The sequence below is a fragment of the Sminthopsis crassicaudata genome, chromosome 3 (assembly GCF_048593235.1).
Source record: "Sminthopsis crassicaudata isolate SCR6 chromosome 3, ASM4859323v1, whole genome shotgun sequence".
Lineage (NCBI taxonomy): Eukaryota > Metazoa > Chordata > Mammalia > Dasyuromorphia > Dasyuridae > Sminthopsis > Sminthopsis crassicaudata.
Window position 1 is genome coordinate 602,172,730 of NC_133619.1, and position 144,179 is coordinate 602,316,908.

Sequence of the window (144,179 nt, forward strand, 5' to 3'; positions counted from 1 at the left end):
GTTTTTTTTTTTCTGCTTTTGCTTTGTTACTTCCCCTCTTGGTGACTTTTATCAGATTTGTACCCACTCATTAGTTTTAGCCTTCTGGATCCTTTAATTCCACTCTACCCTTTGGGATTCTTCCTTGGATTGTTATCACTCTACTCTAAACTTTTAATTATATTTTTCCAATTATCAAGAATTAATATTCTCTCTCACTCCTCCTTCCATTGGAAGAAAAAAAAAATCAAACCTTATAACTAGCTGAGCAAAACTGCCTTAGCCATGTCCAAAAATGCTATCTCATTTTGTATCAGGAGTTTTCCACCTCTCTATCAAAAATTGGGTTTGCTTGGATTGTTGTTAAGAACTTAACTGATTTTCCTGCATCTATTCTCTCTTTTCTCCCAGAAGTTCTCCATAGCTGCCAAAAAGTCTTTTCAAGGCACAAGCTTGGCCAGGTCATTCCATTAGTGGAAGTTTTTCTCTGTCACCTCTAGGGGAGCCATCCATTCCTTTATAGTAACTCCTTAGGTAGCCTGATTTCACATTTCTCTGCTCATTGACCGGATGAGCTAGCCAAACTCAATTTCTGTTTAATCACGATTTCCCTTTTACCTCCCTCTCAGAATCCTTATCTTCCTTGAAGGCCCCAGAGATCTCCTCTTGGCAGCCTTCTCTAATCCCTAGCTGTTTATTCTTTATCTGGGAGATATTGGAAGGTTCAAACAAGATAATGCATAAAAAGCATTTTGCAAACCTTAAAGTGCTCTATAAATACTAGTTATTAATTGTTCATCATCATCGTTATGTTGTTTCTAATTTGATGATTTCATTCTCTGAGGCTTTTTACTGAGCAAACTCAAATGTTTTCAGAGCAAGACTGGGATAAATCCTTAACAATTGGTTTCTTCCAACCGAACCATTCTCCAATTGATAAATGGTCAAAGGATATGAACAGACAATTCTCAGATGAAGAAATTGAAACTATATCCACTCACATGAAAGAGTGTTCCAAATCACTACTGATCAGAGAAATGCAAATTAAGACAACTCTGAGATACCACTACACACCTGTCAGATTGGCTAAGATGACAGGAACAAATAATGATGAATGTTGGAGGGGATGTGGGAAAACTGGGACACTAATACATTGCTGGTGGAGTTGTGAAAGAATCCAGCCATTCTGGAGAGCAAATTGGAACTATGCCCAAAAAGTTGTCAAACTGTGCATACCCTTTGACCCAGCAGTGCTACTACTGGGCTTATATCCCAAAGAAATACTAAAGAGCGGAAAGAGACATATATGTGCCAAAATGTTTGTGGCAGCTCTTTTTGTTGTAGCTAGAAACTGGAAGTTGAATGGATGTCCATCAGTTGGAGAATGGTTGGGTAAATTGTGGTATATGAAGGTTATGGAATATTATTGCTCTGTAAGAAATGACCAGCAGGAGGAATACAGAGAGGCCTGGAGAGACTTACATCAACTGATGCTGAGTGAAATGAGCAGAACCAGGAGATCACTATACACTTCAACAACGATACTGTATGAGGATGTATTCTGATGGAAGTGGAAATCTTCAACATAAAGAAGATCCAACTCACTTCCAGTTGATCAATGATGGACAGAGGTAGCTACACCCAGAGAAGAAACACTGGGAAGTGAATGTAAATTGTTAGCACTAATATCTGTCTGCCCAGGTTATATGTACCTTTGGAATCTAATGCTTATTGTGCAACAAGAAAATGGTATTTACACACATGTATTGTATCTAGGTTATATTGTAACACATGTAAAATGTATGGGATTGCCTGTCATCGGGGGGAGGGAGTAGAGGGAGGGGGAGATAATTTGGAAAAATGAATACAAGGGATAATATTATTAAAAAATATAATAAAAATTATTAAAAAAACCAAAAAAACAAAAAAAAACAATTGGTTTCTTCCTATCCTTTACTGCCCAACCCCTCAAGTGTGCACTAGCACTTTTATTTTTGTCCTTTAAATAATATTTTTTTCCAATTACATGCAAAGATAGTTTTCAGCATTAATTTCTGTAGGATTTTGATTTCTAATTTTTTTCTCTCCCTCCTTCCCTTCTCTCATCAATTACTTTGCCCAACTTTATGCCAATAAATTTGATAACTTAAGTGAAATGGATGACTTCCTCCAAAAATATGGGCTCCCTAGATTAACAGAGGAGGAGATAAATTGCTTAAATAGTCCCATTTCAGAAAAAGAAATAGAACAAGCTATTAATCAACTCCCCAGGAAAAAATCCCCAGGGCCAGATGGATTCACATGTGAATTCTACCAAACATTTAAAGAACAATTAGCCCCAATGTTATATAAATTATTTGAAAAAATAGGGGATGAAGGAGTCCTACCAAACTCCTTTTATGACACAGACATGGTACTGATACCTAAACCAGGTAGATCGAAAACTGAGAAAGAAAATTATAGACCAATCTCCTTAATGAATATTGATGTTAAAATCTTAAATAAGATATTAGCAAAAAGACTTCAGAAAATCATCCCCAGGATAATACACTATGATCAAGTAGGATTTATTCCAGGAATGCAGGGCTGGTTTAATATTAGGAAAACTATTAATATAATTGACCATATTAATAATCAAATTAATAAGAACCATATGATCATCTCAATAGATGCAGAAAAAGCATTTGACAAAATCCAACATCCATTCCTACTAAAAACTCTTGAGAGTATAGGAATAAATGGACTATTCCTTAGAATAATCAGGAGCATATATTTAAGACCGTCAGTAAGCATAATATGCAATAGAAATAAACTACAACCTTTCCCAGTAAGATCAGGAGTGAAACAAGGTTGCCCACTATCACCATTACTATTCAATATAGTACTAGAAACGCTAGCCTCGGCAATAAGAGCCGAGAAAGAGATTCAAGGAATTAGAGTAGGAAATGAGGAAATCAAACTATCACTTTTTGCAGATAACATGATGGTATACTTAGAGAACCCCAAAGACTCTGCTAAAAAGCTACTAGAAATAATTCAGAATTTTAGCAAAGTGGCAGGATACAAAATAAATCCACATAAATCCTCAGCATTTTTATATATCACTAATAAAATGCAACAGCAAGAGATACAAAGAGAAATTCCATTCCAAACAAATGTTGAGAGTATAAAGTATTTGGGAATCCATCTACCAAAGAAAAGTCAGGAATTATATGAGAAAAATTACAAAACACTTGCCCTTCTCTCATCAAGACAGCAAGTAATTTTGATGAGATCCTGAATGGTGTTTTGGAAAGAAAGAAACTAAAGAACTAATTTCTGAGGCAATCAGGGAGAAGCCACTGACAGAAATCAGTTTAGCTCCATTGTTCTACCCTCTATGGAGGTCTTCTTCCAAATTATATCACACTCCTAAGGCCCATACTCTGTAGCGGTCTCCCGGAGCAGTTTCACCTTGCCATGCTCTGTCAGAAATCCCAGTCATGTCCCCAAAGGCAAATTTGCTATAAAATCTACTTATGGGCCGTCCCATGGCTACTGTCCTAATTTGTAACTGCTAGAAGGGCATGTTACAAAATTGTAAGGATGCGGTTCCCGCAAAACAAGAGAAGGGAATTGTAAGGGTCCTTTAAATGGGCGGCGCCACAGCGCAACAGGAGATTGAGTGCCCCAGAAGTAATTTCTGTGGATATAGGACTGCCCTGTGAGTGGGTTCCTGGCCATATTGAGATAGCTTCGTAATGGTGATGGCTCTCTCTCTGGTTGGCTGTGTGTGTGACCTCACAGGCCCTTTATAAGCCCACTGCAGCCAGCAAGTCGCTCTCTTTAACCTGGCTCCCTAATCTGGGGTAGCTGACCCAAGTTGATGGATAGTGGAGAGAGGTAAGGAGTTTGGTAGTGAACATGTGGATCTTCAGACCAGGTGTTCACTAGGGAGCTAACAAGTCAGGGCATTAAGTCAGGGCAGTATGTGAGTAGGTATAATAAAGGCTTTTAAGATTACACGTGACTGTTCTTGAATGCACTACTGGTTATTAAACTATAGATTCAAGAAATCATGGCCAGAGACCTTTGAAGGTCTCAGAGGAGGCGAGCCGGGTAGAATTGACACTGCAAAGGTCAGTGATCAAAGGTACTCTGTTGGGCCTAGGACAGACTGGTAATAGTAACTGCCAGGAGTGCATGCTACACTCATTTGGGTCAATCTGCCCTGGCACTCTGCCTTACACCTCCACCCCCATGCCAACAAGCATCTCCCCTATCTCCACTAGGCTTCTCAGCCCCACTTTACTCTGTCAGCTAAGGGCATGCTCCAAACTTATGGGTGCTCCCTTTCTAACAAGTAATTGTGAGTTCCACTGAGAAACTTCTTTCATAATGCTTTCCTAACTTTATTTCATATTTACCATTCCTGGTATCTATTGAATTCCTTCATTTTGTCTGTAATCTATTCCCCTAAATAAATCTGCCTTTGGCTAAAGAGAATAGCCATTGTGAATTCTTCATAGAACTAAACCTAAATTTTTTATGGCTACCACCATCTGGTGTCTAGATGACCCACATCATGTTAGTCCTCAAACCACATCATAATTTTTTTTTTTTTGCTCAGGCAATTGGGGTTAAGTGACTTGCCCAGGGTTACACAGTACACAGCTAGGACATGTTAAGTATTTGAGGTCAGATTTGAACTCAGGTTCTCCTGACTTCAAGGCTGGTGCTCTATCCACTGCACAACATAAATTTGATATAGTTATACATACACAATATTAATTTTTTAAAAGATTTTGAGTTCCAAAGTTTTTTCTCTCTTCCTCCCCTCTCTCTTCTCCAAGAGGCCAAGCAATCTGATATAGCTTATACATATGCAATAATGTAAAACATTTATACATAAGTCATCACACATTTATGATAATTATATTATTATCATTTTCTTAAGTCTAATAAACATAAAAACAAATCAAGTCCAGATTTGTAGTGATTGACAATTTCCAAGGTACATATACTCATTCTGAAAACCTGAAAACATAATACGCTTCTCTCATTTTTCAAATTACTTAGTGGAACGCTTAGCAGCCTATATTTTGTACCTCTTTCTCCTGGTCCCATCTGAATACAAATCCTAGGGCTTAGTGTCTCTTTCTGTCTGCTGCCTGCTACAATAGAGTTTACTAATTTTTTTTGAATTGTGTTGAATTTCTAGGATTACAAATTTGTAGTTGTAAGAAATCTATGAGGTTATAAAGTTCAACTTAACCACTTTTTTTCCTTTTCTTTCTTTTTAATTAAAAAAAAATAGTCAAGCAAATGATTTCCTGCTTTGATCCTGTCCAAGTCTCTGTCTTTGTCTCCTAAGTCAATCACCTCTTTTATCAGGAGGTGAAGAAGCTCTATACTAAGGTGTTCCATTAACTCATCTCTCCCAATAGCAGTACTGCTCTGGTACCTGTTTACATTTGTTACATCTATAGTTATTCCATGTACACAGGAGATACTTGCTTTAGGGAGCAGGGCTGCTTGGTTAGCCTTGAACACCTCTAAATTCTGAAAAAATGTAATATGATGCTTTATAATTTGATTTTTAACATTAATCTGTAATATCCTATTTTGTGTTGAAATCTTCTATTTTGGGTCTTGATATAAAACAATCTCATTCTAATGGAGTAATGTGATCTCTCCTAGCCCCCAAGGCATCAATCTAGCCAGAGACCCTTACTTTGATTTACCCAGTAAATAAAAGCCAGCTTTAGCTGGTTCTCCTCCAGGGACATATTTTTTCTTTAGTCCTCTTTTCTTTTTATCAAGATTTAGGATAACTAGCTCCTCCCCCAAAAAAGGAGACCAAGACAGTAAAAACCTGGTTGAAATGGCTTGTTTTTCTGGCCAATTTTTTTTTTTTTAATTTTATAATTATAAATTTTTTTTGACAGTATATATGCATAAGTAATTTTTTAAATAACATTATCCCTTGTATTCATTTTTTCCAAATTATCCCCTCCCTCCCTCTACTCCCTCCCCCCGATGACAGGCAATCCCATACATTTTACATGTGTTACAATATAACCTAGATACAATACATGTGTGTAAATCCCATTTTCTTGTTGCACGTTAAGTATTGGATTCCGAAGGTATAAGTAACCTGGGTAGATAGACAGTAGTGCTAACAATTTACATTCACTTCCCAGTGTTCCTTCTCTGGGTGTAGTTGTTTCTGTCCATCATTGATCAACTGGAAGTGAGTTGGATCTTCTTTATGTTGAAGATTTCCACTTCCATCAGAATACATCCTCATACAGTATTGTTGTTGAAGTGTATAGTGATCTTCTGGTTCTGCTCATTTCACTCAGCATCAGTTGATGTAAGTCTCTCCAAGCCTCTCTGTATTCCTCCTGCTGGTCATTTCTTACAGAGCAATAATATTCCATAACCTTCATAGACCACAATTTACCCAACCATTCTCCAATTGATGGACATCCATTCAACTTCCAGTTTCTAGCTACAACAAAAAGAGCTGCCACAAACATTTTGGCACATACAGGTCCCTTTCCACTCTTTAGTATTTCTTTGGGATATAATCCCAATAACAGCAATGCTGGGTCAAAGGGCATGCACAGTTTGACAACGTTTTGGGCATAGTTCCAAATTGCTCTCCAGAATGGCTGGATTCTTTCACAACTCACCAACAATGTATCAGTGTCCCAGTTTTCCCATATCCCCTCCAACATTCATCATTATTTGTTCCTGTCATCTTAGCCAATCTGACAGGTGTGTAGTGGTATCTCAGAGTTGTCTTAATTAGCATTTCTCTGATCAGTAGTGATATAGAACACTCTTTCATATAAGTGGATATAATTTCAATTTCATCATCTGAGAATTAATTGTCTGTTCATATCCTTTGACCATTTATCAATTAGAGAATGGTTTGATTTCTTATAAATTAGGATCAGTTCTCTATATATTTTGGAAATGAGACCTTTATCAGAACCTTTAACTGTAAAAATACTTTCCCAATTTGTTACTTCCCTTCTAATCTTGTTTGCATTAGTATTGTTTGTACAGAAACTTTTTAGTTTCAACTCACACCACACACCCCCTTCCCCCCCTCTGCTTCTGCTACTTTAACAATGGAGCATCTAGTAGAAGGGTTGTTAAATGTGTTTATAGTATGTAGCTGAGGGAAAGAGAAGAGTTAAATAGAAAGTGAAAAAGGAGGGTTTTAATGGAAGGATTTCTGTGTGCAGAAGCTTGAGTGGGAACAGGAAGGAATCTTTTGTGTAGATTTTGCTCACCTTTTTTTCCCCCTCTTCCCCTCCCTCCTTCCCCACTAAGTGTGTTCTAGCCTTTTTTTTTTTTATCAAGTTGCAGCTGGCTGACAGGAGCAACTGTGATTTTAAAGAGACAGCCTACATTTGTTTTTGTTTTTGTTTTTTTGTTTGATACATAATGATTTCCTTGGTTAAGGAATATAGTCATAAATGTGATCTATAATTTGGTAAAGTTATTTTTAAAAGTTTAATTGATGCTTTAAAGAATCTTTCAGATTCTTTTATGTGGTATTAGGATATTCTGTATAAGTTTTAATTGATTGTATGCCTATCATTTAAATAATAATTTTTTTTCTTTTTCCATTTGAAAATGTTTGTTATAGGCAATATGAGATTTATAATTTTTGTATATATTAGATATTTTGAAGCAAAATGATTTGTATAATGTTCAACTTATGACACTACCTACTTAGACGTGAAAGATGACTTGCGAACTTACCGGAACAAATTTCTTACTGTTATCATGGTAAATGAGTGTTTAGCCTGGTCATCTATCTGTTACTAGACATTCGTGTCCAAAGATATTCAGGTTTTTAAAGGTTTCTGAATGATGAGAGGACAGTTAACAGTAGTCTGTGAAACCTAACTGCTGTTTTTATTGGGACTAAAGATGACAGCCGTTTGGTTGTCCCGTGAGACAACCATGTTTCTTTCCATGGTCAGCTGATGGCCGGTCTATTTTGGCCTCCCCACAACTTGCAGCAATCCTTGTGGACCAGTCTTTCTATCTTGAACTGTCTTCACCCCTGATCAGCATGAAGCAGTTTTTTTGGATGAGATGCTTCACCCTGCAGTGGTTGATGACTTTTAGACCCTGAATGGGTCATTTATTAGTGTGTTGAGATTGGGATGGAAATTGTTAAAATTGTTTAACTCCTGCTGTTATGTTTGAATGATTTTTAGGAAACCCTACTGTGATATGTATAGAAATTTACTCTTGGGATTTATATGTGGGATGGTTGACAACTTATTTGCTTTTTTTTTTTTTTTTGGATGATTCCATTTGCCTGAGAGAAAAGGGAAGAAAGAAGAGATAGGAAATTGGGGAAAGAGGAAGAATGGGAACCCCCTAGTTTCCTGTTCACTTTGTCCTAGGTACTTCTGCCCACCCCCTATCATCTCACTAGTTCAGATTGAATTAGAAGTCCTTTAAGCAGTGCATTTTTGTTTTTATTTCTTGCTTAAACCTACTGGGCTGTGATTGTTGGTTATGCTTTAACTAACTTTGAAATCTCTTATTCTGCTAGAGTTACCCTGGCAGACTCAGTGTTTGGCACTTTTTTTTTTTTTTTTTTGAAACAACCAGAATTCAGGCACCTTGGAACTTGGAAGTCTCCAGTACTGTAACCCCAGATTCTTAATTGGTATCTCAGCTTTCTCAAAGGATGTTTCAGGCCTCTAAAGTTCAGAGTTTGCCTGCCTTGATGGTGTAACTGTGCATATTCTCATGGCTCTACTCAGAATTCTGTATCCTGGGTGGGGACAGGCTACTCCAAGCTTCACCCTTCTCCCCTGGAGTGGGGTGCCCCTCTGAATGAGCAGCACAACTGTCTTGAGCCCTGCTGCTCTAAAAGCAGAGGCTCAGTTAAATGCACAAATGACTGCAGACCACCTAACACAGTAAACTGTCCATCTCAAACTGGATTCTCTGGCTGAGATGATGCTCCATCTGTCATGTTGCAACAGGGAGCTTTTGTACCACTGTTAACTCTGGGGTTGTCAGGGACAGATTTGCCCTTGCCATGTAAGTTCTTGCATTTTTCTACTTCTATTTTGGTTTATTGCCTCAAATAGGATTGGTCAACATTATGGTTCTGGGACCTTCCAGGTATCTAGGGGAAGGTAATTCAATGATTCGAACTGTTGTGCCACAGTTCCCTAAATGGCCCTACTTCAGTTTCCCTAGTTGTTCTGCTTCCTCTGTTTGCAACCCCCGCTCCTGTTCATTAGGACTGATATAACTTAGGGCTAGTTACTTATACATGTTCCAACTCCAGATAAGGGGGAGTTCAATGAAACCTATGGGGAACTGACTCTTCTATGGACCTCAAGATCTTCCTGGCCTGGCTGATGGTGCCCTTCAGAAGGACGTGTGATTCTTTCAAAAGCCTTGTGCTATCCTTTTGTTTCAAAACTCTAACTCACTTAAGGAGGACTCCCTTATATGATCTGCTTTGCCGTTTCTTTTTCTTGCCTGAAATGGAATCCGTCATTGAGACTGCTGCCCGCAGATGCCTGACCTGTGCCAAGGTGAACCCTGCCCATCCCCCCACTGTGCCTCCTAATTTGCAGTAATGGTGCTGTTCTCTCCCAAACCATACTACATAAAATATGTATATATATGTGTGTGTGTGTGTGTGTATTCTCCCCCTCTACTTTATAATGTCACCCAATATGTCTAAATCATGTACCCTTCTAGAGCTTATCTTGGCATACAATATGAGATACACATATTTTAAAATGGAAATTTGGTTTAATTTCAAAATTTCAAAGGTTCTGTTTATTATTGGGTTATATTTGAACCAATAAGTGTTGTTACAATTAGACTTAGTTTTAAATTAAGTCGTAATTTGGATAAACTCCCCACTCAACTGTTCCATAAAAGGTTAACTGAAGAAATTTTCCACACAGGCAAACAAAGGACTCAGCACAGATTTTGTGTATAAAATAGGAAATTTTAAAAAATCTATAATACTTTAATAATTAATATTTATTGATAGGAAGCCTGATATACAATGTAATTATTTCATCTACAAAGAGATTTTGTACATCAAGAAAGCATTCTGAAGTCTAAAATACCAGGTTTTTCTATGAAGAACTTTATTTCTTCTTTACATTATATGAATTTTTGATAATTATAAGGAAAGGGAAGTCAAAATTCATTTTATAAAAAACCCTGAAAAAGATTGGGTCTCTCCCACCCCCCAAAAAGAAGGACATGAATGAGATGAAAAGTTTATGAGGCTCCCTGGTGGCACACAGAAGGCAGACTGGTAACCCAGGACACCAAGCCTGGAACCAGCTTGGCACCTTTGGATTGGAAAATAAAGGCAGTGAAAAGGAAGTTGTGAAACCCCAGAAAATGCTGGTGTGTGTTCATTCAGCTAGAGGTATGTTTGAACCATGCCTCTGGCAGGCAGAATGACTAGGAAAAGACAAGTAAGCAGTTAGCCACTTGAGCCCACCTGCCTTCAGCTGACAATTCACAGTCTTCGGTAGCACCATAACTTGCCTTCCTGTTGTCATCCTTAATCTTTCCAAGGGCAAAGGACACAGCACCCACCTCAAAAGTTCCCACTGGCTCCCTGGTCTCCAAAGAAACACTGCCTTTAAAGGTCATTTGAGCCCTTAGCTGGGAATTGAAATTCAATTATTTCACAGTAGGCATCACACTGACATACTGATGTGGAAAGAGAAAAGAACAGATTTGAGCCTAAGGAAGGACAAACTAGGGGGACAAAATTATATAAGGGGAAGAAATAGGAAAAAAAATCACATAGGAAACTGGGACAATGGACAAAACTTAGGGGGAAAAAAACCCAAAATCCCCCCACACCAAACCAACCACAAAACCACATTCAGCAGTGAAAGAAGGACTCCCTCTCCCCCCCCCACCCCCCTTTTACAAGTAGGAATCTGAGAGAAACAAAGAAGGTTGGACAGTTCATCTAGGGGCATCTGAGTCATTCCTTTGAAGACACAGCAAAAGTGATGAATAAGGAGAAAAGCCCTAGGGGGGAGAGGGCCCAGGCACAGGCTGAGGGCTGAGTGTGCAATGGTTTGCTAGGAGACAATGAGCCGAGCACTGAGTGTTAGGGAGGACATGAAAAGATCGGCACATGGGAGCTGGAGGAAGGAGGGCAGATGGAGCTGGGAAGGGCCAACTGCTCTGGGGTGAGGCCGCCAAGGGAACAAGACAGGAAGCAGTGCCAGATCCTGCTTTTGATGCTCCCTAAACATTGTCATGGGGGAGCCCAAGGCCTCTGGGTGTGACTGCTTGTGGCTGCTGGTAGAAGAGGGCCCCTCCCCAACGCTCCAGCTCTATCCTGAAGGAGAAGGCAGATCTTGATCAGCAGAGATTTGGCTGGTATAATAAAGTACAAAAGCCAGTCAGACAGAGGTGATATTTGTGTCTGCTTCCTGCCCATCTATGGGTAGCTTTTCATTTTGTTTTTGCATCAAGAAAAAATATAAATACACATTTCTCACTTCACCAATGCAGAATCTGGTGTTGCAACTCAGAGTAAAGAAATAAAAGGCCAACAGGAAAAAGATGTTCCCACCACTCCCTAGAGACTATTTACAATCAAGACCCTGGCTGACTGGTGTCAAAGGGGAAGTCAGTGGATCGTGGGCATGCTTTTGGGCCCAGCTGTCCGATGAAGAGTATTGCTGTGCTACGCGAGGTATAAGACAGTGACTGGCCTGAATAAGTGACCTGTCCTTGGAGGAGGCCACAAGGCCTTCCCTGTCTCTCCCAGCTGCTGCCAGGCTGGGTGGAAGGCCACAGTGAGGGGGGGCGGCATGTCTTGTTCCCAGGAGATCGGTGCTGGCAGCTTCCGTCTCTCCACCAGCTGGGTTGGGGCTTGGGGACTCTGCCATGTTGCTGAGTGGATGTTACGCCTGTAGGGCAGCAGTTTCTTAGGGGCAGCAAAATGTACAACTTGAAAATCCACCCAAGAACTTTGAGCTTCCCTTGAACTGTGAAATGCAGTCCGTAAAGGTGGAAAAGCACTGGTATATATAGTGTTCAGTTTGGCCTCAAGGGTCCTTGCGATAATTTGTTCCAGTGAAATGCTACATTCAGAGAGATGCCATCCACCTTCGAACTATGGCGAGTCCACTTATGGACATGCTGTGGAGAACTAAAGGATCTTCCATGTATTTTGAGATGGAAGCAGGAAAGCAGCCCTGTTTGGGGGCTTATAAGCTTCTCCCCCAGAGTCAGCATCATGGTCGATGGAAGCTAAAATCAGACAGACAAGAGAGAGGTTATAATGAGCGTGCACAATCAATACTTTGCTCTTCTCCCAACAGGTGTATTATGTAAGGCTGAGGTGGGAAGGCTAAAGCTTAGTGGGTTCCAGGGCCACAGAATCACACTCTTCAGAAACCTCAAAAATTGACCCAGTTAAATCTGTGAGACCCAAGCATCAACCCTCCATCCTCTCCACACCAAGGAATTCCCAGGCTTGTCTCAAGGCAATCCATTCAATGTAGGAACTGCAGGTGGATGAAGTCTGCCCCCTATCTCCTGCTCATTAGTCTTAAACTCTGCCCTCCAGGTGTCAGACAAAAGAAATATAACCTCTTTCTCAAGAAATAGCCTTTCAATGACTAGAAAGCAGATCACTGTCACAAACCCTCCTGTTTCTCAAGAGTATTTAAATATCCCAGATTCTTCAGTTAACCTTTCTACAACAGGATTTCTAGTCTATTAGGCACTCTGGTTCCCCATTCCAGTATGCAGTCTAATTTTAATATACTAGAGTACCCAGAGGTAAATAAGCAGAGCCATTCTTGTTCTGGACTTAATTATTATAACTTAAGTCCCTTTAGATTTGGAGGCTGCCACGACACAGTAATGACAGATATGAAATCAGACCAATCTCATAGGACCTTTTCAAATGGATTGTTTCTATAAGAATGTCTTTCTACATCCAAAATGATTGCTGCTATTGACAGTATTAGGAGAGAGAACTCCTACCATGGTATCATAGAGTATTTTTAATTCAACCAAACAACTATATATATATAAATAGTCTCCTATATACAATGAACAGTGCTAAGCACAGGGACAGAAAGATAAAAATCCCATAGGCTGTTTTTTGGGGAGATTAGGTGGGGGAAGTGAGAAAATGCACACAAAATTCATAGTTATGTGAAGAAAGAGGAAAGAAGGATAAAGAGATAAAGTAATATTGTGAATGTAAATATCAGGGGCATGATTTTGGTTTTTAGTAGCCATAGGGATCAGCTAAAGATTTTTGAAAAGGAGTGTTACATGGTCTGTGTTTAGGAATTCAATTTGGCAAGCGGGTGGAGGATAAACTGGAGAGAAAGAGAAAGAACAATCAGAAATAAGAATAATGAAATGGGCTAGGTGAAAGATGAAGAACTAGGATAGAAGATACACAGATGGAAAGATGGGAATGAAAATAAAAACTGTTATGGTAGTTCTATTAGCAGGTCATAGAACATTTGTAGCCTTAGAAAGAACAGTTTCAGGAGAGTTTGAAGGGACAAAAGAGGGTGAGAGCCAAGGAAATGGAACCAACATTCAACGACCCTTCCTCTGAGGAGCTGGATGGTGAAACAGACAGGAGACAGCTAAGAACATCGGCTAGAGGCAACGACAACACCAAGCAAAGTTTTTTGTAAAGAAAAACAAAGGGAGAGACTTTGTTATGCTCCTGGGAAAGGACATGGTGAACAAGAAGTGATGAGAAGCTAAAGAGATGTGATGAGAGAGGAGGGGTCTAGAGTACTAGAGAAGAGCAGACCTGGAGTAAAGGGGGAGCTGAGAGAGCATTTTAGATGACCCCTACTTTCAGAGTGAAGCAGGAGATAAGGTCTTCTGCTTGGGGACAGTGGAGAAAAGAAAAAGGGGTCACAGGATATTTGAAAAGAGGAGGCACAGAATAATCAGCTAAAATCATTTGTAAGTGAATTCTGAGAAATATGGTAGAGGTCTGCCAAGATGCACAATGGTGCAAGAAAGTAAAAAGTAACTGATTAGGGAAAGGCTCAACTGATCAAAATCAGTAACAGAGATGGATGGATGATGGGAAAGGACTGAATGAAGAGCAAGTAAAACTATTGCTCTTTCACCTGCTCAGGGACACTGAGATACAGGAGAAAAAGAACAACTATGAGCAGACAGCTGGGAAGCTGGATGTGAGAAAGCATGTACTGAAAAGAGGAAGGTGTTTGAATTAAAAAACTTTTTTAAAATCTAATTTTAATTTTTAAAAATAATTTTAAAATAATAGATAATAATTATATGAATATTCATTTATAAACAATATATTTAATATTAATATTTATAATTATCACTATATATTAATGCATTATATTATTCATATATTAATACATTTATATAACATATATATAATTATAATAGAAAATTGTTATAATAAATAAAATAATTAATATTAACATAATAAATAATAAAAATTCAAAATTATTCTATCCTGCCTTTTTTTTGGGGGGGGGGAGAAGGCATAAACCATGCCCCAAAAAGGGGCAAAAGGAATTCTTTGTCTCTTACCGTGTAAAATGTTTGCTGTCTTCATGAACTTCCATCTCTGAACTTTTAAATTCATTGAGTTCCTTTCGAATGGCAGCCTGCAGAGAAGACAAAAAGAGGTTTTTAGCTATTTTATTTCCAGCTATAATCCTTGTTTTGACCATCACAAAAACATGCCTATCCACTAGTGAAACAGAGAAACAGCTATGCATTTTTGGGCTGATGAAAGAGCTCACTGGTTTTTCTTAACAGTATTTCATGTTCAATTCTACAACTATTAGGTTGTAGACTTGGCATCAGGACTCACTGTCACTTGAAATACATACTGGCGCATAACCCTGGGCAAGTCAATCTCTCTGAGCTTCAGCTTCATCATTTATAATAAGTGGATAATAAGTGGACCCACTATACAGAGTTCAGAAACAAATGAGAAAGTATGTCTAAAGCATTCTGCCAGTGAGGTCACTGGAATCAATCATTAAGGCACTGTACTAGGTGTTGGCTGTAAAGAGATAAAAAATGAAGCCATCCCTGAACTTAGGGAGCTTGGAATATAGGAGATATAAAATAATGGTACACACAAATTAAATGTAATTGGGTAAAGAAATACCCCATACAAAGTGCTCAAGGAAAATCTGAGGGAAGGCAGAGAGAAGGTGGTTTTTTTGGGGTAATCAGGAATGTTTCATGAAGGTGGTGATATATGGGCTGATCCTGGAACAGAAGGTTTTCATGAAACAAAACTAAACTACACAAGGGGAGAAATGAATCTTGGAGTTTAGGACCTGGGAACATTGGCTACTAAGTCATCCACACTCAGCCTCTAATTTTATAAAAGAAAAAAAATCAGATTTTGCCCATAGTTTGTAACACAGAAAATTAAGCTCCAAATCAAATAATAAATAATCCTAAGGTGAGAACACAGCTTCTGTTCTATGGACTATTTTTTCTTTCAATCAGTATATCTGCCCTTCTCTAATCCCATTTGGCATTTTCATGGCAAAGGTACTGGAGAAGGTGGCCATTTCCTTCTTCAGCTCATTTGACAGATGGGGAAACTGAGGTGGGCAGGGGAAATGACTGTCTGACAGCCACAGGAAGTGTTTGAGTCTAGATTTTAATTCAGGGAGATGACTTCACTCCAGCTTGGGCACTGTATCTACTGAGCCAGTTGGTTTTCTAAGCACCTTGTCAGCAGGGGTTAGCTTTGTCCATGGCTTGTCAGCTCGCCGGTCATAGTCCTGAGCATCGGTTACCTCTACGTATTCATTAAATCTCAGGATTTTCCTTGCTAAGAGTTCAGCAACTGTAGGTCTTTGACTAAGCTATAAGAAGAAAAGAGTGCATTAGCTTCACAAAAGCAAGAGTACCAATCATGGATTAAAAAATAATTATGTATTTGTGCATTTATAAAGACTACCACTGTATACATGCTCTATAAAAAGAATGGATTATCAAGAAATAGCTATTTTCAATGTTCATAAAGGGTAAATTTTTTACAAACCATTTCACAACTGATAAATGAGCAATTTTCAGAAAAAGGAAGCCATTTCTAGTCATATGAAAAAAAAATGTCCTAAATCAATATTAGAGAAATGAAAATTAAGACAACTAACTGAGTTACCACTCCACACCTCAGATTGGCTAAGATGACAGGAAAAGATAATGATAAATGTTGGAGGGGATGCTGGAAAACTAGAACTAGAATTGTTGGTGGAGTAATCCAACCACTCTGGAGAGCAATTTGGAACTATGCCCAAAAGGCTTTCAAACTGTGCATATCCTTTGATCCAATAGTGTCTCTCTTGGATGTGTAACCCAAAGAGATCATAAAAATGGGAAAAGGAGCCACATGTGCAAAAATGTTTGCAACAGCCCTCAGCAAAGAACAGAAAAATGAATGGATGCCCATCAATTGGAGAATGGTTGAAAAAGTTATGGTATATGAATATAATGCAGTATTATTGTTCTATAAGAAATGTTGAGCAGGTTGATTTCAGAAAAGTAGGAAAGATTTACATTAACTGATGCTAAGTGAAATGAGTACAACCAGTAACAAGAAGATTATGTGATGATAAATTCTAACGGATGTGGTTCTTTTTCAACAATAAGGGGATTCAAGGCAATTCCAATAGACTTGGGATGGAAAGAGCCATTCACATTCAAGGAGAAAACTATGGAGACTATTTTCTCATGTTTTTTCCCTCCCTTTTTGATCTGATTTATCTCATGAAGCATAAAAAAATGTGGAAATATGTTTAGAAGAATCGCATATAGTTAAACTACATTAGATTGCTTGCTGTCTAGGGGAGAGGGTAGGGAAAAAGGAAGGGAGGAAAATTTGGAACATGAGGTTTTGCAAGGGTGAATGTTAAAAACTAACTTTGCATGTATTTTGGAAAATAAAAAACTGTATTAAAAAAAAAAAAGTACTTTTTAAATAAAAGGTGATCATGTATATGAAAGTCACAAATACTGACTGAGGACCTCTACAACAGAACAATAGGCCACCAGGCCAGCAAATTAGGTGTGTCCATTCATTCTTCTTCTATCTATGTTGGTTCATCTATTTCACAATTCCCTGGGGCAATGAGGACAAGAGAAGGCTTTCTTTCTACCTTTAATCTCTCACACGCAAATATGGGAGAAGGCTCTCTCTCCCCCATGCTTCCTGGAGTATCTAGGGTCACCTAGTACAACCTCTAGCTGACTAGGAATCTGCTAACATCACCTGAGTCCACTTGCAGCCTGGAGAATATCTATGTACAAGTGGACCACAGTATCATTCTCCAAATACTTCCTGCTATCTTCTCAGTTGCTTTAAAATTGCAGCATTTTAAATTAAGACAACTCTGAGATACCACTACACACCTGTCAGATTGGCTAAGATGACAGGAACAAATAATGATGAATGTTGGAGGGGATGTGGGAAAACTGGGACACATACATTGTTGATGAAGTTGTGAAAGAATTCCGCCATTCTGGAGAGCAATTTGGAACTATGCCCAAAAAGTTATCAAACTGTGCATAGCCTTTGACCAGCATTGCTACTATTGGGATTATATCCCAAAGAAATACTAAAGAGCGGAAAGGGACCCGTATGTGCCAAAATGTTTGTGGCAGCTCTTTTTGTAGTAGCTAGAAACTGGAAGATGAATGGATGTCCATCAATTGGAGAATGGTTGGGTAAATTATGGTATATAAAGGTTATGGAATATTATTGCATCATTACATTATTACATCATTACATTACAATCAATATAGCATTATTACATCAACTGATGCTGAGTGAAATGAATAGAACCAGAAGATCTCTGTACACTTCAATGTTGTACGAAGATGTATTCTGATGGAAGTGGGTATCTTCAACATAAAGAAGAGCCAACTCACTTCCAGTTGATCAATGATGGACAGAAACAACTATACCTAGAGAAGGAACACTGGGAAGTGAATGTAAATTGTTAGCACTACTGTCTTATCTACCCAGGTTACTTATACCTTCGGAATCCAATACTTAACGTGCAACAAGAAAATGGTATTTACACACATATATTGTATCTGGGTTATATTGTAACATATGTAAAATGTATGGGATTGCCTGTCATCGGGGGGAAGGTGTGGAGGGAGGGAGGGGATAATTTGGAAAAATGAATATAAGGGATAATATTATATAAAAAAATTACTCATGCATATATAGTGTGGAAAAAAATTCTAAATAAAATAAAAAAAAATTTTAAAAAAAATTGCAGCATTTTAAGATATACAGTTGCTTGGCATAAGATTCCCTAAGAAAAGTTTCACACTCTTTTTCTTCTAAATTTTTGTGAATAATAAAAACAGTATGGACAAGAAACATCTAAGTCATCCAGTATAAACTCTATCTAAATAGGATTCTATTCTACCACAAACCCAATTATGGGGCAATTTAGCTTTCCACTGATGGTGAACAAATGACCTCATGAAGTATTCCACTCCTTTTTTGGATTGTCCTAACCACAAAAAAATTTATTCCTTCTATTCAACCAAAATCTGCCATTCTCTAGTTTACAGAATGACAGATCCAGAGCTGGAAGAGCTTTTGGAGGATATGAATATTAACTAAGCCCCTACAGATGAGGAAGTTGGGGAAAAGAGCAGTTTAAGTGCCTTGAAAGGCAGAGCTAGGAGATATCCAAAGAAGGTTTTGAATCCAGGTCCTTCTGACTGTCTACTAGACCATGCTGCCTCTCTGACCCATGATTCCTAGATTTGGGAGCCGAGCAAAATAGGTCTGACCCTTCTTACACATGACAACCCTGTAAAAACTTGAATGTGGCCCCAAATCTTCACACCATGGATCCTCACAGGATGTAATTGTACATTTCTTTGATATTCTGGATACCCAGCTAAGTTATCAAAATTCTCCTTGAGACAGGTGCCCAGGAGCAATCCCAACCAATTATGCAGATGTCCTTGCATGGTATGACCTAGATGTGACCTTAGTAATTGAGATATACTAATAAAATAATTAATTGATTTCATAAAAATGTGGAAAATAAAAAAAACTGAGGGATTTAAACAAGAGATGAGAATGATGGTTTTTCTAATTCCATGAGTTTCCTCCTAAATCCAATGAAGAATTGTTTGCAGGTGGAACAGAGAGGATTTTTGTACCTTCCTGGTGAGTCGACGTTTGATTTCTCGTTTTTCTGCTTGCCGGTCAGCTTCATTTTTGGCTGCAATTAGAGAATTGGAAATAACAAAGTGAATCATAAATTTTTAAAATTCAATTTCTAGAAAACACAGATCCCCACTTATCATATTGAAAAATTTTCATTTGGCATCAAAAATTCACATAAGGTACAACACTTGTAAGAAATGAGTGTCTGGGACTCAGAAGTCAGGTTGCATAGTTCCTTTATTTTAAAATTTACCAAGTATGTGAATGTGGCTTAAGATCACATTAAAAGTGACTTGGTCCTTCTTAAAACCAGTCACAGTTGAAGACTGTGAAGACTTCACTCTAAAAGAAATAATCCTCTAATTGGAGTTCTAAATCCACCTATCAGTAGAAAGGTGATCCTGGCACTTGTCATTTGTCCTTTCTATACCTCAGTTTTCTCATCTGTAAGATGGGGATAACAACAGCATGAATCAGATGCAAAGTCCTTGCTTTTCCCTTCATAATATCTCTTCCATACACATTTTTTTTTCCCCTCCTCTAACATGGTCTCTTAGTGTGGAGCAGGAACCTATCACCTCACATCTGAACTACTGCAGCATCCCGCTGGTCTGTCACCCTGTCAAAAGTCCATCTTCCACTAACAGTAAAACTGATCTTCCTGAAGCTGAGAAGCTTGGCTATGGCACCTTTTACCAACCCTCTACAATTCCATAAACTCTAAAAGTTCCCCATCAATTACACTATCAAATATAAAACCCTATATTTGGCTTTAAAAACCCTTCATTAATTAATAGGTTCTCTCCAAGCTTTCCAGTCTCTTTATTTATATGGCCCTTGCATACTCAGTGATTTAGTGGCACTGACTTCATTGTCTATTCTTCAAACAGGAGCAACACCTCCAAGCTGGGCATTTTTGTGGGTTTTCCAACATGCTTAGAAAGCTATTCTTCATCATCTATTCCTCCTAACTTCTCTGGATTCAAGACTCAGTCTAACCGACCGTTCTGCAAAGAACTTTTCTTCTGCTGATTCTCTCTAGTTTAGTCTGCTTATAGCTTCTTTTTACATAAAACTCTATATCTTGCCTCCTTCATTATACTGCTCTTTGACGGCAGGGATTATACATAGTAACTAGTTAAAATGTTTGTTGAGAGGCAGCTAGGTGATGCAGTGGCTAGAGCACCAGCCCTGAAGTCAAGAGGACCTGAGTTCAAATCTGGCCTCAAATCTGCGTAACCCTCAAATCTGTGTAACCCTGGGCAAGTCACTTAACCCCAATTGCTTCAGAAAAAAAATAATGTTTAGTGATTAGTCAACAAATATACACACATACTCACACACATATATACTATATATTACACATATAAAATATATGTATGTAGATAAATCTGTATATGTGTATGTATATGTTTTTATAAATATTAGCTAGCTATTAATTTCATGAACAACAGCTATTCTAATTGCCTCCCACCTTTCCCATGGGATGCAAAAAGAACTAATGGATGTGAAAGCACTTTGTGAACTACAATGTGTTACACATAAGTAACACCTTCATTGAAGTGAAGTATAACCATATATCTAAAATACCCTGCTTTCAAATGACAGTCTAGTATAAAGTCAAAAAATATTTCAAGGAGTTGTTCTCATTTATGCCAACTGGACAGAACACAACATCCTGTTTCCTGAATGGAGTAGGGAGCTTTTAGAAGTCCTGGAGGAAAAAAAAAGGAGCAGAAACTACCAAATAAGCAAGAGTGGCTAAGGAGAAAGTAGCTAAAGAGAAAGTACTAGCGGAATTCAGGGACTGCTCTGTGAAAAAATATCTTGCTGATGGCTTGGGTTTTTTGCCCACAAACACCCCTGGTACTAACAACCCCTATAAATCTATCCCTCAAAATAAAGGCAAGTAAACAAAGCTGTCACAGAAATTACACTTTCAGTTCAAATTCTTGTTGTTACATTTCCACAGAAAAAACACATGGGGAACCCCATAGATTCTTAGTACCTAAGAGTTTTCTAAAAATACAGTTTCCATGTATATGAACATAAAACATATTCTACTGTTTATAAAGTGTTTTGCAACTGTTAAAGCATCACAGAAACATTAGGTACTATGGTGATCACCACCACCACCATCATTCTGTGATTCCTCAAAGTGAGAACAATTAGCATGGGATCTAGTATTCAAAGGTTCACCAGAGGTTCTCAAACTAAGGCCGGCCGGGTTATGGCAAATGGGCTGGGGGGCAGAGACAGAGTGTGAGTTTTTGTTTTTACTACAGTCCAGCCCTCCAACAGACTGAGGGACAGTGAACTGGCCCCCTATTTAAAAAGTTGAGGACCACTGGGTTACACTATTATACAGAGGAAAAGATGAAGGCTTACATCAGTTCCTTCAGTGAGGTTTTACTTCCAACACATCCAATTTTACATGGCAAAAACTCTTGATAGGAATAGAAGATGGCAAGTACAAATGCCTCCTTCCTGTTCTGAGTTTTTTTTTTTTGTTTAATGATATGTAAAGGTCTAGAAATAAAGCAAAACCTTCAATGTACAAAACACCCCCCACCACAACCTAACTTAGTTCTAGTGACAGCTGTTACTCACGCTGGAGTATATTTCTTTGTTCCAGTTCTTCTGCCGTCGGTCTCTGACTCAGTCGCCTAAAAGAAGGACACAAAGCATTAAGGCTGTGATCCACACTTGCTTTGGGGGACTGGCATATCAGAGGGGGAGCAATATTATTTTTTGCTGATAGCACACAACATTGCCAGACTCAGGAGAAAAGCAGCACATTCCATCCATGAATATGGGGTGTTCAGGTCAACCTTGGACTTCTTGCATAAAGACCCTTCATCTGTATATCATAGAATTTTCCAATGAAGTTTTTCAGCTGTTATTGCCAATAAGGTTTTTTGATGCTAGAGGTACTTAGAGAAGAACACTGAAGTTCAGGAAGCAGGTTGTAAAGAGTAAGCATCCCTTCCCACTAAATCCTTTAAGAGTCACTAAGTTTAGAGACTTCATATTGTTCTTGACACAAAGGGATTAGATACTATCTACTGCTTCTCTATGCTCTTCTCTCTGTGTCTCTCTGTGACCCTGCAATGTGGCTTTCTTTCTGTAAGCTCATCATCTGGATGTTCTATGCCAAGGCTTTGTGTTGGGACCTTTCCCATTCTGTGTCTATATTCTTGGATAAAGATTATCAACTCCTATGGAATCAACCAGCATATTGGCAAATCTAACTTCTAAATCTACATAATCAATCCTGCTTTTTCTACCAAACTCCATCCATTCCACATCTAAATGACAAATCACATAGATGTGTTCCATAGATGGGGAAACATAGAAAAAGTATTTTTAGTTGAATAAAAAATAAGAATAGGTATTTCAAGTCTAAAGTCAGAATCCAGATTTCTTCCTTGATAAAGTGGTCAAGAATAAAAGGTAAATCTCTAGAATGTGGATTGAGATGATAAATTTAGAAACAGAAAGATCTTTGGACTATGAAAATCATGGGTATCCCTATTCCCAGAAGGCAATTAGGATCTTCCTAAGGGCAGTATCAATTTTCCCCACAATGAAGGGATTAGAATACAGATCACAGAAGTCTTTTTAATCTTTCAGGTTGAAGAATTAGATTATATAACTTTTGCTCTGAAAAATGGAGTAGATGTTAACCTACAACTTTTTCCTTGTTTAAACCCTTACAAACTTTACTTCAAACTCTTCTTTATTAGAGATGTTCAAAAGCACAGGAAGAGGGTGGGAATGGAATATGTCACTTTAGATACTTATCTATGTTAAAAATGTTTGGAATTATGATGATAAATTAATTTTGACAAAAATAATCATCAAATTTTTGATTAAAAACAAAAAGTTAAGATACTTTTCACACTGCTTGACAGCCCAAATACAATTTATCCCTAGTAGAAAGTACTCTTGAGTCCCATAGCAGGATGTGAAGATTTGACTTCTCATGTTTGCCTATATCTCTCAGCCAACATACTACTCTCCCATGACTGCACCTTCCAGTCACTCAAGCTTCTCACTAAACCAGTCATCCCTGACTCATCTACTAAGTGATCTTCCATCCTTGGATACTGCAATAATTTCCTAATGGTCCTTTCTATGTCAGTGACCCCCTCTTCATAAAGTAGTTCAAGTGATATTCCTAAGGCTCACACTGGATCACATTATTGTCCTGTTTAACAAGTTTCTGGAGCTGCCTATAGGATCCAAAACAAACTTTTTTTTTTTTTGGAAGTGTGCTGAATGTTTTTGAATGACTTGAAAAGAAGGAATGTTTGAGAAATGTTATAAAGCTGCAATTGTCATGTAGGCATTGGCAACAACTTAGATATTGGAGGATGGGTGAGGAGAGAGAAGTGGTGCGATTATCTAAGATGACCCCTAGATTGGGAGCCTTAGGAACAGGGAGGATAGTGCTATCTTCTACAGTAACAGGGAAGGGAGAAAAGATAAGCTCTATTTTAGATATGCTGAGTTTAAGATACCTATGAGACAATTCAATATGGATTCAATATCAATATGTAATTCAATATGCCTGAAGGGAAGTTGGAGCTGCTAGGCTGGAAGTCAGCAGAAAGGTAAAAGCAGGACAGGTGTACATCCTACCTGATCAACGTATTCCCAATCTGATGTCGGATTTCATTCCACTCCTCCTTGCTCTTTCGAGGCCAAGAATTCAGCCCCAGGTCGGAATCACTTGGTTTGTTATTCAGCTTCATGGCCAAAGTATCTTTCCTCTTCACTCTGTTAGCCAGAGCACCTGGAGAATATGGAGGAAACATGAAGAACTCAAAAGAGAACTCCTACCCTGCCAATTTTCTCTATAACCAAAAAGGATTAGGTTTACAAAATCATAATGTAAAATGGAAACAAAAAGCTATCATATTGTTTAAAGTAGCACAGGAAAACAAAAAAGAAATTTAAAGGTCTCCCAAATCATTTTCCCATTCTTTCCTTTCTTTCTTCTTGAGGTGAGGAGAAAGTCTTGACTTACAGCCCATCTAAAGATGAGAAAAGCCTCTTCTGTTGGACTTCTTTTGTTACTCAATTACATACTACCATGTGTCCACCCAAGTGCTCTGGGATGGCTAGAAATGGAGCAAATAGCAGTAGTACTGTTTAGAGATTTAGTTAAATTGGGAGATAAAGGTGAAAAATTTTGACATATTCCTGTAATGGAACAAATAAATGGTTTCCAATATGAAAAACTCTAAGGTTTAGATGCTTACAAAACAAGCAGAAACAGGGAGAAAAGAGCTTGATTACAATCCTCTTAAAGACAAGTAAATGAAAGACATTAGAGCTTTCCTTATTGTTTGACCAGGAAGAATGGGGAAATCTCCACCCAAACAGAGAAAAAGGCCTAGAGAGTTGGGTGTAATGACTTCTTTTCCATGTCAACTTGCCCCATTCCTTTTTTGTTGTTGCTAGAGCTATACTCTGTTCCTTTTTAGTATAATATCCAATTATTTACGTATGCTTTTTGGCTCCTCCAAGCATGCTAATGTAATGAAATAAAAAACAAGTACCACTTGGTACAAGGATCATCGTAGGGTCAGATCAGGGCTCTGATTTTACTGATGTCAGAAATTCCCTTTCTTAATGGAGGTCAGCAGCTATTCTGCAACTGCCTTGAAGGTCTGTCTAAGGATATGGAGGGGCCAAGGCGCTTACCCAGGATTGTATAACTAGTACATGTTTATTGGGGGGACCTGAGCAAAGGCTTTCCTGCTCTCTGTGTATGTCATGTTGCCTCATGTTTCATAGGAAGTCTACATTCTAGCTTGCTTTTTATGTATGAGCCCTGCCAAAATCCCATATAAATTACTATTTGTAATTTGTAAAAAACTATTAAGTCCAACTGATGTCCTGAATGTACTATTAAAGGGAGGAGATACAGCAAAGATCATGTAAGAAAAGCTTGGGAGTGATTTACAATGTTTACTTAGACCATAATCAGTCTGACTGATGAAAAGAAACATGTTTCCTCTCTATCCAAATTCTCCCATTTCTTACTGTGTTGGCTTTCATCTTCATCATCTTCATCTCTATATAAAATGGGTCCCTCAGAATCAGAGTCACTCCCCTTTTCTTCTTCTTCTTCCTCCTGCACACACTGTGGTATGAGTTTAGGAATAGCTGAGGTAGATGCCACATCTCCAACATAAGCTGATGGACAAGGCTGATCATCTTCCTCCTCTTCTTCATCGTCTGGACTAACAAATTAGCACAATTATTTTTCTCCTAGTACAAGCCAAATAATTATATCTGAGAAAAGTTCCAAAAATTGGGCAATAAGGCATTAATATAATAATAAGGCAACAGCATGAAACACTTATGCTAATTTCCTCAACTCATCTATAACAGTTTTTCCTGAGAGACTTCTACCTAAGCTTTTCTTGGCCCTATTGTAGTGACTTATGAGATTGTTTTAGTTTCTAAGACACTGTAATAATCAAAATACTTTTTTGTTTAAGGAAGAAGAGAGCAATGGGATGAAAGCTAAAATTTTCTTTAATATTGAGGGCTAAGCATTATTATTCACACATTAATACCCTACTGGTGAAGATATGAACTGATCCAACAACTATAGAGAACAATGCAGAAATAAGGGATACAAAACTGCATCCTCTGACCCAGCAATATTATTACTAGGTCTGAATGCCAAAGAGATAAACAAAAAGGAAAAGAAGCTATAGGTACAAAAATATTCATACAGTTTTTTGTGGTGGCAAAGAACTAGAAATTGAGAGGATGGCCCTTAAGTAGGTAACTGGTATATATGATTGTGATGGAATATATTGAAATGACAAGCAGGACACTCTCAGAAAAACCTAGACTTATATGAATTTGATACAAAATAACTAGAACTAGAATACTGTACATAGTAATAATAATACTGTACAAGAATCAACTGTGAATAAGTTAGCTATTGCCAGCAATACTATGATTTAAGACAATTTCAAAGGATTTATGGTAAAAAAATTTTATATACCTCCAGAGAAAGAACTGATGGAGTCTGAATACAGACTGAATTATATACTTTATTTTGCTTGGGTTTTGTTGACGTGGGTTATTATTTTTTGGTTTGTGTTTTCTTTCACAACATGACTAATATAGAAATATGTTTTGCATGATTACACATGTAAAAACTACATAAAACTGCCTGCTCAAGGAGGGAGGTAATTTGGGACTCAATGTCAAAAATTGTTTTTTTTCCCAATGTAATTGGAAAAAAACATTAAATTAAAAATATTATTCACAATTTATTTCAAGCTCTTAAACTGTCTATTAGTTGTAGAGGTCCAGAGATGAATACATCTCAGTACATTTGTGAGTGTAAAATGACATGGTTAAAGCAAATGATTTGTTAATGATTTGTTAAATAGTGGAACCATTGAAAGCCTTTGTATACTTGAATACCCTCTATAGATAGAAGCTAATTACTAAATCTTCAAGGCCACAAAATGATGTGGATCCAGTCACAATTTTTCTTAATACTTCTGGGAAATGGGTAGACTGTGCAAAAACAAATATTATTTGAGTAGTCTTTTAAATGTTGATAGGTAGAATCCAGAGGCACAATTTTGCTTGGAAAGGTTGCAAACAAAAACCTTCTCTAATCAATTACTAGTTGGTTGTCTTGGGGAAGGGGAAGGTGGGGGAGAAAAATTTGGAAGACAAAGTTTTACAAAAACAAATATTGAAAACTATCATTACGTGTATTTGGAAAAATAAAATACTATTAAGAAAGCATGAACCCACAGGGAGTCAATTCTAAAGATTGAGTGAGTGATAGGTAAGACAGAAAAGACATAATATACATGTATTAGGTATCACATAAAACAAAAACAATCTAGACTGGAAACACACTTCTTCCAATATTTATAAATTTAAAAAAGAATGCTATCTTGATGGGTAGAAGTATAGATATTATGAAAGACTCAAGTGGCACTCACACTTTAAGCATTTCAATAGTGATAGGGAGTGACCTGGTGCGACCCAAAGTACCGCTGTCTTCTGAAAAGCCTTTGCCATTCTCAAAAAGCAAGGAATGAGCCCTCTGAGATTCCTCCAATGGCGGGGTAATGGGCAGCGGTGAGGTTAAGGCTTGCTGGATGCGGATATGCAATGGTAGTGGGGGAAGTCGAGAGGAGGTATTGGGTTCTCCAAAGCTTTGTTCAGCTGTCCTCTTGGGGGCTTCCAAGACCTGATCTTCCAGCTGAGGGACATCTGGGAGTAGTTCAAGGGAGGGGGAGTGCTCAATTTCTGGCACAATTTGAAGAGTTTTAGGAGGCAATGGAGGAGAACATGGGGGTTCAGGAGGTCTGTGAGTAGGCAGAGGGGGAGAAGGGGAGGGAGGTGGGATTATCTGGACTGAATTGGAGACCGAGCAACTGCTCCCCTCTCTCTGACCACTTGGATGTTTTGTTGTGGCAGTAGCAGACTCAGAGGAAGGCATGTGAGTAGATAGAATCCCTCTCTTGGGTGGTAAAGGTGGGGATGGTTTTGCCAGTAATGCACCACTGTTTATTGCTTGTGAAAGTTCAGCTGTAAAGGGAAGAGAAACACCTTAGTTAAACTTGAATTGAGAGATGGAGGTAATCAGGATAGGCAATGGACCTAATCTGCAACAAAAGGATACAAATCCTAGTCATTTAGCAAAATATCTAATTTCACTACCTTACTAGATACTTTAGATATTTCATTCCTAAGCAAAATTAGCCCCCCCATAATAGAGAAAGATAAATTGTCAGATTTCTTAGAAAAGATCTTCCTACTTCCATGACACTTTGTAGATGATAAATTTTTACTGTTACCCAAGGTAACAGATATGGGTAACAGTTTTTCAGATAGAAGTAGCCGATTCAATATGAAGGGGACCAGAAAGACAAGGAGATCCTCTGGTGACCCATTCTTCTATAATCCATTAAAACAGAAAGGGAATTAAAACAGATGCTAGGAGGAAAGAGGAGTTATACAACTTCCTCAGACAATTACTGCAGTGTGGGACTGAATGACTTATAAGAATACCATGCATTTACATAACACTTTTCCTAGCAAAACTTCCAAGTACATTCCCCTGTCATTTGATTAATTTAAGGTGTAAAGATGCAGAAAGGTAGACACTATTCCAGTCATCTGATACAGGAAGAAGCTGAAGCTCCTGAAGTTACAGGACAAGGTCATTAGCACATGACCAATCAGTGCAGAGTCAGAACAAGCAGTGAGGCCTCCAGATTCCTATTTCCTTTCCACAAGATCATACTTGTCTCTCTCTCTTTTTTCCCCCCCCTGAGGCGGGGATTAAGTGACTTGCCCATGGTCACACAGCTAAGAAGTGTTCCCTGTCTGAGACCAGATTTGAACTCCGGTCCTCCTGAATTCAAGGTTGGTGCTCTATCCACTGTGTCACCTAGCTGCCCCCATACTTGTCTTTTACATTCTCCAATATCAATAGTTACTTGGCTCTACACACTATTAGGAATATATGCATTACAATGTGTGTTGTGTCTGACTCTTTGTGACTCCATTTAGGGTTATCTTGGCAAAAATACTGGAGTTGACTGCCTCCTCCTTCTTCAGTTTACTTTATAGATGAGGAAGCTGAGGCAAATGGAGTGAAGTTACTTTCCCAATATCACACAGCTAGAAAGGATCTGAGGATGGATTTGAACTTGGGAAGCAGAGTCTGTCTGTCACTCTATCCACTGTGCCACCTTCCCCATGCTATAGCTATGTGTATTCCCAGGTAATCTCCCAGGCTTTTTTTCTGGCTCCAATCCCAACAATCACAATTTCTGAAAGGTCCCTAGGAGAAAATAAATCTAATGACATTTAGGAAGTTCCCAGGAACACATAACTCCTTTCAGGGTTTGTCTTGATTAAAATATAATTGTTCAAAAAATGAGGTCTGGTTGTGCCTGGCAGCCTAGCTTTATTCAATTTTCTCTTACTATCTCCCAATTCCTCTTTAAATGCCCACTCCGTATTTGTAACACATCCCCCAAAAGCATCCAATTCCCCCAAACAGTCCCTTGGTATCTGCCCAATTTGAGATCTCTGGGAACTTCTTATCTCTTTCTTCGGCTCATTTTACAAATGAGAGGTAATTAGAGGTAAACAGAAAAGTGATTCCACTAGGGTCCCACATGGGTTAAGTGATTAATCTAAATTTGAAGTTGGGATTACCTTACTCCAGGCCCTGTGCCATCTAGCTGTTTCAATATCCAGATGACTATAAAATTATAAAACATTTTCTCAAGCCAAGGGTTTCCCTGGAAGATGAATGGATGTCCATCAATTGGAGAATGGTTGGGTAAATTATGGTATATGAAGGCTATGGAATATTATTGCTCTGTAAGAAATGACCAGCAGGATGAATTCAGAAAGGCTTGGAGAGACTTGCATGAACTGATGCTGAGTGAAATGAGCAGAACCAGAAGATCACTATACACTTCAACAATACTGTATGAAGATGTATTCTGATGGAAGTGGTTATCTTCAACATAAAGAAGATCCAATTCACTTCCAGCTGATCAATGATGGACAGAAACAACTACACCCAGAGAAGGAACACTGGGAAGTGAATGTAAATTGTTAGCACTACTATCTGTAACGTGCTCTACTGGCAGTTACAATTACTGGTCTGTCCTAGACCCACCAGAGTACCTTTGATCACTGTCCTTTGCAATGTGAACTCTACCCGGCTCGCCTCCTCTGAGGCCTTCTAAGGTCTCTGGCCACAATCTCTTGAATCTATAGTTTAATAACCGGTAGCGCACTCAAGAACAACCACGTGTAATCTTAAAAGCCTTTATTATACCCACTCACATAATGCCCTAACTGATGCCCTGACTTGTTGGTTCCCGAGTGAACACCTGGTCAGAAGACCCACGTGTTCACTACCAAAACCCTTACCTCTTTTGGCTATCCATCTTGGCTTGGCCACCCAGGCTAGGAAGCCAGGGTGAAGAACGCCAGGTTAAAGAGAGCGATTGCTGCCTGCAGTGGGCTTACATAGGGCCTGTGAGGTCACACACACAGCCAATCAGCGAGAGAGTCACCCATTATGAAGCTATCTCAATATAGCCAGGATCCTGCCCCAGGGCAGTCCTAATATCCACAGAAATTACTTCCGGACCACTCATTCAATCTCCGGATTTGCTGTGGCACCCATTTAAAGGCCCCTTACAATTCCCTTTCTCTTGTTTTGCGGGAACCGCACATCTCACCAAGCTAAACTTTTAGCACCAGCTATAGTTCACTTGATCCATGAGATGACAGAGTGTTATGCCCAAGGAGGTACAAAGCAGCAGATCAGTAAACAGAAGTATGACAATGAGAACCAGGCTCAACAGTGGCCCAAGTTTTCAACCCATTCATCAAAGTCATACTCAAGATAATAAGCCAAAGAGGTTGGATGCCAATGAGGTGGGAAGTCAACACTGAGGTGGGAAGTCAACAAGGTAAAACATCACAATTCTAGTTAACAAATATCAGTGAGGTAGGTTGTCACAATTCTAGTTACATTTATCACAGTTCTAGACCAATTCTAGTTTCTTACAATTTTCTGTTGCACTTGTCACAATCCTAGAACAATTCTAGCTTATCACAATTCTCAATTGCACTTTTCACAATCCTAGAACAATTCTAGCTTATCACAATTCTCAATTGCACTTTTCAACTATCTATCTACCCAGGTTACTTATACCTTCGGAATCCAATACTTAATGTGCAACAAGAAAATTGGATTTACACACATATATTATATCTAGGTTATACTGTAATACACGTAAAATGTATGAGATTGCCTGTCATCTAGGAGAGGGAGTAGAAGGAGGGAGGGGAAAATCTGGAAAAATGAATACAAGGGATAATATTATAAAAAAAATTACTCATGCATATATACTGTCAAAAATGTATAATTATAAAATTAATAAAAAACAAAAAAGAAAAAAAAGAAAAACTTTTTCTTTAAAAAAGAATACCAAGAGACATTAAGCTATGCTTTTGCTTTCATTATTCTCCTGAATAAAAGAACTATTTGATGAGGAAAAAAAAAAAAGAAGAGTTCCTCATATGACAAAAAGGAATTGGTACAGAGAAGGTTTTAACTTCTAGTTCACAGAATTTCATGTTACTCTCCTATCTTATTTACTCAGAAATTTTTACTGTTGGGCTCATAGTAATATGGAAATACTTCTGTTTCAGAAACTATCATAGTACATTAAAAAGAATTTCTATTTGAAGTCAGGATTTGGTTCAAACTAGGCGCTACTAATTAAGCACCTATATGAGCCTGGATGTACCAACACAGAATAATAAATGGAGAGCTGGCTTAGGAAGCTGCAAGACATGGTTCAAATTTTATCTGTCACATATACTGGCAGGATGGCCTGGGTAAATCACTTAACTGCTCAATGCTCTAGACAAATGCAAAGAAGGGGCTGATCAGCATTAGAAGAGGGAGGGACTCCCCAGCCCATGTCAACACCATAACAAACCCAGATGGGTCCCAGTCCAGGAATCTTGAGTGAGGCTGCACTTGGGCCCTCTCAGGTCTGCTGTGGCAGTAAATAAGGGAACCTATGATGAACAATGGGATCATAGCTCCACAAAATATCAAAGTCAATATCTCAGTAACAATGTGTATGACTTTGTTGGAGGAGGCAGGATTAGGAAAGGAGTGGTTAGCTAACCACAAGCCCTTTGCCAGAAATGGTTATGGACTCAAGAGGCTCCGAGAACTTGCTTAGAACTAACCTTTTCCAAGGCATGACAGAACAATATGTCAGGGTGCCAAAAATGGGCAGCCCTGGGAGTCTGACCTTTATGCCAAGAACACATGCTGGTCTCTAAGTCTCTTCAGTGCTTATCTGTTTTCTTCCTGTGGGGGTGACTGACTCTACAGCTAGCCCTTTTAGGAAGCAGCAGTAGAGATGAGAGAAATCCCTGGACTGGAAGGGAGAAGCCCTGGGTCTTTGTTCTGATATGACACCACTGTATGACTTTGGACAAGGCAGTGAAATTTTGGGGCTCCAATTTCCTCACCCATGAAAAGAGAAAAACCCTTTCTTGTTCTATATTGACAACAGCACTGGACTTGGGAATAAAAAAAAATTCAAAAACTGAATTTGTAACTCCAATCTAGATTAGCTATGTGGCCTTAGGCCAGCCACCACCATCTCTATTTTCTTCCCCCCCCCCCCAGGCTGGGGTTAAGTGACTTGCCCAGGGTCACAAAGCTAGGAAGTGTTGTGTCTGAGACCAGATTTGAACTCCTCCTGAATTAGAGCTGGTGCTCTATCCACTAGCCACCTAGCTGCCCCACACCATCTCTATTTTCTCATTTGTAAAAATGGGAAAATGCCTGTCCAGTTTTCCTACAGGATCTGTTGTAAGGAAAGCTCCACATAAATGAAGGTTTTGGAGAAATATATAAAAGTTCTTTGAATTTTAAAGAACTCTATAAGGCAGTTATAACAACAGTAATACTACTACTAGCCATCTTTAAATTGTTTCTCATCCTCCTCTTTCCAGTCACCCCATTCCACTGGAAAGTGCTGTAAATCTAAACAAGCTCATTTTCGATTCCCTTATTATTCATAAGAACTTTTAAATAAAGGAAATTAAGGACATCCCCTGAAAGACCACCCTCAGCACTACACCCCTTCTCCCTAGCTCTGAATCACTGAGAAACCCTTCAACCTGCTCTGGCATGCTAGGAAATGATGATCTAAAGGAGTCTGAAATAAAAATGAAAATGTTTCCATTCTGCTACTTAATATATTTTTCTTTTTAAATTACTCACTCTTTTTGAATGAAGTACTGCGGCAAACAACCATAATAGCAATGACCCACAAGCAGTGAAACTGTTTCCAGGGATAACTCAGAACAAGGTGTCAGTCTCTGACCTCTTGTAGGCAAGTCCCACCTACTAGGGAACACAACCATTCCCAGAGTAGGTTATAAAGGCTCTTTACTTTTCAGCAGGCAGAAGAGAGTAGAGATGGAAAAAAAAAAAGGAAGGAAAGAGAAAGTTTGGCCTGGAGGGAAAGACACACAGAATCTGAGGCCTCTAAAGGAAGATGGCACTTTAGATAGATAGATGGCATCTATCCAACCAATCAGAAGCATCTTTTCTGTTTACAACATTCCCCCTCTCCCCTAGGGAAGGGTGGTCTTCCAGCCTGTCCCAGACACCATTCAATTAAAGGGGGCTCCCTACCTTTCAAAGCAATCTAGTCTCTTTTCAAATAGCTACATTTATAACTGGTAGGCAGTTTTCCCTAAAAGCTGAGTCTAAAACTTCCCTCCAAATTCTATTTAGTGACTTCAATGGAATAATTCCAATATATCTTTATCATGAAACAGCCCTTCATGTATTGCCATCCAACAGCCATTTCTTACCATCCTAATTCTTATTCTCAACCAGCCACCAATTCCTTTTTTCTTCAAGGGGAAATAAAGATATTCCTGGGTAGCTTTACTTATTTTTAAATGATTGAAATCCTTAGGTAACACAGGTACTTGTATGTATAGTTTCATATAGATTTAAGGTAATACTTGTTAGTTTTGCTTTTAGAATAGCCAGTAGGCTACTTGAAAACTGGGTCCATAAGTTACAGTTTATACACAGTCCAACTAGGGTAAGCATATAAATAAGATTGAAATGTTAGTCAATTAAACATTTTCATTAATCTGCGATGAGAAATAGCACAAACAGCAAATGCTATGGGGAAACTCACAACAAAGATAAGTATTTTAAAAGCTTCTCAAAGCTTCCTCAATTAGAACCTTTAACCTAGAGATTTCTTGGCTCATGCATATAATTAATAGAACTTTATACATTCTAGAGATTTCTTGGCTCATGCATATAATTAACAGAACTTTATATATTTAAGTCACCAGGGTAATGTATCTGGACCCTCAAAAACCACTATTAGCCCCCCCCCCAAAAAAAAAAAAAAAAAAAAAGCATCATCATGGCAGAATCTTCTTGGCCCCACTATTCAGTTTTTATACTCAGACAAGTTTTAAAAGTTCTTTCAAATTTAGGCAAATTAAAATGTACGTATGACAATATTTTCTTTAAAAACAAATCCATTTTTCTCTTCTTAACGAACAATTTAATTTCCCTAAGCTATGCTTGATGACAGTCTGAAAAGTCACTTACCAATAATAGGGTTACTGTTTCTGTTAGCTGGTTTAGGGGGAGGGATGGGGGGCTGCTTGGCAGGGGCAGTGTGGGTCACATTCAAGGTAGCAGTTGTGTTAGTGCTGTGTACAGGAACAACAGGCAGAGTTCTGGGAGCTGGGGTAGGGGTGCTGGAGGAACTAACTGTCTTTGCTAGGCCTGGGACTGCAGCTGCAGTGCTGGCAGTAGGTGCTGTGGAAGAAGAGGAAGAACAGGTGGAGGATGAAGAAGAAATGGTCCTTGCAGTGCTGCCACCAGTGGTGTCATCTGCTTGTCCATCATTTTCTTCCTGAGAAGATGACAAGGGTCTTTTGGGTCGTGGTAAAAACGGCCTGGGTGCTGGTTCAGGAATGGATTCCACTTCAGAACTGGGTCGACTTCCAGATGAGCCTATGAAATAAGGTTGTTGTTTTGTTAAAGGAGAAGAGAATTGGTGGAGACACAGAGTTAATCTTAATAGGGAGTTAATTAACTTGGACATAGATGATCCCAAGACCCTTTACTACTAGTGTCTCCATATTCTTTCCTCTCTACTTCTGCCACAATTTGGCTATTTCTCTTCTTGGTGATTCTTTCACCAGAGGATAGACAAGAAGAATGATAAAGATTAAAATTCCACTAAACTCTCATTTTTGCCACGAGTCAGACCAATTCAGGGTTTGCTGCCTCTGTCCCTTTGAAGTCCTGTTTCAAACCCAGAGGTTCCCACAACTCAACAAATGCTCACCTGGTTGTGTCTTTGGTTCCTCTCCTGGAAGAGGCTTCTTAAGCCTTGTTATCCTTCCAAGTTCCTCCTCCATCTGGCTGGGATCTGAAGGCCCAGCACTCCCAATGGGAATGGTATGGCCATTCTTTAATGTGGTATGGCTGAACTTCCCAGAATCTTCACTTGCTGGACAGAGTTAAAAAAAAAAAAAAAAAAAAAAAAAAAAAAAAAAAAAAAGCTACAATGAAGAAACCAATAGTCGATGGGGGGGAAAAAGCCAGTGTTGTACAGTATTTCTTATGCCACACACTCAACTGATGTTAACTCCATTTTATTTAAATGAATAAAAAAAACCCTTACTTTCATCTTGGAAGCCTGATAAAAACAAGACTAAAGCGAGGAACCACTAGAATGCTTGAGTAAGTATGAAATGCATTCATCGTCACAGAGATAAAAGAAAGTTCTAGATGCCACTGGGAGATTCTGCCAGAAAACACCTGGGTTCTCTGAAGGGAGAAGAAAACAATACAGGAGACCCAACTCCTACTAACCACCTAATCTGCTGGCATCTTGGGGAGGGGCTCAGTATCTTTTGCAAAGACTATCTTATTCTAGCCTTTGTGGGAATCAGAAATGTGAGGGTCATGGACCACAGCACTCCCCTAGAGCAGCCTGTCCTGACCATCATATAAAACAATGCTCCTCCTCCCCATTTGTCAACAACCATCTCACCTCAAGCAACCCAGGAATGGGTTAGAAGATGATTATGGATAGTGTAAGCAGGAAGCCAGCAGATTAAAAAATACTTTATAAATTATTCTTTTTCTTACAATTGAGGTAACCAACAGAGAGGAGGAAACTTGGGGCCCGGCCAAGGAAAGACTCTTGGGTCAGGAGATCAGGCTTGGGGCAGCTAGGTGGCGCAGTGGAAAGAGCACCAGCCCTGAATTCAGGAGGACTAGAGTTCAAATTAGACCTGAGACACTTCACACTTCCTAGCTGTGTGACCCTGGGCAAGTCATTTAACCCCAGCCTCAGGGGGAAAAAAAAAAAAAGAAAAAAGATCAGGCTTGCAGGTCCACACTGATGTGGCTATATAATCTGGGACATGCTGCTTTACCCTTTGGACCTCAGTATTTCTAAGAGAAGTGGAATGGAGTAGGTAGTCTCTGGGGTCCTATCCAGCAATTAAGTTTCTCTAATTATATTTCCAGGAGACTCCTCAACTTAAAGTAACAGAAATATGACAATGAAACAGGGGGGAAAAAAAATAAAAGGTAGTATTAGGACAGTTGAGTTTTTAAAATGCAGGAGTACAAACACAAAATAATCATTTACATCAAAGGAGCAAAAAAGTAAAAAAAATTACTAATTTCCTTTTAAAGAATATTCTAAAGGCTCCATATACAAGTTGTATTTCATCTAAATAATTCCAATAGGAATCGACAATGCCAGTCTCCAAATCATTGTTACTGTAGTACTTGCCAGGTCAAAAAGCTTTTTCCTGCTAATCCTATGAGGTAAAAAGTACAATGTTGTCATTCAACTTATAGAAAGGGAAAACGAGGCTCCAAACCTCATACCACTCATGAAGTCTAAGAGCCAGAATTTAACCCCACATCTGGTGACACTAAATCCAGGGCATTTTAAACTAAAACTAGCTTCTTCCTTAGTATTATAAATACTGAGAAAGGATCCGTGAAAAACCTAATGTTATCCAGGACAAATAAGACCGAAGGTAAAGCCCAAGTTGCCCCCTCCATATCCCAGCACAGTGCCAGCTGCCCCTCCCAAAAGCAGGCCCCTGCTGGGTGATAAAACGCAGCAAATCAAAGTCCGAGATGGCTCTCTGCACCTGCTCAGCTCCAGACAGTTGCCACCAAAGGGGGCAGAGCTGGCGTGGAGGGCTGGCTCACCCAGGAAACAAGGAATTAATAAGAAAGGGATCTGCTGGGAAGGACACAGGCAGAAGCTACAAGGAGGGTGGGACAGCACACATAAGAAAGAAGGGACAAACATCTACTCAAACTGAGATATGGGGGGGACGTGCTGTGAAATGAAATGGTTATGTGCATTCAACTGAATGCAAATGAACTGCAATGACTATCTTAGTCTCATAAAATGGAAGGTGAAATCTACTTTCTCTCAGGCATATGCTACTTGGTTTTGCATGACATGTAAAACCTGACCAAAATTAATGCTATATTTATGAAAACACAAGACTCTTCATGATATAATAAAAAGAACTCTGAATTAAGGGTTTGACAATATAGTATGTCAACACTGAATTTACTGATTAACTTTAGACAAGTCATTTTTCTCTCTCTGCATCAGAGTTTTTTCCATATTTGTAAAATAAAGGTCAGATTAGAAGAACTTTAAAGACTCTTTTCCCTCAAAAATTCTATAACTTCTCATTTTAATTAGAGAAAAAAACAACGGGGCTTCTAGGTGGCACAGTGGATAGAGTACCAGCCTTGAATTCAGGAGGACCTGAGTTCAAATCTGATCTCAGACACTTAACACTTCCTAGGTGTGACCCTGGGCAAGTCACTTAACCTCAGCCTCAGAAAAAAAAAAAAAAAAAAAAAAAAGAAAAAAAGAAAACAAAACAAAAAAACCAGAATATATATTGGGAATTTTTTTTTATATACTAACAGTGGGAAAAACAGACCTACTAGAACTTTTTGTCATTAGTTTCTATCCATTTCTGAGCAACTTTAAAAAACAGCTATTTTAAAAGTGTTTTAAAATCAGGCTTAAGGATTTTACTTATAATTTTCCTGCTTTAAAAAAAAAAAAAAAAAAAAATTGAAGTCATTTCTTTCATTCCAGATAGAAACATCTTATAAAGAAGTCCCACAAAGAAGCAGAGCAACAGAAAAGTCCCATAACTAGGTCAGATTTATATTAATGTTTGAATCTTTGTGATAAATAAGCAGAAAAGGAAGAGGGTAGCAAAGATGGGCATAAATACAACCAGAGACAAAAGGCAGGAAGTGACACACAATACTGGAGCTGGCTGGGGGCAGGAGGATGTACAAGGCACCACGGAACGCTTTCCTCAGGGAATTTTTGACCAGATGGGCCATGTGCCAGACAGAGATTATCATCAGAGAAGGTAGGAGTATATGTTTTGACTTAGGAGGAGGTAGCAGTAGACTGTATTCTTCAATTAAAGAGCAAAATCCAATCACAAAAGGAGGACTCAGGACTCAGCCCACACTGAGCACACATGCTGTTGGGAAGTAAACTCACCATGCACAGGGTCCTCCAACAGAAGCCCTCTTCTAACCAGCTCCTCCCTTGGTTTTCGCATGGATATTTTCCGCTCTAGAACTGATGTTAAATTGGAAACTAGAATTCAGAACCAGGCAATTACAGTTCAGCTTTATTCCCTGGGCAAAAAAATCATGTGGTTTAATGAGCAAGCAGAGGGTCACCCAGATAGCCTTAAGTTACTGAAGACACAGGGGTCTTTTTATTTCCCTTCCTTGTGGTAAAAGGGAGGGAGAAGAGCTGCAGCATACATAATCTTAAGGTCTTTTCCAGTTTGGACAGTCTGTATTCTAGCTTTGATATCCTGAATTCTCTATGTTTCCTCCTGTGTTTCATGGTCTCCTGCAGTCTTGCAACGTTAGAGGTTTATGAAAAGAAAAGAGAAAAAATACATCTTTACAATCCCCTATACTCATGGGCAGTTAAGTGGCCCAGTGGATAGAGTACAGGTCCTGAAGTCCAGAAGACTTGTATTCAAATCCAGCTTCAGATATTTACTAGTCTGAAAACAGGCACTTTAACTCTGTTTCCATTCATTTCCTTATTTATAAAATTAGCTGGACTAGTAAATGGAAAAACCATTCCAGTATTTTTGCCAAGTAAATCCCAAATGGGGGCATGAAGAGTCCAACATGATTGAAAACAACTAAATAAAAACATACTATTGGGAAAAATGGTAAACATATTCATATCATGTCACCTCACATTTATATGGTACTTTATGAGTAAATATAAAGAACCTTACACTTTCCTAGGCCTCCTCTCCTTTAAGCCTTCCCTTTGAGACTTCCCCCCACCCATTCACACTGTATTATATTGTAGGTACATAATGATGTGCAGTCTATTTCCTTTATTAGAATGAAAGTTTCTTGAAGGCAGGGACTCTGTTTTGTCATTTTTTAAATTTCTAGTGCTTAGCAAATATTAAATGCTTAAATAAATTACTATCAACAGCCAGTTATTTTATTTGATTTACATAAACATTCTATAATGTAAGCATTCTAGTTTGGAAATAAAATATAGCCTTATGAAGTCGTGGGGGTTTCTTAATTTGAAATTTTGTAATATAATGTTTCTTCTAATATTTTAGGCAGGAAATTTAAGTCTTGTAGCTTCTGCTTGATAAATCAGTAACTCAATCCATTTAAACTTCAATTCCATTCAAATGCCAATCTCTGGAATGTGGGGCTACCAGTACCTATGGCTGAGTGAATGCCAATAACTACTTGCCTATTTCCAGAGAGATTAAATTTCCTACCCCTACCAGGTGATTACATACAGATAGGGATAAAAGGAAGAACACCTTAATATGGGGCATGAAGTCTTCTAACTCACCTTCTGATGTTTCTTTGAACTTGTCACTGCTCTTTTTTTTCCGCCATTTCCAGGGTTTGAAGATTTTACCAAAGCCGGAGAACTTACTTTTCCTCTTGGTAGGAGGAGTGATTTCCCCAGATTCCACACCATCCATGACCATCCCTGTGCCCACTGGTTGATGATCTGGTTCCTCTATAAAAGGAAAAAGGGGAAAAGAGATTTTCCCATATACCAAAGTCTTAAATTATTTATCTCCTCCACTTTTTTTTTTTTTTCCCCCTTTCTGGAAAGGACTGAGAAAGGCACAAGCAAAGTTGTACACTAACCCAGCCTTAGGACATTTCCCCAGCTTTTACAAATACAACCCTCATTCTATCTCCATAACAAAGTATGGAAAAAAGAAGCCTTCCTGGAGTTCCTAAGAGTTCTATGCCCAGACACACTCTGGATCAAAAATCCATTCAAGTATGACCATTATGAACAATATTTAGGGAACCAAGACATTTGTTGCTTCTTCTTGGAATTACATACAATTTCTTGATACAGGAATAAGAAATGTTAACATTTAGAACACACTTTATTATTGACAAAGAGTTTGTCATAAATGATCTCATCTTTTACTTTTTTACCTGACAATCTTGTGAAGTGGGTAGGATGACAATTATCATCCACACTTTAAAGATGAAAAAACAAGTCTCCGAGAGGTGGCTTGCTACTTAAGTGACTGAACAGGAATATGAAAGCAAGTGTTTTGGGACCTACTTTTTATGCTCTAGCAAGGCAGTCCTTACAGCTGTATTCTTATGGTAACAATAATAAAGTAGGATAAATGCTAGTCCTCTCTCTTTTAGGAGGGAGGTAACTGATATGATCTGAGGAGCTCCTACCAGGGCATTTAAATTTGCTTTCTCCTATCCTCCATCATTAACTTAATTCTTATTAGCTATGAACTCTTTCATTCTTCTCTGTTAAAATAAAAATTTTCATACAAATGTTATTAGCCTTGATCCTTCCCAGACTTTTAGAATAGAAGAGGCCATAGATAGGGATAACGTATTCTAATGTACCAACTGAAAAGATGAGAAAATAGAAGTCAGGGCAAAGCAATTAAGTTGACATGAATTTTAGTTTTATGGTTGATTTTGTTGATACATTTTAAAAAAGAGGAACAAGAAAATTTAAGGCTCCCAAACTTTCTAGCTATAATTTTGCCCCAAAATGGATCTGATTGTATTTTAATGAAAATGGATTAACAAAAATTAGAAAGACCAAAACTAAGAATCAAAGAAATCTGGATTAAATAAAGTACTGGTTCTGACACTGATTTCCTATGTAACTTCTGGAAAATCAGTTCTTACTGGATCTTGGTGTCCTGATCTGTAAAGGGTGAAATAATCACCACCACTACCATTACAATAAGAATATCAGTTTACGTTTTGAGTTAACCAAACCCTGTGAAACAGATAGTGAGCTATTCTTGCTTCTTCAACACTAAGGTTCAGATCAATTAAGTGACTTAATTTATCTGAGATTCCAAACACAGTAAATGATAAAATGGGGCCTTAAGTTAGGTCTTTCAACTCTCAGAGCTTTCTGTGACTGCCAGGGCTTGTTCAGCTCTTGCACATTTTCTTTGGGACAAGACTGAGAAACACCAGGGCCCCAGCCCATGGGAAGAGCTGAGCGTGCTGGGCTTGGCCAGTTTGCTTCAGTGGGAGGAAGGGAAAGCAACTCCAACTGGGCCAAGAGCAACAAAAGTTCAGGAAGGCAGGCAGGAAGCCACACAATGAGACTGCACCCCACCTCCTGTCACAGCATTCTCTAGAGGAACCTTGGTTGGGTAGGGAGGAGAAATCATGGAGCAGAGACTCAAGTTTAAAACTCAAAATAAACAAAACCACAGTTCTGAAATTTAAGCTGAATTTCTACTTTAAGAAAAAAAAGTATGTATGGTATATGCCAAGCTCAAGAGAAAATATAATTCTTAAAACAATTTCTTCTCTGTAAGCAACAAAATAATTTTTTGGTTAAGAGAATAAGTCTTATGTTTAAGGAAAAAAGATTTCTTCCTGCTTTTAATGACACTGATAAGATTTTTTTCAATAAATGAAATTCACAGATGAGAAGCACTCCTTTAATGACACTTGTTTACATGCACAATCATGTTTAACTTATTTCCATATTACTCATGCTATGAAAGAAGAAAGACAACAAAAAGAAAAAAAGAGAAAGAAAAAAACAAAAAAAAGGGGAAAATAATATGCTTCAATCTGCATTCAGATTATATAACTTTTTCTCTCAATACCACTAGTCTTTTCAATAGTGAACTGTGAATAATAATCTGAGAGAATCTAGCTACAATTGCAAAGTTTGCTTGGATTTCTAGCCATAGACAAGATTCAGCTCAAGTGCCAGCTCCTAAATAAAGTTTTTCATTATTTACTGAACAGCCAATCCCTTCCTCCCAATCACTTTGTATTTCCTTGCTTATATTTGTCTATACTTCATAATTTATACTACATATCCTACATGTCTGCTTAGCATTTAGGAAAGTGCTTGAAGTGGGATTAGCAATGTGGTAGACATGGAATAGTGGTTTTTCATGGAATGATCCACAAAAGGGGAGCACAAGTGGTGAGGGTTGGAGAGGAGTATCATCAGGGGTATGGTTAAAAACAATCCCTTGGTTTTTACTTCTAGCTCATTGATGGGCATCTTAATTGACTTAATTCTCTAATGATAATATTTCAATGTACTATAGAAATTCCTACTTTAGATTTAATAATATATTAGAAGATACCAAGAACTTAGGATTTGAGTGGGCAATAAATACTTCAACTGAAGCAGAATGTGAACACCACTGAGGCTTACAATATTGTCTGTTATATTTGCTATTAAAAAAAGAAAAGACACCGCCCTTTGTTCATCCTGCTGATGTGTTTTGTGAAACTGAAATCAACAACCATTTTTTCCCCTAAGCACTCATGTGTTAGGCAGCAAATTATATATAAAACATATAAAGGAGCCTTTACTCTCAAGAAGCCTACTTTTCTGATGTTGAGCAAAACAAGTAGAATCAGGAATACACTGTACACAGTAACAGCAAGATTGTACAATAATCAATTACAAAGGATTTGATTCTTCTCAGCAGTTCAGTGATCCAAGGCAATTCCAATAAACTTTAGATAGAAAATGCCAACCAAATCCAGAGAGAGAACTATGGGAGATTGAATGTAAATCAACACATGTTATGTTCACTTCTTTTATCCATTCCCCCCTCCCCCACCCTGTCAATATTTCCTTTTTGTTCTGATTTTTCTCTCTTAACATGATTCATGAAGAAATGTTTTAAAAATATTAATATACACATAAACTAGAAACAAAACAATATATAAAATAAAATTTTAAAGTATCTACTCTTAAGAATTTCTTACACAAATAGGTCTAGTCCCTAATTCCCCAATGTATACAATGTCTATGCTTTTGTTTCTGAAAGAATATTTAATACTTAATACTATTTAATAATCTTATAATAAAATGAGACAAATTCTCTACCAAAAAAAATGGGGGGGGGGGGAGAGAACGCTACATTTAATGAGTAAAGACAGCAAATAAAAAAGGAACTAGCTGAGGAGGAGCATGGGAAAAGTACCTTAAAAAAAGCCTGGTAGAGAAATCCTGATAAAGTCACATATTATAAGCTTGGCAGAACCTGCCAGGGCTTGTGCTTGCTGGCATTGCCTCTGAGAACCCAAAGTCATTTCAACTTTCTTATGAGTCATTGGAGTAGGCCTCGAGTGAAAGATACATACCAATAGCTCAAATTTGTAGAAATCTTCAGTTTACTGACTTTTTCTAAACACAATAATGATGAAAATGGTCATGATAAAATATCTTCCACTTTACAAAGTACTTTACATATAATCTTATTTGAAGACAACTCTGTAAGTCAGTCAAGACATTATGTCTATTTCATTTAAAGGTGAGAGAAGTGGTATTGAAGAAGTGGTGAATTTTCCTCAAAGTATTAAAGTTGAGCCAAATCTAGGAGGATCTAACTATTCAGTGGCCTAATATGGAATATTGGAATGATACCGGATAGTGCAGAATACAATGTTACCATACTTTGGCTAGTTTAGGACACAGTTACTTTGAATATTGAAATTATCATTTAAAGTCAAGAAATCTGGCCAGGAGTCCTTGATCTGTCATGAAGAGCAAGACGGGCTGCGGCACAGTCAATCTCCGAATTTAATTTTCCTCTTTTGTAAAATATGAATTGCAATACTAAAGCCATATAATGCTTCCTTCAAAGGGGTGTTATGAGGATCAAAGGGAAAATGTGCTTAAAAGTGTTCTAAATTTAGAAATTAACAACAATTATTTGGTGGAATGAAGGTAAACTGGCTTTGAGATTAGGCTCCAATCCTCAGGCAACATAACCGTGCCCAAGTCAGGCCACTACTCCAAACATCAGTTTACTCAAATGTAAATAAAGGGATGACAATACTAAATAGGGTCCTAGGGAGAAAACTTCTAAAGGGTTATAAAAATGTGAGCTGTATGTCAGAAATCCACAAGTCAACATTTAAAAACTCTTCTATATCAAGCCTTTATGCCTGGGTCAGATCAGGAGAGCACTGTTCAATCTGAAAGATGCTTTTTTTTTAGTCAAGATGTTAAAGCTTAAAGGTTGCTGCTGCTTTGTATTTTATGGAAAGGGAAAGTGTTTGATTAAAAGTTTACCTGTTATTTTTTTTGTTATTAAATAATAATTTAATTGTGATAATTTAATATTTCCTCCACTAAAGTCCTACTGTCATATTTTCTTTTTTTAAAAAATGTTTTTAATTAATTTTATAATTATAAAATTATATAAAAATTTTTTTGACAGTACATATGCATGAGTAATTTTTTTTATAACATTATCCCTTGTATTTATTTTTCCAAATTTTCCCCTCCCTCCCTTAGATGACAGGCAATCCCATACATATTACATGTGTCACAGTTTAACCTAGATACAATATATGTGTGTAAATCCAATTTTCTTGTTGCACGTTAAGAATTGAATTCCGAATTACCTGTTAATTTTTAAAAATTAAATTCAGTTAAGTTTTAGTTTCTTTGGTTTTCTTTATGAATAAAAGTTTGTGACTGAGCACCCACCAAATAAAGTTTGAATTCCATTTGATCCAGATATTTTTACCAGATGATTAAAAAAAACCTTCCCCCCCAAATGTTTAGAGGTTTCATTTTCTGTGGGCCTAGATGTCTTGATGCCATTGAAGAAATTAACTATATGAGCAGAACTATTCTGATATTAGAGAAATTTCCAAGTAGAATAGAGATACACTGTAACATGACCTTATAATGCTACATGTCGCAAAAGATCAAGAAATTTATGAAATACAATCATTTTTTGTGGCCTAGGAACTCATTTGATTTGAACTCCATTAAAAATGTATGGCAGGCCTGGGGATGGTGCAGTACAGATACACAATGCCCTTCTGTAAGGGCAGGACGATCTATGTCCATAAACACCTGTGTCCAGGTGTTTAATAGATACAGAATCTTTATCAGTCCCACTTTTGGCAGATACTTTGCAAACTAGAATATCTGATTGTTAGGTGCAGATTCTGCATTTCCAAGATTGAGTTTTAATTTCCTTTCTGCAGGTATTTTCACATTAAATTGAAAGTAAATAATTTGCTTTTTAATGTAATTTTCCATTTAAGTGTCAATATTATTCCTTTGAAACTGGCTGAAGTTTGTGATTAAGTGGTAAAAGGACACAGTGCTTTTAGGAATGGCTGTTCTGCAAATGATTGCACTTCAGGAGACTTGGGGTATAGCAGCTAAGCTCTGTTCATGTAGTAGAAATCTACTGATTCATACTCAAAACACCTCTCAGCCTGACTCTCTCTGCTTATATGAGTAACACTGATCTTTATTATTGAACTGGAACATGTACTACAAATATAATTTAGTTAAAGTGAAAAAAAAAATGACAAGGTTTTTCATCACCTTGTGAAGAGTCAAACTATGGCATGGTGAATTTGACATACTTCCAGAGCATTCAACTTGGTAGGGCTCGATGCTCAAGAAGTAAGGCTAAGTAAATCTGGGAATATTCTACAAAACTAGAGTAGAAAGGGGAGAAATTGGAGGCCGCTTTTTCAATCATTTAGGCTAGACACAGAGGTGAAATATAGGACAACAGGATCTATTAAGAGTTTTAAGGATGGGAGAGGAACCAGGAAAATAATATACACCATGAATACAACAACATGAATGGAAAGAACAAACCATTCCCTGACATGAAATAACAGTAATTAAGCCTGATCCAAAGAGGTATGAGAAGACATCTTCCTCTACCTTCTTTATAGAGGTGGGGACGATGGTTATAAAAGACTAGAGAGAAAATCAGTTCTATTCAATACCTTGATTAGTTCTGCTGATTTTTCTTCCTTTTAAGTTCTTTATTATATGGGATGTCTATGAAGAAATGGAAGAGGAACACAGTAAGAAATGTAGGTGAGGTGAAAAAATATATCAATTATTTGTAGAGAGAAACTCATTGAATGGGTGATCTAGAGAGCATTTATTAATGATTTTTAAGTCAGTATAGATGGTGGTCAGTAGTAAAGTGAGCTGGGGGATCTATTGTAGATCCTCTGCTGTGTAATATATTAAAGGCATGCATGTTTGTCAAAAAAGTAGATGATTCACAGATGGAATGCCCTCCTTTCCTTACCTCTATCTCTTAGAAGCCTTAATTTCCAAAGTTCAGCTTAAATACCATTTTCTTTTGGCAGCTTTCCTGATGCCCTACCCCAAAAGCTGCTTCCCTACACTAGAAGTTAACTTTCATTTACTTTGTAAAATTTTGTAGTTAGCTGCATGTGTATAAATTACTTATTCTCAAAAGAAGATAAGTTCTTTAAAAGTAGGGTCTGTTGTATTTTTGTTTCTTTATGTATAGGGCCAGTTGCTCTAGCTAGATAAGAAATGGAACAGTTAGCTTCATCTTTCCTCAGTAGCAAGGATTACTGGCTTATACTACCATGCATGACTGAAATAAAATTGTTATACATTTTATTGACTCCTACTAAAGAAGTCATTTTTATCAAGGAATAAAAATCAAAGGAAAAAGTATAAGCAAAAATAAAACAATGTAAACCTCCAATCACTAGAGGTGGGGAGGTTGGGAGAGCCAAATCCTGAAACAGTTCCACAAAAATAGACAGTAAGAAAGGTCTGGAGAGACTTAGATGAACTGATGCTAAGTGAAGTGAGTAGAAACAAAAGAACAATGTTCACAGTAACAAGAAGATTATGTGATAATCAACTCTGATGGACATGGTTCTTTTCAACAATAAGGTGATTCAGGCCAATTTCAATAAACTTGTGATGGAGAGAGCCATTTGCATCTAGAGAGAGGACTGTGAGAACTAAATGTGGATCACAACATAGTATTTTCACCTTTATTGTTTTTTTTTTCCTCTCTTTTCCTTTTTTTGATCTCATTTTTTTTTTGTGCAGCATGATAAATATGGAAATGTTTAGATGAATTGCACATGTTTAATCGATATTGGGTTACTTGCTGTCTAGGAGGAGGAGGAAGTGGGGAGGGGAAATTTTGGAATACAAGGTTTTGCAAGGGTGAATGCTTAAAAACTATCTTTGCATGTATTTTGAAAAATAAAAAGATATTAAATTTTTTTTAATAAGTAGGGAGAAACTCTCTCTCCACTCCAGTCCTTTCTGTTATTTACTGACTGATAAAAAAGAAACCACATTAATCAACCTGTCACCAATATTGTCCATTCTCTTAAAGAGTTTTTTGGGACCTTGATCTGTTTTCTCTTGCAGTGTGACTGATCAGATAATATTACTTTCCTGTCAATCTGAAGCTTGCCCTTTCTATTTCTAATCAATATTCTCACATCTGAAGTCTTTGTTAATGGCTGCTATTTATCCTATTGGAATCTCCCCTCAGCAGCCCCAATTCAAGTTGAGACAGCCAGCCAGTGGTTGCTTTTTGATAAGGTTTGTGGGAGAGCCTTTTAGGTATTTCGGATGGAAACTAGCCTAGGATTGCTTTGGAGACCAAACTTTCAGTCATCAAAAGCAACACCCATGACAGACTGAAATAAAGCCCTGAGAGGTTCTTCCCACTCACTGCTGAAATAGGTGAAGAGATAAAAAATGCTACTAATACAAAGATACAATCTGAAAACTGTTGATAAAAGGAAGAAACGTCATTAGTTATTCAAGGGAAAAAGTTAAGACCTTTTTTCCAGTATTTTGAACTTACTGCCTGAGAAAAGTTATAATATGATATTATTCCAACTATTCTAATTATTAATCATTTTCACCACATTAAAAAAGAGCTCTACCACTGTGTCTTATCTGAGACTCTTATAACTAAGGTAGCATCTTCACTTTACAGATGAAAAAACTGAGGCTCGGAGGGGAGGTGCAGTGCTTAGTCAAATGACAGAAGCAGGAACCTAAGATTTTTCTTCCTCTAAAGAAAGTTCTGTCTCTGAGGGAAGCTTTCACTCACCAGGTAGCCCGGCTGCCCCTCCCCACACTCTCACTTGAACTTAGCTCACTGAAATTTCAAGTAAGAATGGCAGGACGAAGAGAAACTCATACTTTAATCATCCTATTTTCAGAGCCTTAAAGGATCCAGAAACAGTTCCTCCCTACAATTGGCTAGTCTTCTCTAATTTGTTGCAAAAGGATTAGGATTGGAGTGGGAAACAGCTGCAACTCCAGTGTTTTCTTTTAAAAGATATCTTTTTGACAATTAAGTTTCATATCACATTAATTCCATTATAATTAAAACAATCACATAATGCTATGTACAGAAAGGGATTTGAAGATTCAACTGATGATCCATTGACATCTTCAAGCACCATTCTGTACAACATTTCTGTCCACTAGAAGATAGTGTTGAAAATTTCCCTGAATGGTTCCAAAGAGACAGAATGAAGTAGTTTTAAGAAGAGAAGTCAAAACTAGAAGAGATCACAAACTGAAGAAACTGAGGCCCAAGATCACTCTGTGGCTGCACTCAAATCTCCCTTTCCACATCAAGATTGAATGTTTCATGTATGGGATTGCCTGTCATCTAGAGAAGGGAGGGGAAAATTCGGAAAAGTGAGTACAAGAGATAATGTTGTAAAAAAATTACCCACAATATGTAATGTCAAAAAAATTATAATTATAAAATTAATTTAAAAAAAGATAGAATGTTTCAGATGCTACAGCTCTCAGTGCAGCTCAATATTCACAATCTATAGACACAAAATGAATGTTTTGACTGTGTAATATAAATTCATCTGGTTAATACATTTCCATGTTCCATATTTGAGATGAACTCAGCTCAGCTCCATGTCACAATACTTTGTTAAGAAGCCACTTAAATCTGAGTGTTACCACCACTGGAGACCTTAATACTTTGATCTGAGTCCAGGGGCTATTGCTCCAAGGAGCCCAGAATATAGGTCAGCCAATGGGACCTGTGGCTCACGCCACAACCTCCCTTCTTCGGGGGCACCACCAAAAAAAAATTCCTGCACAAAGGAAGAAGCTTTTCATCACACTCAATTCATATATATATTTTAAAGTGACTATGAGACAATATTTAGATCTGAAGAAATGGTGAGGTATTGAGTTGACAGAAGTAAATTCAATTCAACAAGCATTTAAGAGCCTAGTCAATGAAGGACATGGTAGTAGAGAGATGATTACAAAAGAAGTAAACAATCACTAGTGGGGAACTTAACTGAAATGTGACTTAGTCAACTTCAAAATGAAACAGAAGCCTTAAATCCTCTGCAGATTAAATACTTGGTCAATAAATCTTTCCAGTCCAGTTTGTACTGCAAACCATTATTTTCATAAACTTAACTAGTTTTCACCTAAGGCAACATTTAGGAAAAAATTACATCCCTGAAATATGAATTAATCTTCTAATAGGCAAATTGTGTTCTCAAATTTAGACCCTCATTAAAGCAAGTAGCGGCTAGAAATGTAAATATTCTTTTTTTTTTTTTTTCCCCCAAACTAGTCTTGAGAATTAAATGGATTCAAGTTCAGAATGAGACAAGCATTTTCTGACACAGCCAAATTAGCAATCTGTTTGCTAAGCTGTGCATATGTTACCAAGGTTTTGTTTTTTTTGTCAACTTAATGTAGGTAGGAGTATCTATTGCTAATTTTACTTCGCTAAAGAAAAAAAAGAAAAATTAAAGAAAAAGTCACTGAAGTATATTTTAAATGCATAGAAGAGAACAGAAAGCCAGAAAAAAACCACAAACAGAACTGCTTTGAAAATCATGTTTAATTTATATTTTTGTAATAAAGATATTATGTATATACATGTATTAGAGATTTGCAGTTTCATATATATGCACATGTACATGTTATTTTAGCTTATCCAAATACCAAATGAAATGATGAATTGAATTTACAAAATAAAGACAAAGACTATTTAATTCAAATGAAATAACATGTAAACTGAATGTAAACCTTACAGTATCATTTAAATATTAGCTGTTATTACTATTTTTTTAAGCAGCCATGTACTTACTATACAGGATGACAAACTCTAGGAAGACCATGATAAAAACAGAGTCCTTAAGATGCCTTCAAATTCTATATTTATGTCATACAATTATCAACTTTTCAAAAGCAGTGATTCTTGTATATGGAGCTTGGGACGATTAGCATCCCACCAACAGTTCTTGTTTCTCACACTAAATTCTAATTTGAAAACTTGAGCAGAGCCCACAGCAGATGAATCAATAACTACCTAAGGGAAGCACCAGCATCTCTCGTTTTATTATGATGCACTGTGACTGCAGTTCTCATTTGTATGGTAATTAGAGGATGGAACAATAAAAGGAGGCCTGATGTAACCTCATTTGCTCACAAATCATTTGTTCACAACACCTTAGATGTTTTGGCTCTCCTGATAATTCATTCTCAGAAGAAATTAAGAAATTTGTAAGACCTACTATTGACCTGCATTTATTTTTAGCCAACCTTTTAAAGGAATCAGATAATATGTGGTCTTACGGATTGATTCCTCATTTTTTGAGAGCCAGCAAAAAGGTAGTTTCCTTTCTGCTCTCTTTTTATTTGCCAGAAAATGGAGTCTAGGATGTAAGCTGCTGTTTTAATGATCACGTGCTCTGAGAAAACCCCTCTTACTCTGAGTAATGCAGCTGCAGGCAACAAGAAGGATGTGTCACTGATCTAGAAGGCTTGGCGCCTTTGAAGGAAGGAGGTAAAAGATAACTAAACCAAATTATAGTTTGGGAGTCTCTTCTCTAATACTGCCTTGGAGCCAAAGTGTGTAAGAAACACACTTCCTTTTTTAAACTTTGATGTTTCATTTTCTGTTTTATCACAGGGTTTTGATTATTTCACTACAAAATCATAGGCTATCAGAGCTGTAGGAGATCTCAAGAAAAGGAAATGGATAGCTGAAGATCAGATGACAGCTCAGAGGGGCATGAATCGCCGGCTGTACAGGGGTCTCCTGTGCCTATTTTAAGAGTCACCAGATTTTCTTGGCTTACAAACATTTGACAGCTCAAGTTCAGCACAAGTTGGCTGCTCCAATAAAATTTCTAGAAAGTGAATTTTTTTTAGCAGGTATATATGCCACCAATATATAATACTTGGCACTTTTCAACTTCAAAGAATTTTGCAAGTGATAATTAGCAAAAGTATAAAAGGCAGATATTATACTTGGGGATGGGGAAATAATGAGGGAGTAAGCAATCAGCCCAAGGACATAAATGATGTCTGCTTACAACCAATTAATAGTTAATTCTATCTGGTAGGGCATAGATAATCAAATTTTCTTCCCATAGCTATAAGTTTAATTTTTTTCCTGAATCAGATTACAAGGAAATAAAGAGTATTACAAATCCAAAACAAACTACTTCAAGGCATGACAGGTAATAACCCCTCAGATTGTGACTCACTATGATCTGAGGGCCCCTAAGACCCTGAGGCTGTACTTTCTTCATATACTGTATAAACCAAAACATTATTATGTATCAGATTTGAAAAAAGAAAAAGAAAAAAGAAAAAAAAAGAAATTAGACTAGGTATATTTTATGAAGCTAAACTTTAAAGAGATTTACAAAAATGTTTTTTTTCTTTTTTGAAAAATATATTTTCAGTATCAACATATAATGAGTTTATTATTTTCAATGATGATAAATATTTTAAAAAATCTGTTCAAATCTTTAATATGATGAATTTTGATAAATATAACTGACTTAAAACCTCTTTGGGGAAGATGAATCTTAGATATTTAAGACTAAGAATTGTGAGACTAAACAGTTTGAGAATTGCCAGAATTGGAGTCAAGAAGAATGAGGTTCAAATGCAGCTTCTCAAAGACATAAGCTTTGTGATTTGGGTAAGTCATTTAATTATCCCTTTGGATCTTGGTTGCCTCATTTATAAAATCACTTCTACAAACACTATTTCTACAAACATTATTCCATAAACTAGTAGAAATTCATCAATCAATAAGCACTTATTAAGTATTCCTAGTATAGAACAGTGGGGCAAAAACAGGGAGGCAGTTCCTGCCCTCAAGGTCATGTCACATAGTGGAGCTTACATCTAGGCTGTCACAGGGATGGGGATATGTGACAATTGACTTACATACTGCCTCTGTCCCCACTACCATATTAATGGTAATGAATTGTACTCTAATAGGTAAGTAGTCAAAGAACATGAAGATAAGTTCTCAAAACATGTGCCCAACAACTGGTGTCCCCTAAGGCTAACAAGAACAATTTAAAGAACTGTGGAGAAAGAGTGAATAAAGCAGAACCAAAGTAACAAACTATACAATTTCTAAGTGAAGAAACTTAGAATGCAGGTAGTGACTTACAAGATGTTTTTTCTTTTAAGAAACAAGAAAGCACAAGAATATTCGTTGGTGCTATTGATCACAATCACTCAAGCTGTTTGATTTTACTGGTATAGACTCGTATTTATGGATGTTCGTGTTGTGTTAAAACAAAATTTACAAGTGAAAATTTTAAAATAGCTTTTTTCCTTTTTTTATGTCTTAACAGAAAAAGAAGACATTAAATTGTGCATCTATTACATAGAATACAGCAAAAAATACTGCCATGCTTGTCTGTATCACCTTTAGAATTATCTTCTGAGTCTTCTATATATTTTTCAATAGTAGGTGAAAACTTAAGCACCTACTATGTGCCAAGCATTTTGCTAAGCACAGGATAAAAAAAAGAAGATAAAAGACAGTTTCTACTCAATGTAAGAGATAACAAGCTAATCACAATGGACAAATTACAATAAGAATATATTGAAAATAGTGCAATAATCAACAGAAGGAAAAAACTAGAAAGGGGAAGGGGAAAGGTTTCCTGTAGAAGACAGGATTTTATCTGAAGGAAACCAGGAGATGAAGATGAGGAAGGAGAGCATTCTAGGCAGGCAAGACAGCCAGCAAAAGTTCCTGGAGTCCAGAGATGAAGGTCTTATTAGGGGATGAATAAGGAAACCAGAATCCCTGAACAGTATTAGACAGTAGGAGAAAGTGAAAGGAAGGAAGGGACTGAGTTATAAGGGCTCAAAATGCCACAGAGATTTTAGATTTGATTATAGAAGATATAGGCAACCATGGGACTTTCAAAGTGACATGGTCACACTCAGCTTTAGGAAGACTGACAAGCTGGGTAGAAAGAGCTCTGCGGCAGACAGACCCACCAACAACCACTATAACAGTGAGGTGATGAAGATCTGCACAGGACTGCTGCTGGTGGCAGGATCAGATGAAATATCTGCTGTAAAAGTCACGATGAGGGATACAACCATAGGGTATTCAGTGACAGAAAGTTACAAAACCTTTCCAAATTTTATTCTATAAGGAGAATATAAAATCAATAACTACTATCTATGACCAGTTCAAGAATTTTACGTCAGTGAAAGGATGGGAGGTGGGGGTAAGAATTGTATTCCAGAACTCTATCTAAAGAGGAAATCCTTTCTAAATGGTCAAAGGAGCCCACCAGATGATCCTGAACTGCTCTTTAATGCGGGATTATAGATTAGTAAGGAAAACTATGCCTATTTCCTCTTCCTCAGAGAAATCCTATTGTAGGTTTTTCCTGATGATTCACAGAATAAGTATGTACTGTGGGCCATTTCAGGGATGGGATTCTTTAGGACTTATTATTAATATCTGAAGCAGGATTTGAACCCAGCTCTTATATCTATCCACTACATTCTGCCTCACATTTTTCCATGTTATCTATTCCCATTATAGTTCATTTGAATGCATCCAGACAATATATGTTTGAGTATGGTGACTGAGATCTATCTACCTTATCTTCTTTGTGCAAATTCGGTATCATGAAGCAAAAGGAATGCACAAAAGCCTCAACCTTAGTGGAAAAATGAGAAGATGTGATATGCTTTGTTTAGCAGGGTCAATTTATAGCCTCTCCTCAGTCCTCCCGTAATGTCTCAATGTGGAACAAATCCCGAATTCGGGATCCTAGACCAGGAGAATAAACACAAGCAATTCCCCTAAAACCCAAGAAAACTTTTGAGGATGGATTATCTAACATACTGATAAGAGGAATACTTATTCATAGAAATTGATAAGGAATTGAAAGAGCCCTGAAGTACTTTGGCATAGTGAAAGTAACAAAATCTTGTGGAGCTAGAATTGATGGGAAGCCTTCTGGCCTGGGTAACCTTGAACAATCACTCACCTTCTCAAGACTTTGATTTTCTTAGTTGTCAAATGAGGTGGCTAACCTAGGGGGACTTTAAGGTACCTTTCAATTCTGAATTCCAGGGGCCTAAAAGGAGAAAACTCAGGTTCAGAGGACTTACAAGTTCTGCTTCAATTTAGAAGTTGAAAAATCTGAGGAAAGATGAAGACAGAGAGAATGAAAGAGAAGAAAAAGGATGGAGAAGCATCAAGGGGCAGTAGGTGAGAAAAGATGGACTGATTGGACAGAGCTTATAAAAAATGCTTTGGTCTTGTGACTAATTTCAGGACATGTATTAATTAGCATACCTGCTTTGATATGGTATATAATAAAGGACTCTCTATGTACAGAGAATTTTTATGCTGTTGAACAGGAAGTACAAAGAATTAGTCACTCCTGATTTATCTTTGCAAATCTGTAGGCACAGCTGGTAGAGATCTATTTCACTTAAAAGGATAAATCTTTAACATGAAATAACACAGGCAATTTTTATGTAATGAAATGAAGAGGGTGTGGTTTTATTTTGGACTCAACATCTGGTATAAAAGTCAAGATGCATCAAGTCATTCTAAATGGTGACTATTTTTTGTACTGATTGGTTACTCTGATACAACTTTTAAAGGATTTTTACATTCAACAGTATATACTACTAATTTTAGAGAAGTAAAGAGTTCTCTTGGATAACAGTACAGATTTCCTAGAATTATTATTTAAACCTTTAAAAATTATTAATATTCAACTTTTAATTAGTTAATACATTATCTACTGATTGTATTTCAGTGGCAACCTATTTTTCCCTGCTTACCTCTCACTACCACTTTCAGCCTCACTAAGCTACAGATAGCTGCATCCCTTGCCTTTTGCATCAATCACTTGGAACAAGATTGCTCTTGCTCAATTCTTTTTCAAGGAATGTTCTGCTCAATCACTCACTCCATCTCTGTCTCTCAAGTCTATCTTTAAGGTCCTGCATGATAGACCATCTCTTCCAAGGAGTATGTCCCTGACATCCCCAGTCAGTAACAATCCTTTCCCTTTGGGACTTCCAGTTCACTTCTTATGAACATATATGACCTTCCATTATAGTTCCCTATTTTCTTACTAGATTTTGTGATCCATATAAGCAGTTACCATGGTTTAATTTTCTTATCTTCCCCAGAAGCTGGTTTAGTGTTCTGCATATGGCTGTAGGAAATAAATGATAGTAGAAATAGAGCAGTAGTTCTACATCAAAATTTAGGACACCTGAGCAGTCGTCTGTCATTAATAGGTGAACTTGAACAAAAAATTTAAACACAAACTTTCTCAGGACAAGGAGGAGAGGATAAAAGTAGATTAATGGTCCCTATTATTCCTGTACAGAAAGGAAGGGCTGTGAGCAAGGAATGAAGTAATCTGTGTGGATGTCACTGCATCTGAATCCTGCAATTTCAGCTATCTTGTGGGGAATATCTATGATTTTTTTTTTAATTTTGGAAATGAGTGTTCCTATATGGAAAAAGTTGGAAATCATTGAAGTAGATGATATTTTTGAGGCCCGTGGCTGCTCTATCTAGTATTTTGTGCTTTACCAATCTAAGTTCTAAAGTTTCTTCTGATTTTAACATTCTAATTTATGTGTGCTAAGTTACCTTTCATCTCTAATATTCTAGGTTTATGAGAAAACTAATGAAAACTCTTAAATTACTCGCCTTTTGGAAGTAATAGATCATATCTGTTACTACTTTCAATGCCTTCTATATGGAACTTTCAAGACAGTCTGAGTTCTTGAATTCAGGGTTTCTTTCAACTGAACCCAAGTATATCATAACAATGACATACCTTCAATTAAAATTGTCAAATATATTTGACAGGAGGGGAATTATCAAAATAGGAAAATTAAACTAGTAATATAAAAATTCCCTTTCACAGAATCAGAAAGGTCCTCAGCAGCATAAACCCTATCAGAAATCCCCAAAATTCTATACAACATAAATATCCCAGCAAGTGGTTATAGAGACTTAGGATTCAAGGGAAGGGACACAAGATATCCCAAGGCAGTCAATTCCCCCCCCCCCCCTGAGTAGCTATTAAAAGTCTTCAGTGACATTCAGTAGCTAATACTGATGTCATCATCTTCACTTTTCTCAGAGTTAGGATATCTCATCTTTCCTTTCACTTCAATTCTTATCCATCCAAATGTTATCCCTCTTATCTATTCCTAGGAAACTACTTGATTCACTGGTTTGGGTAGTACAAACACACACACAGCTCCCCCTCCACTTTCTTCTATCTATGCCAAAAGAGCATAGTTTCAAAGGTTCTTTCACTTTTAAATTTATGAATGATAGCCCTTGGTATTAAATGGGGGCTTTTCACAGTTCTTAACAAGTAAACTCTACTAAAAAACTTAACTAGTTTAGCCTGTTGTTTCCATAGCAGAAATGACTTCACTAGTTCCAAAGTCAGTTATTAGGTTAGAATAGACCCAGCCCTAGTGACTGAAAGAGAATGAGTCAAGTCCTGACTTCAGTTCAAAAAATTTTGTTTCTGACTCACAGGGGTATCTGTGAATGAGTTTCAGTAAAACAAGAAAGGAAGTCTTCAGATACATTGCTTTTGGAAACACATACTAAAAATCTGAATGGCAACTGGAAGTGTGACCAATGATACCTCCTTACACCCTCTTTCTTTCTCTAAATTGTAGATGTCTTAAACAGAAAGTTTAAGGATAATCATGTCTGTTTTCTACCATTTTAAAAAAGCTCAGTCAGAGAAGATATTAATCATTTTTCTAAAAACAAAAAACAAAATTCAGAAAGAGATGATTTACTAACATTTCCTCACCTTGCTTTTTTATGTATTTATTTTTTGAAATTCTTTCACCATTCAGTAAAAACCAATTTCCTCAAGTTAAGTTGTTCCTCTCCATTCAACCACTAGGATTTAAAAAACAACAACCCCAAGCATAAGGGAAACAGACTTGAGGTAAGGAAGGCATCAGATTCCACTTGTGAGATCTCAACCTCTGCAGTGACAGTTGCTGATTGTCAGAATGGTCTAGATTTCAGACAGTAAGAATGTTTCAAATCTAGAATACTGAGTTTGGAAATGGAAAAATCAATAAATACAAAACACATGGGAGAGAAAGTCTTATTACAACATTAAAAACAAACAAACCCACTACCCAACATTTTAAATTCTTCACCTGACTCTAAAAGCTTACTTATTTCTTAAGTGCCCCACCCCTTTTTATAGTGATCACAGCCAATCAGCTGTCCTAATGCCACACCTAAGTTCTAAGTATTCTACTGTCAAATACTGGGTTCTCCTTGTGTTGCCTGTTAAACTCCTAAGGAATGGTCCCATTACCTTTCTGTCTCAAAAAAGGTCCTGTCAGCCAGCCAGACAACATGAAAACCCCTGACCAAAAAAAAAAAAAAAAAAAAAAGTGATAACTGACAAAGAAGGTACATAGGAGAGAAATAGCTTCTGAGTTTTCATTTATTCTTAAGAAAATCGCAAACATCTCAAGAAGAATGTCACAAACCCTAACGTATATTTACAATAGACTCAGATTCACCTGCAAATCTGCTTTGTTCACTGTCAGGATTTTCTCCATTTCTCTGCCTTTCATTACTCACCAACTGCAGCTGGATTTACCGGTCCAGAGACAACAGCTTGCCCCATGGTTAGATTTAGTTTAATGGCGCTTTCAACAACAAGCTATCCTGGCAGAAACAAACACCTTTCTGGAACGAGAAATCCACAGTGCCAGGAGACGAGCCTCCCATCTAGGCAGGTTGCTGCCTCTTCTGAGGAAAAGGGCACAGATGTCAATTGATCTGCACGAGTTTCCACTCTTCCTCTTCCTAGTCTGAACACTATTAGTCTTACAAATATGCCTTCATGCCAGCTCTTCTCACACAGGAATGCCTGTCATTCCACTGTGCGCAGGGTAGAGTTGAAATTCAGGAAGGGGAGGAGACTGCCTGCCAATGACATTCTAGCTGCTGAACTAGAATTATTATCATCACCCCCCCCACCCCGTTTATTATATTAAACTTGGCTGAAACTCACAAGGCTCAGAACTGGGATCATAAAGTAGGGAAGGAAGTCTATAAGACGTTTCACCAAAGAACAAACTAATGAAGTGCAGATGGCTAATTAGAGCAGAAGCTCATCTAAATGTGAAGTCTGGAAGAGACTACAGGAGAACCAAGATTATAGGCTTACTCTTGATAAATCAAAATACTCTGACATACTATAAAACTTATTCTTGAGCAAAGACAAGGGTCTTTATCTAAATAATCACATACCCAAATCTGAATGCAATTAACAGAATTAAGAAAGGCTTCTAATATACAGAATAGGGAAAAAAAAAAAAAAAAAAAACTTTTTCATAAATATTCCATTTGTGGCAAAGTGCACAGAATCCTGAAGATCTTAAGACACTTACTAGCTGTAGGACCCTGGGAAAGTCACTTAAACTTTCTCAATCTCAGTCTCCACATCTACAAAATAAGGATTAAAAAAAGCACTTACTTTGCAAAATTATTATGAGGGTCAAAAGAGCCGATAACTGTAAAGTGCTTTAGCATAGGGCCTAGCATATAGTTAAAAAATATTGATGGAAACTGATGTTTAATTCATATTAAATTTTAGCTGAAGAACAATCATAAACCCTCACCTCTCATTCAGGGGAAAACAAATCAGAAATTAAAACTGGGAAAAAAACCCAACAATCCTGTAAATAGGAATTGTCTCATGTACCAAAACACCAGCTAAATGGAAACAAATATGGTTACAAGGTCCCCCTTCCTAAAATATGAAGTCCCCTGAAAAACTGGCAAATTATTTGCGAAGGTCCAGGCTAGCTCCTCTGAAGGGCTCAGAATAAGTCCTTGTCAGGATAAGCAAAAGTCCTTGCCCCACGTTGGGCGCCAATATGTAATTTTCTGTTGTCTCCAGAAACTGCTGATCGCTCTCTGGGAGGAGATCTGCTGTCTCAACTCACTCTCTCAGCCAGATTCTTCTTCCTGTAGCGAGGTGCCAACTTTGACCTAGAGTAGAGACTCCTCTCCCTTGCTCAATGTTGCTCCTTTTATTCTCCCAGAGAATGGGCGTGGAATAACTCATGGGCTTCTGGGAAAAAAATACTTCAACCAATGAACTTGCTCCTCCTAGGCATGCAAGCTCCTCCTCAGAAGTTCAAAGGGGTAAAACTCCCCCCAAAGGCCAGAACTAGAGAATTGTTAAGTATCAACTTAGCAGCTAGTAAGAACCTAATATCTCATTATCTCATTAGCACTTAGTAAGAACCTAACAACTATTGAACTGTACAATGCATCACAACCATAAAGCCAAATATAATACATAATCCATATTATATCTAAACTTTGTTCTTTTTTTTTTTTTTTTTTTTTTTTTGAGGCTGGGGTTAAATGACTTGCCCAGGGTCACACTGCTAGAAGTGTTAAGTGTCTGAGACCAAATCTGAACTCCAGTCCTCCTGAATTCAAGGCTGGTGCTCTATCCACTGTGCCACCTACCTGCCCCTAAACTTTGAAGTGTCAAACCAAAAAGCTTGGGAAGCAAATTATTCTGAAATTGAGTATTTCATTTTACATAAACATGTAAATGAACATCTATTACATCAGGATATAATACTAGAATTTGAAGCTTGGCTAGAGCACAATGTGGAAGACTCAGACTATTTAAAGATTTAAGAAGATCAGAAAGGTCTGCATGAAAATATTTTATATTTCAATGAGGGAAGGGAACAAGTATTTATATAGCAGCTACTACATGCTGGAACTGTGCTAAGTGCTTTAGAAATATTATCTCATTTGATTCTCACAACAATTCTGTGAAATAAGGTGCTGTTATTATCCCCATTAACAGTTAAGAAAACTAGAGTAAAGAGACTCGCCTAGGGTAAGACAGGGAGTACATATCTGGGTCCAGATCTGAACTCAAGTTTTCTTGAAACAAGACCTAGCAGTGCAGAGATTAAAACAATAAAATTTCAAATACCCCAAAGAATTTCATCTTTCCTTCCTTCAAGAAAAAATAGCTATCAAATACAAAGTGTTAATCCAGAGGAAAGGAGATAAGTCTTGGTATTATTACTATCCAAACCATGAAAAGATGTACACATTTATTTACCTAAGAAATAGTATATGGATTATATGTGCTCCTATTAGAGGAAGCATTAGTAAGCATGAGAGTAAACATGGCTTCTCTCCCAACCTTAATTTTTTTTCTTTTTTTCCTGAGGCTGAGGTTAAGTGATTTGCCCAGGGTCACACAGCTAGGAAGTGTTAAGTGTCTGAGATCAGATTTGAACTCGGGTGGTCCTAAATTCAAGGCTGGTGCTCTATCCACTGCGCCACCTAGCTGCCCCACTCCCAACCTTATTTTGAAAGAAAAAGTGAAAGACTTAATTTTTCAATCTTCTAGTAATAGTGTACAGATCTGGGAAGTTCTCACTAATATTGGAGATGACTTCTAGAGAAGTCTCAGGAGGAAAATGATGTCTCTTAAATACTTAAAAGGCTGCGTCAATGAAGAAAGATTAGACTTTTGCTGCTTGGCCAGGAGGAAGCCAATTTAGACTCAATGCTAGGAAAAGCATCCTCACCACTGACAAATGTCCAGAGTGTATATGCTTTCCAGGATAGTGGGTTTCCTTTCAAGATACAGACTTGCCAAGTAGATTACAGGGATCACTGATCTTCAGCAGTAGGTTGGTTACTTATTACTATATTTCATTTGAATCTCACAAAACATTTGAGAGATAGCAGGGGCTATTATTGTCCTTGGATATTATTTTACAGATAAAGAAATTAAGGATGAAAGGGGTTAAATGACTGATCATACAGCTAGGCAATATCTGAGGCTGAATTTGTAGAAATGCCTGACTCCTAGATCAAGGCTCTGTTCAGTAGGGCTCCACCTAGCTGCCTAAGAAGAACTCCGTGTATTATGCTTTTTCAACTGACAGTTCCTTTTCAGGATGTCTTAATATCACTTTATTAAGCTTCACTATTTTAGACAATTGATCAGAGCATATTTTCTTTTTTTTCCTTCTTTCTTTCTTCCCCCCCACCCCCCGCTGGGGTTAAGTGACTTGCCCAGGGTCACACTGCTAGAAGTATTAAGTGTCTGAGACCAGATTTGAACTCGGGTGCTCTATCCACTGCGTCACCTAGCTGCCCCAATCAGAGCATATTTTCATTGGTGATAATCTAGAATAAGGTTCCTTAGGAAAGTGGCTTAATGCAAATATGTGTCATGGTGAAGTTTAGTTTCTTTATATGTAAAACATGTTTTGTCTCACAAAGTGGCTTTCAGTAAAATGCTCAGTAAACTGTTGAATTGTGAGAAATAGGAACTACTATTAAGATGTGTTTTAATGTTCCCATTCATATTGATCCAAATCTGCTTCCCAAAAGTAGATAACATGTGGCCAAATATATTAACTGAAAGTTACACTTCCTACAAGTCAATGAGTTCTTTTTACTTCTTATTGAGCTAATATCTCAAGTTATTAGGGGCAATCAAATGGCACAGTAGATAGAATGTTAATTTGAGTTCTAATTTGGCTTTAGAAATTTAATACTTACTAGCTATGTGATCCTAGGCAAGTCACTTAACCCCCAATTGCCTTGAAAAGGAATTTAAGGGGGGGGGGGGAAGGCAGCTAGATGGTAATGTAAATGGAGTACTGGCCCTGGAGTCAGGAGGACTTGAGTTCAAATCCAGCCTTGGACACTTGACAATTACTAGCTGTGCGATCCTGGTCAAGTCACTTAAACTCAACTGCCTTAAAAAACAAAGAAACAAACAAATCCTCCCCTCCAAACAAAACAAAACAAAAAACTAAGGAGGTTATTTTCTTCAATGGTATTAAAATCTTTTATACAGTAATATAGATCCTACAAAGGCATTAATTTTTCAATAGGCTCCACCAAACTAATATGTTGACAGCCAACTCTCTGTGTATTTTATGTAAAAATGCATTTTTGGCAACCTCTCTATAACCTCTCTCCTTTGTTCTCCAAACTTCAGCCTCCAAAAAATTGAAAATGGGAAAAACAAGACTCTTGTATCAGATACCCAGAGTCAACCAAAAAAATTTCTGGTGTAAGTTTGTTTCATTCTGCCCTGTGAATCCAACATCTCTCTGCCAAGAGATAGACAGCAATATTCACTGGTCCTCTGGAATTGTGGTTAGTTAATTACATTGATTAAACTTCTGTTGTCTTTACAATGTCTGCTCATTTGATCCTGTTTCAGTTCATACAAGTCTTCCTAGGTAACATTAAATTATCCCTTTCATCACTTCTTACAATGCACAGTATTCCATTATATTCCTATATCATATTTTGTTCAGCTATTCTCCAAATCTTTTCCTTTGCAGTTCTCTGCTACACTTTTGATAATTTTCATGCATATACTGTGTGTCCATGTTATTAGTACCTTGCCCTCTCCCCATAACGCAAGGTCTCAAGGGCAACAAATATTTTATTTCTGAATGCACCCCCAATACCCAATAAAGTGTCTGGGAAAAGTGAATGCAACACATTTATGAAACACTTCCTATGTGTCAATTCCTATGCTAAGTGCTAGAAATAAAATTTTTTAAAGAGAGAGAAGTTCATGCTCACTAATAGTTCAGCTGCAGGGTGAATGGGAAAGGCCAGAAGGCCTAAGGAATCACCTGCATGGTGGATGGCAAAACACAGGGATCATTAATTCACCTAATAGGTCAGATGATGATGCCAGGAGATCCCACTGCAAAGGAGTGGATGACAAGGTCCTAGTGGTTCTCTACCTAATGAGAAGGAAGAGAATGATTGCCTTTAATTTTATTGGAGCTGTGTAAGGATGGTCTGCTACATCGTTGGGGTTAAAGCAATGTAGGTTAAATAGGATTGTATTCATGTTTCCCTCTGATCCCCCCCCCATCTCATTGCAGAGTTATGATCATTGTGCATAAGGTACTTTTATTCCAAAGCATTATTTCATTTCTCCCCATATGTCAATATTATCTACATATTTACCATTTCTTAATAAGCTCCATTATGCTCAAATGTCATTTATTAAGCTATTCCAGTTAATAAACATAGTTTTCACTTCTTTGCTGTTATACAGTACACATGTTTAATTCAGTGTTGTTATCGGATTATTAATGTAAGTTTGATTATCCCAGAAGAACAAGTGCTTATTAATTTTAATTCTGCATATTACTTTCTTCTATTCTAAAATATCCTAAAAAGGTAGAGTTTCAATGAGAGGTGCTAAGGCTAAAATAGGGTGGCCTGACAATAATTACAAACAAGATGCCTTGAAGATGAATGTTATGGTATAGTAAAAAGAACTTAGGATTCAAAAGAAGATCTGGGATTCAAATTCTAACTTTAGTACTTATTACTAGCCTTGCCTATTTGAAAGAGCAATTGAAAAAATAATCATAGTTGTACTACTTTGATTGTTTGTGGAGAGGAAGTGCTTTAAAAATAAGTTTTCCAGTGATTTCAATCAATATAAATCACAACAAAACTAGCATTAAAAAACAAACAAACAAACAAACAAACAAAAAACCCTAGCAGAATGATTATATTCTCTCTCTCTTGTTCCATTACAAATCCTAATAAAGGGTAATTCTCTCATTATAAATATCCGATCTGAAATTCCCCCAACATTCAAGAGAGTTAAGATCTTAAAACAATTTAAAAAATCATTTCTCAAGACAGAAGTTGATAGCCTTAACTAGATGCACTAGGAGTGGTCATTTCTGAATTTTTTGTCTCACTAAGGGAGCAAAAGATGCAAAGGAATAAAAGAAAACACCTCCAGGTCAACAGACTTCATTTGGAAAATCCTTGTACAAATAAGCATTCAAATAAAGAAAAAAATAGTTAGAGGGGCTTGAGATTTGCAGCCAAAAGACAGATTCAAATATGAGCTCTGCTTCTCATTGTGTGACACTGGGCAAGTCACTTCATCTCTTTCAGAATTAAGCTTTCTTTTCTGCAAAATAAGCCTGGGCTGAACTAGATAACTCTAAACTCTCTTTTAGTTCTAAATATATGATCCTATAATGCTCATTTCTGAGTTTTGGATAACAAACATGTTGATAACATTTCCCCTTTAAAAAAAGAATAGCTGGCAAACAGCTTCAAAACAGATGGAACTGTCAATTTAGTTGTTATTTTGGTCACCTTAGCTTTTTTTTTCACATAGTGTGGTATGTGGCCCAGTGGACAGAATGCCAAGGCTAGAGTCAGGAACGCTCATCTTCCTGAGTTCAAATCCGGCTTCAGACATTTACTAGCTATGTGAACTTGGCCAAGTCCCTTCACCCTGTCTGTCTGTGTCCTCATCTATAAAATTAAGCTAGAGAAGGAATTGGCCAACAAACAGCTCCAATGTCTCTGCCAAGAAAACTTAGAATGGGGTCATGAGGAGTCAGATATCACTGAGACAATTTAATAACTTGGCAGGTAAGTCATGGTATTCCTTTCTCAAATCTTCTGGGCATTTACTTGTTGCTTTCCCTTCCTGTCACAGGTCTGTCTCCCTCACTAGATTCAACCTTTCTTCCTTTTACACTTGTCCAGATTTCTTCAAATTCTAGAGTTCCTTTGACTGTCCAGATATATTAATAATAAAACACCATTCTAACTAACACAACTTGTAAGTCCTAGGGAGCTTTTGTGATACATCTACCTACCTCCATTCTCAAGCCTATCAAATCTCACTAATGATAACATCCCTGGGCAAACAACAATCATTTTCAAAGAAGAGAAAGTTATAATGTGAATACTTAGGTAATGAATCAAGACCTGTATAGGAATGCTTGTTATTATGTGAACAGCATCTATGAATTAGGCTGACAGAGAAGGAAAAATGATGGGCAAGCAGAGTCGCAAGAATTCTTGTTACATCACAGTATTCAATTAGTTTAAATAACCTCAAATACTAGAATCAAAAATATTAGAGCCCTGAACTTTTCTTATATTAAAGTAAAAGGGCCACAACAATGAGATGTCTTGCCCAGGGTTACTGAGTCAGTAAGAGGAAGATCTGGGACTAGAACCAAGTCCCCATGATTTCCTACCCATCATGTATTATGTCTATAACATGCAGTTGTGATATATGCAAACAATCATTCATCAAAATCTCTCCTTCAGTATCTTTTGCCTAGCTTAGAAAAATATTCTACCTTCTGACAAACTGATCGCCACAGCTCTGGGAGAACACTAGGGAGTTTCATACATATTTATTTGCACATAGTACTGGTTTCATATCTTATCCACCCACATTAATGACAGGTATGAAGTAATATATATGTTTTTGTATTCACAACATAATAATTTGAGTTTTAAGAGAAGAAGGTGAAGTTGTGCCAAAAGTCCAACAAGTAACTTAACAGAACAAGGGACTTCTACCCAGGATACAAGCCTGAGGCTTGTGATATCTGTTTTCTTAAGGCTGACATTTTCAGAATAAAAAGGCATGCAATAAGTCCATGAGAGCAGTGAGAATAATGTACCTGGAGCTCAGAAACATGCACCCTATTTTTAGTTCAGTCAGTTAATTTACCCAGTGACATACGAATACACAATATTTCTGACTGGTTAAATTTAATTTCTTTATTTTCATTTATCTGGCTCTGGATCCCATGAATCTATAGCCTACGAATAGCTCTATTCCTGGGGCAGCTAGATGGCATAATGGATAGAGCACTAATCCTAAAGTCAAAAGGATCAGAGTTCAAATATCCTTCGGAGACTTATTACTAACTGTATGACACCAGGCAAGTCACTTAACCCCAATTAATTCTCCAAAAAAGGTCTCTAGAATATTTCTATTCCTAATAACAGAATAATCTTAGGCACCCAATCAAGCTGCAGACAGAGTCATAAAATGTTTCAAGAGGAAGGGACAATAAGTTCATCCCTGTACAAATGAATCACACTCTCAGATTTCAAAGAGCCCTCAAATGCCATCTAGTTCAATTCATGCTTTAAGAAAAATTTCCAAAAGAACCTGCCCAATAAATGATCAACTAGCCTCTGCTTAAAGACTTCCAATGGAGAATAATCCACTGCCTCCCAAGGCATCTATGACACTTTTGAAAAACTCTATTAATGAGATTTTCCTAAAATGAAGCTTAAATTTGCTGGCTCAATATCAGGAAAGCTATCAGCATAACTGATTACATCAATAACAAAACCAACAGAAATTATATAGATGCAGAAATAGTTTTTTAAAAATAGTTTTTATCTACCAGATACATGCATGGGTAATTTTACAACATTGACAATTGCCAAACCTTTTGTTCTAATTTTTCCCCTCCTTCCCCCCACCCCTAATGGCAGGTTGAGCAATACATGTTCAATATATTAAAGCATAAATTAATAGTGTACAATTAGCCTGTTCTGAAGGAAATCCCAAAGGCGGGCGGACAAAACTAGAGGGATTGGGAATTCTATGTAGTAGTTCATAGTCATCTCCCAGAGTTCTTTGCTGGGTGTAGCTGGTTCAGTTCATTACTGCTCTATTGGAACTGATTTGGTTCATCTCATTGTTGAAAATGGTCACATCCATCAGAATTGACCATTATATGGTATTATTGTTGAAGTACACAACTATCTCCTGGTCCTAATCATTTCACTCAGCATCAGTTCATGTAAGTCTCTCCAGGCCTTTCTGAAATCATCCTGTTGGTCCTATCTTATAGAACAATAATATTCCATAATATTCATATACCGCAATTTATTCAGCCACTCTCCAATTGATGGGCATCCACATAGTTTCCAGTTTCTGGCCACTACAAAGAGGGCTGCCACAAACATTCTTGCACATACAGATCCCTTTCCCTTCTTTAAGATCTCTTTGGGATATAAGCCCAGTAGTAACACTGCTGGGTCAAAGGGTATGCACAATTTGAATAACTTTTCGAGCATAGTTCCAAATTGCTCTCCAGAATGGCTGGATATATTCACAATTCCACCAACAATGTAATAGTGTCCCTGTTTTCCCACAGCAAAAAGTTTTTGACAAAATACAGGACTTATTCCTATTAAAAACACTAGAGAGCAGAGGAATAAATGTATTTTTCCTTAAAATGAGAAGTAGCAGCTATTTAAAATCATCAGGAAAAGTTTTATGTGATGAGGGAATGCTACAAGCATTCCCAGTAAGATTAAGGGTAAAACAAGGATGCCCATTATTACTAACATTATTCAATATTGTACTAGAAATATTAGTTTTAGAATAAGAGAAGAAAAAGAAATTGAAGGACTAAGAATAAACAATGAGGAAATTAAGTTATCTTTCTCTGCAGATGATATACTTAGAGAATCCTAGAGAATTAACCAAAAACTAGAAATAATTAACAACTTTAGCTAAGTTGCAGGATATAAAACAGGCCCACATACATCATTGTCATTTCCATATGTAACCAAGAATGCCCAGCAGTAAGAAATAGAAATTCCATTTAAAATAACTGCAGACAAACTATTTGGGAGTCAACCTGCTAAGACAAATCCAGGAATGATGTGAACACAATTACAAAACACTTTTTACACAAATAATGTCAGATCTAAATAGGAAAAATATCAATTGCTCATAGGTACGCTGAGCTGATATAATAATCAGGAAAACATTGTACACAGTAACAGTGATATTGCATCAAAGCATACTATTTTCACTTTTTTCCCCTTATTTCCCCCTTCCTTTCTTGTGGTTTTCCCCTTTTGTTCTGATTTTTCCTCTCTCAACATGACTCAAATAGAAATATTTTAAAAATGAATGTACATAGATAATGTAAAAATATGGTCTGACCAATGCAGAATATAGTAAGAAGATGACTAATCAAATCACAAGGCATTTATAAGGACTATGGACATCTCTTAATGCAATCAATCTAAATGATCTTATTTAATGAAATCCAATCCCACTAGTTCCCATATCTGTTTCTAAGAAACACTAAGGTATTTTATACAAAGGTAATATAGCTGCCATGTGACACTATGATTATTTGTGAGAAGATACTATAAAATGCTAAATAAACCCTGTCAATGCAAAGTAACAGTGGCAAAAATATGGTTATAAATATTAAAATCATATCTAAATTTGTCTCAACAAAGGACCCTGATGGAAAATAACTGGAGTTTGATTAAAAAAAAAAAACAAAAAAAAAAAACAAAAAAAAACACCCAACAACAAACCTGGACTTGGATTTAAGAGATCAGAGTTATAACTACTGACCCTGATACTAAAGTAGTCTTTTAGATAATCAATTTGCTTCTTTGGGGCCCAATTATAACGTGTAGTTTACATTTAATGCTCTCTAGGGTTTGTTACCTCTGACACGGTTTAATTCTATTAAATTACAAATGCAAAATATTATTCAATACCACAGTTTTAACATTAAAATTCATCTTGATTCATCAGTTCAGATATACAACATATAATCCAAATGTAATATTTTGTCTGTTTTAGAAACCTTCCCTCTCATAAACTACAGGCAAAAAGCAGAAAAACTGGTTCTTTAATGACACACACTTAATAACATTCCTACTTCCTACACATAGAACTGTAAGTTCACATTTTAGAGCTAGAAGGCATCTCAAAGTAACAATGCATATTTCTACAGGATTTTATAATTTATGTCACAATAATCCTATGAAATATATGGCATAGTTATTATTAAGCCCATTTAATGTGTTTTGAATACAATCACAGTTAAAAAATGTCAAAAGTGAGAATGAACATGAATCATTTGCTTGCCAGTTCAATGGGATTTTTTCATTATAATGTATTGCTACTCAGGACTTATCAGATTCTCAGGGTAGAAATTATGCTTTATCCTAGAGGTGATGGGGAGCTTGCTGAAGAGGAGATGACCTGATCAAACCTGAACTCCAAAATCTCTTTGAAAGATGAATGGAAGATAAAAAGGAATAAGGAGACACTTGAGGCAGAGAAGGTAACTGGCAGGCTATGGCAAAAGTCCAAGTATGAAATGCTGAAAGCCTACAATAGCATTGTGGCAGTGTCAGAAGAGTAAATAGGGTGTATCTGAGAAAGTAAGAATCACAAAACTGACCAGCAGTGGAAACATACTGAATTGGGGAGGAAGGGATGTGAAGAATGACAGAGCAAGGTGTTCGGGATGAGCCATGAATTGGGAGCCTGGACAACTAAAAGGATGATGGTACTCTTAATAATAAATAATAGGGAAGATAGGAATTGGGGCAAGTTTTATGTCTGATAAGCAGCTGGAGACATAAGATTAGAAGTCTAAAGATTTTGGTGCTGTATAAAAGAAATGTGGTCATCATCAGCATAGAGATGATGACTGAATCCTTGAGAACTGATGAAATTACCAACAGTATAGTGGAAAAAGAAAAAAAAACACAAGCAGAAACTAATTTATGATTTTACAAAAACTAGTGATAAAACTGGAAAGCAGTCTGATAGAAATTAAGTTTAGATTAATACTTAAGACTGTATAGTGAAATAAGCTTCAGATATATGACTTAAATGCATGACATAAGACACCTCATCATAAACAAGGAAGAAAGTATTTTTTACAAATGTAAGTAGAGGAAGAATTCATGATCAAACAATATATAGAGAGGAGCAAAGAAGATAAAAGATTTTAAACGGTTCTGCTCCAACCAAATCAATGCACTGAAAATGAGAAGAGAAACTATTTGAGGGGGGAAAAAATATTTTGCCGCATTTCTCTAACAAAGTTCTTCTATCTAAGATAGTAATAGAAGTGATTCAAATTTATAAGAATAAGAGCCATTCCCAAAATAACAAATGATAAAAGGAATATATGAATACTATGGAACACTACTGTTCTATAAGAAATATCACAGGGAAAGTTTCAGAGAAGGCTGGGAAAAACATACAGAGTTCAGTGAGCAGAACTAGAACAGATACACAATACAATATAAAATTAAAACTAGAGAGATATAATACAATAAATAACTCTGGAAAAATGAATAATTCTTTTCAATGTAGTGACCAGTATTGTTTCCAAAGGCCGAAGGATGAAGCATGATAGCCATCTTCTGACAGAGGTGCTGTACACAGTTGCAAAATAAAATGAAAAGCAAGCTGTACATGGAGATTCACAGTTTATATGTAGTCCTCTTTATCAGATATACTAAAAGCATATGAAAGTATTCCATTATATTCAGTATTTGTTCATGACAGAATTTTAAAAAAACAAACAAAATTAGATTTACAACTGAAAGGGACTTTAGATTTGATCTAGTCTAAACCTTTCATTTTACAGATGAGGAAACAGAGGCTCAGAGAAGGAAAACTATTTATGCAAAACTCAGAAGTAGTAAGAAACAATTGGAATTTGAAAACAGATCCTCTGGTTTTGGGTCCAATGCAATTTTCATTACACTTTGTTACCTTTCTCAATCCTGAACTATTTATCTGAATCATAAATCCTAAGCATTTCTATGAACTAAATGAAAATGTCATGTTCAGTGGCTATGAAGGAAAGCCTTCCAGCTCTAAATGGGCTTGGTATAAAAATCACAGACCCAGAGCTGCAAGGGACCAAAGACATGATCTCTTCTAATATCCATATTTCACAGATGAAGAAACTGATATGTACAGACATTAAGTAATATGCTTCAAGTTACCCAAGAAATAAGTAGCATAGAGTCAAACTAATTTAATTGCCTGAAAATCCAGTATTATTTTTCACTATACTATGACATCATCTCCAAAACTAACAGTAAGGGTATTGAAGCATTTTTCTATTTTGAACCTTTTTGGCAGTTTGCTGAAGCCTATCAAGCTAATGCTTTTGAATGTATATAAAAAAAAAATACATGGGATTACAAAGGAAACCAATTGTATTAAACACAAGTTACCAAAATATTGATTAAAAATTAGTTCACACGTGGCTCTCTTCAACAATGAGATGAACCAAATCAGTTTCATTTGTTCAATAAATAGAACCAGCTATATCCAGTGAAAGAACGCTGGGAAATGAGTGTGAACCACTACATAGAATTTCCAATCTCTCTGTTTTTGTCCACTTGCATTTTTGATTTCCTTCACAGGTTAATTGTACACTATTTCAAAGTCCAATTCTTCTTATGCAGCAAAATAACTGTATGGACATGTATACATATATTGTATTTAACATATATTTTAACATATTTAACACATATTGGTCTACCTGCCATCTGGGGGAGGGAGTGGGGGGAAAGAGGGGAAAAATTGGAACAAAAGATTTTGCAATTGTCAATGCTGAAAAATTACCCATGCATATATCTTGTAAATAAAAAGTTATTTAAAATTTTAAAAATTAAAAAAAAAAATTAGTTCATAACTCCCCTCCCCCCAATTAAAGATCCACAACTTAGAAAATTTTGTGGGAGAAAGGATGCTAAGGAGAGTGTGATCCAACCTCCTTATTCACAGAAAGGGACAGTGAGCCTCAGAGGTATTAAGTGACTTTCCCCAAGACTATCCTCCAATGATGTCTGGGTCACAATATTCATTAAGACCATCTATGAACAATGAAAAGGGCTGAATTTTGTGAAAGTTGTGAAGGGGGTGACATCATTTAAAGAAACTGAGGCTCCAAATAGGGTAAATTGCCTACTAACATCATATAGCTAAAAAACCAAATTTTATCCTAGGTACTCTAATTTCAACTTTTGTCCTCTTTTCACTCTACGCTACAGATGACTTCTGGCCAACTCCAAATCTGGGTATATAATATATAAAGAGAACAAGATAGATGCATGACTTATGAATGAAGCACTATGCCAGGCAGGAGAACAGAGATCACTTCTGAACAGCAGGGCCCTCTGAGAAATCTCAAAAGTAAGGTAATACTTTTGCAAGTGACAACATTTTACTAGGACAAATCCAATTTGGTTCAAGTCCATGTTGGAGTAAGCATGGGAAATCAGTCTTCACTGTTAAGCTAAGAATTTGGGATTTTATTCAGTAGGCAACAATAGGACACCTCTAAAAAGATTTCTGAGCAGAAGTGATATGATAGATCATGATATGATAGATCAGTGCACTTGGAAGAGATCTACGACTGGTAGGAAGGATGCACTGGAAAGAACAGTAAGTAGTAAAAGCAATACTTGTCAGGTAGTTTCACATCATTAAGTGGGGCAGTAATAAATGTCTAAAGAACATACACATTCCAGCACTATATATGACATGAAAGGAAGAACAATGTGCTGAGAATAAAGAGATATAGATTCCAGTTCTAAATATGCCAACAATTACCTGTATTACCTCTGAGAAATCATTTCCCTACTCTGAGCTTCAGAGATAAAATGAAAAGACTGTACTTAATGATTTCTAATATGTCCTTATCAGTGGGAAATCATACCTCATGCAGTCCTCAAACTCATTACAATAGATCAGAGGGAAACCTTGAAAAAAATAGAAAAACCAAAACATTCACCAAGTAGATATTTAAGATCAGATGATTATTAAAATAACAACATTTTAACTAACTGCACTGAACATTATCTAACAAGATCTCAATGCAACTGATAACAATATGAGAAAAGTTATAGCTAACACACATTACTTCTGAGTAATGAATACATAGTTATCAAGTGACTCAAAGGCAATGAATGTAAAGAAACCAGAAACACCCACATGTAGGTGTTTCAATAGCCTTGTTTTGCAAATGATTCATCAATTACAATTCATTATTTATTCACAAGTGGCTTATCCATATCCTACCACCAAGCCAAATATGAGAAAGTTCAGAGTAGAGATCTTTAGGATCAAGTATAGAGCAAATTAATTTTGAAGCCAAACCAAAATTATATTTGGATAACCCACTGAGTTAGGACTTTCTAGACCTAGGTTTCCATTTCAGTTACAGGGATAAAGCTAAAAATATATTCAGAATTACACTAAGGTAATAAATCCTCCCCCCCCCCCCCATACGAGGGTAATTTATTCAAATGTTTATAGATACAAAAACACACATTAAGGGGGAAAAAATGCTTACAATCAATCCTCTTTATAAGTGTATCAGCACCAAACTCTCCAAATTCCAAACAAGGGGATGTAAAGTTCCACCTGACTCCATATCCTCACAAGGATCTTGTGATCAATGAAGCACCCTGGGACTGCTCACAGTAACTTCTAGCTTTCAATTCCACATTCTCTCACTAACCCCTAGCTGCCCTAGCCTTATAACACTGTTGGTATGAAGTAGATAAAAAATGGCAATTTCAAAGTTTCTCTCAGCAAAACTTAAAATGCCTTCCAAAGAGATGGAAAGTCAGGAGACAGGTCACAGGATTAGCTGAGAGGCAATTCCCATGTAAGAATACAAAGCCCCCAACACTGGATTTGGCATACTGAAAGCCCCAACCAGCTCTTTCTTTCAATGGGCTCCTCTCCCCTGCTCTCAAGAAAGAAGCCTGTGATCAGCTAGGAACTTATAGGCCAAAAGGATTAACATCATCCAACAACAGCACAATAACCTTCTCCATACATAGTCCATGAGTCTGACACCTGTGAAAGTTATAACTCTAATGACATAAAAAGCATTTTACAAGGCAAACTGGCCTAATGATCATCCTGCCCCCCCTCACCCCGAGGGTCAGGTAGTTTGGCATTTGTGCTTTGATAAAAATGACAAAACTGTCCCTTATTCCCCATCATTTCCTATGATGATGCTTAAAATCAACACTTCTCCACATTGATCAAGTTTGGACAGGGTAGGTGGAGAAAATGAGAGATTATTCTCCTATTTCTGGTGAATTCACTGAATACAATTTCTGTAGAATGGGAAAGGGCATTAGAAATCCCTCTGGCAGCACTGACTTATGTATGATCCCTAGAAGTACTATTCATTAAGGTAATAAATTTAATAGAAAAATCTAACACACTAGATACTTCATTATTCCTTGATAGATTTCAATAATCTTTAATTTGTTAGTATGGGTATTCCTTCTACTGATGAACATCACAATCCCTTTGGATTTTTGATAGCTGCTGAAGGCCCAAAAAGTTCCCATCGTGTTTTGTGGCCATTCTGCAGACAAGGTTCTAGCTTGACTAATCATCAGACTACAGACATAGTGTATCACCAGGGGTTGTGCTCCACTGGCACAGCATAGATATCAAGAGAATGAACAGCAGAGGGTGGATTTGAGTCCAGATCCCATGAACCCACAAAGGATGTTTTCTATTGTGCCCCACAGGGGATTGTTCTGCCCGGGGACCAGGAACAAGTTGCTTCCTGTACCTAACTTTCAGTAAATAAATACCTCACCAATACCTAATTTGTATAGACTTAAAGTATTTAAATATGAGAACTTTAAGAAAAGTAGAGGTTATCTGGAGCTGCTAGGTGGCACTATAGTGCATATAGAGTGCTGGGCCCGAGTTCAATTTGGACCTCAGACACTTCTTAGTTGTGTGACCATGGCCAAGTCACAACCTCATTTGCCTCAATCTCCCTTATTTGTAAATTCAACTGAAAAAGGAAATAGCAAACCACCACTTTAGTAGTTTTGCCAAGAAAATCCCATATGGGGTAATGGAGAGGAAGAAATTAATGAAATTTCTCAATAAGAGGTTATAAAGTCCAATCTTTTAATTTTACAGTAAGAAAAATAAGGTTCAGAGAAACAGACTCAGTCCAGACGTCCAAGTAATTTGATCATGAAAAGGAATCTCATTTACCTTCCAATTATAGTCTTTGTTCTTTTTCAACTTTTAAGAGAAGCACTTATGTTCATTAACAGAATTAGTCAACCATTATCTAGAGATGATTTCCAAACCCTTGACTCATCCTCCCTTTCTCTTGCCTAAAATTTGAGTTTAAGTTACACCAGTGAAGATAGGACAGAAAAAAAAAATGTTATGTCAAAGATTGCCTTTTTTTGGGGGGGGGGGTGGCCCTGAGGCAATTGGGGTTAAGTGACTTTCCCAGGGTCACACTACTAGGAAGTGTTAAGTGTCTGAGACCATATTTGAACCCAGGTCCTCCTGACTTTAGGGCTGGTACTCTATCTACTAAAGATTGCTTTTAAAGAAAAACAAAAAGCCTTTCTTCTTCCTAAATCCTTGGTCAGGGAATCAAGAATCTCTCACCTGCTAGGATAGTGTCATACACAGTTTAAGGCACAACTTAAGAAATATGTGAAAAGTTAAAGATTATCCAGTGACAGACAAGTAGGATAAAGGGCCTTGAAACTGATGTCATAAGATAACAGGCCAAAGAAGCCTGAGAAGAGAAGCCTGGGAGAAGAGCGCAGGTGAAGGACTGGTATTATAGATGAAGCAGAAACCTAGAATAATGGGAAGGAGAGCCAACAAGCTTGATGATAAGAAAAAAGTGCTTCCATTTACAGATAGCTAAAAGGAGAGAGCATAAGGGGCTGTCCTTCCTTGGTTTTCAAGCAAAGAGCTGTTGATCACTATGTAGTATGTTATAATGGGGCTTTTTTTTTTCCTGGTACAATTTATTCACCTTCCAACTCGAAAATTCTATGATGCAGCGATTTTATACCAGTTTATTCTGCTACTTCCGGTGATTGAATCCATGGTTTGTTTCTAGTCTTTTGCTACTATAACTGATGCTACTGAAAACACTTTTAATATAAAAAGAGGTTCCCCGCCCTTGATTTTATAACTAATTTTTATAACTAAGCCCTAGAGTGAAATCACTGTATAACAAGTTATGTCTGAATCATTTAGTAACTTTTTTCCTCCAAAATTCCAAAAAGTTTTGTAAAGTGGCTGAATCATTTCACATCTCTAAAGCACAGTGCATCAGCCTGGCAGTTCCCAAGACATAGTTTTATGCTGTTAATGAAGAAAAATAGTTGGAAAATGTTCCCTGAGAGTTATAATGCAAACGTGTTGCAAGATTCCCACTGAAACACTTTGGAGAGTAAGTAAAATCACCTCCTTATTATCAACAATAGTTTTATCTAAGTATGGCCCTTTCATTTATTTCTGAAGTCATCCTAGCCATTTCCTTTAAAAACAAAAACCAAGACTGATGATCAAAGCAATACCACCTTCTTATTCCTAGATACTGTACTTCTTTTAGAAAGCAACCAAGATCTCATTAGCTTTTATAACTAATCATACAGCTAGCTCATATGTACTTATAACAGGCTATTAATCAGGTTCTTTTCTGACCAACTGCAATATATATATATATGCCTTTCACAACTGCATACTTAAGTTGCTTTTTAAAAATCAAACAAGATATCAAGCTGCATAACCTTTGACCCAGCATTGCTGCTATTGGGATTATATCCCAAAGAAATACTAAAGAGCGGAAAGGGACCTGTATGTGCCAAAATGTTTGTGGCAGCTCTTTTTGTTGTAGCTAGAAACTGGAAGTTGAATGGATGCCCATCAATTGGAGAATGGTTGGGTAAATTATGGTATATGAAGGTTATGGAATATTATTGCTCTGTAAGAAATGACCAGCAGGAGGAATACAGAGAGGCCTGGAGAGACTTACATCAACTGATGCTGAGTGAAATGAGCAGAACCAGGAGATCATTATACACTTCAATGCTGTATGAAGAGGTATTCTGATGGAAGTGGATATCTTCAACATAAAGAAGATCTAACTCACTTCCAGTTGATCAATGATGGACAGAAATAACTACACCCAGAGAAGGAACACTGGGAAGTGAATGTAAATTGTTAGCACTACTGTCTATCTACCCAGGTTACTTATACCTTTGGAATCTAATACTTAATGTGCAACAAGAAAATGGTATTTACACACATATATTGTATCTAGGTTATATTGTAACACATGTAAAATGTATGGGATTGCCTGTCATGGGGGGGGAGGGAGGGAGGGGATAATTTGGAAAAATGAATACAAGGGATAATATTATAAAAAAAATTACTCATGCATATATACTGTGGGGAAAAAATTCTAAATAAAAAAATAAATAAATAAAAATTAAAAAAAATCAAATCAAACAAGAACATTATATTTATCCTTACTGTTATTATATTATTATATCTTATCTCTCATTGGATTCTGTCCAACTCCCATCTTATAATATTATTTTTATCTTAAGCTTTCTAGAATATTTTGGTTCCTCAGTCAGTTAACAAACATATGTTAAGCACCTGCTCCACCAGATGCATGCTAAGATCTGGGAATATCAGCGGAATGAAAGTATATATCCTCAGGGAACTTATATTCTAATAGAATAATAAAAAGTTGAAAATGAAAGACAGTAACTTGGGGGAATGGTAGAAAAAATCTGTGGTGTGACCTGAGGAAGAATAAATAAACAGGGGTTCTGGAAAGAGCCATCAATTCAGAGATAAAAGGCTTCAGAAACAATATATTTCCAATGTGTAAATTTCAGAGCTGGAATAAGCTACTAGGAAAAAGTAGATTGTGGGACATGATAATGAAAGTTTCTCCTTACAAAGTCCAGAATCTTGGAGAGGAATAGGTTCTTTTCAATTAATATTCCTCAAGATTCATTTAATTTGGACAAATTTTCAAATCCTACATATTGTCATAGTGGTAAAAAATCCCGAATACAAACAGATGAATATTGACTTAGAAAACCACAAATTAACATCATTTATGTTTTATTGTATTTTTATCACATTAAACATTTCCCAATTACATTTTAATCTGGTTTTAGGCACACTCCATTAATGTTTGATTGCTCTGAATTACATCCAATTTGAGTCTGCCTTCCCTCATCACTTTCCCTGTACCTTTGTAGCTCTAGCAATGGCAGAATCATTTTATTCATTTCAAAGATATTACAAGAAAATTAAATCCAGAGGAAAAATGAAAGAATCTGGGCATTTGCAGATAGCCTGGCCCTTTCTTGCCTTCTTATAATTCCTATCATTCAATCATATTGCCTGTTTCTCACACCCCAAAACTCTCAAATCAGAGTCCTTTTGCCCTACAATTGGAATGGTCCACTCTCTTTCTTTACCTTTGATTCTTTGAAATTAGATTATCTTCACTTAATCATCATTTTAATCTCTGAAGATTTACAATTTTAAATTCCTAGTTTAATTATTTTCATGTGGGAGGGAGTTTTGTTGTACATAATTTCTCTAGCTCAGCAACAGGATCTCAAAATTAATTAACCTAATCATCTCCTCACTCATATTCAAAAAGGGGAGAGAAAAAAGGAATGTGTTATTGCCGAATCTCTTCAAAAACAAAACAAAACAAAAAAACCCCCACAAACTCATTTATCAAAAGCATATAAAGTGCCAATATATTTATTGCATATTCCACTTGGGCAACAATAGGAAAACAAAATCTCTTCATCAAAGAATTGTAAACATAAAAATTACTTTTTTTGACTGAGGCAATTGGGGTTAAGTGACTTGCCCAGGGTTACACAGCTAGGAAGTATTAAGTGTTTGAGGCTGGATTTGAACTCGGGTCCTCCTGACTTCAAGGCCAGTGCTCTACTGTGCCATCTAGCTGCTCCAAACATACAAATTAAAATATAATAAATGCATAAACTTTGAATAAAATCGTTGTGCAAAGGTAAGCATTTAATAAACATTAGCTTAATTGAACTGAAGTGCATTTAGTAAATGGTGTATAGCATATTATATCTATATTTTAAAAAAATTTAAAATAAAGAATTAGGGAGCAGCTAGGTGGTCCTGTAGATAGAGCACCAGCCCTGAAATCAAGAGGACCTGAGTTCAAATCTGAATTCAGACACTTAACACTTCCTAGCAATATGACCCTGGGCAAGTCACTTAACTCCAATTACCTCAGGGGAAAAAAAAAAAAAAAAAAGAATTGTTAGAAAATTTATCCATTGCAATATATTGGACTGTCTCCTTTTACCTTCTTTTTCAGGAAACAACAGGAATTTTAATACTCTTTTAAGTGAATGGGAGGAGAGTTAAGTTTGGAAAAGGATAATGTGATAAAGCAATAGTGAATCATTAAAAGATGAAAAGTGAAAAAAATTCACATATCTGTATGAATAAGATGAGGTGAGATCTTTCAAGACAGTTATGAAAATCGAGTAAAGCTTCATCTACTTCAGAGTTTGAGTAGGCCTGAAGGACTTTGAGCATTGATTCAAGGGCATAATTGAGTCCCCTTCCTGCTATCCTCCCATGACACAATTTCCTCCCTATTTCAGTCAAATATGGGCAACTATGTACTTATTGGTCAAGTTGAATTTCTTGGGTAGATCTCGAGTTTAGAATGTAAGACTCTCAGCCAATGAGGATGAGGGTCAGTGGTGGGAGGGAGTGTTTTGCTGTCCTGCCCACAGGAGGCGCTTCCTCTCTTCAATTGTCTGCTCGAAAGGTGGGACGACCTTCTGGAGAGAATGTACAATAAGCTTTGCTTTACTCTAGAGATCTCTCCAGCTTTTTTTTATTAAATGGTGACCCCTCACCATTTCCATACCACACATGTACCACTCAAGTGAAAACTGAAATAAAATGACTTTTAAAAGAAAAGTAGCCAAAAATTTCATGATATTCACACAGAGTGCAATGGACTTGATACAAAATATGTAAGAAATACATATTTCTCAGGTAAACCTACTTTAAACCAAAGTTAACACAATCTTTGATTAAAAAAAAAAAAAAAAAACCAAGAGTTAGGAACAGAAGCTTAATCAGTGATGCATAATAATTAATACCATACACTTTAACTCCTTAAATATGTTAGCTCCTTTGGTATAACTAAACCCTTTTAATCCCCTTATCGGCAAAACAATTGGTAAAATGCTTTCCCTAAACTAAAAAGGCCACTAATTTGAGAAATAAGAGCTTATTCTAATGAATACAATACTAGTTTTATCCTAAAAACACATAAATAGAATGTAAATAGAATCCTTAAATACAGTATACTTTCTAAAAACAAATGGAAAAACAAGAAAATCCAACATATACAAGGAAAGGAAATAAAGAGAATGATAAGAGTGGCCATAGAAATGTGGGATACTATCCTCTTCCAAAGTGATTGTATGCAAATGATTCTAAGAGAAAAATTATACAAAATGCAAACTTCAGCTTATTTCTTTGAATAACCTGAAATAAATTTTCAATCCATGCTTTAAATGACTCTGGGCATATTAAAAAAAAAAATTCAATTTATAAGCACTTAGATTCTTTCCCTTCCTCCTTTCATCCTCAACCCAAATTGAACAAAATAGAAAAATCAATTTGCTTTAGCCATTGACACTGACTTTAAATACTTAGGATTTTATGAAGCAAATAAATATAGTTCTGATCATTTCTTTTAAATATTTACCTCACAAAAAAGTTAGCTTTAAAGTATCTGGGTCAGTTTCCTTGGCTGTAATTCATTTATAGAGAAAGTGATGTCTGCCCTCTAGTGTTGCAACTAATGATTATGCCAATTTGACCAGATCAGATTGATATTCCTGATGTTCCAGTAGTACTGATGGTTTTATTAATCTTGTCCCCAGTTCTGCTAAGGCACCCAATCTTCAATAGACATTTAATTATGTTAGTCATCAAATAGGGAATTCCAGGTTTTTTATTTCTTTATATGATTTCCAAAAGTAGTTCTCTGTTCAAGATGAGATAAAAGCTATTCATAATCATGTATATCAACACATCCCTAAAGAAGGGATTTATTTATTATTTAACCATAAAAGGTAGTTATGTTTATTTTGAGAATACTTAGTATCACACTTTTTTCTTGTTTGTTTTAGGAGCTACAGTAAACCCTCTGTTTCATCTCATCATAGTCTCTGATATTTCAGTTTCTATTGCCTGTAAAGTAACTGATAAAATAAAAATGTATATATAGTTCCTCTCCATACGTTGTTTTTGTAAGGGAGATATGAGGGCTATTGAGTTCATAAAATTAACAGCAAAAAAATGGTAAAACCCTAGTTTTCTTTCCCTACTGTCACTAGAAAGACAATCAGTAGTGACTTCAGTAGAAATATCAAGAAAGAAAAGGTTAGCTTTTCTTTCTAGTTCTTTAGTATCCACATTGCTAAAGTACTTTTACTACTTTAGGTTGGGAAGTTGTCATTTTTAAGTGATTTCCATTTTAAAACAGGAAATACTAAACAACATCAACAGTCTTGTCATTCTGGAACAAATCCTACTGCCTAGAAATAAAAATCAGAAAAATCCAGAAAGTGACCCCTTATTTATTTTCACAATTGCTTAATCAGATCTAGAAGCAATAGAATTAAAATGACAACAACTAGACAATAACATAAGGAGATGCCAAAAGAATCATTCAAGGAGGGGCAACTAGATGGCACACTAGATAGAGCACTGGCCCTGGAGTTAAGAGGACCTGAATTCAAATCCAGCCTCAGAAACTTAACACTTCCCAATGCTGTGACCCTAGTAACTTAATCCTAATTTAATCCCCCCCACACCTCAAAAAAAGAAAAGTCATTCAAGAAACAACCTGAAGTGTTTGTTTACTCTATGCAAAAGTCTCTCTGGGGTCCAAAGACAAAAGGAAAAATAATTGTCTTTCAGGATCTTCCATTTATAATGGGGCAAAATGGGAAAGCTCAAATTGAATGCTCATTTTATGCTTAGTCAACTTTTGACAAACATTTTACCAACTGCAGTTTCTCAGCAGTCCATGGGCTGCCCTGATAGTTCAGGACTTTCTAGGTGACTTTTCCTTTCCTTCAGTGACTCTCCACTTGCTTGCCTCCCTCCCACCCACCCTTCTAAGCTTCCTCTTTTATGTCCCTTTCCTCACTGGACTGAGTTTCTTTAGGGCTAGGATGTCTTTCTCCCTTCTCCCCCCTATATTTGTATCCCAGCACTTAACAGCATAATTCCTGGCACATAGTAAGTAATTATTAATAAAAAACTTCAATCTGTCATCAACACAACAGCTAACTTAATGAAAAAGATGGCAGTTGATAGTAAAATGTAGCAGGGACTTACCAAATGTATCTTCCATGCCACCACTAACCAGCTTTGATGGGAGGGAACAAGGGGGATTGCTGTAGTTCCTAAAACAAACAAGAAAAAAGTATCATATTGAGTGTTCTCAAAATCAAAATGTGACTACCCTTTACATTTAAATAATTAACATTTACATTGGAAAAACAATTTATTGACCATGTTTGCTGATTAAAATGAGAAGACAAATTGTTCCAGAAGTTGTGGTCTGCATATTGGATATCCCAAAAATCTTGGTAATTTTAAGCTTTAGTACTCTTGGTAAAACTATGTCTTCTGAGATAACCTGAATAAAAAATATCTGGTCGTTTGCATTCCTAATCTCAAAACATATATCCCAATCAACTATGACAGACTTAGCTCTTCTTAGCAATACCAATGCCATCTGCATCCAGAAAGAGAACTATGGAGACTGAATGTGGATTTTTTTTGTTTGCCTTTTTTCTCATAGTTTTTTTCCTTTTATTCTTTTATCCTTTTTTTCTTTCACAACATAATTAATGAGGAAACATGTTTAAAATGATTGTACATGGATAATCTATATCACATTGCATGCTATCTTAGGGAGGCAAATCATGACATAATCTTCCTGACAACACAGATCCTCTTTGAGAATAAAGGACAAACAAAAACAAAGTTATAATGAGGTAACGCAGGCCAAATTTTCCAATAGCCTTGTGATGGAAAGAGGTATGTGAATCCAGAAAGAGGATTATGGAGACTGAATTTTGGAATATAACAATAGCATTTTCACTTTTTTTGTTGTCGTTTTCTTTTATTCTTTCTCATTTTTTTTGATCTGACTTTTCTTTGGCAGCATGATAAATGTGAAAATATGTTTAGAAGAATTGTACAAGTTTTGCAAGGGTGAATGCTGAAAATTATTTTTGCTTGTATTTGAAAAAAATAAAATACAACAAAAAAAAAAAGTTGTTACAAACATTTTCCTCTCTTCTCCCAAAGAGATACAGATCTAATAATGACACTACAGGATTAAAGGGTGGCATAGCTAGTTCTTAATAAATGTTGACTGTGTAAAAGATCCATCTAGGCCAGTTTTTAAACTTTGACAAAGGCATCAAGAGAATAGAGAGGACATTTTCTTTGAGGCTAACCTAAAATTTACTTTACTTCACTTTAAAAAGGTCCATTATTTTGAAATTGACATCTACAAACTGATCTAAGTCCTCTAAAACCAGAGTTTTCAGACCATACTGCTTCTCAGGATAATGAGAACTTGTTTGCTACTCCCTATTCCAAAAATATCATTTTTTTCTATTTTTCTTTTCCAAACTTTAAGAATGTTCTCTACTTCTAGTATAATAGAAATGTCAGCACTAGCAAGAATATTATTACTAGGACAACTGAGAGTTATCTTTCCAACTGGGATCTTCACCCAGGACTGACAAGGATAAAAGCATTCCTTATTGCTCAGCCATTGATGTTCCATCCCACTTCTCTGCCTCCTCTCTTCCTCAGACTTTGATCTCTATATTTCTAATACCACCTAATAATCTGACTAACTTTGGCCTTGCTGCTTCTGTTTGGTATTCCATGGGTTTAATTCTTAACTAACCCATACCTTCAGCCTGCTAGAGCAGAAAAAGTCTTCAGAAAAGGGACATGAATTCCTCTGTTTTCAAATGATCATAAATCAACAAATTTTGGAATTATGAGATTTAGAAAGCATCAAGGCCAATTCTCTGATTTGACATATATGGAAACTGAAGCATGGGTTAGGTTTGCACTCATCTAATTCTTAACAGAGTCCAAAGAATCCTTTTCTCATTCTTTATCTTTGCAGCCTTGGAACCACCCAATCAATCCACTCCCACCCTAAAAAAGTCCCTTTAACCAAATACCCAACCAAATGACCAAGTGATCATCTAGCCTTTGCTTGGAATATTCCAATGAAGAAGAAAATGATAATTGCAGAGACATTCTATTCTACCTTTGGTTGGTCTAATTATTAGCAAACTTTTCCTGAAATCAAGTGAAAACTTTCTTTTTTTTGAAATATTCACTGCTCGAACTAGGAGATCATTATACACTTCAACAATACTGTATGAGGATGTATTCTGATGGAAGTGGATATCTTCAACATAGAGACGATCTAATCCAGTTCCAATTGATCAATGATGGACAGAATCAGCTACACCCAGAGAAGGAACACTGGGAAATGAGTGTAAACTGTTTGCATTTTTTAAAATTTTCTTCCCAGGTTACTTATACCTTCGGAATCCAATTCTTCCTTTGCAACAACAACAACAACAAAATTCGATTCTGCACATATATATTGTATCAAGGATATACTAGAACATATTTAATATGTATGGGAATGCTTGCCATCTAGGGGAGGGGGAGGAGGGAAGGAGGGGAAAATTCGGAACAGAAGGGAGTATAAGGGATAATGTTGTAAAAAATTACCTATGCATACGTACTGTCAAAAATTTATAATTATAAAATTAACTAAAAAGAAAAAAGAAAAAAAAATATTCACTGCTCCAAATTCAGCCCTCTGCTAGCCAGTTTGGTTGGAATAGAGTCTGTGAAAAGGAAGAATAAATTTCAAGCTAGAAATGGCAAATCAGATATAGTCTGTATTAATTAATTGGACCAGGGAAAGAAAGAGGCAAAAATATTTTCAACTCTAAGGGTATAGTTTCTAAGTGTTGCTTCAAGAATCTTAAAACTAGTGCAAAGATTAAAAAAAAAAAAAATAAAGTGGAAGTCAGAATCAGATCACAATTTAACTGGGAGATGTTTTAAAAAGCAAATAAAAATACAATACCAACATAGGTCATGTTAATCTGTAGCTTTTTAAATCAATATGCATGAAAGGCAGAGATACTTGCCTGAGGATATTTTTTGCTTATAACCCTTTCACTCTAGTCATTTTCCTTCTACATTTTTGCCAGTCTGATAGGCACAAAGTAGAACCTCAAAGTTGCTTTGATGTGTATTTCTCTAATTATTAGAAAAATACACTTAGAGCCTTTTTTCATATGGTTTTATCTTCTATTTCTTTGTTTGAAAACTGCCTATTCCTATCTTTTGATCTTTAACAACTATTAGGAATTGGCTCTTACAATATATAAATTTTAATCAGTTCCTCAGATACAAGAAACTGATCAGAGATCCTCAGAAAGATTTTTGTCCCAATTAACTATTTGATCCCAATCTTTGCCATCTTTTAATCTCTTGCCAAGTTCCTCTCCTCCTTCCTACAAATCTTCTAGAGTTCATCTCTAATATTACTAAAAACATTTATTGATTATCTGGAACTTCTCTGTCACTGAACCTCTTAAAATATCTATCAAGTAGTGGTATTATTAGGTCAAAGAATACTAACCCATGATTAATTTTTCTTACATAATCCCAATTGGTTTTCAGAAATTCTATACCAAGGGGTGGGGGGAAGGAGGGGAAAAGTTGGAACAAAATGTTTTGCAATTGTCAAAGCTGAAAAATTACCCATGCATATATCTTGTAAATAAAAAGCTATAAATAAAAAAAAGAAAGTTGCTAGTAAAAGGGCTATGTGACCAAAAAAAAAAAAAAAAAAAAAAAAAAGAAGAAAGAAAAAAAAGAAAGAAAGAAAGAAAAAATGAAATTCTAAACCAATTCACAACTGCCTGTAGAGAGCCAAAACTCTAGAGAAGTATGCTTGAAACAAGATGTTAACTCAATGGAATTGATGAGATGATGTTTTTTTAGTTCACATATATACTTAGTACTTATTATGGTGATATAATGGTTCTCTAGTTCACACATACACAGTATGCTGTAATGATCTAATTGTAATAGGGTATATAAGGAAGGGCTAAGGGACTGGAAGACGGACATTCCATCTTTGACTAGCCTCGTAGTGACTGTCCTGCCTTCATCACTTCTCCACTAAGACAAAGGACTTGGGCTAATCCTAAGGTCCTCCAGAAATCTAGCCTGACCATCACAACTGCCCCCCAAACATATTCAGTCTTTGCTTTCCAACAGTTAATGCAAAACCAACTAATTCAATTATGCCCATGAATTCTAATATTTTCTTCCTCAAAGCCAGTTCTGCAACTTCAAATTGCCCATTACACATTTTTACTTGGATATCCCAATTGGTACCTTAAATTCAAGCATTCAAAACAGAACTCATCTTTCCTAAAACTACCTCTCCTCAATTTACATTAAGACACGGTATTTACATCAAACTAAAAAGTTTCTGTACAAACAATACTAATTCAAACAAGAAGTAACAAATTGGGAAAATATTTTTACAGTTAAAGGTTCTGATAAAGGTCTCATTTCCAAAATATATGGAGAATTGATCCTAATTTATAAGAAATCAAATCATTCTCCAATTGATAAATGGTCAAAGGATATGAACAGACAATTCTGAGATAATGAAATTGAAACTATATCCACTCATATGAAAGAGTGTTCCAAATCATTATTGATCAGAGAAATGCAAATTAAGACAACTCTGAGATACCATTACACACCTGTCAGATTGGCTAAGATGACAGGAACAAATAATGATGAATGTTGGAGGGGATGTGGGAAAACTGGGACACTAATACATTGTTAGTGGAGTTGTGAAAGAATCTGGCCATTCTTTTTTTTTTTTTTTTTTTTAATTTTTTTTTATTATATATATATATATATATTTTATAATATTATCCCTTGTATTCATTTTTCCAAATTACCCCCCCTCCCTCTATTCCCTCCCCCCGATGACAGGCAATCCCATACATTTTACATGTGTTACAATATAACCTAGATACAATACATGTGTGCGAATATCATTTTCTTGTTGCACAATAAACATTAGAATCCGAAGGTATATGCAACCTGGGCAGACAGATATTAGTGCTAACAATTTTCATTCCCCTCCCAGTGTTTCTTCTCTGGGTGTAGCTACCTCTGTCCATCATTGATCAACTGGAAGTGAGTTGGATCTTCTTTATGTTGAAGATTTCCACTTCCATCAGAATACATCCTCATACAGTATTGTTGTTGAAGTGTACAGTGATCTTCTGGTTCTGCTCATTTCACTCAGCATCAGTTGATTTAAGTCTCTCCAGGCCTCTCTATATTCCTCCTGCTGGTCATTTCTTACCGAGCAATAATATTCCATAACCTTCATATACCACAATTTACCCAACCATTCTCCAACTGATGGACATCCATTCATCTTCCAGTTTCTAGCTACAACAAAAAGAGCTGCCACAAACATTTTGGCACATATATGTCTCTTTCCGCTCTTTAGTATTTCTTTGGGATATAATCCCAGTAGTAGCGCTGCTGGGTCAAAGGGTATGCACAGTTTGATAACTTTTTGGGCATAATTCCAGAGAATCTGGCCATTCTTGAGAGCAATCTGGAACTATGCCCAAAAAGTTATCAAACTGTGCATACCCTTTGATCCAGCAGTGCTACTACTGGGCTTATATCCCAAAGAAATACTAAAGAGGGGAAAGGGACCTGTGTGTGCCAAAATATTTGTAGCAACTCTTTTCATAGTGGCTAGAAACTGGAAGATGAATGGATGTCCATCAATTGGAGAATGGTTGGGTAAATTATGGTATATGAAGGCTATGGAATATTATTGCTCTGTAAGAAATGACCAGCAGGATGAATTCAGAAAGGCTTGGAGAGACTTATATGAACTGATGCTGAGTGAAATGAGCAGAACCAGAAGATCACTATACACTTCAACAACAATACTGTATGAAGATGTATTCTGATGGAAGTGGATATCTTCAACATAAAGAAGATCCAACTCACTTCCAGCTGATCAATGATGGACAGAAACAGCTACACCCAGAGAAGGAACACTGAGAAGTGAATGTAAAATATTAGCACTACTGTCTATCTACCCAGGTTACTTATACCTTCGGAATCCAATACGTAACGTGCAACAAGAAAATTGGATTTACACACATATATTATATCTAGGTTATACTGTAACACATGTAAAATGTATGAGATTGCATGTCATCTAGGAGAGGGAGTAGAGGGAGGGAGGGGAAAATCTGGAAAAATGAATACAAGGGATAATGTTATAAAAAATTACTCATGCATATATACTGTCAAAAATGTATAATTATAAAATTTATATATATATATATATATATATATGACACAGTATTTATAATTTTTTAAAACATAGCTTACCTTTTTTTGGGCATTAATTCATTTAGCTCTTTCCATGATTCCTGGTATTCATTACAGACATCATTTATCACAGCATAGTTAGTATTCTATTATAGTTGTGTACCACATTTTGTTTAGCCAGTACCCAACTGATGGACATTTACTCTGTTTACAAGTCTTAACTGTTACAAAAACTGCTGCTGAGTATTTTGTAGTATATGAGGGTTTTTCGTTTGTTTGTTGTTTTTTTTTAAATCAATGGCTTCCCTTTTTGTAGTGTCCATCAATTGGAGAATGGCTGAATAAATTATAATATATAAATGTTATGGAACATTATTGTTCTGTAAGAAACAATCAGGAAGTTGATTTTATAGAGGCCTGGAGAGACTTATATGAATTGATGCAGAGTGAAATGAGCAGGAGATCATTATCCAAGGCAACAAAAAGACTATATACCATGATCAATTCTGATGGATATGGCTTTCTTCAACAATAAAATGATTCAAGCCAGTTCCAATTGTTCAGTGATGAAGAAAGCCACATACACCCTGAGAAAGGCCTATGGGAACTCAGTGTGGACTACAATATAGCATTTTCAGGCTTTTTGTTGATGTTTGCTTGCATTTTGTTTTCCTTCTCAGGTTTTTTTTTTTCTTTCTATATCCAGTTTTTCTTGTATAGCAAGATAACTGTATAAATATGGTTAATATGACAGTAAAGGAAAAAATATAAATGTTGGAGATAATGTAGGAAAATGAACACAATTATGTTTTTGGTAAAGTTGTGAATTTATCCAACCATTCTGGAGAGCAACTTGGGATTATGCCTGAAGGGCTATAAAATTGTATGATTCAGAAATACCACTACTATGTCTATTACCCAAAGAGATCACAAAAAAGAGAAAAGGACCTACATGTACAAAAATATACCAGCTTTTTGTGGTAGCAAAGATTTGGAAATTGAGAGAATGTCTATTAATTGGGCAATGGTTAAACAAATTATGGAATATACATGTAATGGAACTCTACTGTACTATAAGAAATGATAAGCAGATGGATTTCAGAACCTGTAAAGACTTAGATGAATTGATATTGTGTGAAGTAAACAGAACATCGGACAGAGTTTAACAGAAACATTGTGTGGATGATCAACTTTGATAGACTTCTTTCTTCTTGGTATTACAATGATCTAAGACAATTCCAATAGACTTGGGTTGGAAAATGTTATCCACCTTCAGAGAAAGAACTATGGAGTCTGAATGCAGATTGAAGCATATTATCTTCACTTTTTTATTGTTACGGTGTTCCTTTTTTGTGATTTTCTCTTTTATTCTGATTCTTCTTTTACAGAATGACTAATATGGAAATGTGCTTAGTATGATTATAAATGTATAATCTCTTTCAGATTTTTGCCATCTTGTGGAGGGAAGATAGGAAAAGGAAAAAAGATCCACATGTGCAAAAATGTTTGTAGTGGCCAAGAATAGGGGAATGGCTGAGTAAGTGATGGTATTTGAATGTAATGGAATATTATTGTTCTATAAGAAATGATGAGCAGGCTAATTTCAGAAAAGCCTGAAAAGACTTACATGAACTGATGCTGAGTGAAGTGAGCAGAACCAAGAGAACTTTGTACACAGTAATGGCAAGATTGTGTGATTATCATCTATGATAAACTTAGTTCTCAACATTACAGGGATCCAAGACAATTCCAATAGATTTGGAATACAAAATATCATCTGAATCCAGAGAAAGAGAACTAGGATCAAAGTATACTATTTTCAACTTTTTCATTTGTTTGCTTTCTCTTTGTTTTCTGATTTTTCTTTCATAATAAGATAAATATGGAAACATGTTTAAAATTATTGGCAATGAATAACCTATATCAGATTGTTTGCTGTCTTGGGAAGGGAGTAGCTAAAATGGAGAGAGTAAAATTTGAAACTGAAAACTAGGGGGAAGGGGTAGAGGGAAGGAGGGGAAAATTCAGAATAGAAGTGTGAGTGCAAGGGATAATGTTGTAAAAAATTGCCCATGCATATGTACTGTCAAAAAAAAAGTTATAATTATAAAATTAATTTTTAAAAATGTAAAAAAAGAGAATGTTAAAAATTATATGTTTAATTGGAAAAATAAAATACTACTGAAATAGTAATTAATTCGCTTCCTCTAGTCTGTTCTATTGACTAATCTTTGTTTATTCTTGTTATTTTGTCAGACTCAGGTGATATACTGGTTAGTTTTGATTACATGGGTGTTTTTTTTTTTTTTTCCTTCTTTCTTTGTTGTAAAAAAACGGTTGCTTTTAAGGAAAGGATGGCAGTACATTCACAAATGAAGGTGAAATAAATAAAGTTTAATTTTTAAACTCAGAAAGAGCTACTATTGAGAAAACCTAAATCTGAATCCAATTTTTAGCCATCATTAGCTATGGGAACCCTAATTTACACTCCCACTGCATTTACTCTAGTTCAAGATACACAGAATTTATTCTCTCTTGCCAAGATTACTATGACAGGCTCATAATTGATTTTCCTGCCTCTAGTCCCTTCCTCCTCAAACCATGATTCTAACATCTACTATAAAATAAGTCTGATCAAAATCCTCCAGGAGTCTACAATGCTTTCCAAATAAACAATTTCATAACCAGATATTTAAAACCATCTGACAAAAACCCACTTTGCCAGGGTTATTTCACTTCTCACCGAACTAAAATATTCAGGTCTTCCTGTATCAATCAATCAACAAGCATTTATTAAGGATCCATATGGAGGACTGCACTGGGCACTATGGATCTAAGAACAAAGAATCAAACAACTTGACTTACAAGGATAGAGGTGACAAATAACATAAGTATGAGTAAGTAAGAGAGAGAGAGAGAGAGAGAGAGAGAGAGAGAGAGAGAGAGAGAGAGAAGCCACCTCATAAGCAGAAGAAATAAAAATATTTATCAGAGCCTATTACAGTTACTCCATTTACATATCAAAACATTTATAGAGGCACATCTTGTAATAGCAAAGAATAAGAAACAAAGTAGATGCTTATCAAACTGAGGAATAGCTAGCTAAACAAATTGTGGAACATGAAGGTAATGAAATATTACTGTGCTGTAAGAAAATTATTTATATGATAAATGGAGAGAATGCATAGAAAGATCTACCTGAAGTGATGCAGAATAAAATAAGCAGAGCTTAGAAAACAATATAACAACAATATAAAGTGAAAGAAACACACACACACACACACACACACACACACACACACACACACACACACACACACACACACACACAGAAAAATCAAAAATGATTATAATAGAATTATATGAAGATATAAGAAAAGATACTCAAAAACATCCTTTCAAGGAAGTCCATAGATGTTACAAATTGCACATGCTTTTGGATTTCTTCAACATTGTATTCATTAGTTATATTGATTCCCCCCCTCTTCATTTTCTTTTTTTTGTCCTTAAAAAGGATTATTTTATGTCACTCAGACTGGCTAAAAGGACAGGAAAAGATAAATGTTGGAAGGGCTATGGGAAAACTGGGACACCAATACAGTGTTGGTGGAATTGTGAAATGATCCAACCATTCTGGAGAACAATTTAAAACTATGCCTAAAGGGCAATAAAACTGTGCATACCTCTTTGATCCTGCAGTTTCTATATTGGGTCTGTATCCTACAGATCATAAAAAAGGAAAAAGAACCCATATGTGCAAAAATGTTTGCAGCAGCTCTTTTAGAAGTGGCAAAGAACTGGAAATTGAGTGGATGCCCATTAGTTGGGGAATGGCTGAATAAATTATGGTATCATGAAAGTTATGGAATATTACTGTTCTATAAGAAATGATCCAGCAGGCTCATTTCAGAAAAACCGGGAGAGACTTAACATGAACTGATATTGAATGAAGTGAACAGAAACATGAGAACATTGTACACAGCAACAAAATTATGTAATGATCAATTCTGATGGACTTGATTCTCTTCAACAATGAGGATTCAAAGCAATTCCAAAAGATTTGTGATTTGGAAAGAGCCACCCACATTTAGAGAGAGAACTATAGAGACTTAATGTGGATCAAAGTATAGAATTTTCACCTTTTTTGTTATTGTTCTTTGTTTGCTTGTTGTTTTTTTTTTTTTTCTTTCTTGTGTTTTATTTTTCCCTTTTGATCTGGTTTTTCTTGTACAGCAGAACCTATATTGTTTAACCTATATTGAACTGTTTGCTGTATAGGGGGGAAGGGAAAGGAAAAACACCTTGGAACACAAGGCTTTGCACAGGTGAATGTTGAAAACTATCACTGCATGTATTTGGGGGGAAAATATTATAAAAAATAAATAAAACATATTTTCCTAAAATGTTAAAAAAAAATGCTTGCCATCTAGGGGAGAGGATGGGGGGAAGGAGGGGAAAATCAAACACAAGGCTATGTAAGGTTCTATGTTGAAAAAGTATCCATGCTTATGTTTTGAAAATAAAAAGCTATATAAAAGATAAAATAAAACATTAAAAAAGGTTAAAAAAATAAAAAGGACTATTTGTTATATGGAATGATTCTTTAAGACGAGCAAGGGGGAAGGATAATTGGGGTAGATAGAAAAATAAAAGACATAAATAAAAAAACTTATTTTTTTAAAAATATAGAATCTATTATGTATAGTTATACGCTAACAAAAGTATGAATATAAAAGAAATAGAATACCTTCAAAAAATATAAAATGCCCTAACTTATAGAAGACCAATTGGAAATTTTGAATAATTCAAACTCAGAAAAAGAATTAGCTGTAAAGGAAATACTAAAGGAGGGAAAATATGGTCTTTCGTGTTGGATCCACAGGAGAATCTACAAAACTTTTGGAGATCATTTAGTACCAACACTACACACATTTTTCACAAAACTGAGAAAAAAGGCATTCTGCCTGATTCTTTGTATGAGATAAATGTGGCTCTGATACCTAAACCAACAGATCAATATCATAAATGAATACCAATTTAAAAATTTTAAATAAAATCCTGTCACAGACTATAGAAATTTATCAATCATTTATCACAATCAATCTCAATTTACATAAAGTAATATAATTTATCATATTAGAGACTTGGGATGGAAAATGCCTTTTATATCCAGAGAAGAACTATGGAGATTAAATGTAGATTGAGACATACTATTTTTATCTTCTTTTTTTCAAGTTTTTTCTTGTAGTTTTTCCCTTTTGTTCGGATTTTTTTTTTCACAGCATGATTAATGTGGGAATATGTTTAAAATGACTGTCCAGGTATAATCCATATCATATTGCTTGCTGTCTTCAGATAGGGAGTGGTAAGAGAGGGAGGGAGAAAAGAAAATGTAAACTCAAAATCTTACAAAAATGAATATTGAAAGCTATATACCTGGAAAAATAAAACTATCGAATAAAGAAAATTTTTAAAAATTATCCTATTAGAAACAAAAACATCTCAAAATACAGGTTTATCTGATTTAGATGCCTGATATTTTGTAGTTGATTTGTTTCAGTCCTGACTCAAACTCCATCTGGGGTTTTCTTGGCAAAGATACTGGAGTGTTTGCCATTTTCTTCTCCAATTCATTTTACAGATGAGAAACTTAAGGCAAACAGGTTCACACAATTATTAATAAGTGTCTTGAGGCCAAATTTGAATTCATGTCTCTGTGACTCCACAGCTGGCACTCTATCCCCCTATGCCACCTAGCTGCCTAGACACCTGAAAAGCCTTTGATAAAGTATAATACTTGTGCTAAAAACCTTACAGACTATAGACACAGAGGTGTCATGATGGTCCAGGCTAGCTCCTCTGAAGGGCTCAGAATAAGTCCTTGCCCCATGTTGGGCACCAAAATTGTAAAGTTCTTGTCGTCTCTCAATTGGAATCCTTGTCTGGGAGATCTCTTTTCTGTAAAATCTTTTCCTCTGTGAGCAGGTTTCTTAGGAAGCTTCTGGAGCCTCCAACCAGACTCTCCTTCCAGATCACTGTCTAAACTCAAACTCCTAGTCTAGACTGTTCTCCAGGCTCGATGATGCCTCTTTTATCCTAGTAGAGAATGGGACTGTGAGAAACACTTCAACCAATGAACTTGCTCCCTCTAACTCCTTTAAACATGTAAACTCTCCCTCAGAATTCTAAAGATGTAAACTCCCTTTAAAGGCCAGAACCAAAGGTATGAATTCTGAGCTAGAGAATTGTTTAGACAATCTGAGTTCACACCTTGTAATCCTAACAAAGAGGAACCTATTTTAAATTCACAAAATCTTAATCAGCAAATATAGTAATTGAAACAATAGTTTCAGCAAAGTTGATGACTACAAAACTGTTGCCATTCACTTGTGATCAATTCCTCTCATGGACCATAGGGGTTTTTTTTTGGCAAAGATACTGGAGTGGCTTGCCATTTGCTTTTCCAGTGAATTAAGAACAAGAAAGCTGTTAAAGAACTTGACCAGGATCACATAGCTGGTAAGTGCTTGAAGTTGAAATTGAACTCAGGTCCTTTCTGACTCCAGGGCTGGCACTCGTTTAACCATTATGCCACCTAGCTGCCTCCACTCTGAGTATTACATTACCCCAAGTGTCACTTGTTACAACTGGTCTCTTTGAATTGCTTCTAGTAGCAAATAACCAGCACAATACAAATGATGTCCAATTGATCAGTGAGATGAGTCATAGGACTCCTCAAGAAAAATCAAAAGGTTAAAGCAATGAATACTAAATTGAGTCAGAATAAAAAGAAAAATCTATGTATTAGTTAAAAAAAAAATTAACTTTCCAAGCACAGGATTGGGAAGGTTTATATAAAAAGCCTGTCTCAGAAAATAGTATCCCTATCACTGGAAATCTTCAACCACAGATTGATGGCCATGAGTCATGAATGCTGTACAATATTCATGATTAGGGATAAAGATTGGAGTTGACCCAAGCCCTGAGGTCTTTTTCAACTCTCAGTTTCTATATCTGCAATACCCCAAAACAGGTTACATGCTGGTGGCAATGAGGGATTGCTTCAGAGAAAGGGCCAGACCTCAATGGACCAATGAAATGGCTCCATGATTCAAAACTGGAAAGTTACTGCCACCCAGTGGAAAGCAGTGTCAGGGTGAGAAAAGAAGCTGGCACAGAGATCCTGAGCAAGTTCCTCAGTCCCAGAGGCCACCTACCTCCTCCTGTCTTTCCAGAACAGCTACAAATTCTTTCTTCTAGCTATGGTTTTCAGTCACTGAATTGAATTTGGTCATTTTCTAGTCATGTCTGACTCTTCGTGACCTCATTTGGGGTTTTTGAGGCAAAATATGGGAGTGTTTTCCATTCCTTTTCCTAACTTATTGTGCAGATATGGAAGCCAGAACACAACAGTTAAGTGACTTGCCCAGGGTCACACAGCTAATAAATGTGAGGCCAGATCTGGACACAAGAAGAATTTTCCTGACTTCAGGCCCCAACACTTTATGCACTGTCATCTGACTTCCCCATTTTTCTAGTTACTCCAACATAAAGAGGCAATTGAGGTTGTGACTTGCCCAGGATCATACAGCTAGAAAGTGTTAAGTGTCTGAAGCCAGATTTTGAATTCAGGTCCTTCTGACTCCAAGGCCAGTGTTTTATCCACTTTATCATCTAGTTGCCCCTATCATTAAACTTTTTAGACAGGGTTCTTATTCTTAACATAGGCCAAAAATTTCTTTTTTGAAATATTTTTATAATTGCACTTCAGCATAATTTATTTCCTTTGTAATCTTGCATATTTTGTTTTATGCATTTAAAAATATTCTGAGAAAGATTCATGACAAAAAAAAAAACCTTTTAAGAACCCCTTATTTGGGACTGTTAATACTGTTAACATGAAGCAGAACAAATGGAAAAAAGCACATGCAGATGAAAAAATTATGGCACGATGGACCTTAGTGTTCACTGAGTATAAATCAATTCATCTTACAAATAGGGAAACTGAGACTCAGGTTAAATGACCTACTTAGGTCATAAGTAAGGAGTTAGAGATGACAGGACTTAGAACTAAGTCACTCAGACTATTTTAAATTCCCAGTGTCTGTGTCTCTGTGACTCCCCACCAAGATACCACTGAGGAAAAAGAATGGGCTTTTTCCTTAAATTTAAAAATGTACTAGTTACAAAACAAAAACCACCACCAACAACAAAAACAAACCAGACTAATGCCAACATATCAATGGACTCTGGGACTGGAAGTTAAGAAATTTGTTTTGTGTAAACTTTCAAAAGACCTTTAACCATTCACCTGTGATGAAGCCCCCAGATAGAAAAATCCTTTAAATCAGTCAAGTTAGTAGATAAAGGCATTTAAATTTTAGCATTGACAAGGTACAGATATCACAAAGATTTCTCACTACTCAATCAAAATCTACTGTCATGGGAGATTAAGCACCAGAACAACAAAAAATCTTAGAAGAGTCCATGAGCATGGAAAATTTATCTGTTGATTGATAATTAACTGGGTCCATGTTAGATCTTGAGCAAATATGAAGAGTTCAGTTTTTCCTAAAAGACTTTTTCAATTTAAAGCTACAAGAATGAAAAAAGTTTATTGCTAAAACACAAATTTTTAGTAATCTCAGGAAGATATATAATAGGGTGTGTGGAATTCATCACTGGGAATTTAAAATAGTCTGAGTGACTTAGTTCTAAGTCCTGTCATCTCTAACTCCTTACTTATGACCTGAGTAGGTCATTTAACCTGAGTCTCAGTTTCCCTATTTGTAAGATGAATTGATTTATACTCAGTGAACACTAAGGTCCATCCTGCCATAATTTTTTAATCTGCATGTGCTTTTTTCCATTTGTTCTGCTTCATGTTAACAGTATTGATAGTCCAAATAAGGGGTTTTTAAAAGGTTTTTTTGTCATGAATCTTTCTCAGAATAATATTTTTAAATGCATAAAACAAATATGCAAGATTACAAAGGAAATAAATTATGCTGAAGTACAATTATAAAAATATTTCAAAAAAGAAATTTTTGGCCTATGTTAAGAATAAGAACCCTGTCTAAAAAGTTTAATGATAGGGGCAACTAGATGATAAAGTGGATAAAACACTGGCCTTGGAGTCAGAAGGACCTGAATTCAAAATCTGGCTTCAGACACTTAACACTTTCTAGCTGTATGATCCTGGGCAAGTCACAACCTCAATTGCCTCACAAAACAAAATAAAAATTTAATATAATATAAAAGTTTAATGATGATCTGAGAGCTGAAGAACATATGAATAAATATAATTTATAACTCATAATTAATAGTGCTTTAAGGAGGTTCCTTATAATATTAACCCCTTTTCACTGGTAATACAAATTTTATTATTCTCATTTTAAAGATTAGGAAAATAATTGTTCAAGTGACATGACCAAGGTTCAGGTCTTAGTAATGGCAGAATTAAGACAGTAAAATCAGATCTTCTTGCTCCAGCTAGATGTCTAATATTTTTCCTTCTAATTTTTGTTATTTCTGTGAGTCTGACTTCAATAATGCCAGCCCCATATTTCTCAAAACAATATCACTGTTATGGAAATGTCTTGCTTCAATTGTTCCCTCTCAATGAGGAAGGTAAGGATCGAGGGAGAGAATTTGGAACTCAATTTTTAAAATGAGTGTTGAAAGCTATTTTTACATGTAATTGGGGAAAAATTAAATATAAAATCAAAAAACATCACTATTGTTGTTCAGTTGTGTCTGATTCTTCACAATCCCTATGGACAGTCATGGAGTTTTGTGGGAAATAATACTGGAGTGGCTTGCTATTTCCTTCTCCAGTGGACTAAGGTAAATGGGAATAAGGTAAAAGTGATTTGTCCAGAGTGAGATAGCTAGTATCTAAGGCTGAATTTGAACTCAAGTCTTCATGACTTTAGATCCAGCATTTCATCTACTGAGCCATCTAAACTACTTTCTCTCACTTTTCTAGTTTGATAAAAAGTTAAAAAACACATTCCTTGTTTCCATAAACAATCAGTAAACTGGGTGCTGGGAGCTTACAATATAACATGGTTTGTTTGGAAGAATCTGTTGAGCAAAAACAAAAAGTATCAATAAATTTAAAATGTTGGATTTAAGAACTGATTTATTATTTCATTGGCATAGATAACACTGTCTTGGTCAATGCAAATCAGCACCAATTGCAACTTATCGATAAAGCAACAAAAAGCATTTATTAAGGAATTACTATGCCTCAGATTCTGCTGGCTGGGTGCGAGGCAAAGACAAAACTGGCTAACAGTCTCTATCTTCCCACATCTTGCAATCTATCTAAAGAAGGCATTTAAAAAATCATTTTGGCAACTATATGGAGAATGGATGGCAAAGGAGTAAGATTCAAGGCAAGGAATTAATTAGGAAACAATTGAAATAGTCCAAGTGAGAGAGAAGTGAGAAGGACCTAAAGAAGGGCTATGTGAAAGTAAAAAGAAGGGGATGAATGCAAGCCAAGTGAAAGAAGAAATGAAACAATCTGACAACTCAGTAGATAAGTGAGAAGAGTAGAAAGGTGAGTTCCTTAGGGCACAGAGAGATTAAGTGACTTGCCTAAAATCACACTCTAAATAGGAAAGGGGGAACTATATTTGATTGTCTCCCAAATAAAGAGTAAAATTTAAATAAAACTTCACCTTCCCTATTGGGAAAACAAACAAACAAACAAAAAAACAAGCAAAAAGTTTTCACTAAGTTAAGGCCCAAAGGAAGGGGCTCATTGGAAAGAGAAGAGTAGAAAGAGGAAATTCAAGAAGTCACTTAAGAAAATGCTAATAGGGAGGAGTACAAGCGAATTTTGGTATTAATCACCCACAAGCAAACAAATTAGTCTTTTTAGTTACTTTAGGAAAATACTGAATAGAATCAATTGAGAGGTGAGAAATTTCTATCTTCCTAATCCCAATCTCAGGTCAAATTGATAATTGTTGAAAATAATGTGCTTCAGCTATAATGATGATAGTTACAAAAATACTATACTCTTCTTAAATTCCACAGATATGGGCAACGAGGTGGCTGATACAGCACCAGACATGAAGTCAAGAGTACCTGAGTTCAAATCTGGTCTCAGACACTTAACATTACATTCATATATACAATGATGATTTTTTAAAATTATAATGCATATAGTGGCTTGCAAAATACTCTACATCTGTTATTTTATTTGATCACAATAATCTTGTAAGATAAATGGTATAAATATTATCCCCATTTTATGAATAAGTAAAAAACGGCTTAAAAAAAAAAGGGCAAATAGATTTTCCAAACTCAGGTATCTAATGTGGCAGAGCTGCCAGCTGCCTAATATGTGATTACAGAATACTTTTCAGAGGCAACTCTGAACTTCAGGGACCTGAGTTTACATCCAACAGGTATCATCAGCATGTAGACAATTTCTGGAGGGCTAATGCTCCTCCAGATAATAAACAGGCTGGATTACAGTCTCATCACTAACACATTTAGGCCCCAAACAGAAACAAACAGGATCACTATCCACTAACAGCTAGAGATTTGAACAATTCAATTCAATAAATGCTTATTAAACAAGTCCAGCACTCATCTATTATACCACCTTCCTGCCTGCATAGTTCAAATGTATTTAATATTTTTTAATCATTAGTATCAGGCAAGACACAAAAGAGGGGAGACAGACTCCCCTAAAGTACTCTCCTGTCATGGAGGAACTATAGTATCAAATAAGGAAGGTGAGATGGCTAGATACTCCATGAATCCCCGTTTTCAGGTAACACGGAGCTGACTATATCATGCCCCAAAATACTGCTGATTCTTCTAGACAAGACCCACATCACTTGACAGTTTAGCTTAATTAGATAATTAATCTTTGTAGATATACAGGAAAAAAGCAAGAGGAGAAAAATTCCTATTGTTCAATGATACAGGATTAGATATATAATCAAGAAGCTCTCTAATTTGATTTTTTTTGGAGAGGGTACAAATGGATGAAGAATTGGAAAACTGAGTGTCACTCAAAAGGCACTAGAGAGATTGATGACAGATGAGTAGGAGTAATGTAACACAAACAAGTAGTTACAAACATAAAAACGATCAAACATAATAAAGAGTGTCCCAAAAGTTATGGTTTTATTGACTAAGCTATTATTGACACTTGTCCTAGATGGTGGAGTTAGACATAGATTAAACACTCTACCTTCAAGGGCCTTTACACATCACAAATTCTTTTTAGGCTTCTCTGAAACTATCTCCCCTCATCATCTCTTACAGTACAAAAGTTTTTTTTTTTTCTATCATATTCATTTAATATAATTTGTCTAATCATTCTCCAAATTATGGCCAACCCCCTCAGTTTCCATTTCTTAGTTAACAAAATGTCTTAAATACTTACTTCTCCATGGCAGACACTGTGCAAATCAGAATAGATTCCCCATTTATCCATCAGCTGTATCACATTCTGAAGTAAACCTGACTGGAAAAATACTTTGTAGAAATATAAGTTTAAGTCCACTCTCCACACGGACAGAAAGGTAGAGGACTGATCAGCTGCCCTGCAGTAATATCTGTCCTTCAATTGTTCCAGTATTTTCCCAGACTCCTCTGCTTTAGTCATCCTTAGTGCTGATACCTGTCCCTCTGAGATTAACAACCACCTTCTGGGTACAGATCTCCCATGTACCTTGTTTGTTGATACACTGTCTTTCCCATTAAAAAGTCAGCACTTCAAGAGCAAGGCCATTTTCCTTTTCTTTATATACCAGCAATTACTTAACAGCCAACAAATGTATGTTACAGATTTGACCGAATCATCTGACATATTGGCCGCTATAACATTAATACAAGGATGGCAAAAAAAAAAAAAAAAAAGAAACTATAATTTTTCTTTATCTTGTTTTTAGTTTATCATAATGAATGAGAAAAATTATTTTTCCACTTAATAGTATTTTTTTCAATTACAAGTAAAAACAGTTGTCAACATTCACTTTTATAAGATTTTGATTGCTAATTTTTTTCTTCTCCAAAATAGCAAGCAATTTGATTTAGATTATACATGTACAATCTTTTAAATATATTTCCACATTAGTCATGTTCTGAAAGAAGAATCAGAACAAAAGGGAAAAACCATCAGAAAAGAAAAAGTAAAAACAGTATGCTTCAATCCACATTCAGACTCTATAGTTCTTTGTCTGGCATTTTCCATCATGAGTTTTTTGGAATTGTCTTAGATTATTGTATTGCTGAGAAGAGCTACTTTAACAATGAGAAGAACAAGAAATGGAAGGAATTAGAATAAGCAGCAGAGAACCAAAACTATCATCCTTTGGAGATGGCAGAAAATTCTAGAGAATTAGCTAAAAAACTTCTTGATATATAACAACTTTAGCAAAACTGCAGAATACAACATTTCTCCCCATTACTAATAAAGCCTAGCAGCAAGTAAAGGAAGGAAAGGAAGAAGGAAAGAAAGAAGGGAGCAAGGAAGGGAAGAAGGGAGGAAGGAGGAGAGGGAGGGAAGGAGGGAGAGAGAAAGGGAGAAAGAGAAAGAGAGAAAAAGAGATAAAAGAAAAAGAAAGAAAAAAAGAAAAAGAAAAACACACGGATTTTTACTACTGGAACAAACACAAGGAAGTGAAAAAAGCCATTGTTGACATGGGACCATGAGGCTACAACAGTAGAAGTCTCCATAACAATTCTAACTCTGACTCTTGGGGACTTCAAAAATACATGTCAAACCACTCCAACACTCCACCTCCCAAAGGGTTGGTTGGTCTAAGGAAATCCTTTGCAAACTATAAAACACTAAACCTGAGCTTCAGAATGAATGAATTAAAAAACATTTATATGTATTATGGCCTATTATGTGCAAAGCCCTGTGCTAAATGCTGGTGACAGAACTCAAATATTAACGTGATAAGACCTTTACTTTTAAATAAAGTAGCTTAACTTCATAATTTAAGAGTCAGTTCAGGAAAGTTACACTTAGAAACTTCAAAAAACCTTTAACTATAACTGTTCAAAGTTTAGCATTCTACAGGAAAGTTAACATAAAAACAGTATTAATTTTCCCCTCTAAGAAAGAAGTTTAGCTCCTCCTTTTAGTTAAACATTGCACAACTTATGACCACTGTGTTAAACATTGAGTGGTATTATGAATAGCTATCTGAAGAGGTGTGGTTCAGTGATAAAAAATAGAAACAGTTCATGCTTGTACACTTTCTCTCAGAAAACATAGCTGAATTTTAGGAGGATCACTCTTAGAAAAATAAATCCAAGAGCAAAAAATATTTGATAGAGCTAGAAAAACAACCTGGCCATTTTAACCCTCCATGTAACTGGAGATAAAAATCATGAAACAGTAGAATCTTATAATTCAAAAATTCATCTTTAAACATTTAGCAAAACCTCAGATGTAAGTATTTTGAGTATTTCTTATAGGCCTTGTTTCCCACATCCCTTTAAAAAAGAGAGAGAGAGAGAGAGAGAGAGAGAGAGAGAGAGAGAGAGAGAGAGAGAGAGAGAGAGAGAGAGAGATTGTTTAATTCAAGAGTTCCTATATAGATAAATTTCAGCATCTCCAGTGCCTAAAGTAGGCACATAGCGGATGCTTAATAAAAATACTCATTAATTGGTTGGAAAGGTCCTCCAATAGATTCAACTGACAAAGAAATCAATGCCCAGAGAGGTGAGATGATTTACTCAGGGTTGCAAGGTTATCCAAAAACCTACAAATCTTGGGACTCACAGTGGATGACTTAGAGACCTATTTAGAAATACTGATCCCGATTTCAGAAAAGCCTGGAGAGACTTACATGAACTGATGCTGAGTGAAATGAGCAGGACCAAGAGATCATTATATACTTCAACAACAATACTATATGAAGATCAATTCTGATGGACCAAGTCAGTTCCAATAGAGCAGTAATGAACTGAACCAGCTACACCCAGCGAAAAAACTCTGGGAGATGACTGTGAATCACTATATAGAATTCCCAATCCTTATATTTTTGTCCACCTGCATTTTTTATTTCCTTCACAGGCTAATTGTACACTATCTCAAAGTCCTATTCTTTTTGTGCAGCAAAACAACTGTTTGGACAAGTATACATATATTGTACTTAATTTATACTTTAACATATTTAACATGTATTGGTCAATCTGCCATGGGGGGGGGGGGGGAAGGAGGGGAAAAATTTGAACAAAAGGTTTGGCAATTGTCAATGCTGTAAAATTACCCATGCATATATCTGGTAAGTAAAAATTATAATTAAATTAAAAGAAAAAGAAAAACTGATCACAAGAGTTATGCCAAAGCCTTTCAAATGAAAAACAGAAATCTAAACAGAACTCCTTCCTGGCATTACAAGCCTAGAATACTGAAAAGATTTATTAACCATTAATTATGTTCTAACCTGGACACAAACTGCAGAATTTAGAGCAGGGGTTTTCAAACTACAGCCCGCAGGCCAGATGCGACCCACTGGGGACGTTTATGGGGCCCAAAGGGTTATGGCAAATGGTCAGAGGGGCAGAGACAGAGTGTGAGCTTTTGTTTTTACTATAGTCCGGCCCTCCAACAAACTATCTGAGGGGCAGTGAACTGGCCCCCTATTTAAAAAGTTTGAGGACCACTGATAGAGATTCAAAAATAACTGATACATCAAACTTGTCTCATTTTACAAAATGACAAATAGTATTTTTCCTAAAAATCTGTAAGAATAAATGTTATGCACTGGGAAGTGAATGTAAATTGTTAGCACTACTGTCTATCTACCCAGGTTACTTATACCTTCGGAATCTAATACTTAATGTGCAACAAGAAAATGGGATTTATACACATATATTGTAATCTAGGTTATACTGTAACACATGTAAAATGTATGGGATTGCCTGTCATCGGGGGGAGGGAGTGGAGGGATAATTTGGAAAAATGAATACAAGGGATAATATTATAAAAAAAATTTACTCATGCATATATACTGTGGAAAAAAAATTCTAAATAAATAAATTAAAAAAAAAAAAAGGAATAAATGTTATGCTTCCCCTGAATATCTTCTACATCACCTACCCTGGAGCTGTAATGTACACCTTGTTTTCCCTATGCCTCCTTACCCCAGCATTATATAGCAATGAAACTGACCAATGGCCAAGAAAAATCTACTACCTCTATGAAGTTAATAAATAGCAAAGAGCTCAACAAAATTTTAAAAATTGTTTGCTTCCTGTGAATACCTTTTGACCCAGCAGTGTTTCTACTGGGCTTGTATCCCAAAGAGATAAAGGAGGAAAAGGGACCCACATTTGCAAAAATGTTTGTAGCAGCCCTTTTTTGTAGTGGCAAGAAACTGGAAACTGAATGGATGTCCATCAGTTGGAGAATGGATGAATAAATTATGATATATGAATGTTATGGAATATTATTATTCTGTAAGAAACGACCAACAGGATGATTGCGGAGAAGCCTGGAGAGACTTATATGAACAGATGCTGAGTGAAATGAACAGAACAAGGAGATCATTGTACATGACAACAAGCCTGCATGATTTTCAATTCCGACCAATATAGCTCTCTTCAACAATGAGATGAATCAGACCAGTTCCAATTGTTTAATGATGAAGAAAGCCCTAATAAACCCAGACAGGCTTGTGGGAACTGAGTATAGACCAAACATAGCATTTTCACATTTTCTGTTGATGTTTGCTTGCATTTTGTTTTCCTTCTCAGATTTTTTTTCTTTCTAGATCAGATTTTTCTTGTGCAGCAAGATAACTGTATAAATATGCATATATTGGATTTTACATATATTTTAGCATATTTAACATGTATTGGACTACCTATCATCTAGGGGAAGGGGTGAGAGGAAGGAGGGAAAAATTTGTAACAGAAAGTTGTGCAAGGGTCAATGTTAAAAAATTACCCGTGCATATGTTTTGTAAATAAAGCTTTAATTTTTAAAAAAATGTTTGCTTCACACCTAAATTTGTGACTTCACAAATTCTAAATGAGGGTAACCAGGATCTTCACCACAATATTTTAATATCTTTTGGTTAAGAGAGAACAGTTGCCTGGCACAACTACCCTTACACATTTTCCCAACTCTGATAGCCTTCAGAGGCCCAGACAAGTTAAAAAGTATTTATTTACCGAATGTTTTAGATCACTGTTAAGAATTATTTCAAACAGAATTTTGGAAGGTGGGACCATTTAGTCACTGAATTCAAACACCACATGATTTAGGAAAACCATTATATTGTTCCATGTAGTTGTCTGAATGAGTGTACAAAAACATGCTTTCATTCTAAGAGACAGCAGTATATGGAAAGAAAGCAATAAATTTACAGTCAGAAAATGGGCTTACATCACAACTGTTCCCAGAAGCACATGTGGGATCTTGGCTGTCCCTCCACTGAGCTAAGCCTCAGTAAGGGATGGTTTGGGCCTAAATGCTGTCTAAAATCACTCCCAACTCTAATCTGATCTCAGTCATCCCTTCCAAATTGGTCCAGCTGACTGCCCTTCTTCTCATCCCCTCTCCTTTCTCTTATCTCCAGTCCCTCCTTATTTACAATTCCTTCTAAGCAGCTGCAAACATGTAGATCATCCTTAAAAACTCTCAAACAGCTCTTCTTCCATTCTCAGAAAAACTGAAAAACTTACCTTGCTCGTCTCTGCAATCTGGATTCAGATTCCATCATTCAAGTGGAATGGTTCTCTCCAAAGTGACCAAGGATCTCTTAGTTCCCAAATTTAATAATCTTTTCTCAAACCTCATTCTGAAATTTCTCTGCAGCATCTGTCACTATTGATAACCTTCTGGCTGCTTTCTCCTGTATTTTTATGAGTGTTCCTTCTTGGTTCTCCCTACCTTTCTGACTATCTTTTCTCAGTCTTATCTGTTGAATCTTCATCCCTGTCACAACTACTACTCCACAGATAGATCCCTCATGAACCTCTCTTTTTTTCCTACATCAGAGTCTCATAACCTGGAACAAATGGATAAATTCCAGAGAATCTGTGAACTAGGAAGTGAAAAAATTTACATCTTTATTTTCACTAATCTGTCATTTCTTTTGAAATCCTATTATTTCAGTTTATGCATTTAGAATCATTTAAGAAACATTCCGAAAAGGAGATCCTAGATTTGATATAACTGCAAAAGGGACACCAAAAAAGCCTTCTTAATCCACAGAATGAGAGCAATTTATACAATAAGGATAATAATATAAAATGAAACAAGCTTGAGACGTGGGGTCTCAGATCAACCCACAATGATCAATCACAATTTCAGAGGGCTCATGATGCAATACACCTTCAAAGAGAAAAATGATGGAACTGAAGAGAACAGACTTGAAACCTAATATTTGTACATTCAGCCCCTATAAAACCTCTCACTGAGCTAAACATATTTATAAGTTTAATAAATACTGATTGGCTTCATTCACATTTATATTTTGACTCCTTATTTTCTAGCCAATGTATATTGTAGAATACAAAATTGTATAAAAATTAAATATTGTACTAACATAACAATGTGCCTTAGACAAACCATGCATGCATGGTACCAAGATCTGAGATTCAAGATTAGTTTTATTTTCTGTAAACACCCAAATGAAGTATCAAGGAACATTTTAACCTCAAAACAGATTAGCTGACTCAACATAAATTCAATAGCCACACTCTAAACAGCCACACTTATCACTGAATATTCAGCCATAGGACTTACTTTCAGTTGGTATCCTATTGTATAGTGCCTATCACTTTTATTTCATTAGCTAAATATATTAAGTAGAAGATGTTAAGTTAAAAAGTCAAAACTCTCATGTTGGCACAATACATATTTGATACTTTACATACCATGAAGTTTTGTTGCAAAGTCTGCATGTAAAGGCTCTCCTAATCCAACCATCTCCTTCCTTGTCTGCCTCCACAAAACACCACAATTTCACTTCCTCTCTAAATACCTCAGAAATTTTTTGGTTATAAATCCCTGTCTTTCTCTTTTCTTCAACTAACTTCTTTTTACTTGTGGCTTATTTTTTCTGGCAGTTTTGTTTACTAAAATGACAATCACACAAGACAATCAATTTTGTATTCTAAAGACTTGAATGAATGATAGTCACTCTTGGTGAAGGGTGAATGGATAAGGTTAATATGTAAGTAAAAAGCAATCTTATTGATGTTTGATGATCGTGAATATTCTTAAGTTTAACTTAAATCTATGGAAAATATGAATAATAAAAGTTGATGTTACTAAATAAAAATTTTAAAGAAATAATTTTCCCCCTTCTTTATTGTTTTCTTTCTTCAGTTATACATGTACATTTTTTCTTAAATACATATTTTTTTATGAATCATGTTGGGAGAGAAAAATCAGAACAAAAGGGTAAAACCACAAGTGGAAAAAAAAAAAAAGAAAAGAAAAGATGAACATAGCATGTGCTGATTTACATTCAGTCAAGTAATAATTCTTAATCAGTTTTTCTCCAAAACAAAACAAAAAAAAAAAAAAAAAAAAAAACTCCAACAAATCCCTGCTATGGGAATAAAATAGTTTTTCAGGTTTATTGGTTGTTTTTCTGTTTTTCAAAATGGTCACTATATCCTCTGCATTTGATAACAAACCTGTAAGGTATAGAAAAGGCTTCCAATTTTGGAAGGGTCAAAGATCAATACCACTAAAGAAATACTTTTCATTTTCAAACTTATATTCAGACACAATAGCAGGAGATCACATAGATTTAGAGCTGAAAGGGGCCTGCTCTACCTCCATCATTTTACAGATACTGAGGCCCTAGAAACTTAGTGATTTACTCAAAATCATAGACAATAAATGGCAAAGCCAGAATTGAACCTCTCCACAGGAGAATGCTGTCTTCTGCCTATGTCACATATTAAACAGCAGGAGCCAGTCCAAGTCCAGCTGTGATGCAAAAATAATCGTCATTCTTTTGTGATGCTTTTCTAGTTGGCAAAATTAGGAATCATCAAATCTGAAAAGGTAAAAGGAACCAACCCAAATGAATCCCTTCCATGAAATGTAGACTTATGAAGACTCTTGCTTGAATACTCTCAGGAAGAGCAATTCACTAGCTCAAAAAAAAAATGACCCAGATCATTTGTTCTCATTTTCAGGAAGCTTTTTCTTATGTTGGACTGATATGCTCCAAAAAGTCATGACTTTCAGACAATCTGCGATGTCAAATGATAGCTCAATATTTCATCATACTGTGGTAGGAATACAGGTCAGAAGACCTGGTTTCTAAGAAGTCACTCTGATCCCACCTGTGCAATCTTGGGTAAGAAACTTAATTCTTCTGAACGTTATTTTTCTCATTTGAAAAAGCAACCAAAAGAAGCCAGACCAGCCGGAGGTCCATGGAATCCTTTCTAATTCTAGACTGACCTAAGAAATGAACACCAAGTGATTTCATCAGGTATGACTCCTTCCTTTTCCAACAAAACTATCTATCCTTGACAACTTATCTCTAGGAATTGCTAAAATTAAAAAATTCATTGCAGTTAGGTATCTAACTTCATAAGGGGCCTGTCCAAACTTAACTAATGGTGATTTCAATCAATACACCTTAAGTCAGTCCATCACCAAGGTAAGTCTTTCCAGATTTAGGATCTGCCAGAATTCAGGATCCTTTTACAACATAATGAAGCACCCAGAGCAATGAAATGGAAGACTAAGTACCCCAAAAGAGTGAAGATATGTATGGGTATATTAAATTTTTAATTGAAATTCTACTACTTTATGACCTTCATTTTAGTCATTCCAAAATGAATTATTTTGATATAAAAGGAAACCAACCAACAAAATATCACCAGATCAGTCCTTTTCTATGTAGGACTCAAAAGTGTTTCACCTTAGTACCAGTGAAGATGCTGCCCCTGACCTACTATTTAGAGTTTATTTGTTTTGAATACTTGTCCTAGAAATGGGGAGAGCCTTTCCTTTCATGGTTGCCAAAGACTTTGTTACCTAGTGACCAACTTCGTGTTGATGAGCTTCTCCCTATTTATTTAGCTAGGCTGGCCTAGCTCATGCCCAATTTAGTAGAGCTTGCCAGAACTCTCTAATGTCCTAACTTTAACCATAATGAACTATCAGACTACAGATTTGGATTGTTTTTATTTATATAGCATTTGTAAACCATAAGATGCTAAATAAATGTGTGCTTTTGTTTTATAATTAGAGCATCCCAGTCACCTGTCTCCTAGAAGCTTCCTTTTGGTCATACATGGGACCACCATTAGACTAAGAATATTATTCTCATTATAAATAAGGAAACTAAGGCTCAGGGAGTCAAGTTAACTGGAGTAATATAGTTAAACGTTTAACAAATTAAATTCAATAAACATATGCTAGCCACATAATACAGGCAAAGCACTGTCAAGGAAGAAATTATTTCTGGCATGCACCCAGAGAGGTATAAATGAATAAACCATAACACAAGAGACAAAAGCAAAAAAATAGGGAAAAAAATCTGAGGAAACAATAGCCACTTACTCCCGGGAGATCAAAAAGGAGATCACAAAGAGTTGGCATAAGACTTGAGCCTATAAGGAATATGATTATGATAAGCTAATGGAAAGGGAAATTATTTGTGGACTAAGCAAACATAAAGGTGGGAGAGGGCAAACTGAACTCAATGAATAACTAAGAGTCCAATTAGGTTAGAACAAAGGGAAAAATAAAGGGAAATCATTGACACAGGTTTAAGCATTATCAACATCATCAAATCAAAATGTAAAGCATTACATACTTTAAAGTGCTATCTCATGAGATGAATTCCTTGCTTGTTGACCAAGTTAAACAAGTAAGACTTCACTAACAGCATAATCTTACCAAGTACATTCATTTATCACTCCTCCTAACTCACAAACCATGCCAATGTGTACCTCTTTCTCCCTCTTAAATTCCATTTGCCGTGATATTTACTTGGTTGGTACCAGAGAGTCCCTACTTATTATATAAGTGAGAGATAAATCTTATTTATATCTCGCCCAAAACGAAAACAATGTCCTTGAACACACTTCAATTCAGTCATTTCAGTCCTGTGGGACTGTGATTCCACTTGGAATTTTCTTGACAAAGGTTTATCATTTCCTTCTCCAGCTCATTTGACAGATGAGAAAATTGAAGCAGAGTTAAGTGACTTTCCAAAGGTCACCCAGCTAGTATCTGAGGCTGCATTTAAACTCAGATCTTCCTAGCTTCCAGGCATTGCATCCTAGCTACCCCTGAAGATAGTTCAGTTGAAAAGACCTGACATACAAAACTGAAAATCCAAATAAGTCATTTGATGATAGAACTGAGTGCTGGAAAGAGACCGTAAGTAGGGATCATGAATACCACCCTCATTTTACAAAGGAGGTAAATGACTTTTGTCTTTAATCACTAAACTGGTTACCTGTCTATACCTGGATTAGCCTCCATACAGGACTATACTTTTATTATTCAATTAACTTATAAGAATATTGCAATGAGTTGCAGCTAAAGTGCAAAATAACTCAACTGTTGTGGAAACAAGATAAATAGTAATGAACTTTAAAAAGAAATACCATCATATAGGCATAATAAAGTTTTTAAAAACAACTTCCACAGGTTAAAAACTCAACGTGAATTTTATTGATTAACATAGGCACATCATTTTATCAAGGAAAATTTTTGTCCACATATGGTTTGGTTTGTTGTTGTTTGTTTGTTTGTTTGTTTTTTCCCCCCAAAGCGGGGTTTAGTAACTTGCCAGGGTCACACAGCTAGGAAGTGTTAAGTGTCTGTAACCACATTTGAACTCAGTCCTCCTGACTTCAGGGCTGGTGTTCTATCCACTGCACCATTTAGCTGCCTCCCTATCAAGGAAAATTTTAAATTAAGAAGGATAAAAGTTACTGTGGGTGATCATATCATAGCTGCACTGACATAAATCTAGGTCTTAATTGCCAGTTTGGAATTGATTTCATGTACTCAGAAAAAGAACTTTAAAGGAAGCAGGCAGGTTCTTCCCAATTCTCTTAACTACTCTGAACCTCCTCTCCTTTTTATTTATCACAGTTTTTCCCCTGATAGTAACATGTTATTATGTATTATGAATTTGTGTGCCTTACCTCCCTCACCCTCCCATTAGACTGTAAGCTCCCAGAGGGTAAGGAAGGTCATTTCATCTCAGTACATCACACAACAGGGAACTAAAAACAGGGAATCAAAAGCAGAGGACAGTGAATAAATGGGCTAAAGATATAGACAGTTCTTTTCTGTAGTATTTCAAGGTTGAGAGCTTTTCAAATATATTCATTAACACATTTGTTAATAAATACCTATTTAACAAAGTAATATTCATCAAAACTACCAGGCTAAACAACTACCCACCTGCAGGGCTTCTGAAATCCACAGCTTTTACAGTAAGAATGACTGTCCCTTGGCCCAAGTCCAATGGAATCACAATACAATTCCAGGAACATCTATTAAGTGTCTACTTAATGACACTAGAAATTTGAGGTAGGAGATAATCACTTCCAGCTAAGGAAAAGTAGGGAATTAGAGAAAGCTTCATGGAGATGTGGCACCTGAGTAAAATCTTAAAGGAAAGGGGATTTCAACAAGCAGAGACAAAACAGAAGCAAAGCTGAGGGGCTATGACTTCATTACAGGAAGGCAAAGTATTAGGAGCAAAGGCTCAAAGGAGTGAGAATGGGGGCCAGTAAGACAGACCTGAAAGTAAATTATATGGTGGTCAGAAATGGGTGATAAAGCTGGAGACATACTAGGGAATCAGATTAAGCTGGAAATGCTAAAATACAGAGATTCTATTTAATTCCTCAGCCAAAAAGGAGTGACTAAATGCATTGAACAAAAGAACAGAGCCTCACAAGATTTGCAAAAGAAAAGTAGATTAGGAGAAACAATTGTGGAGGACGCAGCCATTAAAACCAGACCAGACCTCTGGGGTCCAATAAGGCCCAAGGAAGTAAAGACAGTTTGGATAAGAATTTTCAATCATCTGAGGCAGGATTTGAACCCAGGTCTTCTGACTCAAAAGTCAACCAGTGCTCTTCCCACTGTACCACATTGCCATTTTTTCCCATTGCTGTTCCCCAAAATTGGATCTCTTATGGCTTTGCAGCCACAAAATTTTAATTTTTCCCAACCTTTATTCGTCTTCTAAGCAATTTTCCCTCTTACATTACATGTTTCCTCATCAAATGTTCTGGTTCAAGATGAGTACGGTGACTGCTAATATCACCTATCTCTGACAGTTGATGGGCTACGATGATTTATTTATTCATTAGCATCCTCTTCATGGTATGCTTTCAAAAATTTCCAAAATCTCAAATGATTCTGGGGAAACTCACTCAACAAAGACAGGTGGAGAGCAGAAAGGTAGGGACTGAGAAAGGAAATGAACTAAATTTCTGTTCTTCCCCATCCTATGGGGCAAGTAGGTATCAAAGTGATACAGTGCCTGGCTTGAAGTCACAAAGGTTCATCTTCCAGAGTTCAAATACAACCTCTTGAGATTTATTAGTTGTGTGACCCTGGGCAAGTCATTTAACCCTGCTTTCCTCAGTTTCCTTATCTGTAAAATGAGCTGGAGAAGTAAATAGCAAACCACTAGTATCTCAGCCAAGAAAACCACAAATGGGGTGGGGTCACAGAAAATTCCAACACGATTGAATACAATTATCTTATCCAATACAATTCAAGTGTAATGTAGTTTACAGATCTCAAAGTACATAACTCCCTTTTCCAAGAAATAGTTTCCAGCATGCGCATCCAAGCCATAGGACTTATTTGCCTTCTCTGAGTTTTCTCAACATTAAGCTGAAAACATATAGAAACTTATTGTTGCAATGTAAAGGACACTAGAGACTTCTCCAGACCTGGGAAAAGAAATACTAAATAAGTGATAAAAAATTAATTGCTCTAGAGTACCTCCCATTAAGTTGAATTCGATAATATTCAATATTAAGATATTGAGTAAAATACTGATCGAATATTTTTTAAAGAATGTCTTAAAGGTAACCGAATTTCTTTTGGACAGATGGCATTCGCCAGTTTTCAGGAAAGAATTCACGTTTCTCTTCCTTGGAAACAACTTCTGACTTCCTAACTGTAAGCTGTGCATTGGGACATTTTTTGTTGGTTTCTTAAGTCACCGAGTTTTTTATTTCTCTCTAAATGAGGATTTAACTCATTCTTTCAACTTTTTTTGTTGTTATTTTGTTTTGTTTTACACAAGATTGGGAAAGGATGGGGTGGGAGGAGGCAGGGCCAAGGACCAAGTCGAAGGCTGTCCTCGATGAATAGGAAACTGCCTTAGCTGCCCTAGAAATCACTAAAAGTGGCTACAAGTATCTTACTCTGTTCCTCCAGCTTAGACTTCAGCACGTCCATGCTCCCAGGCTCCCAAGGGTCAAATCTTCCTGGGGCCCCAGCCCTGATCCCTCCTCAAAAATTCTCCCGGAATAAGAACAATCTCAGGGATGCATGGGTCTAAGGTGTCAACCAACTCGTACTAGGCACTAATCGCTAGGATGAAAAAAAGGGGGAGGGGGCAAAAGACACTCTAGCCTCCAGGAGCTGCCAGTCTAGCAGGAAGGGCCTACTCCACAACGCCCCCCACCACGGGGCAGGAGTTCAGACAACTTGCTCGAGGTCCCTCGGGCCACCCAGGGGCGCCTGTCTTCCGAGGAAAGGACCCCCCCCCCCAGACAATTACGGGCTCTGCCACGGCCCCGGGAGCCTACCGGGCGTCGGAGGAAAGGAAGCAGGATGCAGCCGGCGGCTGGTTGGGTTTTCTGACTGGACTTTGATCCGCTCCAGTTACGGTAACAGGATCCGTCGCTGTCCGTCCCTTCGGGGCCCGGGGCTCCCGCGCGGCCACCCCGGGGTGAGTCCGAACAAAAGCACCCGCGAGATGGGGGCGTGGAGGGGTGGAGCGGAGCCGAGGTCGGACTGAGGATAGCGGCCCTCGGCCCCGACCCGGCCCCGCGGGGCAGCGTCCGAGAGCCGTTACCCCGGCCCCCAACCCCGAGGCCCCCCGTTCCTGTCCCCGCCTCACTCACCAACTCGACCCTTCGGCCAGGCGGCAGCCGTCGCCTCGGCCGTTTCCTCCGGAAGTCGCGCTCACCTGCCCAGCGGCCCCCGCCGCCACCGCCTCCGCTTCCACTGCCGCCGCCGCCGCTAGTGCAGTCAGCCCCGAGCGGGGCGGAGGAACGGCACGGGACGGTTAGGAGAGGGGAGGAGACAGGAGTCCGCCGCGGGGCACCCTGGGATTTGTAGTCCACGGCGAGAGCAGGGACATGGCGGGGATAGAGGGGGCGGGGACGGAGGTGAGAGAAATAGCGAGAGTACGGAGAAAGAAAGAGGAGGAGAGGGAAGAGAGGGAGGAGAAAGAAAAAAGAGGAGGGGAAAAAAAGTGGAAAAAAAGGAGGGGGAGTGGGAGAGGAGGGAAGCAAAAAATGGTGGGACGGGGCGCCAGTTCTCTGGCTGTACAAGTTCCTGAGGTAGGCAGGTGGTGAGTATGCGCGCGCCCCCACCCCTCCCCGCTTCGCCCCGCCCCTCAAAGCCCCGCCCCTTGGGGAGAGACTAGGGTCAGTTCAGACGCTGGACGTTTGAGAAGTTTGGGAGAAGGGGGTCGTGTTGTTCCGGACTGGGGGGAGGTTTACAGCTGCCTCCGGATCGAGACCATTTTCTACAAATGTTGCTCACCTTAATTCCAATGCCTTCCTTTATTAATTATTTTGCCCTTTCTATGGCTTGCTTTGTATGTATTTCTTTGCTTATTGTGTTCCCCGTTACATGGTAAGGTAGAAAGCAGCCTTAGAACAGTGCCTAACACATAGTAGGCGCTTAATATTTTTTTTTAATACTTCCTTTTTATTTTGCATATAATTTGCTTTGTATGTATTTGTTTCCATGTTACTCCCCTTTAGATTGTAAACTCCTTGAGGGCAGGGACTGTCTCTAGCCTTTTTTTTGCATCCCCGTGTTGCTCAACATTGTGTCAGCCACTTACTAAACCCTTCATAAGTGTTTGAGTGAATAATCGTTTCCTATTTATCTCATATATAACTTGCTTTGTAAATACATGTGTTTTCCCCATTAGACTGTAAGCTCCTTGAGGGTAGGGACCATCTTTTGCTTAATTTTTTTTTTGTATCCCCCATAATGCTTAGCATAGTGCCTAAAAGGCTTAATAATTTTTTATTGATTGTTTGATAGATTTTCTACAGAAGATGAAGTAGACCTTCCTGGCCAGTCTAGAGAGGAAGAAGGAAGACATTTTAGTGGGTAGAGAATTCTTGTAGACTAATCTTGCTTTGTATAGAGGAAGAAACTGGTAATCTCCTGCCTAAAGAGTCAGTCCTGGGGCTGAAAGGGAGGAGTGATGAGACTAGGCACTGGATAGCTCTCTACTCAGGGCTAGACTGAAGAACACAGGGGTAATAGAATCTTGGAAAGCCATGGCTAGAAGGAATCAAGAATCATAGCTATAGAGCTGAAAGGAAATGAAGGCGTCCAAACCTCTCATTTGCCCATATTCGTCACTGTTGGATCATGTCTAACTCTTTGTCGCCCTGTGATCCTTAGCGTACAAAGTCCTCCTAACCTTTCCTATCTCCCAGAGACTGTCCAAGCTCGAGTTCATCATTTCCATGACACTATCTATACATCTCGTCCTCTGCCAAACCCTTTTCTTTCTGCCTTTAATCTTTCCCAACATCAGGGTTTTCCAATGAATTCTGTCTTCTCATTGTATGGCCAAAGTAGTTAAGCTTCAGTTTCAATATTTGACTGCATAATCTGAATTAATTCCTTTAAATACTGACTGATTCGATCTCCTTGCTGTCCAAGGGACTCTTGAAAGTCTCCTCCAACACTACAACTCAACAGCATAGATTCTGCAGGATTTCAACTCTCACAACCATACATTGCTACTAGAAAAAAATGACAGTTTGGATTATTTGAACCTTTGTCATCAAGACGATGTCTTTGCTTTTTTGGCATGCTATCCAGATTTGCCATAGCTTTGCTTTCAAGGAACAAGTGACTTTTAATTTCATGTCTGCAGTTGTCTGTCATTGCTTCCTTTTCTTCTATTTGCCAGAAAGTGGTGAGACCAGTTGCCAAGATCTTAGGTTTTTTGGATGTTAAGCTTCAACCAGCTTTTACTCTCTTTTTCACCGTCATCAAAAGGCTTCTTAATTATTCTTCATTTTCTGCTATTAGAAGGGTATCATCCCCATATCTGAATGTTGATATTTCTCCTAACAATCTTAATTCTGCCTTTTGATTCATCCAGCCCGGCATTTCATGTAATGTACTCTGCATATAAGTTCAACAAATAAAGTGACAATATACAGCCTTTTCCAATCTTGACAATACTTTATACTGATTTTAAGGGCAGTTAGGTGAAGAATAAAGCATGGGGCTCCGAATCAGAAAAATCTAGTCTCATTTACTTAGCAGTGTGATCTTGGCAAGTTACTTAATCTTACTTGCCACATCTATAAAAGGGGCTAGAGAAGGAAATGGCAAACCACTACATTACTTTTGCCAAGAAAACTCCAAAAAGGAGGCACAAAGAGTTGGACAAGATTGGAATGACTCAACAACTTCTGATTTAAAATGTCTAGTTCTTTCCCACTACAATATGCTGACTTGCTAAAATTATTTCAAAGATTAGAGCGCTCAACCCTTGTTTTTGCAAATAAACTAAGAAACCAGAAGGCTTCTCAAGATCATGGTATCTGGGACTATCAGAGGCTGGGACGGATTTCAAAGATTATCTACTTCGATTCTACCCTTTATAAAATTCCCACCATCCCTCCCCCCCTTGTTAAGAACTGACTAGTAGCTAAAGGCAGAATTTGGTATGGAAATAAAGGCTCTCAGGCTTGGAATCCACAGTAAGCCTCCCCCTACTGGGACTGGAAAGAAGATAAAGACTTTGAAGGGAGGCACTTAGTTTGCTTGTTGGTTTAGAAAAAAGGGAAAGTGAATGGCTGGGTCTCCCTGGCATCTCTCAGTGCCTTTTCAAAAGGTTGCAAAAAGTCCTTGACTCCTACCTTCATGGTAAAGGTCCTAGAAGGCATTTGGAGGGGGCAGGTAGGATAGAGCACTTGTCTCTGGAATCAGGAGCACCTGAGTTCAAGTCCAACCTGAAACCCACTCGTTGGATGACTCTGGACAAGTCATTTAACCCTGCTTCAATTGCCCCATCAGTAGCTGGAGAAGGAAATGGCAAAGCACTCTAGTATCTTTGCCGAGAAAACCCAAAATGGAGTCATAAAGAGTCTGAACAATGATGACAACCCTTTTCATAAAACAATACAAATAATTTTATTAGCTCATATTTTTACTAAAAATCCAAGATTTATTGTCATTTTTGTAATAATACAAAAACATCTCAAACATACAATACATATAACAATCACATATTTGCTAAAAACCCTTTACATTTGTCATACTTAAGTAAAAACCATGATGAATGTTTGTTTTCTAGTGAAGTTTTTCAAAGGATCGCTGATAATTTTTTATGCTTATCAATATTTCTCCAACAGTTATAATAGAAAATCTAATTTCACAGATGTTGTGAATAATAGAAAAGTTGTATCTCTTTGTTTAATAAACCAGAGAACTCTTTATTCTCTCATCCAAATAAGATTAATAAATGATACATAAGCAACTCTTTATCTTCTTTCTTTGTTTTTTTTTTCCTTTCATTTAAAGGATGTTTTTAAAAATTGGGGAACATAAAATTATTGACCAGTAAACATATCAACAGCATTAATTTTTTATAAATATTGTGACTTTACGTTTCTGGATTATAGTATGAATTTGAAGGCTTTTCATTAATTTACTTAGCCAGTTTTTTTCAATTTATTTTTAATACACATTGTTTTATGCATTATGTTAGGAGAGAAAAAGGGAAAAACCTGGGGAGAAATTTTTAAAAAAATAGACAAAAAAAATAGAAAAAAACGTAGCATGTGTTGATTTACATTCAGTCTCCTTAGTTCTTTTTCTAGTTGCAGATCACATTTTCTAAGAGAGCCAGATTTTTCAGTTATCCACCAAGTTGTGAAATGATCCTGTCATTCTAGACAGCAATTTGAAATTATGCCCAAAGAACTATAAAACTGCATACCTTTTGATCCAGCAATATTTCAAGTGGTTATTTATCCCAAAAGAATCATAAAAGAGGGGAAAGGATCTACATGTACAAAAATATTTGTAGCAGTCCTGTTTGTAGTGCCAAGGAACTGGAAATTGAGTGGGTATTCATCAGTTGGAGAATGGCTGAATAAGTGATAGTATACAAATGTAATAGAATATGATTGTTTTGTAAGAAATGATGAGCAGGCTGATTTCAGAAAAACCTCGAAACACTTACATGAACTGATCCTAAATAAAATGAGCAGAACCAAGAGAACACAGTACATAGTAACAAGAAAATTATGTGATGATCAACTAATGAACTTGGTTGTTATTAACAGTGAGGTGATTCAATACAATTCCAATAGACTTGTGAAGGAAAGTGCCATTGGCATCCAGAGGAAAAACTATGGAGACTAAATATGGATCAAAATCATAGTATTTTCACCTTTTTGTTATTGTTGTTGTTTATTTGCTTGTTTTTTTCCTCAAGTTTTTTTTTTTCTTTTGATTTTTCTTGCCCAGAATAATGAATATGGAAATATGTTTAGAAGAATGATACATATTTAAGATATATTGGATTGCTTGCTATCTTGGGGTGGGGGAGAGAGGGAGTAAAATTTGGAACCCAAGGTTTTGCCAATGAATATTAAAAACTATCCATATATTTGGAAAAATAAAAATATTGGGAAAAAAAATCCCTCACTCAATGGTAACCAGCAACACTTGTAGGCTACTTTGGACATTGCTTCTTTATTTGTTCCTCCAGCTATAAATTCTGAGAATAGATTGGTTCACAATCTCAGATTAAACAAAAATGGAATGAGAAATTGCTTCTCTTGTCATTGACAATGGCGCTAGCACATGCAAAGATGGTTTTGCTGGGTATGATTGTGTTCCCCTCCATTGTTGGATATCCAAGACAGCAGGGTGCATTGTGGGAATGGGGCACAAGGACAAGTATGTTGGTGATAATGCCCAGAGCAAGAGAGTATCCTGGCTCTGAAATATCCCATTAAACATGGCATTGTTACCAACTGGCATGACATGGAGTAAATCTGGCATCAGACCTTCACAATGAGTTCCATATAGCTCATGAGGAACATCCTGTTTTGCTTACAGAAGCTCCCTTGAACCTTAAGCCAAGAGAGAGAAGATGACACAAATTATGTTTGAGACCTTCAATACCTCAACCATGCATGTTGCTATTCAGGTTGTGTTGTCTCTGTAGGCCGCTGGCCATCCCATGGTATTGTTATAGTCTCTAATGATGGCATCACCCACACTGTGCCCATCTACGAGGCTCATGTCCTTCCCCATGCCATCCTTCATTTAGATTTGGCTGGCTGTGACTTGATAGACTACCTCATGAAGATACTGACAGAGAGAGGGTACAGCTTCCCTAACACAGCTGAAAGGGAAATTGTGACATTAAGGAGAAAGTGCTATCAAGCAGGAGATGGCCACTGCTGCTGCATTCATTAATGAAGAAGAGCTATGAACTTCCTGGTGGTCAGGTGATCAATGAGAGTTTCAGATGGCCCTCTTCCAACCATCCTTCCTAGTTATAGAATCCTGGGACATTCATGAGACCACTTTCAGTTCTATCATGAAGTGTGATGGTGATATCTGAAAGGATCTATATATCAACATAGCACTGTCTGGTGGAACTACCAGGTACCCTGGTATTGCTGACAGAATGCAGAAAGAAATCATAACCTAGTACAATGAAAATTAAGATTGTTGCTCCCTCTGAACATAAGTATTCTACAGGATTGGTCTATTCTGGCTTCTCTCTCCATCTTCCAGCAGACATGGATCAGTAAGCAGGAATAGGATAAATCTGGCCCATTGCAAATGCTTCTAAATGGACTGATAACAAATGTATAGCATTTGCTGCATGAGTACTCACAAAGTAAAAATTTGCCCTGGCAAATATAAGCCTTTTTCGAAAAAAAAAAAAAAACTGTTTCAAACTAACAAAAATCATATGATTATCTCAATAGATGCAGAAAAAAAAACATTTGATAAAATCCAACATCCTTTCCTATTAAAAACACTAAAGAGTATAGGAATAGAAGGAATTTTCCTTTAAATGATCAGTAGCATCTATTTAAAACCATCAGCAAGCATCATATGTAATTAGGACAAACTAGAATCATTCTCAATAAGATCAAGTGTGAAACAAAGTTGACCACTATCTACAATTATTATCTACAATTACTACCCAATACTGTATTAGAAATGCTAGCTTTGGCAATAAGAAAGGAAAAATATTAAAGGAATTAGAATAGGTAATGAGGAAACCAAATTATCAATCTTTGCACATAATGTAATGGTATCCTTAGAGAGTCCTAAAGAATCAACTAAACTACTAGAAACAATTCACAAGTTTAGTAAAGTTTCAGGATACAAAATAAATCCACATAAATCATCAACATTTTTATATATTACCAACAAAATACGGCATCAAGAGATGGCCTAGTTGTGCCAGATCTAAAACTTATTTACAAAACAGTGGTCATCAAAACCATTTAGTACTGGCTAAGAAACAGAGTAGTTGATCAATGGAATAGGTTAGATTCATAGGACAAAATAGTCAATGACTACAGTAATCTATGTTTGACAAACTCCAAAACCCCAGCTTTTGGATTAAAAACTCACTATTTGACAAAAACTACAGGGAAAATTGGAAACTATATGACAGAAACTAGGCATTGACCCACACCTAACACCCTATACCAAGATAATAGGTTCATGATTTAGACATGAAGAGTATTATAAGCACATTAGAAGAACAAAGTATAGTTTACCTCTCAGTTCTGTGGAGAAGGAAGGAATTTGTGGCCAAAAAAAAAAAAAATCTGGAAATGATTATTGAACAAAAAAATAGATAATTTTGATTATATTAATTTTAAAAATGTTTGTACAAACAAAACTAATGCTGACAAGATTAGAAGGGAAGCAATAAACTGGGAAAACATTTTTACATTCAAAGGTTCTGATAAAGACCTCATTTCTAACATATATAGAGAGTAAATTTATAAAAATTCAAGCCATTCTCTGATTGATAAATGATCAAAGGATATGAACAGACAATTTTCAGATGAAGAAATTGAAATAATTTCTAGTCATATGAAAAGGTGCTCTAAATCACTATTGATCAGAGAAATACAAATACCACTAACACACCTCTCAAATTGGCTAAGATGACAGGAAGACAATGACTAATGTTGGAGAGGATGTGGAAAAAATGGGACATTAATACATTGTTGGTGGAACTATAAGTGAATCCAGCCATTCTGGAGAGCAATTTGGAACTATGCTCAAAAAATAATCGAACTTAACCATTGATCCAGCAGTGTTTCTACTGGGCTTGTAAAGGGCTAGAACTGAGCAATGCACTTGGATAATGAAGCACGTGAGACTAATTGCCAATTGGACAGTTCCCTATTAACTTGGTTGAAGGTTGACCCTCCCCAGCTGTTCTGTGCTGACTTGATTGGTGGGACAAAGAGGGGGAAGTGACATGTGTGGGAGGAGTAGGAGGAGGAAGAGGAATGGAGATGCAGAAGCTGACTCAGTCTCTCCGGGCATTTGAGGGAGGAAGGTGTGTGTGAGGTTGCCAGGCCTAACCCCCTGACCTTGACCGTAAAAGATAAAGAATAAAGACATTTAGTGATCCTGACTCCAGCTGATTTCTGGGAAGACAGAGTTCCAGCAGGGTTTATATTCCAAAGAAATCTTAAAGAGGGAAAAGGACCCACATGTGCAAAAATGTGTGTGGCAGCCCTTTTTGTAATGGCAAGAAACTGGAAAATGAGTGGATGCTCATCAATTGGAGAATGGCTGAATAAGTTATGATATATGAATGACCAGCAGGATGACTTCAGAGGGGCCTGGGGAGACTTATGTGAACTGATGCTAAGTGAAATGAGCAGGACCAGGAGATCATTATATATGGCAACAACAAGATTATATGATGATCAATTCTGATGGGCATGGCTCTAGTCAACAATGAAGTGATTTAAGCCAATTCCAATGGGTCTTGTGATGAAGAGACCATTTACACTCAGAGAGAAGACTGTGGGAATTGAGTTTGGATCACAACATAGCATTTTCACTCTTTTTTTTGTTGTTCATTTGCATTTTCTTTCTCATTTTTTTCTTCTTTTTGTGCATCAGGATAACTATAAATATGTATGCACATATTGGATTTAACATATATTTTTACCATGTTTAACCTATACTGGATTACTTGCTATCTAGGGAAGAGGGTGAAAAGAAGGGGAGAAATTGGAACATGAGGTTTTACAAGGGTTAATATTGAAAAATTATCCATGCATGTATTTTTTAATTTAATTTTTTTTAATTAAAGCTTTTTTCCCCCCAGGCAATTGGGGTTAAGTGACTTGACCAGGATCACACAACTAAGACTGTTAAGTGTCTGAGACCAAATTTGAACTCAGGTTCTCCTGACTTCAGGGCTGGTGCTCTATCCACTCCACCACCTAGCTGCCCCTAAAGCTTTTTATTTTACAAAACATATGCATGGACAATATATTAGGAGTGAATTGATATAGGTCACACCGTTCTGACAGATAAAGCTAAGAATTAACTTCAATAGAGAATTGACCTGATAATATGGCAACATAGTATTTGGCTATTCAATACTCAACAGCTATAGTTCAGTTCTATAAAGCATCAGATCTGTATAGGATGTCTAAAGGTCAGATTCCAGCGTCTAAAAGAGCTGACTTGCAGGATTTCTCTTCTAAGTCTGTCAAGAGTTTATTAAATGTGTGTTATGTCTTGCCACTCTCCCAGCAAAAATATGTATTGAAGCCAAATTCAATTGGCTTTTGTTTTTTTCTTAATCCACTGTTTCCCCCAGTGTAAGGGGGACTAAGTTATTCAACCCATTCTGTAAATGTGCTTTCTAGTTAATTTATGTAAGATTTTTATATGATTTATATAGATTTTTATATGTTTGCCTTACTGTTTTCACATGACAGTAGAATACCAAAATTTGTAAGTCATACTAAGTGTTAAGAATTGTAATGCCCACAAGTCATCGTGTAAGGAAAAATTAAAGTGGTGCGAGTAAACGGAAAAAAACAAAGAAACAACCTTTTCATGTCAAAAATGTGGCTTTTGAAAAGTTTGCTCTAATATTTGCTCTAAAGTTTGCTCTAATAAAAGAACACTTTAAAAAAAAATCAATAACCTCTTGAGGAGTTTCTAGATTAAATGTAATGGACATTTAGTCACTTCATTTGTTCTCTTTGTGAATTCTCTTCCCTTTCTACTTATTCTGAACTTTTATTCTGTGATTCAGTTAGTCAATAAATATTTGTTAAGTACCTTAAAAAAAAAAAAAAAAGAAAGAAAGAAAAAGTTTGTTCTAATTAAAAGTGTGATTTAGGGAAAACCCTAAAAGTTCTCTTGCCCAAGTTTTCTAGTTACATTTTTAAAATGTTATTTCAACTTGTGTGTTTTCATGATCTCTGCAGGCAGAGTATTTATACAAAGAAAACACAACAGCCTTTCTGTTCCAATCAATTACACTCCTTTGAATCTGAAAGATAAATATACTAGTTCCTACTCAGGATTTTGGTTTTGGCTTGTTTGTTTGTTTATTCTATATTTCTCCTTTTAAGCTGTCTCTATTATTTTTGCTTAGTAACAGCTTCAACTGCTCCAATATATTTCTATTACAAACCAAAACAATTCTGACAACCACTTTATAAAAATTGTTTTTCTTGGAATCAGAGGGGTCAGTTTATTAACAAAAATTTAACAAAAAAAAAAAAAAAAAAAAAAAAAAGGGGGATTTATTATGTTCTAGATACCTTACCAAGAACTGGGGATACAAAAAAGGGAAAAACACTGGCTCTGTCCTTAAAGAGATCACATTTTATATATATATATATATATATGTATATATATATATATATATATATATATATATATATATAAACTTTTCTATTTAACTAATTAATTATATTTTAAAGAGTTACCTAAAAGTAGTTAGAGGTTTAAAAATTTGCTTTCAGATACCCAGCTAATAGGTGATAAAAGTCAGATATTTTTTACTACAAGGTCTGCCATTGGCATTTAATCCACCTGGCTCATCATATAAATAATGAAAGCAACAAAATTTAGGAAAAATTTAAGAAAAAGTATAATCTTTTTTCCCCTGAGGCAATTGGGGTTAAGTGACTTGCCCAGGGTCATACAGCTAGAGGATATAGAGGATAATTAAGTATTTGAGTTCTGATTTGAACTCAGGTCCTCCTGAGGCTAGTACTCTATCCACTATACCATCTAGATGCCCCACTAAACATTTTTTTAAATGAAATTGTAAGTAAAGAAAGTTTATAGTAGCCAAGTTTTCATTTTCCATGTTTGTTATGGAATATAACTGGACTTGTGATGTCACTGCTATAGGAAATTCCCAGTTAAGGAAATTCCCTCTATCAATGTAGTTCAGCACCTTCTCTACAACTTGTGGTCTTGTGCTAGTTGCCTAAAATAGTTCAAGTTTGTTGCCCAGAGTCACATAGTTGGAATTAGTCAGTGGCAGACACTGAATCTAGAGCTTCCTGAGCTGTAGGACACCTCCCTAGCTACAGCACCCTTCTCAGTTTTTAAAGAGAAGAAAAAATACTGTAAGATATTAGCACTAGAAAAGATCTTAGTGAAGAGCTGAGATTCCATACCACTCACTCATTTACAGATGAACAAAGCAGGAATTCTCAAGAAACAAAGAGGTGTGCCAAAAAGTCATATAAATGAAGGTCAGGAATTCTGCCCTGGTGTCCTTAACTCTACTTAGGGTCTTTTCTACATGACTGAATTAATTGATCATAATTCCTCACATTTATGGAGCATTTTAGGATTTTTTCAGTTTGGTCACAACCCCTGAGAGGAAGTCATTGCTAGAATTATCATGTCTATGTGGGGTGGGAGGGAGTAAGTTGGGATCATTTGATTCTTCTTCCCTTTTGCTACCCCAAACCAAGTGATAAAATCACAGAAGGAGGCCAGTTAACAGAGATAAGCTGTGTTTCAAAATGAAATTTAAAGATATATCTATGAATAAATGTTTATGTTTTATTACCACTTTATAAAGTTTTACTATAATGTAAAGTCATCTGCTTATTGGCTGGCCAGAGAGTGATTACTCTATCGATGGTCATGGAAGGGAGAAGCCTATTTCAGGCAAGAAATAGCTTGATGGAATGTAATCCTTGCACTTCTATCAGAGTTGTAGGGGAAAGGGGGATTCCCCCCACTGCACTTCCCCCCCTCCCCAAAAAAATTTCATGTTGTAATGCAGATCTGTTATTAAAATGATACAGGGAGCCTGACATAGAAGTGGAGGAAGGTGGGAAAAGGAGCAATTTTTAGGCAAGATGGCTATGAAGAGATAGAGAATAGCTAACACTTATATAGGGCTTTAAAGTTTGCACATCTCTTTATGTGTGTCATCTCATCTTTATCTTTGAAACAGTCCTGTAAAATTAGATGCTATGGTGATCTTTTTATTCCCATCTTATAGATGGGGAAACTGAGGCACACAGCTATTTAAGAGACTTGCCCAGGATAACATAGCTTGAATGCAAGTCTTTCTGATTCCATGGCAATCTACCTACTGTATATGAAATGCAAATGGGATGGGGGAAAAGGGGTGGAGATACAAGGATGAGGAAGGGAAAGAGAGAAAGGGAGAGAGATGGACAGATGGCTATATAGACAAAGGCAGACAAAGAGACAGAGGCAAAAGAGAGAGATAGAGAAGAAAAGGAGAGAAAAATAGAGGATAGAAATGAAGACAAGACAGACAGACAGATGAGAGAAAGACAAACATATAAATAGACACAGAGATAGACAAGACACATAGAGATAGAGATAGAGACAGATAGATAGATCAGTGGATAAACAGATAAGACAGACAAACAGATTGATGGACAAACAGATACACAGACAGACAGACAGATACACAGACAGACACAGATACAGGTAGACTGACATACAGAGACAGAAATAGACAAAGAGGCCCAGATAGAGATATAGACAGATAGATGGACAGATACAAACAGACTGACCAATAGACAAACTGACCAGCAACAGATAGACAGACACAGGCAGACAGACAGATAGACAGACATCAATAGACCGACAGATAGACCAACAGGCACAAACAGATAGACAGACAAACATAGATATAGAGAGACAGAAAGATAGACAAATAGATGGATGGGTGAGTAGATGGATGGCAAAGTGGACAGAACACCTGGTATGGAGTCCATAAGACTTAAGTCGTATACTTTGAAGCTTTAAGATCCTGAGCAAGTGCCATAGCCACTGTCTTGGTTTCCTTGCTTATAAAACCAGGAGAATAATACCATCGCCCTTCCAGGGTTGTTGGAGGATCACAGGAGATAATACATGAACGGTACTTAACACAGTGTCTAGCACATAGTAAGCATTATATAAATGTTAACAATTATTATAGAAAGGAAGAAAAGAAGGAAGACTTATGTTTGTGTAGAAGTTGATCTATTTGACTTTTTGGGACCCTTCCAATTCTGAGATACTATGATTCTGTGACCCTTCTTTCAGAGTTCTTGTAGTAAAAATACTGTTAGGGCAATTTGATCATTCAGTGGATAGAGTACTGACCCTGGAGTCAGTCAGGACTGAGTTCAAATTTGGCTTCAGACACAACACTTACTCGATGTGTGTGACTGAGGAAATCGCTTAATCCCAATTGTTTTGCTCTAATTTCCAAAGGGTACAGAGACAAATCCTCTGAATTTGAATCAGAAGACATGAATTCCAAATTCTCTCTCTGTCATGTTAGATAACAAGTCTAAATCTTTCAGCCCCTTAGCTCCTTATGTATAAAATACAGAGTTTGGACTGAATAACATCTTAGCTTCCTTCCAGCTACAAATCCTGTATAGAACCTGTATGTTACTTGCTATTCAGTTTCTTCATAATCTGCCCTCCCCTCCTCACCTCACATACTCCTCTTCCTGCCCTTCTTCCTCTTCCCCTTTCCTCTCTTCTCCCTCCTGCCCCTCCTTTCCCAACTCCCTGTCCTTCCACCCCTCTTCCTCCTTCTTCATCTCCTTCAAGGTCTCCATTGACCTGTTCTCATTTTCTCTACTTAACTGCAACTATAACTGCTGGAATCTCAGCTCCTTCAGTTCAGTGGTGTCCATCTCAAACACAAAGATAAGCATCCCTGCAGGTGCATATTGATTTAGAAAATAATATATTAATATTTTCTATGTTTTATCCTACTTTTTATTTATTTTGTTAAAACCCAAATAACATTTTAATCTGGTTCAGGGCACTTGGGAATGTCGTCTGCAGGGCTGTGTGTTTGATCTCTTTGCTATGGTTCAGAGACCCAGGAATATCTAAATTCTTTTAGGTAGAAAAATGGAGAAAGCAATCTTCAAGTCAGGAGACTCTGAGTTCATATTTGATTTTCAGACCCTTAATAGCTATGTGATCCTGGGCAAGTCATTTAACCCTGTTGCCTGAATTTCTTTATCTGTAAAATGATCTGGAGAAATAAATGGCAAATTATTTTAGAATCTTTGCTAAGAAAATCCTAAATGGGTTCATGGGGAGTTGGATATGACCAAAATGATTTAGTGAGAACAAAACAACAATCCCAATTAGTTGCACATAGCCAGCTAACTAGCTAGATGACCCTTAGACACTTAATTCTCTCTTTTGAATTGAACTCCTCTGCTGCCACTTAGATATTCTCAGTCTAAAATCTTATTTGAGTTGGTCAGAAAATTCCTTTTAATCCTTAGCTCTTTCCTGGTTGGCTCTTTGGGTCCCTGAAAATCATTATTACTCCACTTAAATAAACTATAAAGGAACTGAGTGGAATTGTGTGCAGGATTTTTTCAACCCCATAATGTCACTTATCTATGTAAGTCACCTGGAAAGAAAGCTTGAAAAGAGTTGGCTATAGATTGCCATCTACCCAATAACCAAATCACTGCAAATATAAATGCTGCATAAATGCAGGGTATGGGATTTCAATGAATCAGTTCATAGAATTCCCATAATATGGGAATTAGAAAAGGACCTAAGAGACTGTATAATCCCATCCTCTCTCTTTTTTTTTTTTAATAGAAGAATAAACCCAAGACCCAAAGACTAGTCTAGAGCATCATTTCTGTCTCTTGTGGTTTACATGAACATGCTGAACATTGAATAGAATGAACATAAACTTATAGTCAGAAGTCCTGGGTTCAAGGCCCAGCTGCAGCACTGACTGATTTTTGTGACCCTAAATTTTGGTGCAAGGAGTGGGGAATGAGAAGAGGACTGGTCCATGTGGAGGCTGGACTCTGGATTCAAGTAGAGGCCTGTGTGCTAGGAGTCCCCCAGCCAGCAAGAGCAGGTTCCAGAAGCAGTGCCAGGAGGGGCCTCATGGACAAACTGCACAAGGCCCAGCTCCTCTCTACTTCCAGGCTCCTCTGCTTGTTAAATTTCTCTCTGGCATTATAAGTAGAATAAAGGCCATGAACCTGTTCAGGTACACACAGAATTACAGAAATGCCTTAATTGTTTTCTACTACTCTAGTCTCTAGTGGGGAAATTTTCTTCTCCTTTGGAGTTTCATCTCAATCCCAAACTGTGTTTTTATTGACTTGGACAGAAGTCATAATTAATGGATGTGTACTTTAATACCAATATCAGCAAAATATAGAGACTAAGGAATAGCAAGCTACATGATAGAGTGTCTTCTCCTCCCTAGTAATTACAGGAAGAAACATGGTCAGGTAGTAGGAAACATGGTCAGGTGGGTAAAAGGGAGTGAAGTTTCCCTGTGCTCTCTCCAAGGAAGAAGGGGAAGTGAAGAGTCTGGACATCAGTCATCTCACCAGCCAGAGGCTTCACATGTGCTGCTTTCTGTTCCTCTGCCCAGTCCCACTTTATCTGCAAGTATCTGCTCCTGGTACCCTGGTTTGGTCAGTACCTGCCTTCCCTCTCAGACTGCTCTCTCCTGCTGCTTCCTGACTGAGGTAGTGGAGGAGCTGCAAGCTCTCCTACGTGTCCCTCCCTTCTCTTTCTCTCCTCCAGGCTTTTCCTCATATCCTGTCCCAAAAGGACGAAAGCCTTGGCTTCTTGGGAAACTCTGTCTGCTCACAAGCAGCATCCAGGCCCGCTCTAGCTTAACAACCAACTCTCTAAGCCACATCTTTGTGGGAGGGACATTTTCCCCAAGGTTAAATCCATGTTTTCATCTGTAAAATGGGGATCATAATAGTCTTTTTTTCTTTTAAATATTTTTATTTTCCCCAGTTACATGTAAAAATGTTTCACATGTTCCCCAGTTACATGTGAAATATTTTTTACATTTTTAAAATTTTGAGTTCCAATGTGTTTAGAAGAATTGCATATTTAACTTATATGGGATTACTTGCTGTTTTGGGGAAGAGGATCAGAGGAAGAGAGTGAGAAAAATTTGGAAGACAAGGTTTTGCAAAAGTGAATGTTGAAAACTATTTTTGCATATATTTGGAAAAATAAAATAATATTTAAAATTTTTTGAATGCCTGATTCTCTCTCTTTCTCCCCATACCATACACACACACACTGAGAAGGTCCCTGTAAATTTGTACAAAACATGTCTATAAGAGTCATATTGTAAAAGAAAACATAGATCTTCCCCCCCCAAAAAAAAAAAACTCATGTAAATCCTCAAGAAAAAAGAAAAGAAATCAAAAACCAAAATATGCTTCAGTCTATATTCAGACATAATCAGTTCTTTTTCTAGATATGGAGACTATTTTTCTTTTCTTTTTTTAAAAATATTTTTATTGAAGCTTTTCATTTTTAAAATTTTAAAATTTATTTATTTTTATTTATTTAAATGCAAGGATAATTTTTCACCACTGACCCTTGCAAAACCTTGTGTTCCAATTTCCCTCCTTTTGTCCCCCCATCCCCTTCCCTAGATGGCAAGTAATTCAATATATATTAAACATGGTAAAATATATATATAAATCCAATATAGGCATACATATCTATACAATTATCTTGCTGCATAAGAAAAATAAGATCAAAAAGGGAAAAAAATGAGAAAAAAATAAAATTTAAACTAACAACAATCAAAGATGTGAAAATGCTGTTTTGTGATCTACACTCAGTTTCCACAGTTCTCTCTCTGGGTGTAGATGGCTCTCTTAATCAAGATCATTGGAACTGGCCTAAATCATCTCATTGTTGACTAGACCCATGTCCATCAGAATTGATCACCATAATACTCTTGTTGTTGCTGTGTACAATGATCTTCCAGTTCAGCTCACTTCACTTATCATTAGTTCATGGAAGTCTCTCCAGGCCTTTCTGAAATCATCCCGACAGATTAGGTACAAAGGACAAAAAAGGATACAACTATAGCAATCTAGTGTTTGACAAACCCAAAGATACCAACATTAGGGACAAAAATTCATTATTTGAAAAAAACTGTTGTGAAAACTGGAAATTAGTATGGCAGAAATTAGATATGGATCCACACTTAACACTATATACCAAGATAAGATCAAAATGGGTCCATGACTTAGGCATAAAGAATGAGATCATAAATAGATTAGAGGAACAGAGAATAGTCTACCTCTCAGACATGTGGAGGAGGAAGGAATTTATGATCAAAGGAGAACTAGAAATCATTATTGATCACAAAATAGAAGATTTTGATTACATCAAACTAAAAATTTCTGTACAAACAATACTAATGCAAACAAGATTAGAAGGGAAGTCACAAATTGGGAAAATATTTTTACAGTTAAAGGTTCTGATAAAGGTCTCATTTCCAAATTATATAGAGAACTGACCCTAATTTATAAGAAATCAAGCCATTCTCCAATTGATAAATGGTCAAGGGATATGAACAGACAATTCTCAGATGATGAAATTGAAACTATTTCCACTCATATGAAAGAGTGTCCCAAATCACTACTGATCAGAGAAATGCAAATTAAGACAACTCTGAGATACCACTACACACCTGTCAGATTGGCTAAGATGACAGGAACAAATAATGATGAATATTGGAGGGGATGTGGGAAAACTGGGACACTAATACATTGTTGGTGGAGTTGTAAAAGAATCCAGCCATTCTGGAGAGCAATTTGGAACTATGCCCAAAAAGTTATCAAACTGTGCATACCCTTTGATCCAGCATTGCTGCTATTGGGCTTATATCCCAAAGAAATACTGAGGAGAGGAAAGGGACCTGTGTGTGCCAAAATGTTTGTGGCAGCTCTTTTCGTAGTGGCCAGAAACTGGAAGATGAATGGAGTCCATCAATTGGAGAATGGTTGGGTAAATTGTGGTATATGAAGGTTATGGAATATTATTGCTCTGTAAGAAATGACCAACAGGAGGAATATAGAGAGGCTTGGAGAGACTTACATCAACTGATGCTGAGTGAAATGAACAGAACCAGAAGATCGCTGTACACTTCAATGCTGTATGAAGATGTATTCTGATGGAAGTGGAAATCTTCAACATAAAGAAGATCCAACTCACTTCCAGTTGATCAATGATGGACAGAAATAACTACACCCAGAGAAGGAACACTAGGAACTGAATGTAAACTGTTAGCACTACTGTCTATCTACCCAGGTTACTTACACCTTCGGAATCTAATACTTAATGTGCAACAAGAAAATGGTATTTACACACATATATTGTATCTAGGTTATATTGTAACACATGTAAAATGCATGGGATTGCCTGTCATCGGGGGGAGGGAGTGGAGGGAGGGAGGGGATAATTTGGAAAAATGAATACAAGGGATAATGTTATTTAAAAAAAAATTACTCATGCACATATACTGTCAAAAAGAAAATTTTATAATTATAAAATTAAAAAAATCATCCTGCTGATCTTTTCTTACAGAACAATAATATTCCATAACCTTCATATATCATAATTTACCCAACCATTCTCCAATTGATGGACATCCATTCATCTTCCAGTTTCTAGCCACTACGAAAAGGGCTGCCACAAACATTTTGGCACAAACAGGTCCCTTTCCCTTCTTTAGTATTTCCTTGGGATATAATCCCAATAGCAGCAATGCTGGATCAAAGGGTATGCACTTTCATAAGTTCTTCAGATAGTCTTAGATCATTGTATTATTGAGAATAGCAAAGTCAGGGTGATAATAGTTTAAAACTACCTGTTCCACAGAGTTGTAAAATAAAGCACTTTATAAATCCTAAAATGCATAAGACAATATGAATGGTTATCATATGCAAAAGCACTTGCCCTAGCAACTGAAATGTCTGTGTGAGTTAGGAATAGTCTGGAAAATTTTTATGTAAAAACTAAGTGTATAGGGCAGCTAGGTGGTGAAGTGGATAGAGCACCAGCCCTGAAAGTCAGGAGGCTCTGAGTAATACGACCTCATATGACCTCAGATACTTAACACTTCCTGTGTGACCTTGGCCAAGTCATTTAACCCCAATTGCTTCAGAAAAAAAAAAATAAATAAGTATATACTAAACTGATCCTTGAAAGAAACAAGAGATAATATCTGATTATTTCTGACTCTTGGGGTTTTCTTGGCAAAGATACTGGAGTGGCTTGCTATTTCCTTCTGTAGCTCATTTTACAGATGAGAAAACTGAGGTAAACAGGGTAAAGTCACTTGCCTAGGATCACATAGCTAATAAGTGTCAGAATTGAGGTTTGAACTCAGGAAGATAAGTATTACCAACTTCAGACCTGGACTTCTAAACACTATGTCCTAGCCAGGAATTAGTGTCGATAGGACATTTAAGGATTTTCTGGGAAAAATACCTTTATAGAGGGAGAAAAGAAACAAGGTGAGAAAAAAACACTGATCTAAATATGATGTGGGAAGAAACCTGCCTTAAGATTTGAGCCAAGATTGGAATTAGAATGTAGAGAGGAATGTTTTGTACGTGAGGTCAGGTAAAGGTATGATTTCGAGTTTGAAACTGATCCCAGAAGCAGAGATTCTTGTAGGGTCTTACCTGGCAACAGCCACACTCCCAGAATAAAGCCCCAGGGCACTGGAACACATATTGGCATCCTGCTCTTAGCTACAACCTCTTGCCATTGTTCTAGCTGGGTTCCCCTCTTTCTGGGCAGCTTGCCAAAGGAGTGGCACTTAAATTTCCCCCCCTCTACCACAAGCAAGCTCACAATTCTGAGGGTTTTTACCTCTTGAAACTACAAGGAAGTAGACAAAATCAAAATAACAAATAATGGAGATGTTATAAAGTTACAGGAAACCTTAAAAGTCTGGTCACAGTTATCCCTAGTCTTCCCAAGAATCTAAATGAAAGTAGGACTGAGTGTCTTAGCCTCACTTAACTTGGTTCATTCTTTTTGTTGTTTTTTGGTTTGGTTTTTGGTATCTGGCTGCAATTTCATCAGAGTAGGGAGCTCTGGGTAAGGAAAAAGAAAACTCTGAGAGTAGCCTGGGGCACTGAGAAATAGTGTGACTTATCTAGGGTCAAGCTGCCAGCATCTGAGGTCACACAGATCCCCTGATCTTTCTTCTGCCTAGCACATTGTCATCTTTTTTGTCTCACTGACCTCTTTGGCTGCTTGGTGCTTGCTCAGTATAATGTTTTTATTTATTTATTTATTTATTTTCTTTTTAAAGTATTGTTTGTAAATATATCAAATAACATAAATGGAATTATGAAGAAAGTCAATTCTATTGAAATAGTTATCAAAATTAAAAAAAAAAAAAATCAAAGGCCTGTTCCTGTGACTGTCCCTGCCTCAATTCACTCATTTTGGAGTTTAACAAGGCCTTATTCCTCTTTCTTTTTATTTTTATAGATCACATTCAGGAATTCCTTTTTCTTAGGTGCCATCCCTCCTCAATTCTTTCTCTTCCATTTCTCACTCTCATCACCTCCTCTCTTCTCTCTCTCACTCTTTTTTCCCCTTTCTCTATACCTCTCTTCCCTTCTCTCTCTTCACTCTCCATCTGTCTCTCTCTCCTTCCTTCTATCTGTCTGCTTTCCTCCTCTCTCTCTCTTTTCTCTCTCTTTCTCTGTGTCTATCTTTCTCTCTCCCTCCCTCATCCTCCTCTCTTTCCTCTCTCTTTTCTCGCTCTCATCTCTTGCTCACATCCCTCTCTCTCCTTTTCTCTGTGAATATCTGTCTTCCCCTCTCTCTTTTTTTCTCTCATCGGTCTCTGTCTCTGGGCGTGTGTGTGTGTGTGTGTGTGTGTGTGTGTGTGTGTGTATGTATGTATGTCTGATTCTCTGTCTCTCTACCTGATTATCTCTCATCTGGAGATTTTATAACTCTATTTCCCACTCCCCATTCCACCGAATTCCAAATCTTCCTTCTTTCTTCCTTAGAAAAAATGTTACTACAACTCCCCAGGAAAAAATCCCCTGGACCAGATGGATTTACATGTGAATTCTACCAAACATTTAAAGAACAATTAGCCCCAATGCTATATAAACTATTTGAAAAAATAGGGAATGAAGGAGTCCTACCAAACTCCTTTTATGACACAGACATGGTACTGATACCTAAACCAGGTCGATCGAAAACTGAGAAAGAAAATTATAGACCAATTTCCTTAATGAATATTGATGCTAAAATCTTAAATAAGATATTAGCAAAAAGACTTCAGAAAATTATCCCCAGGATAATACACTATGATCAAGTAGGATTCATACCAGGAATGCAGGGCTGGTTTAATATTAGGAAAACTATTAGTATAATTGACCATATTAATAATCAAATTAATAAAAACCATATGATCATCTCAATAGATGCAGAAAAAGCATTTGACAAAATCCAACATCCATTCCTACTAAAAACTCTTGAGAGTATAGGAATAAATGGATTATTCCTTAGAATAATCAGGAGCATATATTTAAGACCGTCAGTAAGCATAATATGCAATAGAAATAAACTGCAACCTTTCCCAGTAAGATCAGGAGTGAAACAAGGTTGCCCACTATCACCATTACTATTCAATATAGTACTAGAAACGCTAGCCTCGGCAATAAGAGCTGAGAAAGAGATTCAAGGAATTAGAGTAGGAAATGAGGAAATCAAACTATCACTCTTTGCAGGTGACATGATGGTATACTTAGAGAACCCCAAAGACTCTGCTAAAAAGCTATTAGAAATAATTCAGAATTTTAGCAAAGTGGCAGGATACAAAATAAATCCACATAAATCCTCAGCATTCTTATATATCACCAACAAAATGTAACAGCAAGAGATACAAAGAGAAATTCCATTCCAAACAAATGTTGAGAGTATAAAGTATTTGGGAATCCATCTACCAAAGAATAGTCAGGAATTATATGAGAAAAATTACAAAACACTTGCCACAAAAATAAAGTCAGATTTAAATAATTGGAAAGACATTCAGTGCTCTTGGATAGGCCGAGCGAATATAATAAAGATGACAATACTCCCCAAACTAATCTATTTATTTAGTGCTATACCAATCAGACTCCCAAAAAACTATTTTAATGACCTAGAAAAAATAACAACAAAATTCATATGGAAGAATAAAAGGTCGAGAATTACAAGGGAACTAATGAAAAAAAAGTCAGAGGAAGGTGGTCTAAGTGTACCTGATCTAAAGCTATATTATAGAGCAGCAGTCACCAAAACCATTTGGTATTGGCTAAGAAATAGACCGGCAGATCAGTGGAACAGATTAGATACAAAGGACAAAAAAGGGTATATCTATAGCAATCTAATCTTTGACAAACCCAAAGATACCAACATTAGGGACAAAAATTCATTATTTGAAAAAAAACTGTTGGGAAAACTGGAAATTAGTATGGCAGAAATTAGATATGGATCCACACTTAACACCATATACCAAGATAAGATCAAAATGGGTCCATGATTTAGGCATAAAGAATGAGATCATAAATAGATTAGAGGAACAGAGAATAGTCTACCTCTCAGACCTGTGGAGGAGGAAGGAATTTATGATCAAAGGAGAACTAGAAATCATTATTGATCACAAAATAGAAGATTTTGATTACATCAAACTAAAAAGTTTCTGTACAAACAATACTAATGCAAACAAGATTAGAAGGGAAGTAACAAATTGGGAAAATATTTTTAAAAGTAAAGGTTCTGACAAAGGTCTCATTTCCAAAATATATAGAGAACTGACCCTGATTTATAGGAAACCAAACCATTCTCCAATTGATAAATGGTCAAGGGATATGAACAGACAATTCTCAGATGATGAAATTGAAACTATTTCCACTCATATGAAAGAGTGTCCCAAATCACTACTGATCAGAGAAATGCAAATTAAGACAACTCTGAGATACCACTACACACCTGTCAGATTGGCTAAGATGACAGGAACAAATAATGATGAATGTTGGAGGGGATGTGGGAAAACTGGGACACTGATACATTGTTGGTGGAGTTGTGAAAGAATCCAGCCATTCTGGAGAGCAATTTGGAACTATGCCCAAAAAGTTGTCAAACTGTGCATACCCTTTGACCCAGCATTGCTGTTATTGGGATTATATCCCAAAGAAATACTAAAGAGGGGAAAGGGACCTGTATATGCCAAAATGTTTGTGGCAGCGCTTTTCATAGTGGCTAGAAACTGGAAGATGAATGGATGTCCATCAATTGGAGAATGGTTGGGTAAATTGTGGTATATGAAGGTTATGGAATATTATTGCTCTGTAAGAAATGACCAACAGGAGGAATACAGAGAGGCTTGGAGAGACTTACATCAACTGATGCTGAGAGAAATGAACAGAACCAGAAGATCGCTGTACACTTCAATGCTGTATGAAGATGTATTCTGATGGAAGTGGAAATCTTCAACATAAAGAAGATCCAACTCACTTCCAGTTGATCAATGATGGACAGAAATAACTATACCCAGAGAAGGAACACTGGGAAGCGAATGTAAATTGTTAGCACTACTGTCTATCTACCCAGGTTACTTATACCTTCGGAAGCTAATAGTTAATGTGCAACAAGAAAATGGTATTTACACACATATATTGTATCTAGGTTATATTGTAACACATGTAAAATGTATGGGATTACCTGCCATGGGGGGGGGGAGGGAGTGGAGGGAGGGAGGGGATAATTTGGAAAAATGAATAAAAAAAAATAATAAAATAAAATAAAATAAAATAAAATGATAAAATAGAAAAAAAAAAGTTACTAGCATACAAATGAATGGGTTACCAAAAGATCAAAGGAAATTTACGTTATATTATTAACAATACTAATAATTCCTAAGTCAGAGCTACAAAGTTTGCAAAATGTTTGCTCCTAACAACAGCTCAGTGTTAAACTTTTTTTTTTAATTCAAATTTTTTTAGGTTATACATGTACATTCATTTTTTATATATTTCCATATGAATCATGTTAGGACAGAAAAATCCAAACAAAATGAAAAAACTATGAAAAAAAAAAGAAAAGAAAAGTGAAAATACTATACTTTGATCCTAATTTAGTCTCCACAGTTCTCTCTCTGGATGCAGATGGCATTTTCCATCTATAGTTTATGGAAATTGCCTTGTATCATTGAATTGCTGGGAAGAACTAAGTCTTTCATAGTTGATCAGTGTCAACCTTTTTCAGAGTTTGGTCTAAAAAAGACAGCGTTAGGTTGTATCTATGGATTTATTCCTCCTAAGAAAGCAGATATGTAGACATGGGCACACTACTAAAACCACTTAAGCACAAAAAAAACTAGGTTGTTTTTTTTTCCCCTCCTTTTTTTCCTTTCTTTGTAACCTTAGCCCTTAGTACAGTGCCTGGTATTTAAGAACTGGTTGTTGGTTGACCAAATAAGTTATTACTTGGACTATTTATGTGTCAGACAGCACTGGGCTTACCAAATTCAGATACATATGTGTATGTATGTGTGAATATATAGGGAATCAGGATTGGGGAGGATATTGATAAAAGTATTTCACTTGTTTTAAATCTCAATGGCAAAAAAAACATGCAAACTGAAACCTTTCTTGGCATATTAGATCAAATTCAAGTCAAAACATTTGGTTTTCTACTGGGCAAATAGAAACCTATCAACAGCATACCAATTAGTAAAAACATTTCATTGGAATGGAAATGGAACTGAAAACAACAGAGACATTCTCAGCATCCATTCCTCAAATGAATGACCTATTTACAGGACCTGAATTCTGGCACTGACTTTTACTAATTACATGAACTTAGGTAAGAGCAACCTCTCTGAACCTCAATATATTCTTCTGTACAATGGAAATTAAAATTCATGGATTATCTACTTTGTTGATGCGAAACTGAGGCAGTTAATGATTTTTTACTAACCACTTTGATTTGCTCAAGCTCCCCTATTATCCAGAGGAACCCAGATTGATCTGGGAATCAAAAACAGGAAACAAATAAGCATTTCTTAAGTTGGCCATATTACAAATTCCTTGCAGTTTTCTCATGCTGAAGCTGGAACTCCCCCTGCCATGCCACAGAAACAACTTAGAGTGGCTCATGTTGACCCCCAACCCAATGATCAAATGTGATATAACCATGATATGCCTTCTGAAAAACAGTCCAGCCCAGGGATAATCTGATAAGACCACTATGAGATGGCCCTCCACCCTTCTGAACTGTAATTTTTGTCTTGATAACATAAAGTGATTACACCCCCCACCTTAATTTAGTGATTTTTGTCTTTATAATCCTGCTGCCTATGCCCACCCTAAACTCAGTTCTAACTGTGCTCTCATATATTCAAATCTGCATTCTTAGGAGGAAAGAATCCATGGATACACCCTAACTCTGTATTTCTTAGACCAAACTAAGAAGAAGGCTGCCACAGTCAAGTCTAACTCTTCATGGCCCCATTTGGAATTTTTTTTGGGCAAAGATAATACTGAAATGGTTTGTCATTTCCTTGAAACTGAATTAAACAGGGTCTTGCCCAGGGCCACATAACTAAGAAGTGACTTTAGCCAGATTTGAAGTCAGCTCTTCCTGGCTCCAGACCCAGCCCTCTATCCACTGGGCCCCCTAGTTCTGATGGAGCTCACCATCTAATGGGAGAGACAACAGGCAAACTAAGTATAAACAAAATACAAATGGGATCAGTTGAGGAAAATCTCAAAAAAAAAAAAAAAGTATAACTAAGCTGAAAGAAGATGAGAAAAGGCTTTTTTGCAGAAGGTGAAACTTAATTTGAGATTCCAAAGTAGTCAAGGAAGAAGGGATGAGGAAGGGAAAGGAAACAGAGATGAGGAAGGAGAGAGTAGTTATAATTTTTCATATAGCATACACATACACATAGGAGAGAGTCACTTGGGAGGGGAGAGAACTAAGGCTATAATTTCATTGTTGGAGGGAATGTCTAAGGAGGAAACCCATTATATTTATACAAATTGGTCACTGCTTGAACCCAAGAATTCTTGGCTTTGAAACCAGTTCTGTAAGCACTAAGCTTGCCTTCTTATACGTTTAGTAAGCACTTTCCTCACAATAATCTTATGAAATGTCATCAGCATCATTGCTAGCTGTTCAACTCCAGGTAAGTCATTTAAATTTTGTTTGCCTTTGCCTCGGTTTCTTCAACAGTAAAATGGGGACAATAAAAGCATCTATTTCCTAGGATTGTAACGAAGATCAAATGAGATTATACATATGAAATGTTAGTGGCTGATACACACTTGGCTTAATAAATGCTTATTTTGTTTTTTAGTAAATGCTTATTGGAAGGATACTTCCCTTCATCCAATATTCCTTTTACAGATAAGGAAATTTAGGTTAAGGGCATTTCAGTAATTTGACCAAGGAGTCACAAGTTTTAAAATTTCAGCCCTTAGATTTGAGAACTGCTCAGGTCTCAATATTCTTGGGAGATAGCTGTCCTTATGTGGACCATCTAAGAAGTTTTGGTGATTCTTGGCAGACTGAAGGTCTAGGAAGTTTCATGGCCATTTGGTGGACACTGATTAGAATCTTCAGAGGGGGTGGGTCAAGGAAGAATGGAAGGGCGGCTGAGGATGCAAAAAAGAACTTGATTCCTCTCCAACCAATCTGATGGAGTTGATGGAGCCTAGTATCCTTAAGAAGAAATTATTGAAATATAATCTTTTCATTTTATTCTTCTTTGGGTTTTTTGTTTATCACATGACTAATGAAATATATTTTGCAAGATTTCACATATATAATTGATATATTGTTTACCTTCTCAATAACTACTGGTGGGAGGAGCTAGGAAGGAAAGAGAGAGTTTGGATCTAAAAGTTTAAAAAACTTGAATGTTAAAATAAATAAATCTAAATTTAAAAAGACATAAAAGTTGGCCAAAAAGAAAAAGAAAAGAATCAAAGAAGAAATTATCTTGGTTAGATTTGGGCATCATAAGTTTAAAGTAGGAAGGCTATCTTTAGTCCAGTCTCCCCTCTAGCAGGAGAATTGAGGTTCCCAAAGGGTCAGTAGACTATTTCTGCTCTCAGAATTGAGCAGTTAATGAAGGATTAGAATTTCTAGTGCTTTAGTTCATAAACCCCTAGTGTTATACTATCCCAACTATCAGTCAGATTGAATGAGCTTTTTAGAAAAGATATTTCTCAAGCAGAGAAAGTAATAGAAATTGGTACAAAATACTGTTCCCAAACTGTGAACCCTATGACCCTGGAGAAAGTGGGCTCAGACTTAAAGTACAAAGGCTGTGAGACATAAACTCATATAAAAGAGGGCCCATATAACAAAGAAATATGTCTTTGTAGAGTTCTTACAAAATTCCCTTTAAGTAGTATTCTCCATTGGCCTCCAAAAGTCAATGCCTTTGGCCTGAACCTTTTTGGCATAAAGGGTCATGACCCTTCTTTTTCTCTCAAGTTGACCATGTGTATCCATGTTTGTCCTTGTGGCAAATCAGGATATTGGTAGGACTGGGGAGATGTAAATTAACCTACCAAAATCTCTTTAGTCAGGATTATCCTGAGTAAGGAAATGGTGGTAAAGATCCCAGGCAATTTGGGTTAACTTTGTCTCCAGGAAGATTGATTTGAAAATCAGTTGAGCAAAGACTATAAAAACAGTGTTTGAGCCTTTTTTTGTTGTTTTTAAATAGATTTTAGTGAATTGTTCCTAAGATCTGAGGGAATCTCTGAATTGTTTTTTATCACTTCACTTGCATTTTAAAAATAAGTTTTTATTTTCCTGAACTTTTTAGTTGCTATAGGAACTACCTTTTCCTAAAGGTATTAAAATGTTTTTTAGTCAAAGGTTGTTTGCTTGAATGCTTTAACTCTGAGTATCCTATTGCACCAGATAAAGAAGAGTGACCCCTACATGGATAGTACTTAATGGGACTAATACTGTTCCTGGAAGAATGCTGCTTGTCCAGGCAATCTAATAACATGGTAAAGAATGACAGCAAGGAGAAGAGGAGAGTAACATTCTTTCTACCCTTCTGGTACCCATGAAGGTATTTGTCCCCTTGGGGAAACTCTTAGGCCTGGAATCCTTCATGCTTGTTTGTTCCCCTCTCACCTGAAATTGTTTAAGTAGTCAATCAATTGATCCCTTTTCAACCTAGTTAAAGAAAAGTTATCCTCTTGGAGGGATAACTAGGTATAGACAATTTTGTTGACACATGTTAAATTCCCATTGATTAGGGTGAAAATGTCAAACTCCTGCTTTCAATACAAATAAGGAATTTTGACTCAAAGTCATCCAAAGTAATAAGTTACAGTTCCAAAATTCAAACCCAGGTCCTCTCTCTGATTCCAAATAATACAGCATATCCACTACTCTAATACATACTAATAATACTATTAATACAGCATATCTACTACTCTTCAGTAGTGCCAGGGCAGGAATATAATTAGCAAAGACAATTCTTACAGAATAAATGAAATATTGAAAGGGGAAGTGGTGAGATCACAAGGAAGATGTAGATGTAATGGAGTGCCCAGCCAAAGAAAAGGTGGTCATCACAACTCAGGGGAGGTGGTCTTTGTGGACTTAAGGGAAACTTTTTTTTTTTTTTTTTTTGCTGAGGCAACTGAGTCTAAGTGATTTGCCTAGGGTCACCCAGGAAGTTTTAAGTATCTGAGATCAAATTTGAACTCGGGTCCTCCTGGATTCAAGGCTAGTGCTCTCTCCACTGCACCACCTCACTGCCCCTATCTAGGGGAAACTTAAGGAAACTTATCAATATAGGAATTGTAGTCTAGGCAGAACAGATAAATATAGTCTAAAGGGGGGGGGAGCTAGATGGCACAGTGGATAGGGTACCCTGAGTTAGAAAGATTCATTTTCCTGAGTTCAAATATGACTTCAGACACTCACTGCATGACCCTGGGGATGTCATTTAATTCTATTTGTCTCAGTTTCCTTACCCGCAACATGAGTTGGAGAAAGGCAATGACAAGAATTGGGGTCAGATAAAGTCAGACCACACTGAACAAGACCATTGGGGACAGGGCAAGATTGTTCATAACACATACTAGGAATAACAACCAAAAATGGAAATAGTGCCTGGCTTCAAACAAGATAGAATTTGCCGAAGGGAAACATCAAGGAGCTTCTATTCTATTGGAAGGATAAAACATGCAGATATTTAACATGTGTAACATGTAAAGGTAAAAAAAAAAACAACAATAAAAAAAATTCACTAATATTCAGGGACAGAAGTGAAAGAATGATGATAACTGAAAGGATGAGGGGAAACAATGTGGAAAAATGGGCATAGAAGCTGAGCTTTGAAAGATGAGGATTCTAAAAGGAAGAGATATAGAAAGGAAACCTTTTTATCATGGAGGATGGCTCTAGCCCTGGTACCTTGAATGTATTCTTATTATCTCTTCTTCAAAGAATCCTTAATTTCTTTCAAAACTTAAGCATCATATTTTAGATGAGGCTTTTCATGATCTGCCAGCTGCAAGTATCTTTCACCTAGACATTATTTTATATTTAACTTTTCTATTATATATTTGTTATTTTCCTCCAAAAGAATAAAAGCTCCTAGAAGGGAAAGGTTATTTCAGTTTTTAACAATCTTTTGCATCTAGTATAAGGCCCAGAACATAGTAGATATCTGAGTTATTGTAATATGAATGAAGGGAAGTGAAAGATAGCATGTTGAGTTTGGAAATAGCTTTTTTATAAATAAATACTAAAATAACCAAAATGAATAATTATTAAATCACTAATTATTAACAGTAATTATCACTATAATTATTAAAATCATGAAATAATTTAATTTTTAGGGGAGAAAGTATAGAAATTATGTACCTTTTAGTACATTTCTAATTTCCCTTAGTTAACTTGATGTTAGGGCAATATAACCAAAGACCCTGAGCTAGTCACTTTTCCCTGTTTGC

General features: G+C 36.6%; 1 protein-coding gene across 6 annotated transcripts; it reads right to left on the reverse strand.

The window, feature by feature from the left end:
* Window positions 1-9,955: 9,955 nt before the first annotated feature.
* PHACTR4 (phosphatase and actin regulator 4) lies at window positions 9,956-115,132 on the reverse strand. 6 transcript variants are annotated; one of them, XM_074305613.1, is made up of 14 exons: window positions 114,767-115,132; window positions 82,482-82,549; window positions 39,769-39,942; window positions 38,413-38,511; window positions 35,176-35,340; window positions 34,428-34,838; window positions 27,208-27,799; window positions 25,265-25,464; window positions 23,855-24,008; window positions 21,821-21,876; window positions 19,204-19,265; window positions 15,738-15,875; window positions 14,572-14,648; window positions 9,956-12,267 (listed from the first exon to the last, which is right to left on the reverse strand). In XM_074305613.1, exons 2-14 carry the CDS (start codon window positions 82,495-82,497, stop codon window positions 12,252-12,254), a joined length of 2,160 nt encoding a protein of 719 aa, XP_074161714.1. In that variant the 5' UTR covers window positions 82,498-82,549; window positions 114,767-115,132; the 3' UTR covers window positions 9,956-12,251. The 6 variants fall into 6 exon arrangements, with proteins under 6 accessions (XP_074161714.1, XP_074161712.1, XP_074161713.1 ...); XM_074305611.1 differs by having other exon boundaries at window positions 114,702-115,131; XM_074305612.1 differs by lacking the exon at window positions 114,767-115,132 and adding an exon at window positions 114,384-114,658.
* Window positions 115,133-144,179: the final 29,047 nt, after the last annotated feature.

Coding starts and splice junctions, on each gene's coding strand:
- PHACTR4 (XM_074305608.1), bottom strand. CDS start 58,211: ATGGGGCAAGCTGTTGTCTCTGGACCGGTAAATCCAGCTGCAGTTG. Junction 19,266..21,820: donor ACAAAGAAATATACTCCAGC/GTGAGTAACAGC, acceptor CTCTAATTGCAG/CCAAAAATGAAGCTGACCGG. Junction 14,649..15,737: donor AGCTAACCCCTGCTGACAAG/GTGCTTAGAAAA, acceptor TCTTCTCTGCAG/GCTGCCATTCGAAAGGAACT.